The 144179-nt window shown below is 34.4% G+C and overlaps 10 protein-coding genes and 1 pseudogene across 15 annotated transcripts; 2 read left to right on the top strand and 9 right to left on the bottom strand.

Annotated features, from left to right (window-relative positions):
• The first annotated feature begins 18457 nt into the window (after positions 1-18457).
• Positions 18458-19817, top strand: LOC115971133 (ethylene-responsive transcription factor 2). Its single transcript, XM_031090835.1, has one exon. The coding sequence runs from the start codon at positions 18601-18603 to the stop codon at positions 19477-19479; it is 879 nt and encodes a 292-aa protein (XP_030946695.1). The 5' UTR covers positions 18458-18600; the 3' UTR covers positions 19480-19817.
• Positions 19818-28088: 8271 nt separating this feature from the next.
• Positions 28089-36842, bottom strand: LOC115969753 (COP9 signalosome complex subunit 7-like). 3 transcript variants are annotated; one of them, XM_031089363.1, is made up of 10 exons: positions 36813-36842; positions 36475-36644; positions 34528-34603; positions 32462-32550; positions 31330-31419; positions 31104-31148; positions 30953-31023; positions 30071-30209; positions 29431-29525; positions 28089-28468 (listed from the first exon to the last, which is right to left on the bottom strand). In XM_031089363.1, exons 2-10 carry the CDS (start codon positions 36640-36642, stop codon positions 28429-28431), a joined length of 813 nt encoding a protein of 270 aa, XP_030945223.1. In that variant the 5' UTR covers positions 36643-36644; positions 36813-36842; the 3' UTR covers positions 28089-28428. The 3 variants fall into 3 exon arrangements, with proteins under 3 accessions (XP_030945223.1, XP_030945222.1, XP_030945221.1); XM_031089362.1 differs by having other exon boundaries at positions 36740-36826; XM_031089361.1 differs by lacking the exon at positions 36813-36842 and having other exon boundaries at positions 36475-36777.
• A 2416-nt stretch (positions 36843-39258) lies between these two features.
• LOC115970094 (ubiquitin carboxyl-terminal hydrolase 3-like) lies at positions 39259-45502 on the bottom strand. The gene is made up of 9 exons (XM_031089766.1): positions 45318-45502; positions 43944-44075; positions 43793-43831; positions 43336-43441; positions 42569-42627; positions 42391-42465; positions 40650-40698; positions 40351-40427; positions 39259-39698 (listed from the first exon to the last, which is right to left on the bottom strand). The coding sequence occupies exons 1-9, from the start codon at positions 45390-45392 to the stop codon at positions 39600-39602; spliced, it is 711 nt and encodes a 236-aa protein (XP_030945626.1). The 5' UTR covers positions 45393-45502; the 3' UTR covers positions 39259-39599.
• A 3937-nt stretch (positions 45503-49439) lies between these two features.
• On the bottom strand, positions 49440-49928 carry LOC115970200 (uncharacterized mitochondrial protein AtMg00310-like). The gene has a single exon (XM_031089861.1). The coding sequence runs from the start codon at positions 49926-49928 to the stop codon at positions 49440-49442; it is 489 nt and encodes a 162-aa protein (XP_030945721.1).
• A 6262-nt stretch (positions 49929-56190) lies between these two features.
• Positions 56191-57132, bottom strand: LOC115970199 (AP2/ERF and B3 domain-containing transcription factor At1g50680-like). Its single transcript, XM_031089860.1, has one exon. It carries the CDS (start codon positions 57130-57132, stop codon positions 56191-56193), a length of 942 nt encoding a protein of 313 aa, XP_030945720.1.
• Positions 57133-64951: 7819 nt separating this feature from the next.
• Positions 64952-70039, bottom strand: LOC115972459 (probable enoyl-CoA hydratase 2, mitochondrial). The gene is made up of 8 exons (XM_031092754.1): positions 69693-70039; positions 69394-69563; positions 68095-68169; positions 66947-67037; positions 66796-66847; positions 66529-66632; positions 66383-66459; positions 64952-65448 (listed from the first exon to the last, which is right to left on the bottom strand). The coding sequence occupies exons 1-8, from the start codon at positions 69895-69897 to the stop codon at positions 65272-65274; spliced, it is 951 nt and encodes a 316-aa protein (XP_030948614.1). The 5' UTR covers positions 69898-70039; the 3' UTR covers positions 64952-65271.
• A 2652-nt stretch (positions 70040-72691) lies between these two features.
• LOC115970732 lies at positions 72692-77596 on the bottom strand. 3 transcript variants are annotated; one of them, XM_031090329.1, is made up of 8 exons: positions 77483-77596; positions 77222-77258; positions 76738-76982; positions 75943-75979; positions 75350-75630; positions 74510-74558; positions 74023-74303; positions 72692-73656 (listed from the first exon to the last, which is right to left on the bottom strand). In XM_031090329.1, exons 1-8 carry the CDS (start codon positions 77525-77527, stop codon positions 72979-72981), a joined length of 1653 nt encoding a protein of 550 aa, XP_030946189.1. In that variant the 5' UTR covers positions 77528-77596; the 3' UTR covers positions 72692-72978. The 3 variants fall into 3 exon arrangements, with proteins under 3 accessions (XP_030946189.1, XP_030946191.1, XP_030946192.1); XM_031090331.1 differs by having other exon boundaries at positions 74510-74546; XM_031090332.1 differs by lacking the exons at positions 75350-75630; positions 75943-75979 and having other exon boundaries at positions 74510-74546.
• A 5478-nt stretch (positions 77597-83074) lies between these two features.
• LOC115970198 (increased DNA methylation 1-like) lies at positions 83075-86865 on the top strand. The gene is made up of 8 exons (XM_031089859.1): positions 83075-83863; positions 83978-84086; positions 84211-84290; positions 84381-84628; positions 84837-84923; positions 85033-85132; positions 85811-86006; positions 86113-86865. The coding sequence occupies exons 1-8, from the start codon at positions 83075-83077 to the stop codon at positions 86340-86342; spliced, it is 1839 nt and encodes a 612-aa protein (XP_030945719.1). The 3' UTR covers positions 86343-86865.
• Positions 86866-90314: 3449 nt separating this feature from the next.
• LOC115971021 (polycomb group protein EMBRYONIC FLOWER 2-like) lies at positions 90315-121037 on the bottom strand. Of its 2 annotated transcripts, none has more exons than XM_031090687.1 (15): positions 120927-121037; positions 117667-117834; positions 117217-117272; positions 106354-106418; positions 102563-102615; positions 101860-101913; positions 101719-101778; positions 101068-101114; positions 100841-100974; positions 97678-97954; positions 93906-93954; positions 92832-92915; positions 92057-92136; positions 91753-91842; positions 90315-90789 (listed from the first exon to the last, which is right to left on the bottom strand). In XM_031090687.1, the coding sequence occupies exons 2-15, from the start codon at positions 117790-117792 to the stop codon at positions 90666-90668; spliced, it is 1299 nt and encodes a 432-aa protein (XP_030946547.1). In that variant the 5' UTR covers positions 117793-117834; positions 120927-121037; the 3' UTR covers positions 90315-90665. The 2 variants fall into 2 exon arrangements, with proteins under 2 accessions (XP_030946547.1, XP_030946546.1); XM_031090686.1 differs by having other exon boundaries at positions 117667-117839; positions 120927-121036.
• Positions 119930-120010, bottom strand: LOC115972659 (annotated as a pseudogene).
• An 11811-nt stretch (positions 121038-132848) lies between the features above and the next one.
• LOC115971838 (phospholipase A1-Ibeta2, chloroplastic) lies at positions 132849-134689 on the bottom strand. Its single transcript, XM_031091912.1, has one exon. It carries the CDS (start codon positions 134548-134550, stop codon positions 132931-132933), a length of 1620 nt encoding a protein of 539 aa, XP_030947772.1. The 5' UTR covers positions 134551-134689; the 3' UTR covers positions 132849-132930.
• Positions 134690-144179: the final 9490 nt, after the last annotated feature.

Below are 144179 nucleotides of genomic sequence, written 5' to 3'. Positions count from 1 at the left end.
TTTTTCTCACACAAGTCATAAATCTGAACTACCTTATAAAGTTCAATTTTTCACAATCCCAAAAAAGTTTTTTTTTTTGGAGGTACCAAAACAGATATTTGGGGAAAATTCAACTTACTCATTCAAATAAAATTATTTTCGTTTCTGGATAGGTGGATTCAGTGTGTACATGTTAGTTTGTATATACAATAATTTTTTTGTATATTCCTCCTTCTGAATTATGTACATCTCAGTAAATTTTTAGTTCTATCATTTTTATAGATGGTGCTGCTTATCCACAATGTTTGCTGGAGTTTAGCTTCAAACCTGTTTGGAGTTATCTTCTTCCAATCCACTGTGTGGCGATTGAAGAGACTAGATATCCATGTATAATTTTAGTCACATGATTTTTTTAATGAATCGTGTCACTTGTTTAAATAATACATATGGAGAATCTTATAAATCGCCATGTAGTGGGTTGGAGAGGATAGCTTCAAAATGGTTTGAAGCTAAACTTTCTCCATGCTTGATTGTTTATTTCTTTTTCTCTTATTTGTCTGGCCTAACCATGAAAGCCATACCCTATTCTGTATATCTAATTGATCAAATAATAGCTATGTGTTCTCTCTCACACACATGCACACACTTACACACATACTGCATGTGAAAACTGAAGCATTTAAGTGTTAAATTTCAGTGTAGCACTTGGAGTCCTTAGAAATACACATATTTAATTTCTGGCTACAGAACATCATATCACTATACACAGCTGACGGCTTTCCAGTTTACATGTAACTTTGAAACTTCTCTTCTTCATTTAAGGGGACTATTTGGCCGACCACAACTTTCCCCTCCATTTAGGTGGAGTTATCCACACTTAAAATACTGCAAAATTGAAGCCTTTCGTACATTTGATATTATTTAAGAAAAATATTAATGCCTTTTGGTAAATAAGTCCTGCTTCACATTTTTACCAACATTTACGAAATTTGCATTCGACTTTGTCATTGCTTTCTGCCAAGCCAGATACCCATTGTTGTTCGCTAACCAGTGCATTTGAGCTTTGCCATTCTAGGCAGTAATATATTTTCGGGCAATTCATTTAGCACCATTGCTGGATTCCAATATCATAGATCTTAATTTGATGACTGTTATACTTGCCTTGTCATATATTGAGTCTAGCCAGTTGTTTGCTGTCCAGTGACCAACAGCTTAAGTGCTTAACCACCTTTTATTCCTGCAACTGATATTACTGAAGTTTTCCATCTGTTCACATCCGTGGTCTTTGCAACTATCATCCAAAGACAGGCGCTTACCTGAAATTCTCGCCAAAGAATATAAAACCGCATTTAGTCTGATTTAATTTTCATTTCCCTCTAATATATACTAAGGAACTGTGATATGCTTGGCTAGGCTTTCAGGGTTGTATAACTTCTTGGCTGCAATTTCTTGTTTGACTTTATTCTTAGTTTGTAGCTCAAAGCTCATTTTATTGTAGCTAACAGGCTCTTAATCACATGCGCGTACACAAAAATACAAAAAGTGTTTAATGTTGTTTACTTTATGAAACATGCAACTGCTGAGACCGCGGAATGTCTCAACCTTTGGGGTTATAATTTTTAGTAAAAAGCCTTTGGGGAGAGAAGCTACCAATTTTTTTTGGGCTACTTAATATTTTTTTCTATTTGAGTCAAATATTTTGTGTAGGGATATTTCATTTAGAATCTAGGGGAGTTTTGGAAAAACCATGGGGGTGAGAATAGGGTGCTGTTTGAAGAGTTCAGAAGGAATGTGAATTGTCGATGGGCCTCCCTCCATTTGACCAGTGGGAAAGGGAGGCTTATGGTAGGTTGACATAGCGTCGAGATATGATGTAAGAAGAGTCATATTCCTAGGATCATTTGTTAGAAACAGAGGACTTTTCAAGCAGGAAATTAAAGAGCAACATTACGGATTCAATCCTGTATAGGTGAATAAGTTGTGCATTGATCTATTAAGAAAAAGTCAGAAAGATGTTATATTGACCACAAGGCAAGGCCTGCAAAAGGATTTTATTGCCTTTTGAACTGTGGATTAGTGGATAGTCGGAGGGAATGGAAAAGGCAGAGTAGCAGTTGGTGGTAGAATGGATAGATTTTGAGAGAGATTGAGCAGTAGTTGTTGGACTTCTCAAAAACAGAACCAACTACCAAGGTATAGTAGGAGAAGATTACAAAACGTTTACACAGCTAAGGAATTGTTTTCATGTCTGGGACTAGAAAGTTGGCAAGATGTTAATACCTAAAACTTACGTGCAGACTTCATAAAGGTACAAGAAGCTCTCGTGAGTCAGAAGAAAATGCAGGCACAAGCAAAAGAGCAATTTGGAACTTATTGGTCATTTCCAGAAGCTGATGTGAGGATTAACATTTACTTTAGAAAGAAGAATATGAAGCTTATAAGGAAGGAGCTAAGGTGGAATGTACCAAATAGTGGTGGTAGATAATCTGTGGTGAATCATAAAGTGCCATAGGATATATATATATATATATATATATATATATATTTTGGCGACAGCCTCTTCATTATCTAATATGCTTTCCTTGCTTCATAAATTGGCCTCTTTGAATTTCTATTACTTATCTAAGGCAAAAGAAAATGACTTTAATGCATGTAAGTTTTAAGAGATTACCAGATGCTTACAGTAATGTTGTCAGGAGTACATTGAGAAATTAGAAGGCTGCCCTTAGGCCTTGCAATTACTGGTGCAATTTTTGTGGAGCTTATTTTAATGGTAGACTCTTAGAACCATTACGAGAAAGACCTCATAAGACCTTTGACATAGGGCTTTATAGAAAGTCAATCATTGAGGGAAAACAACTTCCTTTTGAAATTACATGATGATAATATCAAGAACAAGACTTGAGAATTTGTAAATGAAAGTCTTTTTCTACCCTCAAATACAATGATTCACCTTCTTTAAAGTCAAGGATAGAAGCATTCTGTTTATGATATCCAAGAGCCTAATCGGAGTTTTAAAGGCAGGAGAAAATTGCACCATGATTGCAGGACCTAAGGGCAGCATGTTCACATTCTTGTGCTAACTCACTAACTTCTTAGGAATTTCCAATGCATTTCTCACAAAAGCTTCTACCTCTCTTATTTATATGCAGAATTTACAGTGTTCCTACTCATGCACGGCTACAAGTAGAACTGATTCAAGCATTCTATAGTGCTGTTTATACTTGAAAAATTCATCAATAATTTCTTGGATTGTGAAATTTACACTGTAAGATTATGATATAACTTTCGGCCTGTCTTGGCCACCAATTCTGTTATTACCCTTTCCATTCAAAACTGAAAAAGCTCATGGTGTATCATTAGAATGCTGGAGAATCTGCTAAGAAGATTGCAATTATTGTGTTTTTGTTATCTATGTAGTTAAGTTATTGTATCATCAGAACAAATATTTTTGCTCTAGAGGAAACAGACTTTTTTTTTTTCTTTTTTTTTTTCTTTTTTAACCATAGTCCACAAATTCGTTACATTGCCATTTGCATAATAATGGATAGGCAATTGTGTGTGTGTGTGTATTGGTAGAGAACGAAGAAACTGGATTTTTTTATTAAGGCTATATTGTCATTTTCCATATAAAACCTGCTTGTTTAATTTGTATCAGTCATCCTATTCTAATCGGTTAATTTTTATAACAAAAATGACCGAACTGTTCAACCTGCTTGTTTGTTCAAGCGAATATTTCATTAATCTCTAGTACAAACAACAAAATCACAAAACATTTTCATAACAAACTAAGGCTAGTCCATTATAAGTCAAAAAAATAATAATAATAATAATACATTAAAACCAAAACAAGGTTGTTGTGAAAAATGTTGTGAGATTTTATTGTGTCCATAGACTTTCTCTATAAGAAAATATGTCTTTTTTTTTTTAAGACATGTCTCATTATTGTTGCGTGTTGAATAAATTGTGATTGTTCCTTTTTAGCACATGAATAAGATCAAGGGATTCAATATTAAGAAATGAGACATCAAATTTCCAATCAATAATTCCAGTGTTAGGAAATTACACTCAATAATTCCATGACTACAAATGTAAAGTTTTCACGAGTTTCAGTTGACTTAATTAGTAAAGTCTTCTGTTATTAAGCAAGAGATTTGAGTTTCAAATCCTGCTTATATCAAAAAACTAAAACATGTTTTAGTTTGATGATAAAGAGCAATTATCGAGTGAACATCATAGATTGAAATTGTACATTATCTATAAAAATAAAAATACAAAATAAAAAAATGGGTAAAGCTTTCCTTTTTGTAAGAGGGACCACTAGTATTTGGAAATTTGGAAATGAATGTGGAATTTTATAGTGACATGACATCACATCTATGGGAGAGGCACCACTTTAGTTTACTGGGCGTTTAGAAGCTTGGTAATTATAGCTGAGATTGCCAATGCCATGTATTGGCAAATGACCAAGTTAGGTAAATTGCTTCTTTTTGTCCAACTTTCACAACCCTAAAAATTGAATTGTCTCACAATTGAATTCAACCTGTGCATATTAATCCGTGTAAAATTTGGGCTTCGTTAGGTGTTTGAATGTTCTCATGTTGTTTCTCTTGTTTTAGACATTGAATACAAGAGACTTGAAGAGGGGGAGAAAATTATTTGGTAAAAGGAAGGGAAAAGGAAACAGGGATCGTCAAAGAAAACACATGTTTAGCAAAATGGCAAACATGTGGTAATCTTTATTAAAAAGCTAAAAAACAGTTATAAACTAAAGGCTAAAGCTAGAATTATGAGGTTTTAGTGGACTCCTGGAGCATTAAATATAAATAATGAATTGATATAAATATCTATAATTATTTTTTAAAATGACACTTAATTTCCACCCATTTTGGGAGAGACAGATAGCCAATAATAATAATAATATTTATTATTATTATTATTATTAATTATAATAATGAAATAAATATAGACCCTTAATTGAACTAATTAAGTTCAAGTATGAAAATATAAAACACAGTTATAATATCCTTTTTTGTCATTTCTCATATCTAAAAACTTTTTTATCAATTAGATTACTAAGCAAAAGTAACAATTCAACAGCACTTTATCAATGTAATATGTCAAACGTTTTAAATGCTAAATCTCTTTTCAATTATGGCTCTTTTTAAAAAGAAAAATGATATGTCTATAATATTTTTACAACAAATCTTATGTGGCAGGTTGTTACTGGTTGTTATTGTTGGGACAAAAAAGTAATATTAGTGTTAGTTTCAAATTTGAACCAATAACAACTAACCACTTGTGATTTGTTGTAAAAATATTGTAAACGTAGCATATCTCTTTTAAAAAAATATTATATAATTAACTACTAAATCTCCATTTAATTACCCTTTAATTGCTTTAGTTATTATTATAAGTAATGAGAGATATAAATTTTTTTACAAAAAATTTACAAACTACTGATATGATGTATGATTATTGATAAATGAAAAAGTGACGTTAATGGTAGACCTAGATGAAAACCAATAAGAAGTTAGTTACATCAACAGTTTGTAAAAATGTTGTAAAATAGTTTGTGGCTGTAACATTACTCTATTATTATATGAGTGTCCATTTCCAAAAAGTAATCTTAACATTGGATAATTCAATTATTTATTCTTTTGTGGTATAAATAAGAATCTGAATTTGGTAAAAATGGGATATAAAACCCTTGTTTTACACTATTTAATAAGAGATAGTCATATAAGTTTTTTACTTAAAACTTAATACATCTTACTGCATATAATAATATTCCAATAAATTCACAGTTAAATTGGATTTTTAAATGGGTATTAGAATTAATTGAACGTGGTTGTGTCTATTCTTTAACATATAATATGATGATTTGGCATGTTGAGATTGAAGGGGTAAAACTTGAGTTTTACACCACATCCTTATAGAATTTAATCTCTATAAGTAATTACTATATTCATTCAAAAATATTAATGATGGTTAAACCCAACAATAACATTTTGTTTGCAATAGTATCAATCAATATGAAATGGGAAATTCACATAATAAAAAAATGGGGAAAAAATGAACTTGGAGAATGGTTTTTAACACATCTTTTTGGGACTTCCAATAGATAATTTCCCCCTAGTTAATGTGAGTGTTTAGAACTCTTTGAACACCTGATTATTCTCCTAAGTGTATCTAATTCTCCCTTTTTTAACAAGCTAGAATAATGTCTTATTTTCATAACTCGTCCATATTGTGTTCAATCTAATTAAAACCCCTCTCTAAATAAAAGTAAAACTATCATTAGGTTACAAGGTTATTAGTTATTTTTCCTCTTTTTGGTATGGTATTAAATGAAGCTATAAGTTTTGGTTTATACACACACTTCATAATAACACTCAAAGGATGTGGGCATAGAAAAAATAAAATAAAACACTACTAACCCATAGTTAACCTCATTAGTCATGGTGAAAAATCTTGTGACTTGATGGTATTACTCGATTCATCATACAGTGGAAATTTGGATTCAAATACCCTATCCCCATTTTTTATAAGGAAAAAAAGCTCTCATGAGTCATGATGCAAAGAATTTCATTTGGTCACTCATCCAAATAATAATTTTGGAAGGCCTGCAAAAGAAAATCACTCAATTGAAGGGCATTGGTGTGATGTCGGTCTAAACTCCTTTGATAGTTAAAGTCATAACTCATTAAAACCTAATTTACATAAAGCAATAAAGTTTTCTAGGTTTTCCTCTCATACCTTGGAGCGGGTGTGTGTGATCTCTCATACCTTGGAGCGGGTGTGTGTGATCTGGTGATTATATAGGAGGGAAAATTATTGAATACTCTGGGAGTATGCATTTATGATATTTCGGGAGTATTTTATAATTACCCTAGGGGTGGTTTTTGACCATCCCTTGCTTGATTTTTTTTTTCTTCCATTTAGGGTCTATTTGGATACCGCTTATTACTGAAAACTTAAAATACTGTAGCAAAATAATTTTTAAATGTATAAATAGTACCGTGGGATCCAATTTTAACTTAACATTTATGTTTTTCCATATTTGCGGGTCCCGTGAATAGTGCATGGAACCCACAGAAAAAATGTCAAACGCAATTTTTTTTTCCTTTTCAGTGCAATCCAAACTCAACCTTATTGGAGTCATGGCATTGTTGGTGCAAGTGCATTGATGGAGGTTAAGAATCTCGGGGTTCATGCTCATAATTATAAATCGTGGGGTGAAGTGAGAATCATATATGCCCCTCAATTCTGGAAATTCTGTCTTCAATACAGGGGTTTCCATCATTCTACCTTCGTCCACGAGCACAATTCAACGGTTACGAGGAAGAAGAGACCTTGGTGGATAGATGAGTTTTTTTTTTTTTTTTTTTTTTTTTGAGAAACTGGTGGATAGATGAGTAAAGTTGGACGATCAGACGATCAGTACCCATCAACCATAATTATATTTTTCATCAAAACGTACATAATTTCAAGTCCTTTGACTTAAAAGCTATGAATACTTTCACTTTTAGGAGAAGGTTTGACTGAAAACCAATATTCTCACAAATTTCATGGTATTTTTTTCCTCATACATTTTTAAGATTTTAGGCTATTTGTATAATTAATACAAATGTCATGTTAACGGATGCTCTTAGTGCAATGATAAACAATTCATTTTAAGAAAGTTTTAACACCACTTTTATAGAAGATGGAAAAAAATGTCAAAACATTAACTGTTTTTTTTTTTCCAATAAAAACTTTCTTGAAATAGATTGTTAATTATTACCCTAAGGGCATATATTAACATTTTCCTTTTTCATTGCAATATCAAATGTGTCATGTTAATGAGTGTCCAATAAACTATTTTAAAAAAGTTTTGAAACATCTTTTATGAAAAATATAAAAAGTCGTAAAAAAATTACTTTTTTTTTCCTATTCCAATAAAAAGTTTCTGAAAATATATAAAACATAATCATAATAAAGTTTACCCGTTTCATATGTGTTCCTTAATAAAGTTAATTTTTGGAATATACATGCAACATAACTGTACGTGTTGAGGTAGTGTTTGTCAAGGTTTTCATATATTTATCAAAGTACTTCTTTTTTCCCTTTGTGGATTCATGCCTGATCTCAACCTGCATTAATTGCAACTTGAAACTAGTTTAATCTAGGTTTATCTTGTAGATAAGCAAGTTTGTGATATATAGTACATGTGCTAAAAATCATATTTAATACTAATAATTACTCAACAAGTTGAATTCAATTCAACATATTCTTGATATTATTAAAGTTCTTAAGTTGTCATCAATGACAAACTTGAAAATCAACTGTTTGAAGCCGCAAAGTTTTGATAATGATGAGTACTCTTCAAATAACCTTTAAGTAGTATTTAAAGGCCGACATTACCTCTCATTGCATGCTTATGAGTTAATAGAGATTAATTAATTTGCTGAGATGGTCCCTTCAAATCTCTAATCCGATCGAGTATAGGGTGATCTAAGAAATTAATATTAGATTAAGCATATATCATGACATAGCACATAGGTCACTTATACATACAATTAGTATGAATGCAAAAGTGTTATTAGAAGGCCTATTATATACCATTAAAAAAAAATGAACAACTTGACTAAATAAAATAACATATATAAGCAAATAGTAACAAAGAGCATATGCAAATTGTTTGGTTGAAAACTTGGAATTCCACCAACAAAACAAAAAGGTTGAATAAAGTTTATATAATATAATCTATTTATTATCAAGTTGTTGATATTTTACAGTAGTGTACTCAACGATGACATTCAGCGTAGAAAAGTATAAAGAAGCACGAAGGTCCCATGCAGCATCCTAATTAAACCACGTGTGGATTTATTTTTTCTAGTATGCTTTTTCAAAAGGGTTTTTCTATTGGGGTCCATGTCTTTTTTTGTTTGTTTTTGTTTTTGTCTTTGTTTTTTTAAAAAAATGGGGACTCAAACATTGCGGTGCACTGACTACTCACGTGCTGGTAGTTGGCACGTAGCGGCTAAATTGCCTCGTTTGTTTGGGAATTGTGGACTGGTTTCTACTGCTAATAATAGAAAGGAGAATTGTCTATGGTCAAAGTCAAAAACGACCAACATGGTCTTTGGTCAATTTCAAAGGTTCCATATTTTTTATTGTTTTATTTCAATTTAATTGCTGACATTTATTGCTATTCCTCGTTCGATGTGCTATGAATTAGACCAATATCAGATCAGATTGTATTTATAAAAAATTATTAGTGAGGCTGAGACTGTGAAGATTTGGTTTATCCACCTACTGCCCGAAAGAAAAGGGGAAAGGTTTTAAAAAATTATCATATTCTTTGAGAATGACGAATTATTATGGCCTGGTTAATAGTCCTATTCAAACATAAAATTACACATTTTAAACAATAAAATATATATTTTCATATTTTTTTTACTCACACGTATATCAAAAATATTAAAATAATATTACTTATTAATGTGAACCAATTTTTTATTTATTTATTTATTTTTTTTTATTTACACATTATGATTTGAAGCCCTCTTTATTAAATTAAGGTTGTTTCTCCTTATTGAAGCCAACAAAAAAAAAAAATGATGACATTTCTTTGTCTTTTGGAATATGTGAAAATAGCATTATCTGTGGTCATTAATTAGTGGGTTTTGAGCTAAATGTTTTTGACAAACTATTTAGGTTTTTATTTTGATAAATTATATGGTTAGTAGCTTGATTGATTTTATACAAAATTATGTTTTAACCTATGTATTGGAACCAAGAAAGACAAAAGATTCAATCAAACAGATGGTACATAAAAAAAAAAAAAATGCATTAAAATTTGGTACAGAGTTCAATATTATCTATTTTACTGCAGTTGATTAATGCTTCAACTCAAATAAAGAGAATTGTATATCTTTGTGTTAGAACTTATTTTCCTCTCCCTTGTGTGTGTGTTTGTTTCTAAATAAATAAATAAAGAGATTTTAGGTTCAACTCTCTTAAGCTATCAATGAACATGATTTGCAATAATTATGTCTAATAATCAAAAGCATGAATGAATAGGAAGAATAATTTTAAAAAAATAAAAAATAAAAAATAAAAAATAAAAAAAAGAGAAAGAGAGAGAATTGATCGTGAACTAGTGGGTTCTAATTACATGTTTACCAATCAAAACAAATGAAACTAATTAGTCACGAATGGATCCAATGACTATAGTCAATATGTTTTTGGCAGGTGATGAATCTTGAAAGCTCGGTTATAATTCAATTCTATTCCAAGTTACGTAATAGATTTAAATACCAAACAAAATAACAAGAAAATGAAAAATGAGTAAAGTGGTTTTTCTTTTTTTTTAATTTACACTAATGAAGAAGTGGCTGTCAATTATTAGTTATTAAAGAAAAAGTAGAGAGCAAATTAGAATATAGAAGATGGAGGCAACAGGGAAGCTAATCTCGTCTCGTGGGCAAAACAAAAGGTGACAAAGTTGGGACCTTGTGGGTGTGAGGCTGTGATGTGAGTGACTCCACCTTCCTTGAAGGGACGTAAAAGAAGGAGCGTACAAAATTGGGTAAAAATAAGTGGGTCATACCCACACATCTTAATGGGCTTCTTGACTTTAATTATGGGCGAGACTTATCCATTTGAAAAACATTTGCAGAATCGTCTAGGACCGATGAATCTATGACGCATGCCGATGACTAGGAGTCTAGGACTAGGTTGGTGTCCTTCTCACCGTTTCTGCTTTCACGCCTCGCCACCAATTCCTCGCCACCTTCATTTCTTTTTATCCAATCATTCTTTAAAAAAAACAAAACCAAAACCTAAATCAGTTATTTTGTATGCACCCTTTTTTTTTTTTTTATGGGTTTGGTTAGGATATACATTAATCATTAATTTTAAGAAATTTTTTGTGAAAAAATGAAAAAATGAAAAAATTATCAAAGTAATTAATTATTTTTTCATTTTTTCATAAAAAGTTATTTAAAATAATTTATTAACGTATGCTTTTAGGGTATACGATAGTAAAACATTTTTTCAATACACTAATTAGATGGGTTTTAAGAGATTTGAATTCTTAATGTTTTTGTTAAAAGTATTGGGAAGTACCAATTGAGGTACAAATTTTTTGAAATTTTTTGATGAGTTTTTTTTTTCTTATTTTATCGATATATGTATTACCTTTGATTTATCAATGATTTTACCTAAAGTTATTAAGGAGTCGTGTCTCGAACTTTTTTCAATGAATCATTTGTTATCCATTACCATTATGTTTCTTTAGTTAATGAAATAGAATAATAATTATTTGAAATAAGACAATGAATAGTGCAGAGGATCTTTTTTTTTTTGCTTTATAAAAGTAAGTTATGAATAATAATGTTCATAATATGATATAAAGTTGAAATAGTAGTGCACTTATCTTTTAGTTGTTTAGCTAGGTTGCTTGATACCGAAATGGGATGTGACGTTTGGTGAAAATGATATTACAGGCATGAGATACTCAGCAATTAATGGTGGAAAGTATTTAGTGGTTTCCATGTTTAGGTATTAAGTTGTTAAAGTTAAAAAAGATTAGTTTGTGGGAGTGCATTCAGCAAGACTAGAAACTTGGTTCGCAAAACTTTGTGTTGGAATCCTTGAGTAATTTAGAAAGGATTGCCTAGTGAATGTCTTATGGAAACTAGTGGGGATTTCAATAAATCAAGGAGTAACAATGGAAGAACAAGATAAACACATCAAGTAAATAAAAATTAGTGATTGACTTGGAGACACAATTGAATGTTATCCTTAGATTAATATTTGTCTCCATACGCAAGTTACTAAAGGGTTTCTACAAAATTGTCCCTAAGATACAATCAAGTTTATTGAATTCTACAAATAACAATTTTGAAAAATACTCATAGGATTTCTTGTATTTCTTTAAACTTACTATTTTGGAGAGATGATTTATTTTTTAAGTGAACATAAACCTCTATTTATACCCATAGGGTTATATCCCTTCAAAAGGTATGTATGGAGAGTTAAAATGTTTCATAAAACCGTTCACAAAACTTGAAATATTTTCAAATGTTCAGAACAGTTATCAGAAAATTCTGTAGAAATTTACTTTTTACTAGTCTCGATCGATCGAGAGGAATCGAGCATCGATCAAAAGCCCTTTTCGATCGATTGAACAGGAATCGTGTACCAATCGAAACAGGCAGAGACTCCAGGATAATTTCCTTCACCACTTCGATTGATCGAATAGAAGTTTCGACCGATTGAAAATCTTGGAACTTGAATTTTCACAAAGAAAATTCTAGAACTCGAATTTCCACTTTATTCATTTTACAAAAAAATACTCTCCAACTTTATATTATTATTACAACCTATTCATGTATATGCCTATATATACAACAAAAACTAATTAGCCTGACTCAACAAAATTTAGTGTTGCAAAAATATATATCCAAATCAAAACCTCTATTTATACCTATAGGGTTATATCCCTTCAAAAGGTACGTATGGAGACTCGAACTAGAATCGAGTACCAATCAAAACAAGCAAAGACTCCAAGATAATTTCCTTCACCACTTCGATCAATCGAATAGAAGTCTCAACTGATCGAAAATCCTAAAATTTGAATTTTCACAAAGAAAATTCCAGAACTCAAAGTCTCCAACCTTATATCATTATTACAACCTATCTATATATATACCTATATATACAACAAAAACTAATTAGCCTGACTCAACAAAATTTAGTGTTCCAAAAATATATATCCAAATCAGCAAGGTTAAAGATTGAGTTTACAAAGAAATATTGTAGTCAACATAATGCAAATCCAATTTGCAATTGCAGAACATGCAAAAAGGATGTCAAATCAACAAATCCGAATATGCGAGGCTCAAACCTATTTGGATAATTTTACCTCAATTGATCAACGAGGGATTTATTCTACATAAAAATGCAACTAATTTTGTTCTCTTTTTCTATCCGCTTTAGTCTTTTCTTTGTTAACTTTTGGCACCTGTTATTATCAGGATTCAAGAACCCCACTTCACGAGCTACCTAACATGGCAAATGCCGTGATGGATTTTCAAGTGCTTTTTTTTTTTTTTTTTTTTGGAAAAGTTAATGAATACCTTAAAGGCTGTTGGTTTAAGATATATTTTTAGAAACTTTTTACAAGAAAAGAATAAATTAAGGACAAAATTTAGCTACATATTTTGAAAATTTAATCATCGGATTTTATGTTCTTTATATTCTTAAAGCACAAGTAAAATTTCATATCAATAAGATTTTAATTACCATTTGATTTATAAACTTATTTTTTATACATAATTTTAGACTATAAAAACTTGAAATTTAAATATTTGATTGATAACATATCTATTAATTTTCAATCTTTAGAAATTTTGCAAACAATAAGGATATAAAAAGAAAATGTAATTCAACGGTGGATTTGTTAAAATTCACATCCAATTAAAAGACATTAGGTGGACTTCTAGAATTAGGCTACAACAAAGTTTTTTTTTTTTTTTTTTTTTTTTAAAAAAAGTTTCAACTTATAGCGTTCGCTACTGATGATAGCTCTTTATCATCAGACCAAGACACCAATGAGTTTTTGGTGTATGCAAGGATTGAACCCCAGATCTTTTATACAACCATCAGAGACTTTACTAGTTGAGCTAACTGGAACCCACGGGCTACAACCAAATTTGTTGCCAAATTTTGTTCAAAAATTAATTAATTTTTTTTTACTGCTACTTATATTTTCCATAAAAGTGATATAAAAAAATTTCCTAAAGTAGTTTATAAACAATTACTCTAAAAGCACCTGGTAATATTACAGCTCAATTATACATTATATCCTTTAAATTTGCTTTGTTTCTATTTTCATCCTTAAGGTTTCAATATTTTCAATTTCATGTCTTAACTTTCATTTTTTATTCAATCATCCGTCATTCTGTTTACTTTTGCCAATTAGCTGTCATTATGTCCCAAAAAAACAGCTTAGCATTGCATTTTTATATCTTTCAATTTCATAAAAAATAATGAGGAAAAATACAATGGCTACCTCATTATTGTTTCTTTTGAAAAACACAATGGCTATCTCTTTATTTTTTCATATTTATTTGAAAGCACATCAAACATAGAAAGAAAGTTGAGAGACCAAATTCAAAAAATTAATACATTAACAAAAATGAAAGACCAAATATAATTTTTTTTTTTTTTTTTTTTTGAGAAACAAATGAAAGACCAAATTTAGATGATGTAAATTATAAAGGTTTTTTTTTTTTTATATATAAAATAAAAAATTAAGCCAGATTTTGTAATTTATAGTTGAGCCAAAACTGTATGATTTTTTCTTAATTTATATTTTGAACATTATAAACTGTCTAAAAACAATGCATTATTTTCAAAAAGACATTTCAAGAATATCTTTTGTTATCGTCCACTCCTAAATTTGGCCATTTTTGATGTAGAGCACTGATAAGTTCATAAAACTTATATACTATGAAATACAAATTGAGAGTTCTTTATGTCATTAATTAGCAAACATGCTTAACGTTCTTGACACTTCAAAAATTGGAATGAAATTATATGCCAGGCTATTGTGTTATCTAACATAAAACTCTTATTGTTTTCTTGTAAATCTATAATCCGTACTTAGATTATGGTTTCATCTTTTCCTTTTTTTTTTTTGGTTAGGATCCCTATTCAATTCAAAACAATAGACGAAGACTCACCAACATTTGGTGGCATAAGCCTCTGGTTCTGGCAGCCGCTTTCTAAGCCTTTTCTCTTTAAGAATTTGGACTAAAAAAATTTCAAAATCAACTTTTTCCCCTCCTTTATCATAGAATAATACTATTTTGGTAAGCTTGGCTTGATAGGAAGTTTGAAAATTGATTTGTTTATATTTAATAAATGAACCAAAAAAGTCTCAATCTTAGGCTCTATTATTTTTTTTTTTTTTTCAGAGAATCATCCTAGGCTTTATTAAATTATTCAAGCTTGAACATTATGAACTTAAGTTTGATAGGCTGAACTCACATGAAACTACAGATAAAAGTAAAATAATATGTAATATACATAACAATATTCCCGCGATCAATTTAGTCGTATTTTTAAATTTTAGTCAATTTGCAGTAAAGTTGCTATATATTCAGCCTGATATGTATATATATTAGACACCAATGACCATCCTTTATTAAAATCAACAAGTAACTATTTAATTAAATAAGCTCAAGAGATCACCGCGTACCCTTGATGCGGTGGTCATTCCATCACGTACACTTGTATAATCTTTATGTTATTAACACACGTGTCGAATTTCATTGCAATTAGATGTTATTTACTATTTAATCCATAAATTTATTTTTTATGGGTAATTGTAGAATACAAAAACTTAAAATTTAAACATTTAGTTAATAACGTAGCTATTTGTAACTTGAAATTTAAACTTATTTGTTCTACCCCCTCAAAACACAAAGTATGGGGGAAAATGCCTCTCCCCTTTTGGGTCTCTGCAATCCACCTCCTTATAAGCACACACGTCCATGCGTGTGGGGAGGGGGCCCACACTTCCGTAGGGGATTAAAGGGAAGTCACTCCTTATAAGCACATTCTCATGTGCTTCACAGGCAATGTGAGATTCTATGGATTGTAAGCTTCATTTTTGGGTCTCTACATTATTGATCTTTGATCTTTTGAAAATTTTGCAAATATGGAGAATATAAGAAGAAAATGTAGTTCAATGGTGGATTTATCAAAATTTACATCCAATAAACTTGACAATCTAGAATCAATCCCTCTTACGGCACATAAACTTGACGATCTAAACAATTCAATTGAAATCTGTTTCAATTACTAACAAATTAATATTTATAGTTTATATCTTATAATTAAGGCAAAAATACTATTTTCGTCCCTATATATTCACCCAATTCCCACTTTGGTTCCTACTTTTTAACTTTACTGCATTTAGTCTCTAAAATCAAAGAGCGATTTCGTTTTGGTCCCTACCGTCATCTCACTAACAAAAATAGTCTATATGGCAAACAGAGTGCACCGTTGACATAATAAATGTTGACATCTGTACTAAAATAATAATAAAATTTTTTATTTAGAATTTTAAAAATGTCACGTCATCTTTTAATATAAAAAATTTATTTATCAATTTTAACTAAATGAAAAAAAAGGAAAAAACTGAAATAAAAACCAAAAATTATATAAATTAAGATCTAGCTTTATCTTGAGGAAGAATAGACAAGAACACAAACCTAAGAATTCAAAACCCAAAAACATCTAGGTGGACTTTAGAATCGTTTGATCTTAAGCAATTATTTGTTAATCTGATTGAAGAACACAAAAGTAAGAAAAGAAGAAGAAGAAGAAAAAAACGGTAACTAAATTCTAAAACACATAGATTCAAACACACACAAGAGACAACTTGCAATATCAAACTCAAACACACATATGATTAGCCAAAACCTAGAAATACCATAGATTGGCTACAAAAAAGATTTTTTTTAAAATCTAATGTAAGATGAGAGACAAAAACCCACATTGACCAGGAAAATAAAAACCAAATCAGTATTTTCACTATTTTGAACAAACCCACTTTTGAACAACAAACTTTGCAACCGAAACAACATTGCTCTACCTACTCTCCATCCTTCTAGCTAAACTCTAAGCACCTAAAATTTTCAAAACCCAAAGAATACAAACCCAGAAAATTAACACTAAACATTGGCCACAACAAGATTAGTGGAACAAAAACCACCACTCTCAATATATCAAAACCCACATCACCAAACCCACGCTTCTTCAATTGCCAAGACCACATTGAAACCCAAAACCTAACCATCACAGTTCTTAAATCACTCCCCATTTGGTTGATCTTGAACCCACATGCTGCCACCAGCTATGCCATGACAGCAACCGATCTCAACATCTCCCTCTAACCTAGATCAAACTGATCTCAGCCTCCCTCTTTCTAACCCACATCAAACCAAGATCCCAAGACCTTAGGGAGATAAAGTTTGAGTTGAGAGTGAAAAAGTTTGAGCTAAAAGTGTGACCGTGTGGTTCGAAATTAGAACAAATTTTATCAGTTGTGATGTTTTGGTGTCATGTGAGGGGTTTTATTTTGGATTTATTTGTGTTGGCGTGGATCTGAAGTTATATTTTTTAAAAAAATAATTGACAAATTTTTTGTGTTTTGAATTTTCTGGATTTGTGTTCTTGTCTGTTCTTCCTCAAGATAAAGCTAGATGATGTGACATTTTAAAAATGCTAAATAAAAATTTTTATTATTAATTTAATGCTAATGTTAGCATTTAATGTGACAACGGTGCACTCCATTTGCCATGTAAACTATTTCCGTTAGTGAAATGATGGTAGAAACCAAAACGAGATTGCTTTTTTATTTTAGGGACTAAATGCGTTAAAGTTAAAAAGTATGGACCAAAGAAGGAATGGAGTGAAGATATAGAAACAAAAATGGTATTTCTGCCTATAATTAAACTTCATTTAAACTTAAGCCTATGTGTAACTAAGGCAAGCTGAAATTGTGGAAACAAGTAGACAACATTTTTCATATAATAAATATAATAAAATTTTAATTTATTTTGTCCATTTAATAATAATTATTCCTTATGATTAGACAAAACTTAAAATATTAAGTGTGCGTTTGGATTTCGATGAAAATTATAAATTATTTTACTATTTAGCTTATTTTTGCTATTATTCATAGATCTCACTACACTTTTTGGTACTAATAATGAGCTTTATTGTACTATTTTAACTAACTTTTACCTTTATTTTTAATTTTAACAAAATAAGTAGAATCTAAATAGACTCTAATTAATTTTTAATATAAATGGAACCGACATCTGTAAGAGCGTGAAAAGCACAAATTATTATATCAAAGAATATTTTGTTTCATCATGTTATAACTATTTTAACTTTTATAATATCTCATTCTCTCTCTAACTCGGCGATTAGCTGTGTCCGTGGGTTACGAATCGAGGAAAAAAGAACAAAAGCGCGCACACACGCACGCACAGTCGCAGAGTCGGCACACAAAACGACAACTAACATTTTGCTGCTTGCAACTTGCAACTTTCAACTTGCAATTTGCAATTGTAAGCTCATGACGTCATTGAATGTCCAAATCATTCAAATAGTAATAAAACTCCACGAATTAGAAATGAACCACGTGATTAATGCTTTTTCCACCACTTTGTTATCTGTCTATCTGAATCTGAATGAATGAACCTTCAAAGAAACTCAGTACCCACATAGAAAATCACCACCACCAAATTATTATTACAATTTTTTAAATATATTACTTTTTTTTTTTTTTTTATTCCCACACTTTCATATAAAAACAAAAACTTATTTGGAAATTAAAAACCACTTTTTTTAAATTTATCCACCTAAGTTCATGAACCTCTTTTGCTATAAATACCCATCTCTTACTAATCCTTCAAAAATATTCATTTCTTCAACACAAACCTGAAATCTCCCAAACTCTCTCTCTATCTCTCTTAGTTTCTTTGAACACTCCAAAACCTTCAACTCTAGTAATTTCCGATTCAGAGTTCAAAAATATCGGATCCAAAAATGTATGGACAGAGCTCTACAGAGTCCGATTCGGCTCTTCTTGAGTCGATTCGCCGGCATCTACTAGGCGAGGTTGAAGTGGTTTCTACGGGAAACGGCCCGATTTTCGGTCGGAGCTCCAGTTTCGGTAGCTTGTATCCTTGTCTCACCGAAAACTGGGGCGAGTTGCCACTCAAAGAAGACGATTCGGAGGACATGGTGCTCTACGGTGTTCTCCGTGACGCCGTCAATGTTGGCTGGGTTCCATTCCCTTCTCTCGCTCCTGTACCCACTGAGTCTTTCAATTTCGGGTCCCAGGTAATAAAATCGGAACCCGATATGTTCGTTTCGGTGAAATCCGAGCCCGATATCTTACCGGAAACTAAGGCGGTTCCGGCGGTGGCGGCGCCGCATAAGGCGGAGCCTGCGGTGGTTCCGTCGAAGGGGAAGCATTATAGGGGTGTGAGGCAAAGACCTTGGGGGAAGTTCGCGGCTGAGATTCGTGACCCGGCTAAGAACGGCGCCCGGGTTTGGCTCGGAACTTTCGAAACAGCTGAAGACGCCGCCATGGCTTACGACCGAGCCGCTTACAGGATGCGCGGCTCACGCGCCTTGCTCAATTTCCCACTCCGGGTCAACTCGGGCGAGCCCGACCCGGTGAGGGTGACATCAAAGCGGTCATCGCCCGAACCCACTTCCTCGATTTCATCTGTCGATAGCGTGTCGCCGAAGCGGCGGAGGAAGGCTGATTACACGGTGGCTCAGAAGGCGGATCAGGCTCAAGCTCAAGCTCAAGCTCAAGCTGGATTGAGAATGGGAAGTGGAGTTGAGAACTTGCAAGTGGCACAACAAGTGGCACCATGTACACGTGGTGAACAAGTATTGGTTAGCTCATTCTGAACGGGGAAGAAGTACTCTACTTTACTTGAATTATTATTGAGGGACCTTGTAATTATTATATGAGCTTCTGTGATATTAGAAATTCCTTGGATGTCTTGCAATTGCAAATTGCAATTTCATTTTTGGGGGTGGTCCCATATTTTTGATAAATGTTAGGGGAAAAAGATGAAAATATTCGAAAGGAAATATAATAAGTAAGAATGAGATATAAGGGGTTGTTTGTGTTTTGTGAATACAAAGATTTTGTTGTTAGTGTTTTGGTGAGCTTTATCAGAAATGGAAAATATTTGTATTCATTGCAAGCAACATGTTGATAAGGTAGATATGTATTATTGGCTCTTTTGGGTGTCAGCAATTGCCTGCAAATTTTTTTTTTTTGGTAAAAGTTGATATCATCTTTATTGGTTATTTTTCCTCTTTTGCTTTTACTTGCCTTTTTTTTCACCCAACAATTTTGGCAACACAAAACAACAAGGCGATAATGCTCATTTTGTCCCTAAATATTTGGCAGATGTTTTATTTTCATACTTAAAATTTAAGTATCCTAAAATTTAGGACACACATTAAGTTGTCTATTTTTGAAAATATTTTCTCGTGAATTGAAAAAATTGTCAATACTTTTTCAATTTTTAAGAAAAAAATTTTCAAAAATGAAAATTATTGTATGTCCTTAAAGCACACATTAGTAAAATCCATTTAAAAATGCTCTATTTCCACTCTTGTTAAGTTTTACAGAGAAAATAAAATTATATTTTAAAGATGAAAAGAATATTTCTGCCAAAAAAAAAACAGAGAAGACTTGAGAATTGACCGCAGAATTGATTATTGAACAGTGTTGGGTAATCATTCATCTACAATATATAATTGTAGTCAATAGACACATGCACTATATCAATATGCATGATATGTTTGTTTCATACTAAACACGATTTATGTATGGGATGGGACCTATATGTTACCTGTGTTCAAATCATATCTATTTACTACCACTACATTTAGACATTATTGTAACAGTAACTTTCTAAACTTGGAAAAAGAGAAACAAGCTTTATGTAAAACGAGACTACTATCCTCCAGATTCATGCATGAGAAAACAGTAGAAGATAAAATGTTACCCCTTAACCAAATTCCATTTTGGCTTTATTAGAGGAGAGGGAAGGGAATAAACATTTGATGATATTAATTTAAAGGCAAAAGCTATGAAATTTCTAAATAACCTATTAGAGCTTACTTTCCAAGTGTCACTGTATTGATAAATAAATATTAAAAAAAAAAAAAGAGAGTGGAAAAACAAAGGGTCATGTTATTTCCACAAGTTTACATCTACACTTTGGTTTTGACATTGACATCTATGGCTGGATACCCAATTTCTTGAATCCTTCCGGGATCCTGTCTAGATAAGCATAATTCTAAGTATAAGGTATAAACTAGTGATGGATTTGGCTTGCCTCTAGTTACACATTACTAAAATGTGACATAGACACAACACGTTTTAAAATTATTACACGTAGTTTTGTATTCCATTCTATAGAAACAGAGTACAAAATTTTTGTCCACTTGTGACTACCTTCTCAAAACATATAATAAAAAATTTCCTAGTTACTTTAAAATTTCAATTAATTTTCTTTATCTCTCTCCTTTTTTTCAATTAAAAAACACATTAACATGCTTCATTTATCGGTTAAATCAATTTAAAGCTGTAGGAGAATAAAAAATTCTGATTTCTCAATGACATAAAATAACAATCTATTTTTCCTACATTCTTATATTTTTAAATCCTGATGTAACTTGCTATGAATGATACATAATAAAGTAGTATCAATAATAAGTGAAAAAAAAAAAAAAAATCTATTTTAGCTTTTTGAGGTGGGTTTTTCACTTTATGTTTCATTAACTATCACATATCTCTCTTGTTTTAATAAAATAACCAAATTACATATCTTTTTTTTTTTTTTAAGTCAAACATATAGCATATCGTAATTGATTAATATAAAATAAAAATTATAGGTAAGATAAATTTTTTTGAGTAAATATAAATTGTACATTCTAAATTTGATTAAAATTTATACAGTATATTTTAGTCTTCTAATTTTATTTTCGTTCAAATAGGTTCTCTAAAGTTTTAAATTTATTCAAGTATATAGTCAAATTTTGTAATCAACTTTAAAGAAATGATATTGTTTCATTCAAAATTTACCATTTAAAAAAAGTTGGGTAAAAGGTAATCAAAAAATTTGGTTGCCTAACCTTCTTCTTAAATTAATGATTCTTCAAAGATGTCCCCAAAAAAAAAAGCGGACAACGCAAGAAACGTCATATGACGTAAACCTCGAGAACACAAACACAATGCACGTAGACACTTAAAAGACAATCGTACGGTTCAAAATCCATGCCAAACCATATAACTTATCCAAACTTTTGACTTTAAAAACTTGACCCTTGACTTTCTCAAACTAACAAAACAGTACAAGTTTTCTGAGTTTGACATTGCACCAAATTTTTCAAAGGGAGTAAGAATGACTCTTCTACATTAATGGGCAGCCATTAATAATGGGGGAGATAGTATATAAATATATAGACTATTTATTATCGAAAAATGATATATAGACTATTAGTCTCTCACATGGTTATGTGCTTCCTAAGCAAACATTTTAATTTCAACGAGTATTACTAGTCAGACAGAGTGTTCACATTATGGGAATTTCTAATATTTTATCTGGTAAGTCCTCAAGGAAGAAAATAATCATCGGTAATCTTTCGCCGCAACGTGGTGAGAATTGTCGACGAGCCACGTTTAATTTAGTCGTTTACGCATGTTTCTATATTGAAATGAAATGGGAAGGCGAATAAATATCTCAATATAATAGTTTACAATATCCATTGCCAGTCGTCCATTTTGCTACGGAACTAGTATTAATTTTTTTTAAAAATGGACAGTTCCCACCATAGGGAAGGGACTCCAAACAATGGAACTGGACTGATAACTCATTTACATTAGGATATGAGTATATAAATTTTAATTATTCATGTTTGTCTCTCTTTATAATATATACTTGGCCAAAAAAAAAAAAATGGAGTATTAAAAAATATTTGATAATGATTGAATTGATTTCCTATTTAACTATCTTTTACACCCTACCTCCACCTATCTTGCAACCATATCATGCTGGTGTACGCTTGCAAAGACCAAATGAGCCGATTTTTACCTTGTTCAAGTTTTAGCTTATTAGTCCAACGTCATTTCCCTATTATATATATATTAGAGAGTTTTATAACTTATAACATTCGCTCTTGATGTTAACTATTTATCATCAGACCAAGACACCAATTAATTTTTGGTATAGGTGGGGATTGAACCCATAATCTCTTATTCAACTATAAAAAATTTTACCAATTAAGCTAATTGAAATCCACATTTTTCACCTATCAATACGTAAGAATAGACATATTACACCTTAGCCAAAAAAAAAAAGACGTGATAAACCCACTATTATTGAAAGAAGTCAAATTTGGAGAAAAGAGAAAAGAAAAAAAGGAAGACCAACTAATGGTAGAAGTTTGAGGGCGAAAAAAACATTAACATCTAATCTTCTAAAATTGCATATCTTTAATGTGATAGTCACTTCACAAGTTAAGAGTGTTTAAGTCAACCAGAGATTCATGAATAACTTGAGTTTAGCCTGAGAAAAAATTTGTTCATATTTGTTTATTTCTAAACAAACAAATCCTAAACCTTATTTTTAAGCATATTTGATAAATGAGTAGAGCTCAAGCAAAAATAATTATTCGTTCACAAACTTAAAAACATTGAAGCTCCATATTAAACAAGCAATCTTAAAGCTCGTGTAAAGCTTGATAAGAGCTTGTATATTATACCGAAAAAAAATCACTGCCATCCCCTTGCCGTATGCTGCCCCTGCCCCATGTCGTATCCATTTCCATTTCCTATGCTTACCCCACCCCACGTCATTTCCGCCTTACTCTTGTTTTTGTCTTTTTGGTTTTTACACTTCACATTTTAATTCAAATTTCATTTTACTACACCTGTCTTTCTCTTTCTACCTCGAGAACTTCACCAAGGCTTACTCAAGATGTTTGGTTCTTCTCACCTAGCAACTTATCTCTCTTCCCTAGGTTTTTTTATTTTTTTATTTTTTAAATAACTATAAAACTCAAACTATATTATTAGTTAGGTAACGTTTGAAACTAAATTGGTTTCTAATAATTCGAGTCTAAAAGACTCGATTTTGGGGAGCTGAGATGTACACGTAGGCCTGAAAATCGAGTCTAATAGACTCGGTTTCTGTACATGGAAATCGAGTCTAATGGACTCAGTTTTCGTTCATGGAAATTGAGTTCAAAGTACTCGGATTTCTTCGTTCAGCACACGGACATAAAATCACCAAGGAAGAGAACACTCACATGTTCACATGCTCTGTTTTACTCTTCACAAAACAAAGCATGTGAGTAGAGATTAAGAAAATAAGAAGAGTGGTGGCTAACAAAGCGGTTAAGCAAAATAAGAAGTAGAGATTAAAGACAACCAACGCTTCGATACGGACTTGCATTGAAACACAGATGTTAAAGGTAGTCGAAGTAAGATTTCTACCAATACCTCAGTCATGAAAATCGTTCATAGTTCTTCTGCGTTTTTGTGACAGAATGGACCTTTGTTTGCTAGGAAGAGAACATGGTAACTCTTTGATCCTCCTCCGTGTGCGTTTCCATGAGCATAGCATCAAATCCATGGCAATATCAATAGAGATGAGAGTAGAGCTTTAGTTTAGCTTTAGATTATAGAATACAATACTACTAGTTTGGATAGCATGCATGAAATCACCAAGGAAGAGAGGCCACAACACTTACATGCTCTGTTTTACTCTCCACAAAATAGAGCATACCGAATCACAAGCATGGCCCCCTCATCAGACCAAAACTCCACAACACCAACTATCACTCTCACCAATGGGGGACTCTCTTCACCAAACATGAATCCCATGCCCAGACAACTCTCTCCCCCTCACGAACACTCACTCCCCCGGATCACCTTGAACAACTCTTTGGGTAGACTCAACCATTCAAAGGCCAAAGAAGGAACGTCAAGTGCTGCAGTGGGATGAGACTAGTAAATCGAGTCCAGTAGACTCGAGTTCCATGAACGAAAACCGAGTACTTTGGGCTCGATTTCCATGAATGAAAACCAAGTCCATTAGACTCGATTTTCATGTATAGAAACCGAGTCCAATGAACTCGATTTCCAGGCCTATGTGGACATCTCAGCTCCCCAAAATCGAGTTCTCTAGACTCGAATTGTTAAAAACCAAATTAGTTTTAAATGTTGCCTAACTAATAATATAGTTTGGGTTTTATAGTTATTTAAAAAAAAAACCCTCTTCCCTTTGTTCAAACATAATTGAGTTCTCTTTCTATCTCTCTTTCTTCCTCACCTACAAGCCTTTCATCTCATTTCAAGGCTGTTACATAAGGTAAAATTTATGTGTTTGTTCTGTTAATGATTTATTTATGGGTTTTATTTTCTTGAAATTTCTCTTTTATGTTTAGAACTTCTTGGAAACCTAGAGGGTATTGGTGAAGGTCATTTTCTTTTGAAAATGGAACAAGCTACTGAGAAGATTATTTTTATTTTTATTTTTTTAAAATAAACTAACTGCTAAGCATATACACTTTAATTACTCTCTCACTAAGCTTATAACATATTACTTAACCCAAAGTACCACCTTGTAAATGGTTGTATAGTGGTAGTATTGTTATGTTTTCTTTTCAGTGAAGTTTCATTTTTTGATAGGAAAAAAAGGTCACAGATGGAAGAAGAATTATTTTATAATTAGTGTATTATCCTTTTTATTTTATCTGGTAAGTCCTTAAGGAAGAAAATAATTATCGGTAATCTTTCGCCACAACGTGGTGAGAATTGTCGACGAGGCACGTTTAATTTAGTCGTCTACGCATGTTTCTATATTGAAATGAAATGGGAAAGCGAATAAATATCTCAATATAATAGTTTACAATATCCATTGCCAGTGGTCCATTTTGCTACGGAACTAGTATTAAATTTAAAAAAAAATGTACAGTTCCCACCATTGGGAAGGGACTCGAAACAATAGAACTGGACTGAAAACTCATTTACATTAGGATATGAGTATATTAATTTTAATTATTCATGTTTGTCTCTCTTTATAATATATACTTGGCCAAAAAAAAAAAAATGGAGTATTAAAAATATTTGATAATGATTGAATTGATTTCCTATTTAACTATCTTTTACACCCGTTTCTCAAAAAAAAAAAAAAAAAAAAAAAACTATCTTTTACACCCTACCTCCACCAATCTTGGGACCATATCATGCTGGTGTACGCTTGCAAAGACCAAATGAGCCGATTTTTACCTTGTTCAAGTTTTAGCTTATTACATTCTCCAAAAAAAAAAAAAAGTTTTAGCTTATTAGTCCAACGTCATTTCCCTATTATTATTATTATTATTATTATTATTATTATTATTATATTTTTAGAGAGTTTTATAACTTATAGCATTCACTCTTGATGATAACTCTTTATCATCAGATCAAGACACCAATTAATTTTTGGTATAGGTGATGATTAAATCCCAAATCCCTTATTCAACTATCAGAAATTTTACCAATTGAACTAACTGAAACCTATATTTTCCTACTATCAATACGTAAGAATAGACATATTAAACCCACCTCAGCAGGGAAAAAAGAAGAAGAAGGAAAAGACGTGATAAACCTGCTATTATTGAAAGAAGTCAAATTTGGAGAGAAAAGAAAAGAAAAAAAGGAAGACCTACTAATGGTAGAAGTTTGAGGGCGAAAAAAAATCATTAATATCTAATCTTCTAAAATTGCATATCTTTTATGTGATAGTCACTTCATAAGTTAGAAGTGTTCAAGTCAACCAAAGACTATAACTGTAAATGAATCAAGTCATTTATGAACAGCTTGAACTTAGCTTAAGAAAAAATTTGTTCATATTTATTTATTTCTAAACAAACAAAACCTAAATCTCATTTTTAAGCATATTTGATAAACGTGTAGAGCTCAAGCAAAAAAAATTATTCCTGAATAAACTTATGAACATTGAAGCTCCATATCAATCTTAAAGCTCGTGTAAAGATTGATAAGAGCTTTGTATATTATACCCAAAAAAATCACTGCAATCCCCTTGCCGTGTGCTGCCCCTGCCGCATGTCGTATCCATTTCCATTCCCTATGCTTACCCCACCCCACGTCATTTCCGCCTTACTCTTGTTTTTGTCTTTTTAGTTTTTACACTTCCCATTTTAATTCAAATTTCGTTTTACTACCTGTCTGTCTCTTTCTACCTCGAGAACTTCACCAAGGCTTACTCAAGATGTTTTGGTTCTTCTCACCCAGCAACTTATCTCTCTTAATTCCCTTGTTCAAACATAATTGAGTTCTCTTTCTATCTCTCTTTCTTCCCCACCTACAAGCCTTTCATCTCATTTCAAGGCTGTTACATAAGGTAAAATTTATGTGTGTGTTCTGTTAATGATTTATTTATGGGTTTTAATTTCTTGAAATTTCTCTTTTATGTTTAGAACCTCTTGGAAACATAAAGGGTAGTGGTGAAGGTCATTTTCTTTTGAAAATGGAACAAGCTACTGAGAAGATTTTTTTTTTTTTTTAAAAAAAAAAAAAACAAACTAACTGCTAAACACATACACTTTAATTACTCTTTCACTAAGCTTATAACACATTACTTAACTCAAAGTACAACCTTGTAAATGGTTTTATAGTGGTAGTATTGTTATGTTTTCTTTTCAATGAAGTTTCATTTTTTGATGGGAAAAAAATGTCACAGATGGAAGGAAGAATTATTTTATAATTAGTGCATCATCCTTTTTATTTTTCATTAAGTTGATTTTTTTTAAAAGTTTTTTTTTTTTTTTTTTTTCAATAAGTTGAACCTTAAAACTTTGATAAGGAACATAGTTTTGGATCTTGAGCTCAAAAGCTTATATTGAGCTTCATGTTTTTGAGCTCAAGTGTGAGCTTGAGCTAAACTTGACTAATGAATTAAGCCGATCAAAACTGAGCTAAAACTTTTAGCCTTTCTAACAAGTTCAAGCTTGAACACTAATTTTAGACTTCATTCAAGCTCGAACCAAGCTTAAACATGCACTACTCGGTAAAACTCGAGCTTTACCAAGTATGAACTTTACCGAGTAGTGCATGTTTGAACTTGGCTCGTTTACAACCCTGTCGAAGACCCGCCACACCCAAACACATCCGACCAACCTGCCACCTAAACTGACTACTCCGACAGTTGGCGACGAGTCCCCACCCTCAAAATCTAGCAACAACTAGTCGGTTAGCAGGTTTGCTCCTCCAAAATTGATTTGAAAGATGACACTTTTGCTTAAGTTGTTTTTATTTTCTTTTATTTTAGAGAAACAAATACACACACAAGGGAGAAAAAAAAAATGAGATTCTAATACAAATGCATTCCACAACTCTACTCAAAAGTCATAGTAACTTTTAAGGAATGAAGAGGCAAATTATCTACACATAACATGACATTTTACATGTACATACTATACATACAAAAAAAGAAAAATAAAAAGTATTTCATGTAAATACCAGAAAAAATTAAAGAAAGAAATTAAGATGGCCATTCTCATACATGGATTCATCTTTCCTTCTAATCCGTTCCTTGATGTGTTCATAGCCTAATTTAAGGGTACATGAGCAACCACTAATCTATATTACTGAGCAGGCCATATTGCATTACATCTAGTAAAGTTTTTGGTTTCACCAGAAAGCTCGATTTGTTCTCCATAAATTTAAATGAAATACAATGACAAGATGGAACTCATGCTCCCTTTATAATATTGCAAAACACCATGAACAAAGATAATCTGGCGAGGCTCTGGAACACGCCAAAGGATCTATGGTTTTAGCCCATAGAAATGTCTCGGTGGTCTTCTCCTGCAATTTTGAATTTAATGAGATTGAATGGTTGATATGTGGAATGTAACACATATTAGCCTGGATCATAGAGTAAAACTGTCCATAATCTCCTCTGTTTGTTGCCTATCTCAAGTGGGGCATTAGTTCGAAGGTAATTGGGTTATAAAGACCAAACATGAATAGAGATCAAACTATAGGAAAACGATTCTCTCTAAACTAATTTGGAGAAAAACTCTTCAAACTCCGCCTCTATCTTTTTATTGGATGAATTTTGAAAATTTAACCGTTAAATTACATATTCTTATTATATCCTCCATGTTTGCAGAATTTCAAGAAGATTAAAGATCAATACTTATGTCATCAATCAAATGTTTAAATTTCAAGTTTTTGTGGTCTAAAATTATGCATAAAAAATAAGTTTATTGATTGAATGGTAAATAACATCCGATTTGAATGAAATTTTACATGCATGTTAAGAACATAAAATCCAACGGTTCAATTTTCAAAATTCAAATTCAATAAAAAGATATAGAAGGAGTTTAAAGGGTTTCTCTTTGTCCATTTATATATTCAATCAGTTACTAAAGAGACCTTGTAAATAATGAAACCATATGTTAGGTCATCTCATTCCAGCTCACATTTGGTATCAGTATGAAGTAAAACCAGCCTAACAGATCGAGTACTATTTCCAAAATGGGGGTTTTTTAAATTTTATCTACAAATGATTCAAATCGGTCAACAACTTGGATCAAATTGGGTCAAACTATGGCTCATACTGGATTAGAAGTATTAGCACAGCATGTCATCCTAAAGGAGATTAAATTCTCATGATCTGAACGCATGATGACCCATTACAAATACCACACGGGTAGTCTTGGCATAGAGACGTTGACTAATTAGATATAATGAAGGTTTCAAACAATGCAAGGGAAAATTCAGTAACATAAGGCTTGGGGTGTGAAAAATTTCAATTGTAATACCTTTTGGGTTGGATTCGATCGTGCTCATAAAATTCCATTTCTTCATCACTTTCTGAGCACATCATCTTGCCAAGTGGTCGGTTCCCATTGTAACCCTGCTTACAGTAAATTCTTCCATGTAATTAGGAAGGACTGTCCAAAAACTAATCTCTTTCACACACACACACACACACAAAAACAAAACGAAAAATTAAAATTAAAAATTTTAAATGTTAAGCTTTTGAAATGGATTTGTAAAACAAACTTAGGAAGGATGAACACTAGGATTAAGAAACATCATTTTCTTCCTAACACTTCTGTTGATATATGAATATTGCTTGGACCCCTGAGATGTAGATTTGTTTAACATAGAATTCTTCGTTACTTGTTCAGACATAAAATGGGGGGGGGGAAGGGGGGTGGGGAAGGTGAGAGGAGCCAAAAAAGATCATAAAGAAAATATTGGAGCAAAAGATTAGGATTAGAGAGAGCAAGCATTGTGAGCCTATCATAATGGGCAAAGTTTGGGAATATCATTACTAATTCTGCAAGTTAAATGTGCATTTCCACATCTTGTTACCAATTAATCTCAGTTACGTATAAAAATTATTTAGTTATATACACCAAATTCATAAAAGCAAGAAAGGTGTAATCAACAGACCTTGTGACTGAGAGATTTCTTGACTTCTTCCACCCTTTCCTTAACTTCCTCCTGGTGTTTCGTATCTGACACAGACTTTGTTTCAGCCCATTTAATCTTCTCTTGAATTGTGAGAAGTACATTGTCTGAATTTTCTAACCTAATATCATGAATAGCAACTTTAAAATGTCCTCCAAAGAATTTTTAGAGCAACCAATGACACAGAAAATACGAGGAACATTACTTGCAGAATAAGAAAAGAAATGTTTAAGTTATGAAGTATCATTCCAATTCTAAAGGATGTAACTGGAGGGACGAAGTTATACAGTCATATGTCTACTAAATGCATCCAATGAACATGAGTTGCGCCCTTTATAAAAAATTAAAAAAAAAAGTTTTGACATCATTGTAAAACTAACAAAACATTGTTAAGTTCAGCAGACTTGGATCATATCTGACAAACCACAGCAATAAACATGGTTTTAAGTAGCCAATCCAAGTGGAGAGGTAGGCATTGGTGAGGTTTGATCTAAAACTAAATTACACAAATCAAAGAAGGTGACTTCTGGTAGCCCATAAATCTAAGATATTCAATCCACATTGGGCTGGGGATTTAGACACAAAATATACAGGATACCATTGTTACAATTATATCTGAGGTGGCATGGGCACCCAAACAGATTGTGAAGGGGAGACTGATTTTAACTGAACAGACTGTCTGACATTGATATCAAAATAACACGATGTATTATGTAAAGTCAAGGTGTCATCATAGAAAATTACTTAAACTGGAGGGTCAGTATGAGGTACATAGAAATTAACTCTGTTAAATGGCCTTTAACATGGATCTGCAGCTAGTGTTTTGGACATAAGGTATGCTATGATATTTGAACCAAGACTCACCAGTTTCCTAAGGTCTGTATCATATTATCAAGCTGTCCAGGTCTCAAATCCCTCCCTGCTGCAAATTGTACCTACACAAAAGCATAATCTCAAGATTAAGCATTGAGTTTTGTAACATGTACCCATAAAACCAAAAAAAAAAAAATCAAACCTCAAAACGTCTTTGCTTCTGATCCAACTTCCCTTTGACTATGCCCTACACAGATATATAAGATCATTATCAGAAATCTTTTTCCAGATATTAAAATGTGAATGTCTCAGATTTTAAATCTTATGTTACTGGTTAAAATATAATCAAAGATATTGCATTACTTTCACCCTACATTGACAAGGCAAATTTTTGGTACAAGTATAATTTATAGGAATAAGGGACCTACGGCATAGATGCACTCATTGATAAGAAAGTCTTCAAGTTCTCGTACGTTAGAAATATCAAGTTCCTCAAGAAGTAGATCATAGGCAAGAACCTGTGAGAGAGTTCAATCATTAATTAAAACCATAGGAGTCCAAAGAAATAAACAATTAAAAACATATCTAATTATATTTCTCCACAAATACAAGAGACAATCAATGCAAGCAATCTGTACATCAAGGCTTCTGAGTTCAACTCAGATTACCTGACCACCATAAACTGACTGCGGAAAACCATTGCAATATCATAGCTTCACTTTTGAAAAATATTAATATGTAAAATTGGAAAAGTAGTTCTTTACATATATGATTGAAAACCATTAAAGTAGTTCTTTACATATATGATTGAAAATCATTCTCTTTTATTCTTTATCGTTGCTGATGAATTAAAGAAAATAACAGAACATTCAGGACCCTAAGATAATAACAGAACATTCCAAACCGAATTAGTTTCCAAAATTCAAATTTTTATCATCTTTGCTACCTAGGCAAGCAGCATGGAAAAATCTTTTAATGATGTTGAGATGTGAGACTCTAAGGGGAAATATGAAATACAATCACAACTCCCAAGGCCTATGTATAATATGCCTGACCAAAACAGTTGATCTTTGGGCATAATAGATGTGTAAATTGATTTAAGTTAGCTAAGTTGCATTATGGCTTCTCGCCTTTGTAGCCATACTTAAAGGGATAACCATAATACATCTCAACCCCACGGCTTAGCTGAGTAAATCTTTGACTTGAGTTCAGCAAACCTGCAGAAGCATATTAGCTCATGTCTGAATCCTACCACAGCCCTTCTGGTGGCCAGCCCCAGGAACTTGGCATAGTAATTTTCTGGTATGTTAATTACATGGGACTAAATTGCCTTGGAATTAATTAAGTGTTTAAAGAGACCCAAGTACCACATCAAGGAAAGGGAAAACAGAAGATTTCAACTCTCAGGAAGATATTTGCATCTGCAATCAAATTCTATAACCATTTACACAATTAACTTAGAAGTTCAAGGCAGATAAAAAATTGATTGCAATAAAAAGAAATGACTAAGATATATATATATATATATATATGGGAATCAAAAATTGTAAATTTGTATACCTTGTTTGTCTCAGCAAGAGTAAGTACACTAAGCTGTTTTAACTTGAGGATTTGATCAGGTACTAGCAATGGAAGAAGGCCAGCATTACCTTGTACACATTCAAATCATTAGAACCCCTCAATTCATGTTAGTGTATGAGGTACATTAAAAGGCCAAGACATAAAAGAAAATAAGGAATTGTGCCACTGGCAATGACAACCTATAAACAACTGAAAATGGACTGGTCCAAGACCTTACTGTTCATGATAGAGCCCTCATAAAATACGTACATATATATATATATATATATATATATATAAATATTTTGATATAATCTTCTGAAGTGACAGCAGCAATAATGGATTTGAGTGCCTTCTTTTAACAGCCATTTTATGAGAATAGTGGTGAAGTGATTTAATTCACTGTTTCCTATCAATTTAAGCTTTTGGGATATGTAGTGGTTTATCATGTTCTCAAAGTATGTGGTCCTATGTCGGAAGTTAAAATTTCACATGTGGGGCCTCACTTATTGGGGTCAAGTTTGGGCCTAAACATGAGGGGAAGTGTTGGAATAATACTAAAGTGATTATAGTCATGCTTTCCTATTGTTTTAAGGTTTTGGGACAAGAGTAGTTTATCAATTATATTACAGTTACAGACTGCAATATCTTACATAGGACTAATGCCATTGCCCACTGACCATCAATTGGTGGATATAATAATTATTCTGCAAGAGAAACAGAATTATATCTAAAGCTATTATAGATTCTTGGAGCAATTTATATTTTGTATCAAGGTGATGTATCAAATCTCTCTCACAAGGGAGGGGGTCCCACCCTTGTGAGAGAGAATTGATATATCACCGTGATACCTAATACTACCTCGTCATGGAGTGTCATTGTTTAGAATGCATTTGACCAAGAACTTCAAGCATTGATAATTTCCTTAAAAGGATTATGAAGAAATTATTACAATTCTCTATTACCATATTTTTTGGGTGTATTTTTCCGTTATTCCACTCTCTCTAGAGAGAGAGAGATGAAAAACCACATCAAGGGCTAAATACAATAGAATTCACAGAAATTTCATGCCCCCTGCAAGTCGCTATTGTGGCTGTTTATTTTTTAGGGGTTTTCTTAGTCATATTCTAAACATAACTCATGAAAAAAGTATTAAATTGGATCATATATATAAGTTTTCATGTATTCCTAATAGTTTCTGATTTTCTTTTGTTTTTCACATTTATCCTAGCATATGAACATATATAAGTGATCATAGTTGGCTTTGGTTGAAATAACAATAGACCTATACTTTAATCTCTGTGGCAACTGTTACCATTATCACTTGTAGGATTGACAAGAAAAATGTAAAAAAAATTAATTGTGTTATGAAAAGAAGGTTTTTGGTTTTTTGTTAAAAAAAAAAGATATATAGCTTCTCTCCTAAAAAAAAAGTAATTTGAAAATTATGATAATGAAAATATAAATAAAATTTAACAGCAAAGATATGAAAGGCCCCAAAATTACATATGAAATAAGATGATGCTTAACTTTAGTTGAATGCAAGACATTCCAGACAAAAAAAAAAAAAAATCATTAAACACAGGTTTGGTACTTTTGTTGATGTATGCTCTTTATAATAGGGATTATCACAGGAAAATTGTATATTGTGAACATAAAAGGGGAAGCAGGAAGCCCAATGAAAGATGTACTGGATTTAAACAGAGATGATTATCTGTTTAAATCTCAAAAAAAAAAAAAAAAAAAAAGGCTGACTTTTTAAATTTAGTCACTGTAAAATATTACCACTATTCTTCCACTGAGATTGTCCCGTTGTAATTACATTAATTCCAAAAAAAAAAAAAAAAAGAAGAAGAAGAAGATAATCGCTGATAATCTAGACATTATAGACAACACTATTAATGGTTAAGATATCCATGGTGAAGTATGAAACAAAAAGTGGTCATAGATATAAGAAATATGAGTCACTGATTAAAAAATAGAGCCATACCTGCTCCCCTTCAAAAGGAAATTAAAAAAGAGAACAACATCAACAAAAGAAAGAGTTTGTAAGGAAAGTTTCTTACTCTTGTAGTCTCTCCATCTACCATGAGCAAATAGCCGAAGCACATCAATGTATCCAGAATATTCAGTTCCATGAAGCTGTAATAAAGTTGTATTATTAGTACAAATATAATGTAATTACTTATGGCAGCTAGACAACTCAAAGGTAAGTAATTGATCGGAAGAATTAAGGAGGTGTTGATAGAACTAGAATCGGCAAGAGGGGAAAAGGGAGAAGGGATGCACGCTCACTTTTCTTCATTTTGCAGTTTCAATAAAATTCAATTCAGTATGCACAAGCTGATGGCTATGGCTGAAATATTATAGGGGAAAGACATGGCAATATGATGCGACACGCATATTAAGTACGTAAGCACAGGAACAATCAACGTCTGTTTTGACATTCTTATATAGTTGACAATTTAGCTATTTAGGATCTGGTCATTTCAACAATAAAGATTTATAGGAAAAAGTTTCAAGATTTCAAATTGTGAAAAGACATTTAAATTTTTTCAAAAGAAAATCAATCACATTATATTGCCCCCAATAATCATGTCAACTGAGATAAAACAGAGAATGATTTTATCCATAAGAATCCTTTCAAAAACTAGAATAAGCTTCAGAGGGAAAGGAAAAAAGTTTCAAATAGTAAAAAGAGCTTTATATTTCTTTGAACCAAAATCAAGTCATACACCAAAAATCATGACGATTGAGATGAATGGAACATTCAAATTTATTCATAAGAAGTCCTTCAAAAACCATTTTTCTAATCGAAGTAAATGGAGTCTTGGCAAAGAAAAGAAAATTTTCCAAACACAATGATGCTTTGTTTTGGGTTTTTTTTTGTGGGTAATAATGCCCCTGGTTTACAACTAATCAAGGACACAAATAGGTTATGATCAATACATGAAACGAACCCGAAATAAAAAGAAAGAAAAAAACTATTTGTGCAAACATTAAGTTGAATATCATGTAACTCCTTTTTATTGGCTAAGCAATTCGTCAAACTCAGACATTAAGATATGAGCCTAATAAGAATCATCTCATCTATAAACTGCTCAAAGTTACATGTGATCTAATGATAGGATTGAAAAAAATATGAGCCTAATAAAAATCTATAGAGTGGTGTAAGTTTTATCAAACTCACACCTAGTCTAACTTGAAGCTAATTCTTGAGAATATCCTACATCTTATTTGCCAATTTATAAGTAAAAGAAAATGAAAAAAATAAAAAGAGAAACAAATCTGAATGATGCACATAAACCATTAAGGCAAAATTTAGGTATAATTCTTTAGGTGTTGTAATATTGTAGCTTAGGTTTTCAAATTAAATTCAACCATATAATTGTATTGACACAAAAAGTGACATTTTGCCCCAAGGACAATTAACTATTCTTAAGTTTTGTCCATCTATCAAAAGGTGTTATAGTAAATATTCCAATATCTTTTATTTTGGTATTGACATTTGATATATATATATATATATATATTTGACGATATATGATAGTTAGAATATTCGCATCAGCTAAGAACCTATTTTTTCTATTTTACCTAACTTCTTTCCAAAAACACATTCGTGTATCTATTTTATACGACATTTCATTAAAATATTATTTATTTATCATATTTTTTTTTGGGTTAGTTGGGCAAATTGTGGAGCTCATGCTCTAGCATGGAGGAATGGAGAGGAGGTCCCAAGATGTTGAAAACACAGGCTCTTGACCCTAATCCTAATCGTATAGTAGAATAAGCAATACTTTAGAAATCAAGACTGAAAACCCAATAAAAAAAAAAAGCGAAATCTAATTGACACGCAGAAAAAATTAGAAGGCGGTATACATTGAATCTGAAGAACTTTTTGTATTGGGTGTCATAAATATTAGTCAAACTCACATGATTTCAACCAACAATAAGTACCTTAAAAAAGAAAAAAGCAATAGAAAATAATATAATAGGAAAAGAAGAGTGACCTGAAGGAGATTGGGGAGGGCGAGAATCTCAGAGAAAGCGAAGAGAGAAGAGTGGGAGGTGGCTTCGACGATGAGGTTGGCGAGAGAGGAGGGTGTGTGATCAGTACCACTGGAGACTTGCTTCACAAAGTGGTCGATGAGGTGGGCTTGATTTTCCTCTATCTCCATTGCTTAAACACAAAACACAAAAAACAAAAACAAGTAACAAAGATATTGTATGTTTGATGAACCAAAAATAGAAAAGGAGAGAGCTTTTTGGTTTTACCAAGGAAATAGGGTTGTGAGGGAGGGAGAGAGAGCTGAGCGTGGTCGTATATATATATGTTTGTGTTACTTACGATATGAGTTTTGGTATTGCTAACGTGCACGGCGTGGGTCTTGTTCTGTTGTTACTTGCTACTGTATAATGTCTTTTATATTTAGTTAATAAAAACTCAATTACAAATTAAACCAAATCTAGAGTTTTCTTTTTCTTTTTTTTCTTTTCTTTTTGGATAGAAACCAAATCTAGAGTTGTTTTGATATAACTTAACCAAAACGCTAGTTATATCTGCCCTTATACCTAAAATGTCTATTAAAGTTGTAACTAAAGTTTCTCGTAATTATTTATAAAAATGTCATTTTGAGTTGAGATGACTTTAACTACTTTAGTAATGGAAATAAATGGAATGACTTAAATCAAAGTGACATATAATGTTAAGAGTAAAAATGTAAACTTTTAAAATTTAAAGGAAAAATCAAAATAATCCTAAACTTAAATGATACAATTTGCAATTTAGTTAAAATTAAAACTAGTGCTTGCTGCCTTTTTTTTGAACTTGAAAGAGTTTGTACGCACACAAGATTTTACTTTATTGTTTCTATAGGGGGGAAAAAGATGCGTTCGGCCCATTTTAGAAGTGGGCTGCGTTTGGCCAGTCTTGGAGGTAGGCTGAGAACATTGGACCGTTCACGTTAGAGGGGTGAATTCGACTAGAAGTTTGACATGCTGTGGAAGGCCCAATGCCTAGAACCCTTAATTCCTAACCAAGTGCCCATGCACTACTGAGGACCCTAATTGGTATCTGGCACAAGTTACGAAGTAGTCTAACATAATAAAACTAATAGGACACATTGTAGATTCCGAATTTAATAGAGGAATAGTGCCATAAACTCAAGGAGTCACTTGGACCTTCGATTTGGTAGGACCCACGCATGTGTAAAAGATTTTGTCATGATGAAGGACCCATTAATGAAAGAGTATAAAAGGGAGAGGAGGGAGAGGGACTGGGGTTGGATGGTGTTGGGAGTGAAAACATAAGAGAGGTGAGAGGAATACTATTGGGAACCAAAGGGGGAGCTCGGCTCAAAGCTCTTATCCTTGACCAAAGCTCACAAATAGATTTGGCGAATCACCTTGGGGGCCCAAACAAGCATAACCAACAACAACTCTAGGGACCTCCCATTGTGGGCTAAAAGCATCCCCTAAGTAAAACAAATAAATTGAGGACCCAAATCCAATAAGAGAGAGCAATTGAGATTTGGGCGTCACAGTTTCTCTTTCACCATGATTACTTTTTACCATTAAGTAAAGACACCCGTAATTTTTTTTTTACAATTTTTTTATGTAGAGATGAAATTATCAATTAATTGGAACCCAATAAAGAAGTAAAATATTTAGATCTTCCATTTGATGAAGGCTATAATATCTTGTAAGACCTTCATAAAGTTTTTTTTTTTTTTTTTTACACTGTTGAGAGAAACTATAAAAGTTACTTATTTGTATTTTCTGTTGAGACTTGAGAGAAACTCTAAAGCTAGACTTAAAAATTTCTTTGCCAAAAGAATGTTAATTAAATGTGTATTTTTGTGAAAACATTGCTAGACTTAAATTTTCTCTACCATTAGAGATATTTTAAGAATAAATTTTATTTAAAAATAATTTTTCAGCTCTATCTATGTTGTAAATCACTTCCCCGTCTAGATAGATGAAGGTGAGGAAAGAGGAGAGAAGAATAAAAGTTGACTAAAATGTAGTAAGTGTGCATTTGGCATGATAAAATTTACCAACTTATTTTACTATTCAACTTATTTTTGTTACTATTCATAGCTCCATTGCACTTTTTGGTACTATTTATTGGTCCTACTGTACTATTTCAGCTAACATTTATCTTTATCTACAGTATTTTAAAAAAAAAAAAATTTCAGTTTCAGTAAAATAAACGAATCCCAAACGGACCCTAAATATAAGAAAATGTTTACCTCCAAATTAATTTGGAGGAAAATTCATCCACCCCATTATGCAAAAATTGAAAAAACTATTTACTTGTAATTTTCGTCACGTGACCTGACTTATTAATAATAAGTACACATAGTTTTATTAGTAACCATATGATAGGTTGAAGCTTCCTCCAAAATATATGTACAATTTTAGTATATTTTGACTCCCTTTCCCTCTCCTCTTCTCATATCTCTCTCTCTTTGTTCCAAATTGATTGAGACAAATAAATTAAAAAAAAAAAATCTTTTTTTTATTCAATCAATCCCAGATTAATTTCCAAATAAGATATTTCCCCCCAAGCCTAATTTAATTTCTAAATCCACTAGAGGTGCAACCAGGCAGCAGGCACACACAAAATTCAGAACCCGCCCTGAAGAATATTTTGGACAATTAAGTATTTAATATATCCATTTCTTTTTTTTTTTTTGATAATTCGATAGTTTCATTAGGGGAGAGAGGTTTTGAACCTAATGCCTTCATTGGAAATACCAAGAAATGTCAATTGAGTAACAAGGCTTGTCACAAACAGTCCAAGGCATATAGATTCCCATCACATTCATTCTTTAGTAGCCCAAAATCATTAGCATCAAAATCAATTTAAGTTCAAATTATGCTGGAGCCCTATAAGCATAAATCAGACAGGCTGCCAATATATAGCATAGTTTAGGAGACACTAAACAGTCTACCCTACAGTCATCCACAGGATCAATGTATCTGCTCTATGGAAACAGAACCATGAGCTTATGCCAAGATGCTTGTTGACATGCTTACAAACTGAAAAAGTCAGTGGGGGGTTTAAAGATGCCTACCAACTACATCATTAACACTTGAACCATGGATGAATTAATCGAGCTAAACAGCAACCTTAAGATGCACCCTCAGATTTCTTTGAAATGGCAATAACATTGAAGTTGAGGGAGTTGGGATTCTTCTCGATCATGCCCTGTATGACTTTAGCTGCATCCTGTTATAAATCAAAGTATATACTATCAGAAGCTAAAACTTAAAACCAAAAAAAAAAGAAGAAAAAAAAGAAGTTCTCAGGCTGAAGATACAAATACATTTCAGATCACGGGCAGCAAACTGAACCCAGTAACTCAAATTAGAGGATACTGAAGCCCCAACCCTAGGTTGTAATGTTTGGAACCCAAAATTATATTAACTAGCTAAAGGTGAACTCATAAGATTCAGTCAAACCAGACCCAATCCCTGTTCCGCCAATCTAATCCAGGCAGGGGTTCAGCTTATCCTTCTGCTTTCCTGAGGCATTTTACTCAAGTTGAAACAAGACATAAGGGTGGCTAACGCTTTTTCTTCCACTAAAAAATCAGAAGCACTCCCTTTTGGAACGTTTTTTCATTTTTAATTAATTAAAAATTTGTCTTCCACTTGATGGCTTTTTTTAAAGCCTTTTTAAACTAACACAGGAGATTTCCTTACTGTTAGAAGTTTTACAGCTTTGAAACACACACACCATATCAATGCCTTCTCCCGTTTTCATTTCATTTTCAAGCTAAAATATTCTTATTCCACTCTTTCCTTGTCAACTATATATGATTAGGAAATAAGACTTTACACGGCATATGATTACAATAGTTTCATGAGGCAATATTTACCTGCAATATGCTGCTTGGTGAGGATGGACCATGAGATATTGGTCCTGTCTTTCTTCCATCAAGCTCATAAAGTTCCCCTTCATTTTTCATTTAAAACATAGACAATCAGATAAAAATCCAGATATAAATTTGGATTTAAAATTTTTCAAAAGCATCTAAATATACAAAGCATATATATGTGTGTGTGTGTGTGTGTGTGTGTGTGTGTGGGCATTATAATTTTAGGTTTCCCTTGGTTTCAGAAAATGGAGAGAGAGAGAGAGAGAGAGAGAGAGAGAGTCAGTTATCTAAGAAAGTACCATCCACACATGAGAAACAGATGAAATGAGTGTCCACATTATCTGAAGCCTGCCATGAAAATTTGGTCAGACAGGAGAAGCACAATGTGTCTTAACTGAAAATATAATAGTAATTAGAAGATAAGCACATTACTACTCCCATAATCATGGATTTTCAGCTAAATGCAAAAGTAAAAAAATGGGGGGGAACATAGCCGTTTCTTACTGAAAGCCCTATGCTTCAGTCTTGAATCTTTAGAGCCTTTCTATGAACATGGTGTTGCTATCTCACATGTGCGATCCACACATTTCTAAATACAAACATCTATTTTGCAGTGAACCTACTCCAAGACTTCATCTGATCTCGCCTTAGTGCCTGTCAGCGTAAGCTGCACCAACCCTCCATTATTCACATTAACCCTCCAGTCATAAACTGGGCTCTGCCACAAGGTTGCTAATCTAATTTTTAACCTACAGCCTTGGCATGATAATCATACCATTTTTTATTTTCTTATAAATTGGACATCCTAGAAATCAAAAAGCATTTTGCATAAAATTTATTTCCTTCACTGCAATAGGTGATCAAGTATTCATATCTCTTTTCAAAGCATGGGTTAATTAATTTTATTTATTTTTATAAATAATTAAATTCATTAGAAAAAAAATAACAGAATACAATGACCCAAAGCACACAGGCAGTGTACTAAGGAAACATGAAAACAACAAAACTATGACGCATGAAACAAACACCTATCAAGCAAATCAGTCAAAGAAATAAAAGTGAAAACACCCGATGCATTTGTCCATTCAAGTAAAGTCAGGAAGAAGGAAAGCTTTAGGTCATTAATCAATCTTTCACTCCCTTCAAAAATCTGAGCATTCCTCTCCTGCCAAATACCCCACATAAGGCAATGAGGGATCATGTTCCAAATCACCACATTACTATGTCTGCAAAACTTGTTCAGCTAGCTAGCTAGCTAGCTAGAAGCTCCCCAACACCTCTTGACATAACCCAATAAACCCCAAATAGGGAAAATACCATATTTCACATCTCTCTAGTTACAGAACAATGACATGTGCAGGTCAATTTACACAATCTACGTCCCAGTTTTCATTCAACATGTTACTCTAGTATCCAAAACCTAGAATTCCCCATTGTCTAAAAAAGATAATTTTAATGGGACGTGTTACCACTCACTTTACGTATTTATGAATTATAAGCCATTTCATTAGGGACAAAAACATGGGGAACTAACTGAATGAGCCAAATTTATAATAAAAAATAAAGAGTTTAAATTTGGTAAGGATGGAGTGTAATTTGGTAAGGATGGAGTGTAAAACCCATGTTTTACACCATTCAATAAGAGATTATCACATCGGTTTTTTACTTAAAACTCAATACATCATACCATACATAATAACATCTCAATAAACCCATGGTTAAGTTGGATTTTCAAATGGGTATTAGAATTGATTAAGTGTGGTTGTGCCTATTCTTTAATATGTAATATGATGATGTGATATGTTGGGATTGGAGAGGTAAAACTTGAGTTTTACACCACATCCTTATAGAATTTAATCTCAAAACTAAACAGCACCTCGTTCCTCTAGCATTTCAAGATGTAATGGCTAGCTATACAAATACCACATCCACATTAAATCTTTGAAGAAAATTAGAATAATTGACTGTTGTTATTTATTAAAAAAAAGAATAATACATCATTATTCACTTAAAAGCTGCAAACTGTTTATAACAACTTACTTCTGTTTCGCCAGCAGTAGCCGCTACTGAATGAGCAACTTCCATTTCTGTGTCTTTCTCAAGATATGTTGCGCGCTACACCAAGTATGTGGAAAGAATATTAAAAAAAAAAAAAAAGAGGCAAAACCATTTAGGTACATCATCAGATCATCCAATTGGGGAGAGAGAGAGAGAGAACCTCTGATGGATCCATTGTAGCAGTAGTTTTAAAAAACCTATCCAAGAATGATCCCTCAACTGAAAATAACAACAGCCCAAAATGGAAGGGGAAATTAAGTATATATAATGATGGTTTCAATAAAATAGAAAGTAATCATTAAGAGACAGAAAGTGTCTGAATCAAATTCTCGGCTTTTACAGAATAATTTATCCGAGATAATCTGAGCATAACCAGACAGGACTACCAAGTTTCAAGACTATGCAGTAGAAACCTATTTCTCTTGCTACACTGTTGGTATTATCACAAGTGGTCACCTAGGTAGCCTAAGAAGGCAGACACCTAGGTGCAAACAGTTCACCACTCTTCTTTTTCATTTTCAAAGATTTAGATAATTAAAAAGTCACACATCTGACATCTTTTTCCTCATGTTCTTTGTTTTCCATCTTTAAACTTTTAAGAAGATGTTAAAATGCATGAGCATTACACTAATAAAATAAATGAGTATTGCATTATACACTAAGGTGTGCTTTCTTTTTCCTCTTAAAGATTTTAGAGATTTTTTTCTCAAGCAAAGTGACAAAAACAGCAGAAAAGAAAGAGAGTGAAAAAAAAGGAAGAAAGATAGCATGGTTCTTTTTGATAAATTTGCAATAATTTTACATATTATGGTCTCTTCAAATTGAGATAAATAATTTTTCATACAATATGTAACACCCCAGGACAGAGAAAACATGTTAATGTCCACATCAGGACACATAGTTGAAAAGAAAATTTTCCAAGCTTACCAAGCTTGATCTCTGAAGTGAGATTCCCAATAGCATGAAGTAGTCCAATTGTTCCACAAGCATTGCCAACAGTTTGTTTCATAAAATAAACACTACTGCTAGCTTCCTGCAACCAAATAGTACAAATCATTTCTAATTAAACAAAAAAAAAAAGAGTATAAAAATTGTGATATACAAAGCATTACAAACATTAATTTAACTTTACAAACCTCCAATCAAGTTATCGTCATTTAATGAATAATGACATTCTCTAATCAGTTTCTATTGTTATGACCATGGATGCGGAATGTGATATTAAGTTTTAAACAAACCCTTAAATTGCAAATTATTTACAAGCCATAGCCTTGATCGCAGGAATCTAGGAAAGCATACCTAGAAAAGATAATTACAACAAAAATATGTTCAACAATGAAAGTAATTTACATACAGATTATAATAAAACTGCCACTGCACTCACCTTCTTTTCATTTTCCTGTTGAATTCTCTCTTCTTCACTCTGAGAAGAATTAAAACATCAGTAGACAAATACATGCTCCTTATGGATACCAAGGACCTTAAGTTTAAAAATGGACCAAAGCTTGAAAGAAACAAACCATTTAGAAAAATACCTGTGCAGTTAAGGGATAAAGAAACACCACAGCTAGTACAGGCTTTGGAACCATTTCCAAAAGTTCTAGATCCAAGCCAAAAACATCATAGCACTCTGCCTCATCCTCTGGGAGGCCAAGGCCCCAAAGGAACTGCAAAATGATTTAACAAGAGAATAAGATCTAAATGTCTTTCACATGCATCCGATTAATACTTTTATCAAAAAGAGAACCCTGCAAACTAAGATACATCCTTTTAAGACGATAGTCCTCACAAAGATCTCCTTTATGAAAGGTGAGAAAACTAATGGGGTAAGATTGCCTACTTCTTCTTCAGAACTTTGTTGGATTGGATGTTAGTTGGGAGTTTTTTTTCTTTATATTTAGTTGGTGATTTGATTGAACATTGTAATTTTAAGTGATTGATTGTACTGTCCCCATTTGTATAATTGGGTGACTTTTTTTGGTTTCAATAAAGTTTCATAATTTATCAACAAAAAATAAAGAGAGGCAAGATTGCCTACCAACCACCTCACCTAGACCCCACAAAAGGAAATCTTTGTGCACTGGGTACGGACTTTGTTGAGCGATCCCAAGAGGAGAGGAAGGGTGAGAATTAAAGCAATGAGATCCATCTTACAAGGCATGGTCCCTAGCCAATTGAGCTCCTCCATAGGGTTGAAAACTATTGTGAAGTTACCATTGATTGTCAAATAATGTCAAAAGTAGTATTTATTTGTTTGTTTGTTATCCGTTATACCTAAAAATATAATTACTAATTTCTTAAATAGTCTCCAATGCTTAAAACCGTAATAATTAGTAACCCCACTTGTCTAATAATTAGTAACCTTCAATTTGGTTGTGAGAAAGGAACTTTTTAACGTTTTCTTATTCTTCCCCCCTAAGAAAAATATAAAACTAACTCAAAATCATGTAAATTTGTGCCTAAAACTTCTTTTTACTTTATTTTTTGATATGTTAATTTTTTATCCCACAAATCACTTGCAATTGTTATTTTATGCCTTCATCTCAAACTCCACAAAAAATAAAAACTAATATTCCCACACACCCAAAAACCCATTCCCAATCAGAAACTTTTACAAATAGCATCCAAAGCTTTAAACCATAAACATTCAATTTTCCACATCAAACCCTAACTCACCATTTGTCATCTCAGAGAGAATCAAATCAAATCAAATAAAAATTACAAACCTTAGGCTTCTGGTTAACCCCCGAAAAAAAAAAAAAAAAAAAAAAAAACAGCTCAGCCAAATAAATTTCGCATGCCCATATAATCTAATCAACTGTACAACTAATATTTTCTTATCCTTTCCGATCCATTTCTTGCCAGCCAAACAGAGCTTAATTAAAAAAAAAAAAAAAATATAGAAATACCTGGTTCATAACCTCAGGGTTAGCTTCAAGAGGAAGCCACCTCTTCGCTGAAGGAGTTTCGTCTAAAGCAGCCATTTTTCGCTTTTGCTTTTTCTCTCGGATTCTGAAAAATGTAATAGATATATATTCTCCTGCTGCTACTAGAACTCAACTCTACTTTTGCTTTCTGGAAATTTGAGAAATGGGATCGGCTCTAAACTCTTGATTTTTATATATAGGTTTTGGGTGGGCTTTATATCTCTGCCCTCTTTTGTTCTTTTGTGGGCCTCTTTGTTGGCATGAGACAAGCCCATAATGTCCACTATTTGGGAGCCCATTAAAAGGTAAGCCCACCCCATTTTAATTTTGTTTTGAAGCATAAACCATTTAAGGCTCCATTTGGTGTTTAAAGGTTTGTTTAGAGAGATAGAAAAGTGGGAGGATAAAAAATGAAAATTAATGAAAAAGTGAGATAGTAGAAGAGATTTTAATTTCCCTTATGTATATTTGGTTGGAGGTGAAAAAGGGAAGAGATCTAAAATATGAGTTTGTATAAATTTACTCATATGTTCTTGTTAAAAAAATGATGCCCAATTAAAAAAAAAAAGCAATCATCCAAATTTATTAAAAGATAAAAATCATGCCCAAAAAAAAAAAAAATCATGTCTATTTAAACCAAAAAAAAAAAAAAAAAAAAAAAGAAGAAGAAGAAGAAGAGAGAAAAAGCAACCAACAAGTCCATGTAAGAGGACATTCTCATAAAAAAAAATAAAAAAAAGTCCATGTAAGAGGAAGGGGAGGATAGTTCAGTCATTAATTGCAACTATTCCTCCTCATCTATTTTCTCCCCAAATTTGGTAAATAGAATTTTGTTGGGTCAAAAGAGAAAACACCTGGACTTTACTAATTTTTTATCTTCCCCTTCTCTCCAACCAAACACCCATAAAATCAGTTTTCTCTTCACTTTTCTCTCTCCTATTTTCTATCCTCCCTGTTTTACTTCCAACCACATGAACCCTAAAAGTTAGGTTAGGTTAGGTACCATTTACGTTTAGATACCAAATGAGGGACTTAGTGTCTCATTGCAATGCACTTATAAGCCAGCTTATTACTTATTTTTCTTACTATTTGCAAGTCTCACGTGAGTTACCTACTTATTTTATTTAACTTTTACCTTTTATTTACAATATTTTCAACAAAAAGTTAGATAATTTGTTTCCAAACAAACACTTAATTGTTTATGCTTCAAAACAAAAATTATAGATTCTTTAATTGAAATCACCTGGTTATATTGACGAATGAAACAAAAGTTGTATTTGTGGCAGTAGAAAGTATGTGGGAAGATCAATTGATGTGATTTTGGGATGGGTTTATACAATTTCTTGTATTTTTGTATAAATTTTTTTGTGCATTGGATTGTAAAAATTGTGGAATTTGGTAGAGAAATTATAAAGAAATATATAAATATTTTGTAGGAATTTTTTGAGTCAACAACGAGTAGATTTTTTAGAAATTAGTTGACACAAAAGAACTATTTTGGTAAACCATTAAGACTCATTTCTAAAAAAGACATCCAGAGTCAAATCTCCTGTCCTCTTGTTGTAACTATTGAATTATACCAAAAAAAAAAAAAAAAATGCACTCCAAATTTGTTCAAAGTGTCATTCTAATTGCCATATTATTTGATGTCAAGTTCTTTTAGATTTTAAATGCACTCCAATTTCATGACAAGTGTCATTTATGGTTTTAAAAACCAGATTGAAGCAGGCAATTCAACAGGGAACTGGACCCTCAATTAGTCCTGTAAAAACCTTTGGTTCAACCGGTAAAAACTGGAAATCGGACACTTTTCTAATTCTTTGACCGTTTCGATTTTTAAAACCATGGTATCATTACAATTATACTTTAGTATGTCAATTATATTCATGTATCTAAATTTAGAAAATACAAAAAGACTCCATTTGCTCCTATATAATACTATGTGTACAGTTTACTACTTATTAGGTGGAAATGTTATAAAAAATATAAAACATGACAGACAAAGTAATTTGTATACACATGACTCTGTATGTGTGTGTATTGCACCTTTGCATATATAGGGTTTTAAGCTAATTTCAATTAAAAATAAAGTAATGCAATTTTTTTTGTTATCGAAAATTGTAAAAAAAAAAAAAGTTTAATTAGAAATTTTAATTACATGGTTATATTGTCTAATATAACAAAAGCAATCTAATCTCAGGTTACCTAATAAAATATGGTATAAACCGTATAATATCAAACGCAATTAAAAAACAAATGATGTAATATCAAACCCAATTTAAATATAAAAAAAGTATTATGTGGTAATACTTCTTTTATAAAATATTTTACTAGATTGTATTAGCTAGAAAAGCCAAATTGATTAATTCAATTTAATGATGGTATAAATAAAAGATTTGTGATTTAATCTCCGCTTATATAAAAAATCGTTTGGTGTCTTGGTTTAATAATAAAGAGAACAATCATTAAAAATGCCTTAGGTTAAAAGTTAAGACTATAAAAAAAATTTTAACGATGGTATGAATTAATTATCAATGACTCATTGGTTTGAAACCTTTAGTAGAATTAACGAATAATCTTATTAATAGTTTAGCTAAAATTTTGAGGAGGCTAATATGAACACTCTAATACTCCTACATTTTTTTATAACTATCTCATGCTATTATTGTACTCGTTAAATAAGGCAGAATTATGAGGTTCTTTTCATTTACAAAAATTACTTTTTTTAATTTATTGTTTTGTCATTACTATATATTTCAACTTCCTTCTTTCACACTATATTTTTGATAATCCTTCTTTCACACAATCAAAGTAAAAAAAAAACTAGCGGTGCACACATGAGATGCACGTGTATAATCCGTACATAATATTTTTTTTTTTTTTTGAAAGCCAAACCAATTTCATTCAGATAGATAAAGAACATGAGTCCACATACAAAGCTTCAAGTGCCGGAGGAGGATCCTCCTCCAGCCAAACAACTTCCTCCCTAAGATTTCTAGCAAACCGAGCTAATGAATGGGCTACTCCATTAGCAGCACGTCTAATGGCCCTGAATTCCACCAGTCGCAGCCTTCCGGCCAAGCAGCGAATATCTTCATAAAGGTTCCCCAACCGAGTCCAATCAGCTTGAGTTGACACAATGGACCTCATAACATTTGCATTGTCGCCTTCCACAATTAAGTCCGAGAACCCAGCTTCAATCGCAAACTCCAAAGCTCGACAGCAAGCCAAGACCTCAGCCTCTTCACTGTCCAAGACTGCAAGACCCCTTGACGACAAGGCTGCCATCACCTGACCGCCGGCATTTTTGATCATCACGCCCACGCCAGAAGCTGAAGCATCTGAGAAGACCGCCGCATCAAAGTTCAACTTATACGTTGAACCATTAGGTGGCTGCCACCCCAGAAAAGGACCAGTAGGGGTGGGGAGAGCAAGCAAAGCCTGAGCATCCTTATACTCTGCCAGCAAACTCCTTGCTCGCTCAATCAATACGCCCGGCTCCTGCAAAAGACCACCATGCACAACTCGATTGCGCCTATGCCAGAGCAGCCAACTTTGCACCAGAAAAACTTCAAGAGCATCCTCAGGCAGCTTTTGCATTAGCTCCTCCACCAACTGAAAAATAGAGACCTGGGCAGTCAGCCCTTTCTGCAGAACACGTTGAGGACAGCCAGCCCAAACGTCTTGGGCTGCTCCACATTCCCATAGTGCATGAATAATTGTTTCAGGAGCTTGCATGCATATGGGACACAGTGCATTTTCAATGATTCTCCGCTGCCTAAGCCTTTCAAGCGTTGGTAAAATATTGTGACAAGCACACCACATAAAGACTTTTATCTTATTTGGAAGGCGAAACTTCCAAATTCTCGCCCAAATTTCGCTGCCAGACCTTGGACTGGACCCCTCACCTTCCTGCTTTAACTCATTCCACAAACACCTTGCTGTATGATATCCGGATCTCACCGAGTACCTCCCATTTTTGTTCTACAGCTAGAATAGCTTGTCTGGAACACATCGCCTACTCAGAGGGATCCGGTAGATAGCCTCTGCATCATATCTGTTGAAAGCCATGTCAATGAAGGCACGGTTCCATTGGAGGGTAGCTCAATCAATTAACTCCGACACGTGCCAATCTTCATCTACTTCATATGGTGGGACTAGAACTTTGTTAGTTGGATGGCTAGGCAACCATCTGTCAGATAACACCCGGATGAAAGAACCCGAACCTACCCGCCAACAACACCCTTTCTTCAAAATAGGCTGAGCAGCAAGTAAGCTCTTCCAAACATATGAGCTATTTGGGTGATCAACCGCCTCTAAAAAGGTGCACCGGGGAAAGTATTTGGCTTTAAAGCACCGATAGAGAAGAGAATTGTGATCGGTTGACATTCTCCATTCTTGCTTTGCCAACATTGCAAGGTTAAAGTTTCGAATGTCTCTGAAACCCAAGCCACCCCCCTTTTTTGGCTGGACAAGGGACTCCCAACTCTTCCAATGAATCCTCTTTTCATCTCCACATTGACCCCACCAAAACCTAGCACATATCATATTAAGCTCATTACAAAGTTTCACTGGAAGTTGAAACACTCCCATCGTGTATGTAGGAATTGATTGGGCCACAGCTTTGATTAGGACTTCCTTCCCCGCCTTAGATAATAGCTTCCCCTTCCACCCCTGGATCTTCTTCCAAACCCTTTCTTTAAGGAAAGAGAAGGCTTGATATTTTGACCAGCCAATTAGAGTGGGCAAACCCAGATAGGATTCAAATTTCTCTACTTCCTGAACTCCCAGATAGCATCCTTGATGTATTAGTGCTAAAGAATACAGAAGATTTTTCTAAGTTGATGCATTGACCGGAGGCCACAGCATACAACTCAAGAACATCAGAAATCACTTGCACTTCCTCCTGCTTGTTTTGGCAAAACAAAAGAGAATCATCAGCAAATAGCAAATGAGAGATAAACGGGGCATACCGACTAATGGACACTCCATGAATCCTACCATTCTCCTCTTCCATGGCCAGTAGAGATGTGAAGACCTCAGCACAAAGCAAAAATAAATAAGGGGAAAGCGGATCACCCTGGCGAAGGCCCCTAAAAGGTCTGAAATTCCCATAGGCCTTGACATTGAGACGGATAGAGAAAGAGGTGGTAGTGACACAACTCATGATCCGGTCAATCCACCCTAGCGGGAAGCCCAACTTAATCATCATACCCCTTAAGAAAGGCCACTCAACTCTGTCGTACGCCTTGCTAATGTTCAATTTCAGAGCTAGCGCTCCTTTTTTACCCTTTTTCCGGCCATGCATCGAGTGCAAAGTTTCATAGGCCACAAGCATGTTATCCGTAATTAAACGACCAGGCACAAAAGCACTCTGAGTAGGAGAGATTAATTGGGGTAAAATTAACTTCAACCTGTTAGCCAGCACTTTAGAAATTATTTTATAAATAACATTACATAGGCTAATAAGTCTAAAATCATACATTTTTTCCGAAGACTTTACCTTAGGTATGAGGACAATGTGGGTATAATTTAATTAAGGCAACAAAAGACCAGTATTCAGAAAATCCAAAACAGTACTAGTTACATCATTACCGACAATATGCTAAAATTTCTGATAGAATAAAGCATTCATACCGTCCGGTCCAGGAGCTTTGGTCGGTCCCATCTGGAATATCGCCATTTTTACCTCCTCAGCACTAAACTCATTGGACAAAATGTTGCGCATATCCGGAGAAATCTTGGGATTAACTGCATTAAGGCAATCCTCTAGCCGATCACATCTCCCTGAGGAGAACAAATTCTCAAAATACTGGACTGCCACTTCTGCTACGTCTTCAATCTTCTCAACCCAAACCCCTTCAGAATTTTTAATGCCTTGTATAAAGTTCCTACGACGCCATTGCAAGGCCTTAGAGTGGAAAAATTTTGTGTTTTTATCCCCGGACTTTAACCAAGCCAAACGGGACCATTGCGCCTAATAAAGTTCTTGCTTCAGCAACAGATCATTAAGTTGTTTACTGGCTGCCACAAACTCAGTTCTAGTTGCCTCATTTTGGTCACCTTCATGAAGTCTTTCAAGCACTTTCTTCAATCTTTTAATTTCATTCACTTCCGGTTTTGTTCTGGTCGACCCCCAAGTATTTAAATCTACCCCACAACAGTTTATTTTAGTGCTAATACTGGCCATTGGAGACCCTTCACATCCTACACGGCACCAAGCTTCCTCAATCACATTACCACAATCCTCCTCTAAAAGCCACCTTTCTTTAAACATGAACCCCCGAGCCATTCTGCCTTTGAATTTGCTATCCGACCCAGTCTGTAAGATAATAGACATATGATCCGATGCATGAGAAAATTTATGATATATCGTGCTCGCTGAAAAATAGTCAGTCCATTCCTTATTTGCAACCACACGATCAAGCCTTTCTCTACTGTTTGCTGCACCTGGTCTCTTGTTATTCCAAGTGAATTTATAGCCTTGGAACCCCAAATCAATCAGATGACAATCCTCTAGAGTAGTCCCAAAGTCTTCCATTTGTTTCACCAGCGGTGGATGACTACTTAGCTTTTCCGAAGCATGTAGGAATGCGTTAAAGTCTCCAACACAACACCACGGCCCATTGACAAGCGAGGAAAGATGCCTTAAGAGAGTCCAGGACTTGTGTTTTTGACTAACTTCGAAAGCCAGAATTCTCAACCACTTTTGCCAGCACATGATTGTCCGTATAATTAATTACTTCCAGCTTAACTTCCTCTTTCCAAACCAGAGCTAACCCTCCACCAGAGTGAGGCTTTTTAACAATAAATTTATTCAGAAAAGCTAATTCTCTACAATGGTGTTTAAAACTTTCTCTATCAAGTCTGGTTTCCATAAGGAAACAGACAGTAGGAGCTTCATCCCTTACGATATCGTAAAGGCTTCAAACTGTCCAAGGGTTCCCAAGCCCTTGGCAATTCCAGCTTAATAGCCTCATTGTGTTTGGCGAAGGTGTTCCGACACCCCCACCGTTTCAGTTGTTTGGGTAACATCCCCAGTTTTGGCTCTCTTCCCTACTTGCTCGTTCATATTAAGAAAGCATACTTGCTGCTGTGCATGGTGTGGACGTTTGCCCAGAATTGGTGTTATGCTCTCTTTTAATGTCTCCATAGGCCCATGGTCCATGCAGGCCAACCTGGTCCACGTCCTTTGTTTTTCACTTCCCTAGGGCTTATATTTTCCACTTTCATTTATGGGCCCAGCCCCTACATCCAGCCCATCCTTGCATGGCCCAACAGCTTCATTCAGCTTGTCTATCTCCGTACTCTGCTTGCCACGCTTCACGGGATTCGCCGGCAAGATTTCTGGAGCAGTCCCAATGTTCACGTTATCGTCATTAATGCCCTTGTCATTATCATCATTAATGCGTTTGTCACCTCCATCCCTTCTATCTGGCTCGCACCTTCCGCCACTGTTCACCGTCCTCCCCACCGTTCCTCTTTCTTCATCTCCATGATCGCCCATCTCACGTGCTTGACCTCTACGACTCGGGGAACGGGCACGGCTTCCAGAAGCTTTCAACCATTCCCCATACTGGCAATCGACTTCCCCATTACCTTTGCCCTTAGCAACTGCGAAATATTTGGCGCAGTGTTTGAGATCATGGCCGAGTAACCCACAGTGATAGCAAAATAGAGTAAGTCTTTCATACTTAAAGGTTACCCAGCTTCTTTGCCCACTCGAACCTGCTAGAAAGGCTCTTCTCCGAATAGGTTTAGCTAAGGGTATTGATACCTTAACTCTCATAAAGAAGCCTGGAATGTCCTGTTTCGACCTCTTCTCCACTTCCTCAACAGTTCCTAACCGGTTGCCTATTTCCTCTGCAACTTTTGGGGAGACCATATCAAACGGTGCTCCCCATATTTGCACCCAAAAGGATGCTGATTCAAACTTGACATTACCGGCGGTCATTCCAGCGTGCCATCAAACTAATAATAGGACTTAATTATCAAATGTCCATGGCCCATCTCTCAAAACCCTCTCCATATCAAACTCAGTTTGAAACTTGAATTGGAAGAGGTTTGCTCCAACCTCCACTACTTGGACTTTATTCTCCAAACCCCATGCTCTCTTCAGAGTGCTTTGGGCAGCCCGCTTATTAAAAGGTTTGCAGGTGAGAAGCTTACCGATCAAACTCTGAGAATAGCTTTCAATCTCTTCCTGCCTGTCTTCATCTGATATAGATATGACTTTCTCCTCTTCTGTAGTTAACTTCATGCTCCTCAGGCTGTGTATCACTTCGTCGGCCATAACTTAAGAAACTCTCTGACTAATGTTAAGACTAATGTAAAGACAGACCCTTAGCCGGACCTAAGGGAGAAAGCCTCGTATAACAACGAGAGAGAGAACTCCTACCCTAGAGGAGAGTCTTCTCGTACATAATAATTCAATCACTATGATTCTATGAAAATCAAATTTAAGATAACAGCTGTAAGCAATTTCACATAAGGATTATAAAGGTTTTTATATATTAATATTAGGAATGTACTATTTGACTAGTCAAATGCCTTGTAATTGAATAGACACATTCCCTTACACAAAGTGCTTGGGGATTGAAGCCCAGTTCTCAGTTGTTGGTCCAGTTTTTTAAACCATAATTTTAGGTATACAAGTTCACACAACATTTTTCACTATTTGCAACAAACAATTTTCCTCTTGATGTAACTTCCTTATTGAATATATATCCTTTGTATCATTTTTGTGTTCCACTTTAGACTCCATAAATTGTGGTATACTATGTGCTTGATTTTTGTTTCCTATTTTAAACTTTAGTTCTCTTTTATAATAATACTATTTTTTGAAGACAAAAAGATCATTATAAACCTTGATAAGAAGTAACTGCTAAACTGAGTTCTCGTTAGTTCAACAATTAAAGTTTTTTTTTTTTTGAATAAGACATGTGTGATTTAATTTCAGCATACACAAAATCTAAAAACCAATTGATATCTTGATCTGATAATAAAAGAAATTATTATGAAACGAATATCATATATTTGAAATATTATTGAGGGGTGTCAATTCGGGTTAGCATGTCGGGTTCGTGTCGTGTCAAGGTAGGAGTATTCGACTAAATGACTCAACCCTAACCCAACCCATTTAATAATCGTGTTATGATCCTTCAACCCTAACCCGATCTGTTAATAAGGCGAGTTGACTTGACCCAACCCATTTGACATGCTTAATAAACAAGTTGTGTTGGGTTGACACAAATGTAACACAACCCGTTTCAACCTGCATAATATTAAATATAATATCCATCTAGAAATAATTTTTTTTTTTACATCCCAAAAAGCAGTGCATACACTTCAACTCTTCAACCCACATTCAAAATAATATAGTTCAACAAAAATATAACATTCATTTAGAAATAAGTTCTTTACACTCCAAAAGAAGTGCATACACTTTAACCCAAATTCAAAATAACAAAGTTTAACAAAAATAAAATAACATAGTTCAATAAAAATATAATATCCTTGGAACTTGTCAAATGCTAAGTATCAATATTGAAAGAATTTGAGCAAGCAGTAGACTAATCCTGACTATGATCACGATTATCATCCATTGATTCTTTATTGATTTCCAAATTCATAACATCTTCCACAAGCTCATCCAATTTCATTTGTGCAAGTTCTATGCAAAAAAAAAAAAAAAGTATTAGTAGTTTTAGGGTCTGTAAAGTTTCAATTTCCAATTATATCCCTTGTAAATTTTTGTAATTACTCACTTTTCTTTTTAAATTTAAAATATATGTTGGATATAAAAGGTATTTAACAAATCTAAAATAAAATAAATATTTATTTGTTATACGAGTTAAGCGGGTTGTGTTAAGTGGGTCATTTTGGGTTGACACAAATAAATTGGCGTGTCAAACGTGTCTATTACGGGTTACGCGGGTTGACACGCTTATGACATCTGTTTTATCGTGTCGCTTTCGGGTTAACCTGTTTATGACCCAAACTCATTAAGGTCCAACCCTAATCTGAAAAAACCCGTGTCGGGTTCGTGTCGTGTTCGCAGGTTGGGTCAAACATTGACAGCCCTAATTATTGTATCTATTTAAAAAAGAAGCATCTCTATGACACCGAAATTCAAGGGCGTGTTAGGCCAACAATTTTGGGTCTCACCCTTGTTGGAAAAATCCGAGGATCTCCAATCAATTGCCATTAACCAAATTCATTTAATAGCATTGTTGTTGTTGTTGTTTTTTTTTTTTTTTTTTTGGGGGGGGGGGGGGGGGTGTGGGTCTAATAAAATGTGTACATAGTTGATTATCAAACTGTAAGGTTTATATACATCAACAGTTAAGTTATTTAGTTGCTTCTTGGCATGATGAATCTTGCTTCAATCCCCCTACCAAATTTTATAACCATTATGAAAAAACAAAGAATATTCAGCAAGTTTACATTTAAAAATACATATATAAATGCACTAGATATTAATTTGTGTTTGCATAATGTGATAACATACCGTCAAGAGCTTGTAGCTTAACTGGTTAGCACCTTCTAATGTGTCCATGATATCGAATTATAAATAAATAATAATAATAAATTTTAAAAATGATAACATACTATTTTTTTTTAATCAAGAAACTGATCTAAATACAACTTGCACCCAAAATGAATGAAAAAATTACTAGCCACTCCTACTTAAGTGAGCAAGACTAAACCAGATGACATAGAATAGAGTGCCAAATGTTAACGTCAATGAAAATTGTTCACCTATGCATTGAACACTTCACCATTGTGAGGAAGGAGAAGGATCATGAAGTTGATGAATGCTATTACAAGACCTTTTTGTTTTCCGTTCAACATTTCAAACGAGTTGATGGGAAGCTTGGTGGTTTAAGTAACCAATCTGCACACCAAATAGTTTGAGCACTTTATTTGCCTCCTCTTGTCTCATGCTAGCAGCATCTAGGCCATTGTTGATGATTCCTTTTATACCCATTTCCTGCTCCATATTCCCACTAGAGACAGAATTTTCCACATTTTTTGGCTGTGCATCTATCATGTAAAACACACTGTTCTCTTCATTCTCACATCTGTAGAAAAAGACAATGTCTTTATGGTTCAAGTTATTCATCTTGAGAAAGTGACTCCAGCCATTTGTGAAAACATAGCTCTTGGAACTCTTCCAAAATGAATATTGAAAAGTCCATGAACGACAATGTTTATCATAGAAGGTTAATTTGATGGACTCTCTCCTCTCTTCATTTTTGACTGAATCGATGATGGCAAGTGGTGGGAAGTATTTCAATGCAAATTCCTTTGGGATGAGCAAATTCTTGTTGGCAACATCATTGTGGGTCAATTCCTTCTGAAAGAGTAACTGGTATGAGATTCCTTGATCATTCATTAAGTTACATGTTGGATTTCCCTTAACCGAAGAATGATTTGATCGGAACTTTTTGAACTTGGATGAGTAAGTTTGATCCCTGATCATGTTCAGAATTTCCTCATTTGAGTACTGGCTTTGGAATATGCTCTCTTGATCAGAGTAATTAGTCCAAGGGAAGTTGAGTGGGGCATCACGCCTTTGAAGCTTGATGGATGCTCTATCATAAGCCCTGGCTGCCTGTTCCTCTTTCTGATGTGCCCCAAGCCAATATGGCTTGTACTTATGGGAGATCCGTGCACCCCATTTACCACTGCTCAGAGGCATTACTCCTTTGAATCTAGAGGAGGAGCCTCCACTAAAACTACTCGGATTCTTATTTTTCGGATTATCATCCGAGAGTGGAGTCTCCACCACCATGTCTATTCTTGATTTTGAAGACAATTCCACCTCCATAAACTTGTGAAGAGAAAGATTTCTATTTGAGAAAATGACAGTAAGGAATAACAAAGAAAAGGAGTAGAAACCAAGAATGTCAAGTTTTACATTAGGCTCTTGTCCATGTATAAGTTGGAACCTTTGCCATATATAATACAACACACAGGAGAATTGGTTATGGCAATTTTAAATTATAATGACAAAACTAGAAGGTTCAAGTCATTTATGCATAGTTTTTTTGGTTTCCCACAATGTATCCTCAAAGCTTTCAACTATAGTTAAATTCATGTTTTTTTTTTTTTTTTTTGATGGGAATCAAATTCATGTTTTTGTTTTGACATCATCCAAGGACATTCATTTTTTGGTAGGTTTTTTTGTGAGTTTCCAAATTTGAACCTCTATCACTAATGAAAACAGAAGAGAAAATCTAAATTTTTGCAGTAGAGTCATTTACCTGAGTTTATCTGGCTTACCATATAAATTATTCCTTCAACGAATAAAAATAGTTAGAAAAGGCTACCAAAATAATATACAATTGGTTTTACACAGACAGGCTGGGCTATAAAATTCATAATGATGACCTTAGAATGACCTATCACTCTCATTATGGTTTACCCATCATTACAAATTGTCACTTGGATTGGATTAAACTTTTCATGACTAGAATTTATGTGTTAGTCACAAAAAAGACACAGTTTGTGTCCAGTGCATTAGTGCACTGGACAAGTTGAGATGCAGACATGTATATACATCCTAATGTGTCCAGTGCACTAATGCACTGGACACAATCTCAACCCTGAAAAAAAATATCAAGGTTTTTCATAAGTTGGAATAAAAGTTAAGAATTGCTTAAATGACGTAATTGGTAAATAATTGTACAACTAGAGTTTTAGTGACTTCCTATGTTTTATTCATTTTCTTAGTGAAGCTTGTTCAACGTAACTTTTTTTCCTCATCCCACATGACACAATTTTATCTACAACTCATGACACATCAACATTATTTTGTGCAAGTAAAAAATAACAAGTCATGAGTTAAATTTCTTTAAAGGACCAATTTTCATCCAACTTCTTTCTCAATATATATATATATATATATATATATATATATTTCATCCAACTACACGGGTTTGATTATTTACCAAGGATCCACATATTTTCTCGGATTGACATAAAGTCTTTATTTTCTTTATATTATAAGTTGGACACAACCTACTATTCTTCCTTCCTCACTTCACAGAATTGGCTTTACCGTTTGGTTGGAAGGATGGAAAAGTGAAATGATAGAAAATTATGGGAAGATAGAAAATATTTAATTTTCCCTCATATGTGTTTAGTTGGAGAGATGGAAAAGTGGAAGGATGAAAAACTCTTTTGTTTGGTTGAGAGGAAAAATGAGAGGATGAAAAATGAAGTATAAATTTACAATTATGTCTCTATTAAATAAAACAAAAAAGTAACATTTTTTTATTTAAAAATTGTGTATGAAGTATGAACACTTCAAATTTTTTTTAAAAGGAGTACAAGCTAAAGGAAGATGAGCACTAAAAAAAAAGAAAGAGAAGTACAGAAAAAGACCAAAAAAAAAAAAAAAATCGCAAAATTAAACAAAGAGGAAGATATTTTTTGAATAACCAAAAAAAAAAAAAAAAATAGATAGCAGTACTATGATTGTACAACGGACTGGGATAAAAATCAGAGAGAAAAAAAAAGCGATAGAAACGAAAACCCATGTGCACTTGCACATGGGTATTCTAGTCTTTTTAATGCACTAAGTTTTCCCTCCATTTTGGAGAGAAAATATTTTGGTGGACCCACACAAAAAACACCTAGACCTAACCATATTTTTTTCCTCTCCCCCTTCCAACCAAACACCCATTAAAAAGTTCTCTTCACTTTTCTCTCCTCAATTTTCCATCATTCCTAAAATCTCTCCAAACAAACATACCCTTAAAGTCCGAATCTTGTTACTTCATCAATGGGCTCATGGCTTCTATCTCTGTCGGAATACGGATTGGTATTAAATAAAAGGTTCTTTCTCCTCAATAAATCAAGGGTCAAAGGCCCGCTTCATCCTTTTCATGTCTACATGATGGACTTCCCAACAAAGGCTCGTACTTACACAAAATGGTTTATGCCAAAAAATTGCCCAACTTCACAATAGACCATCAAAGTCTTAGTGGTATATATGATATTATCTTTACTGTCACGTGGCATGAAGTCGATGAGTCTACACTGACCCTTATTTATTTAGCAAAAAAATAAAAGTGGTATGTGAAAATGCTAGTCATGTGGGATCTTGGAAAATGAAGGTCAACTCCATTTTGGTACCCAAGAACAAGTCTAGTACCAATTTTTACACTAATGGTCCGTTTGGATTAAGGGAGAGAGAAGGAGAGTAGAATAGAATAGAGTAAAATTGACTCAAAATTAGCCTATTTTCAATCAATTCTATTCTACTCCCCTCCACTCTCCCTCTTTCCTCCCTCAATCCAAACAGGCCCAAAAGACAAAAAGGTTTGATGGTCTAAAGATGGACAAATGGGAACTACAAGAGCATGTGACCTTAGGAATCATCCACGTGAAAAGGTTAGGTCTTGTATTAATGTCTCACAAAATTGTGGTAACTAATGATACTATACTTCTTAGGTAGAGAGTTTTACCTTGGATTCACTACTTATTTTATTTTAAAAAGAAAAAGAATTAGAAAACCATTAAAATGAAATACGTCCATTTTATTTCATTTAAAATATAGAATATAACATCACAATAATAGTCTTGTTTCTAGATACAATTTATTATTAAAAAAATATGACACAGTTTTGCTACATTATAAAAATATGAAAATAATAGGATAAGAACTAGTCTAGAACTATTGATCTAACATCAAGTGCTAAGTTGCGAAGTGGGAAGGTGTTTCCACTCTCCCAATGTAATCAGTCTTCTAGAACATAGTGGTCATAGATTCATGTCATGCAAAAATTCATGATATAGCGTTCAAACATGTCAGAGCAACAAGAAACGAAAATTCAACATGTAATTGAAACCCTAATCCTAGTGGTATGTTCATCATGTTCATATGGACACCTCATTTTTCAACCTTCATTTAACCTCACTAAAAGCAAATATGTCAATTTGGGACCTAAGAGTACAAATCATATTTTGACCATTAGATTTCCAAATTCTTCATTTAAAATAAATCTAGAAGTTCTAATGATCAAAATGACATATCATGTTCTTCAATTCGACCATTGGATTAAAAGTTACAACTGAATCAAGTTTTAAATGTTAATATGCATCCCTAAAATTAGGACTAGACATATGTGATTATGGTTGATTAATTATGATTGGTACTTTAATGGATTACTTATGATCAATGACGTGTCATAGTTTATAATCCCATTGGTTTAGGCTTTAGACAAGAATGTACCATCAGACATAGGATCATTTAGTTTTAATGGATAAATAATGTAGTTTCTAAATTAAATCTCTTAAGGATAACTATATAATTAAAATACATTAATTCCTAAATATTCATTACCCTTAACTGATTCAAATTGGCTAAATTTTGGTCCAAAACTCGAATGGAACTCAAAATTTTATCAAAAAATTGTTAAAATCGTGAAAAAAAAAAATTTAAAAAAAATTCCGATTCACATTGGGAGGCAATTTTGGTATAGTGAATGTGTGAAAATGATTACATTTTGAATTATCTTTCAAATAACATTGGTTTCATCTCAATCCGATTTGTGAGCAGAAAGTTATGGTTAAAACACTTAGTCATGTTCTAACCTAAAAATTCAACAATTTAATTCATATTTTCTGATTTCAATTCTTACCCAATTAGATTGTTGAGATAGAAATCTGAATTTATCAGCTTGCATGGCAAAGAAGGCATATAATCATTTGCAAAGAAAAAAGAGAGTAAAGAAGATGTATCCTATATACATGGATTCCTCAATGAAATTTGATCGTAGAAATAGTATAAGTTGACGCAGTAATTATTCGTGATATGGAGAGTTGTAATAATAAAGCAAGATTTCAAAGGCGAATGCTACAAAATCATTCTTAGGAATGTAATCACATATTGTGCAGAAATCAACTAGCGATAAATAATACAAATAATAATAGAGATAGCAGATCTTCTTGTCTCAGTCCTTTAGAGCTCTAGAAAAAACCCCTCGAACTACCATTCACCAAAATAATAGAGTATTAGTAGTGATTTCTACGCATACCTTCACTTGTGGCATGGGGGGGTATCTATAGAGTCAAGTTGGCTTAGTAAAGTTGGGTGGAGTTTCCCCTTGCAATCAGGCAAAGAGCCTGACAACATGCCACCCTCTTAGATCAGTTGTGGGGTCATAATCCTAAGGTGTTTTCCCATAGTTGATGAAGTTCCTATTGTGTTGTATTAAATGCAAATGACGGTATGTGAGCCATAATTAATGATGGATGAGAGAAAGTATATCATTCTGTGGACACTGCTCCTTTTGACGAAGAAGAGGTTGGAAACTGACATTCAGGGTAGCTCTCTCGTATATAGCCTTGATCAAAAGGTTTGGTTGTTTTGTAAGTTGTTCAGCCATGTCAAGCTGTCCTGACCAAAGTTGTTAATACCACACTAGAAGCCATTTTGGTTTGTTCAAGGAAACATGATATTTCGGTATTAGTTAATACCAATATATTGGGTTATCATATATATTATTTTTTAAAGCTATATAATTTGTTATGAGTATTTCAATTTTAAGCCCATGCCTTATATGATATGCCAACCTCAAGTCCAAAGAAGCACACAAACAGACAAAAAGGTTTATGTGGGAAGGGGAAGCCCAAAGAAAGAGGATCATTGGGCAGAATCTGCTCGAGGGACAATGGAACCCAACTATTCATCATATTAGGCCCAGTCTAGTTAGGATAACCTATTCAAAGAAACCAAGGAAAATGACTCACCCAAGGAGCAAATGCTCCTCGGGAAACCGAGGATGGACCACCAAGGCCATAGGGCTGAAGGCCGAAGAAAGTAGTAGAGACATGCAAGCAAGGGAAGGAGAAAGCTTCCAGATAAAATACTCATCACCTCTACATTTAATGCACTGTACCAACTCAGCCTACCGCATTAATGGCAGAATAACCCCTTAAACAGTGCCCCCACCGCCTGCAACCTAATTTACCACCACCGGCAAGGCAATGATGGGACAAGTATCCAAGTAAGGATCAACGGCTGTCCAAGTGGAGGGCTAGGATGCAATCTACGTAGCTATATAAAGGAAGGAAGCTCCTCCAAGAAGGGGGATCAAAAAAGGTTGGGAGAGAGTAATAAGAGCAATAGAGAGGGAAAGTAATCACTGTAAAACTGAGAAGTATAAATCAATAAAATTGTTGCTCCTCGACTACCTCGAGGAAGAAACTTATATAAGAATCCTTCTTTCTTCCTTGACTTAGCTCTTAAATTATACTATCATTCTTGCCAACTTTCTTTCTTTAAATTACTAAACCAAGACTACCAAAGGCATTGAAGGTTGATCTTAGCCATCCACCTCTATAAATTAGTTGTATTGGGCCTTAAACCCAACCCATTCTCGATCAAGTTAGGCTGGGCCAACTCAATTTCGCCCCCTACAGTTTAAAAGTTGAAATATTCAACATTTTTTAACTTTTCAAATATCAAAAATTGGCACCTAAATTAAGAAATCACACATTAAAAAAAATATTAAAAAAAAAAAGAAAAAGAAAAAGAAAGAAAGAGTGAAAAAAGTAAAGGGTGGAGAACCTGGGGTGTAGGGAGAAGCAACAACAAAAGGAGCAAACAAAGCAAAGAATAAGAAGACCGATAAAGCGAAAAATAAGAAGACTGAAGACTTGCGACAACGTGGGTTGTGGGTATAGAATGGATAATTCCTCAAAAACTTGGATACAATATAGTGGGATACATGGTGGGATCCATGTATTAATTATTTATTATATATTGCCAAACATTTTAAAGGAGTAATTATTCAATGTTTCAAGAGCACATTATATGTGTGCTCCCTTCTCTTACATAATAGTGGATCCCACTAATTAAATTCATAATAGGACCCACTATTATGCTCTCGGAATACTGAATAATTACATCATTGCTAAGCATGTATCAACTTCAGAACAATAATGGATAATAAAGTTAACCCATAGCCTTTTAATAATGTTTAGAATACAAACCAAAATCCAAAAGGGTAAATAAAAGATAACCTTTTCTCCAAAAATAAATAAATAAATAAAAACTAGATAAGAGCATTCCCATCAAGGGAGTCAAAATTTTTAGCATTTACCATCTCAAAACACTACTTTTTAGCTTTTAACACCTCACTTTATAATACATCATACATCAAAAATTCTATTTTTTTTTTACTTCATTTAAATATTATTTTTTTATTCTCTGTATGTTTCTTTCTCTCTCTTCTTATCTGTGTCTCTCCCTTTCTCTGAAAACAAACCACTTTCTTTGCAAACCCACACCCACAGCTAGCCGCTGCCGGCCACCACCATCGAAAACAAAAAAAATTAAAACCAACCCTGTGCCACCATAGCTACAACAACTACCACTCTCACCACCACCCACAACCATGACCACCATCTACCAAAATCATAACCAAATCACAAACCCACAACCTCATCACCACCAACAATCGAAAAAAGAAAAAGAAATTCAACCCACCAAAATCACAAACTCAAACCCACAACCTCATCACCACCAACAATCGGAAAAGGTAAAAAGAAAAACAACCATTGCGAGAGAGCAAAAGCACATCAATGCCATTGCTTATGGCCTAATCCATACCTGCGAGTGAGGCTGCGAGTGAATTGGCTTAGTCGGAGTCAAGTGAGGTGGCCAGCCACCAACCACCACAATTCCAACAACCATCACGCTAATCAGAGACCCACGCCGGTCAGAGACCCATGAACCCAGACCCACAAAATCAAATCACCCCGCCGTCAAGCTCTACCTCCATATTAGCGGCAACACTCTGAAGGCGAAGTGGATTTCGTGTCCAATGGCATTTGGGCTTTTTTGAAGTTCCAGACCGACGAACCTTGGAGGGGAGGAGCTCAAACCGTAAAATAGAAAGAAACAGAAGCTACGGGAAAGAGAGAAGAGGAAAGTGAGAGAGGGGAGAGAAGAAAGAAGAGAAAAGTGACCGTTGGGAATAAAATATATATATATATATATATATTTAGTTTAACATTTATGCTACAGTGAGCTGTTTGATAACAGCTCACTGTAGCATAAATGTGTTGGTGGTAAAATTTAGGCATTTGAAATCTTTGATGTATCGGGTATTTTTGTGTGTTGGTGGTAAATTTTAGCTTTTAGCATTTTTAGCATCCTTAATGGGAATGCTCTAAGTGTTTAACATTGAAACCAATATCTAAAAAAAAGAGTTTGGGCTATTTCTCGCCATTGACGAGTTGGTTACGAACGTATCAAGGCCACATCCCAATCACATCCCAGACATATCAACATTTTTTTTCCCCCAAAAAATAAAGTTGGGACACACATGCAGAAGTATATCAAAGGTATCCAGTATGAATACGTATTAAATATGGATACATGGGCAAAAGTGGAGAATTCTTTTTTTTTTAATAAGTACAAAAGTGGAGAATTTGTGCTTCCTAAAAATAAAAATTGGCAGTTACGGCAAAAGAAAGAGTGACTTTAACGAGTTGGATTATGCATGGTAAATTTACATTCAGGTCCAAACCTGAGGGGCTAATTTTATTGTGCCACTGTTGATAAAAAGTAGGCCATCTCAAATGTACACAGCTTCTGAACCAATGTCCCACTTGAAATTTTCCTTATTTTTTTCCCCGAAAACAAGGGGTGGGGTGGTGGTTTTTCAACCAAAGTTCTCTCCATGGAGATAACCAAACAATGCCATTGAGCTACAAGGCTCTTGGCCACTGAAAATTTCCAATTATCTTCAAATGAGTGGGACATACAAGGTGTATGCTGGCTTTTATTTTACAGAAATCTAAGTCTCTAACTTAAGGGTTTCTCTCATAGGGCCAAAAAAATAACTTGATGAGAAAATTAAACCAAAGACACTAACTTGTTCAGATGTAGGTCATTACCAGAATTCATTTCTTTTTATTCACCATTATACCTTGGCTTCCGCTTCTCAGCAAATGCTGCCAAGCCTTCCAGGCGATCTTTTGTGTTCAGTAGCTGCTCGTAGCACTCTTCTTCCAATGTTAAGGCTGATGCCATATCAATCTCAAGTCCCTCGTTAATGGCTCTTTTTGCCATTCTTATTGCTATTGGACCCTGTTGAGAATATTACGTGTCAATTTGATTGTGAAAGAATCATGCACAATTCTGTCTTGGTCCAACAAAAGTTTGCGTAGTTTTTGGGCTCAAGTACTAATTTCGAACATGTTATACATTTTCTATCATCAGTACAAATCATAAAGGAGTTTTATTAGTCCTAAAGCATACAATATAGAAGCTCTTGCTTTTTGAAAAAAAAAAATTTATTCAATACTCCGGGATTAATGCTCCCTTCTCTCACATAATAATAAGTTCTACTAATCAAATTCATAGTGGGACCTACCATTTATGTGATAGGAGGGGGAGCATTAATCTTGGAGTATTGAATATTTTTCCAGGTAGAAGGGTGAAAAAATAGAGGAACATTGATGCAGCTCGATTAGTGCAGTGCCTATCATGAAAAACATATTTGTAACCTTACATTTAAGATTAGCTTCTTTTTTTTTGGCCAATATACATTTGAGATTAGCTAAAGATTGGAATTCATGGAATTTTCATCCATGCCTAAATTTATAAATACTTAAAAAGTTGTAGCTACCATAGAAATGGATTATCAAAATAGTATTATGTGCCAAGTGCCAAGCATGAACAAGAATTACAAATGTTGCTTCTTGGACAATTAACAATAATGGTAAGTAGTTCAGTACATGCTCTAAATTAGCTAGATTCTCGTTAACCACAAATCCTAAGCATTGTATCAATGATTCATTTCTTCAATAATCATAATGATCAACACATGGACATTTAATTAAATCACAACAACAAAAAAGTCCTGTCAGCGAATTCATGATATGGTTGCTTAAAACTAATTTCACACAACTGCATTGTTGTTTTTTTTTTTTTTTTTGATAAGTAATTTCACACAACTGCATTGTTGTTATACAGGAGACAACTATTATTACATATTAGATTAGGATAGAGAAACTTTTACCTTCTGATTTATATCCCGAGCAATTTCAAGTGCCTTTATATGAGCTTCACCAGCAGGAACACAGTAATTAACAAGACCTGCAGCATAGCACACACTTCTGTAACTAAATATGGGACAAAAACAAAGCAGCACCCGATCATACATACCCATGGACATTGCATCTCTGCCACAAATCTTACGACCAGTGTATATAAGCTCCTTTGCTACTGCTTTTCCAACCAATCTAGGAAGTCGTTGCGTCCCACCTGCCCTGTTGAAAGCCAGGATTTGTGAAGGGATGAAATGTCACTAAATAATATTAATACAGAAAGTAGCCTCTCCAAAATAGTCAAACTAAATAAATGATGTCATTCCCTAAATTTAATTATCAATCTGATTAGATACAAATGAGATTTATTAAACATTCTACACACCCAGGGATTATAGCAAGTCCCGTTTCTGGCAAGCCTAAAACTGCATCTTCTCCTGAGCCATCCAAGATGGGAAATGATCAGGACATGCAAGCAGCAAGAATCTCAGTGGACATATTAGAATTAATTCAAATGTTTATAAATCTAGAACTACCACATATCCGAAGATCACATGATAGAGCCATTTCTAGTCCACCACCCAATGCTGCTCCTTCAATAACAGCGATAGAAGGCACATGAAGTGCCTGGATAAAACGTATTCAAGTAAAAAATGTCAGTGTTCAAGGTAAAGAAACTCGTTTGAGTATTCATGGAAAAGAAAGAAGTGGTTATGAAAGACATCATATCACATCTTACAAGGAGCTAACATATATATGGAGAAATGGCATAAAGTATGCAAGTCGGAATATGAGTGCAAGTAACATAACATACAGTGAGAGCAAGAGTGAAAACTACAGCATGATAAAATCAATTTGGAAAACACCGTTTAGACTAAATTGTAATTTGCACCCTTAAAATTTGGGGTAATTTTGATTTTTCCTTCCTAAAGTTTGAAATTTTGGATCCATCCCCTTAACTTTAAGTATCGTTTGGATTCAAGTTCTTCCATTAATGAGCAGTGATGGGGTGTCTATTAAGTGCCAACTAAGCTCAAAACAATGTCGTTTAGAACATTATTAAAGTCATGTCAGATATTATTTTGACTAAATTGCAATTTACACCCTTAACATTTGGAGTAATTTTGATTTTACCACTAGAAATTTCAAAATTTGGATCTATAAAACTACGTTATTTTGAGTTAAATTGGCACCTAATGAACACCTCATCACAGCAGATGAATGGAAGACTTACATCCAAAAAATATGTAATGTTAGGGGGAATGTATCCAAATTTTGAAACTTTAAGGAGAAAAACCAAAATTACCCCAAACTACTGTTGTAAATTGTAATTTAGTCAACTGTTTAAGTCCAAAATGTAGACAGAATATTCATGCAAAAACATGGGTTTATAAATGTCAGTTAACATTGTAAACTTATGGCACAAGAATGACTAGATAAGATACTTCAGAATTCCAAAAGGAATATAACCAGAATTTCGGCAGTTGGAACTCTCTGGTAAGCGGATTAGAGCACAAATCCAGTCTTGAAGCTTAATTGAAGGGAATCTGAGGCTCAAACATGACCCAGCCTTAAACGAAATCCCGATCATTGGAAGTGATTGGAGTCAAGTGTTAGAGACATTTCATGTGCCATTTGTTACAGTGCCAAATTTGATAGCAACGGAACTAGGATAAGGACTAACCTCTAAAAATGAGAACGTCAAGCGAAGCGATTTGACAAAAAAATGAACCTCTGAGGGATCCATTGTCCTGCGCTCCTGCCAACCCAATTAACAGCAGGACTGTCAAGCACGTGTATGATACCAGTGTGTGAATACGGTCTTAGCAATGGAAAAATTAATAATAATAACACAAGCATAATTAGAAGCATGAGATCAAACACTTGATGCCAAGACATAAAACCGAAACAGGTTAGTTACATAATAAGATATAGTGATGGTTCTCGTGGTATTCATGATTTGCACTAACACGTTAATCATTTACAACAGAAACTTCAACAGCTTACTAGCTGAAAATAGCATTAAAACCACTTTGTATCATAAATTTCAGTCAACAGATTTAACAGGATTTAAGATATAAAAATGCCTCAAATAATGTACAGCATAGGAGTTAAAGGGAACCTCAGAATTTATGAGGAAAGAACATCTATATGGTTTTTCAAAGGTACCATATTAATGTTCTTTGCTAGTTAATCTCCCTGCCACTGCACAGGTTTCAAGCATAGCCTTAGGAAGAAAAAAGGGCTAAAAATCCTGAAAAGACTAAAAAAGCAACCATCTAAGAAATGTACATTTTTTAAAGACCTTGCTAGCAGTTGACAAAACGTCTCAGTCCTCATAAACTCTTCCCATCCAGAACTATCTCCCTCCTCCCCCAACAACACCCTTGTTTTTTAGATTGTATTTCATACCATGGTCCTTCTACGGGTCACTATTTTCTCATGAAAAGCAGCAAAACATCTATAACTATAAGCCTTTATCTGACTGGACCTAGTAAACTGAGTTATTATTAAAAACCCCATTCAACATGAAAATGTGTACAGATCATGGTTTTGTCAGCTAAACATGTAGTACTTTATTTTTAGTTACCTAAATCTTTATAATAATAATAATAGTAATAACCTTATCTAAACTTATGATTGGAGATTTTTCACTTTCCAACCAATTTTCAAAGCAATTCACAATAGCAAAGATACCGATCCACCAGTATACTGCTTTGGAACACATTGCCTATATAATAATTATTCTTTCATTGTAGATAAACACAACTCCTGTACCCATACGCGATTGAACCCATATGATAATTATAATTACAATTACAATAAAATACAATTTGTCACATCCTTAAATGACCCTTTATCCTTCTTCCTCTTAAAATTCCAAACAAACAAACAAAAAGACTTTCCCTGCAACAGTAGTCCAATTACATTACATTAAGTTCCATTCCCAAAAAACCCAAGTTGATAACTTCAATAATATTACCTTCAAATCAGCCCCTGCACAGAACACCTTTGGAACTGAACTGCAAATCATGACAACATTAGCAGAGTGGTCCTTTTCAATTGCATCAAAGGTCTGCTGTAACCCTCTTAGCATGTCCCTCCCAATAGCATTCTTAGCTCCTGGTCTCTCCAACTTGAGCTCCACAATTCCTAATACATACAAAAATCTCAAATGGGTATTCTTAAAAACACAGATACACACACAAACTCAAGTGGGTTTGTAGTTTCAAAAGCCAAAACGTAAGCTTGTCGAGTTTTAAAGTTTTATGAGTAAGTTACCAGAATCTGGGTCGGAGAGTCTGTTCAGTTTGACCGATTCGGAAGTTGTGGACTCCAAAATGAGAGTTCTGAGACTCTGAAACCGCCATGTGTGGGGATTGGAAGTGAAACTTGTTGTCAAGCTTAGCGATTGTTGATTGGGTTTCGATTTTTTCAAACAATTATGGGTTACAGACCTCGCTAAGACCCTGAAAACTACAACCATTTTTTTTTGGATTGGAAAATTTCAACGAGAATTTTGTTGAGACTCAGAGTTTTTAGCGTGTGGAGAATATTGTGAGAGCAGTGTGGGGGAGAGATCATCTTTGATAACGCTGCCACTCTGTTACTTCTATCCATTGTTGGAGATGTTTCAGTTTACAGTTTACACCCTGAAAACGACGTCGTTTAATGTTTGTGGCATTTAAAGAATTTTTTTTTCTATTTAATTAAACTAAAAATAAAATAAAATAAAATAATACATTTTTTATAATAAAAAATCTATTTAAATAATTTTTTTTTTTTTTAATTTCTCCCACCTGCCCAAATCTCAATTGTTTGATCCACTCTCCTCCACTTCACAACAATAAAAATTTCAAAGGTCCAACTTCCCATTACTTTTATACACTTTTTTTGATACCAAACACCCGCATGATATAAATTAAATTAAATATTACCAAATCTATATAAATTAAGGCAAACTAAACCAAAATCTTAGTTTGATTCATCCAAACTTGATCTATTTCTGGGAAATAACTAGCTAGCTTTGTTGCCACAACAACAACAATTGTCAAATTGTAAATTTTTGGGTTAATCAGATTGTAAATTTTGATCAACTTGGGAAGAAATTTTGCAAATTGGGCAAGAGAAGCAAACTCTCATTGATCAAACTCTTACCATAAGGCTAAATCTTATTCTTCCGTTGCATATTTATCATGGTGCTCTTAGGAACATCAAAGAACCAAAGCACAATCTTAAGGTGGTGAGTGACAAAGACATAGGGAAGAAGCAATCTAATAGGTGAAAAAGGAGAGGAAGAGAGACAAAGGAGGTGACGGGAGGAAGAAAATGAGGTAAGAGTCAAAGAAGAGAGGAATCATCATGGTGTGGAAACACATTTGAAATCATAATTAGATTTTTGATAAATAATTTTTAGTGTTTTACTTCTGAGGTTATTTCTTTATGTTGTTTTTTTCTTTTTTCTTGTTTTAGTTTATTTTTAATAATTACATATTTGGTAAATAATTTTTTGTTACCTACTGGTAAAATTTGGTAGCCAAAATTCACTAATACAAGTAAATTTTTTGAGTCTTCGTTATACAATTATAATTTAATTTCGAGTTTAATGATTAAAAATTAGAACCTCACATTTCTTTTTTTTTTTTTCTTTCAACTTTAGTCTTTTTTGTGGATGATTTCATTAATTGGATATTTGCATTTTTTTTTTTTTGATTACTTAATTATGTAGCCTCTTTTTGATACTCAAAATCAAATTCAAATTATAACTCAATTTCACTAAAGTTGAGATCTATGCAATTTAGTGATTGCATGGAACTTGACTTTGGTAAAATAGAGTTCCACATTGAAACTCAACTTTTAGAAAATCAAGTTAAAAAAAAAAAACCTACATATTTTAGAGGCTATATAAATTATAACCAAATCATTTTGAAAAACCAAATAAAATTTTAAAAAATTATTATTAAAAAAAAAAAAAAAAAACTAACAAACAAACAAATAAACAACCGGCAAAACCCACAAACTTCTTCTCCTTGCACTCAAAAGACCAAATTGCCGTAAAAATAAAAATCCATGACCACCTTGTACAATCTCTGCTCAGACGTTGAAGAGAGATATAAGGACTTCTCCAAAGGGAGCAAATTGATGGAGGGGGACGACTGTGGATATAAGGACTTCATCGCCCTCAACCTCCAGGGGTTAGATGAGCGGTTAAAACTAAAAAAAGATTTTTGCCGCCCTTGAGTCTATTGAGTATTGACGGAACTACTAACAGAACAGAAGTGTCTATTTGGCACAGTATCAAAATTTATGTACTAGTTGGGAAAAAAGAGGGGGGGGGGGGGGGTTGATCTTATTAGTGCATCAACATAAGAGTTCTAATTGTCATATTAATGCATTTTATCCAATGTATAAACATCTACATTATTAGTTAAATGAATGAGGATTGATACCTTGCATCTCAATTTTTCGAGGTAATTTGCAAGCTAGTATAGTGAGGGGAAAAAATATAATAAGTTAATGGGCATTTGGAAAAATTTTACAAACTAGCATCTCGAGTTTTATAGACTCGATTTCAGTCTAAAACTTAAGACTTAAAAACTCAATTCCCACTTGCTGAGTTGGAAGTATGACGCCACATAGATCTCAAGTCTTATAAACTCGAGTTCTAAAAAGCAAAACCGAGTCTTTGAGACTCATTTTTTGTCGGGGAAGAACAGCTTTGAAGACTTGAAGAAGAACAGATTTGAAGAAGAACAGAGGAAGAGGGAAAATGATTTGAAACGATCTGGAGCTCAGAAGAACAGAGGAATACAATCTGGTTGAAGAAGAACAGACACTGGGTGGACGATCTACAACGCCTAAGAAGAATGAAGAGACGCTTGCTGGAGAAGAACGCTGGGTGGACCAAAAAGAACAAACAGAAGGGAAATTAAATGGTGGAACTCAAGTCTTAAAAACTCAAGTTCCATATGGAATTTCTTCCACGTTAAATGCAACCACTTACAAATCAAGACTAAAAACTCAAGTTTTATCTTAAAACTCGAGTTTTAGACACTCGAGAGATGCTAGTTTCCTAGATTTTTTTGAAATGTGACAACTAACAAAATTGTTTGATATTTAAGATTAATTAGAAAAAAATTCCAATTTTTCTATCTTTCGGTCTTTTTCTTTCTGGTTTTTATTGTTTATTTTGTAACAAAAAGAATTTCAATACACAAATTTCCTAGCAACAATGATGCCCTCCAAAGTTCGAAGTATGTAGAACAAATTCTATAGAAATGTACACTGAAACAACCCTTGCTTGATATTAGATATTAATAATATTGATCTCCTCCATTAAAGGCACATGACATGACACAAATTTGTGATATTCAGATGATTAGCAAGTAGCAACCTACATGCGAATATCCTTATTTATCCTTTGCTCATATGTAAGGATCAAGCAAATCAATGAGGTGACAAGCAGCCATCTGTAGTATCAAATAATTTCACCTGCTGACTGATCAAGGATTTGCTGAGAGAGGATTGAAGTCTCCCTAAGTATCCAAGATTTCTTCATATGAAGTTTTCACACCCTGCGAACCCATTGCTCTAGTCGAAGTTGCTTCAAAGGAGGTCCTAGGTTCGGCTTACTCTTTTGAGGACACCGCCATTTCCCAGTAACCGCCATTGCATCAGAGTGTTGGAAATTGGTTGTTTCTGTTAAGACCTTTCTTTTTACGACCCCAACATTTCCACCTGCTGAAGGAACTGTCCCTTTAGTTAACCCTTTTGTGCTTTTAAAGGAATTCTCATCGTTTGTCCTTGTTAAGCTCATCTTCCTTGTTGCAACAAAACCATTTTCTGAAATATTTTCTGCATTTTCCTTGCCACTGCGTCCATGAGTTGATTTTGTCATTGCAATTCCATTGACTAGATTTAACTTTGACTTGCTTTCAGGGGACACACACTCCACATCTTCTGTTTTGACCTTCACTTCAGAGCACTCCTGTATGGCACCCCTACTATGAATCAAGCGTTTTGGAGATTTTCTATCACCACTGCCTGAAGTTCTGATATCCAGTGGCAGACAATGAATTTTTTGGGGTTGCTCATTCTTACTTCGAGAATCTTCATCATTCAAGCTTGATACATCTTTGGTTGGCCTACCTCCATGGTTTTGCTTTATTTTAAAGTTCAAGCTTTGTTCAAAAGACGAATTCTTTTGAGAAGATGCATTTTCATTCCCTCTAAGCCTATTGTCACCCTATAAATTGCAAACATAAAAGCATGGAATGAGATAACAAAGCCAACAAACACTCCTACCTTTTACAAATATAAAAATTCCATCTAATTTTAAGAGGGGGAAGGGTGGAGCAGGAACACTACAGAAAAGAAACTATCATCTGATAATTAGACTTTGTTTCTTCAAGTACTTTTGATTTAAGATACAGCAGAATAATAAAAGATCTGGTAACTCTAGTAACAATTGTGCCACTATGTCATGGTCTTAAAAGCCATAATAGACATCTTTATTAATCAGAGTTAATGTGAACTATAAATTTTTGTAATTAGATGAAACATAAGGGAAGGGATGAACAACTAGAAGGACATAGAGATGGATAAAGAGTACCTCTCTTGAAGACTGCTCTTTCTGTTCATTATTCATAAAACAACTGTTAGATTTTACAAAGCCATTTGAGTGCAACTTCTCACCGATATTCACTTCACCTCTATTTTTACTTTTGCTGTATTCCCCCAATGTCTCCTCTTTTTCCAAGTCAGTCTCTTCAATATCAAACTCATCATTCTCACATTCAATTTCTTTAGAAAGGGAATCTCCAAAATCATTTGTACCCAGTACAGGAGAATCGTACACATAGCTTGAAAACCAGTTTCTGATGTCAGGGGGCTCTAACAGATCAAGAAACAAAAACAAATCAACCACTCATCAGCCAAGCATTTTACAGGAGATATATATACGTGTGTGTGTGTGTGTGTGTGTAATCATTCCATTAAAAAAAGGGCAAGAAGGGCTGTAACCTTAACGCAAGGAAAGTATACAAAGATTCTAAGATAATATTTCAAATAGTACAACTTGTGGGAGAAGCAATACACACCAGAAAGGAGTGAAGTTGAGTGCAATGAATCTGCAACCTGCAACAAGAATTTTTTTGTTTGGTGAATCAGATGAGCTTTTATTGAAAATTACAGAAGAATACAAAACTATTCTGTATCACAACCAGGCCAGGATCACAATACAACACAGACATTAAAAGCTAGAGCTGCCCAGCATTACAGTGAAACCATAAGAAGGAAAACAGAGACGCTTGAAATGGACTCAACTACTTATTACGATAATTTAATCCTCCAACATGGCCTTAGCTATTGACTGACTCAAATAACAGAAAGATAGAGACCCCAATTGGAGCACTTGATCTTATTTAGGCTGAGGCCATTATCTGTGACTAGCAAATTCCACCCTTGTTTTATCATCTTTCTTTATTCCTTTAATTAGCTTCTCCTCAGTTAATAAAGCACCCCCATTTATTCGAGCATTCTTCTGCACCTTGAGGTTATAAACAGCTGCCCAAATAATAAATTTGGATATGATGGTCCTAACCTGTTATATCATTTATGCCCCACTCCACAAGGCCTACCCAATGTGAAAGGAGGGGGGGAGGAGGGGGGAGGGGGGGTTGAAATAAGACAAAGATCCATGATCTTCTTCCAAATCCTAGATGTGATGCAGTTTTCAGTGTTATGGAACATAGTTGCAATGGTACGATACAACATAGTCTAGTCACAATTGTGCCACTAAGTCATAGTCTTAAAAGCCAAAAGCCATAATAGACATCTTTATTAATCAGAGTTATTGTGAACTATAAATTTTTGTAATTAGATGAAACTTAAGGGGATGGATGAACAACTAGAAGGATATAGAGATGGATAAAGAGTACCTCTCTTGAAGACCGTTCTTTCTTTTCATTGTTCATAAAACAACTGTTAGATTTTACAAAGCCATTTGAGTGCATCTTCTCACTAATAATCACTTCACCTCTATTTTTACTTTTGCTGTATTCCCCCAATGTCTCCTCTTTTTCCAAGTCGGTCTCTTCAATATCAAACTCATCATTCTCACATTCAATTTCTTTAGAAAGGGAATCTCCAAAATCATTTGTACCCAGTACAGGAGAATTGTACACATAGCTTGAAAACCAGTTTCTGATGTCAGGGGGCTCTAACAGATCAAGAAACAAAAACAAATCAACCACTTATTTCTTACTTGAATTGGATTTTTCTACTTAAATTTAACTACTTATAAATCGCTGTGCAAGAGAATGAGTGTATTTCAAATTTTCATTATGTTCCTGAGACTCCTCCAGCAGCCAAGCATTTTACAGGATTTCAATTCTATTATATATATATATATATAAGTAATCATTCCATTTGAAAAAAGCATAAAGTACTGTAACCTTAACACAAGAAAAGCATACAAAGATATTAAGATAATGTTTCATATAGTATAATTTGTGGGAGAAACAGTACACACCAGAAAGGAGTGAAGTTGAGTGCAATGAATCTGCAAGCTGCAAAAAGAAATTTTTTGTTTAGTGAATCAGATGAGCTTTTATTAAAAGTACAGAAGAATACAAAACTATGCTGTATCACAACCAGGCCAGGATCACAATACAATACATGACATTAAAAGCTAGAGCTGCCCAGCATTACAGTGAAACCATAAGAAGGAAAACAGAGACGCCTGAAATGGACTCAATTACTTATTACGATGGTTTATTCCTCCAACAAGGCCTTAGCTATTGACTGACACAAAGAAAGAAAGATAGAAAACCCAATTGGAGCACATGATCTTATTTAGGCTGAGGCCATTATCTGTGACCTGCAAATTCCACCCTTGTTATACCATCTTTCTTTATTCCTTTAATTAGCTTTTCCTCAGTTAATAAAGCACCCCCATGTATTCGATCATTGCTCTGCACCTTGAGGTGGTAAACAGCTGCCCAAATAATAAATTTGCATATGATGGCCCTAGCCTGTTAGATCATTTATGCCCTACTCTACAAGGCCTGCCCAATGTGAGAGGAGGAGGGTGGGGGTTGTTGAAATAAGACAAATATCCATAATCTTGTTCCAAATTCTAGATGTGATACAGTTTTCAAAGTTATGGAACATAGTTGCAGTGGTACAATACAACACAGCTAAATACCAAAATCATGATTGTGCTACTAGATTAAACTCTCTTAAGTCTAAAACCAGATCATAACTTAGCTCAGTATAGAAAATAATGTGAATTTCATTTTTAAAAGGGAGATCAAGGAAGAATTACCTTACTAAAAGACTGGCTTTCGTGTTTATCATTTCCAAAAAAGCTGCTACATTTCACAGACTCTTGATCTCTTTTCCCAGTTCCACCAGGATTTACTTCTTTTCCTCCTCCACTCTCATTGATAACCAATTCATTTTTCACAAATTCACTTTCTTTAGAAACAGAATCGACAAAATTGTGATTCAAGTCCAGCACAGGAGACTCATATTCATAGCTTGAAAACCAGTTTCTAATATCAGGAGGCTCTGATACAACCCACAAAAAGACCAACACAGAAACAAATCAAAAAGTCACAATCTTTCACCACAAATTGGATAAGATTTTCACACTTTCTGTCTAGCTGCCGAGTAAACACAACAAAAATAGAAAGGAAACCTGGAAATAAGAGATACCCATGTCTCATTTCTTTCTTTATATCTATTTTCTTAGCAACCAGACAGTAATTAAGAATTGCAGAATCTAGATAAAGCAAAGTAATACATACCAGATGGAAGTGAGAGTGAGCAAGAAGAACCCAGTACCTAACACCCAAAAAATGAAAAAGTTAGAGCCTTTGGTTGCAGAGAAATTGTGGGACAAGACAAGAAATCTTAAAATGTTACAAAAAACCACTCCAACCCTTTACTTGTTACAACTTACAAAGGCTCCAAAGCACTTCATTTTCTTGTACTATACAATCTCAGGAACCAAACCCAAAAAATAAAAAAGTGCAAGTAATTAAAGAAAAATAAACATTTGGATTAACCTGAGAATTAGATACAACTTGAACCTCTGGGTCTGAATTGTCCATTACATCTCTCTGTCTATGTCTCTGTGTGTGTAAAAAAAACGTAAGCGGCTAAAATGGTTGTTGTTGTTTTTTTTTAATGAGAAAATGGTTGTGTTTTAATTAATTATTTGTTTTTATTTTTATTCAAATTTCGCGGGGATATTTGGCGCCCTTTGTTTTTTTTTTTTTTTGTTAATAAAAAAAAATTAGAGAGTTGGAAAAAGATAAGCGCAAGCGAAGTTAAGGCCGTGTACGGGTGACATCAAAAAGTGAGTTGCCCTATTTTGGTTTTCTTTTTCTTTTTTTTGGTGTGCCAAATATTAACTTTTTTGCAAATTATATTACTAAAAAGTATTTTTAAGTTATTTAGTTATTATGTAGTCTCTTTTTAAACTCGATTTTTTCAAAATTGAGTTTTAAGTGAAACTTGATTTACCAAACGAGTTTTGTGTAAATTTTATTTTTAACTCGATTTTAACTTGACCTTAAATTGTATGGCACTTGCATGGATGGAACTAGAGTTTGGCAAAATTAAGTTTCACTTGGAATTGAATTTTGGCAAAATCGAGTTTCGGAAAAGACTATATAGCTAAATAAATTACGTATTTTCAGCAATATTTTTCATAAAAGGGGAGAGGGTAGTGGGAAGTGGCATTAGGATATATAAGAGCACTAATATTATAATATTTCATTACTGATATTGATAATTTTATACAAACTATAAATCATTAAACTCAATCAATAGCCCTTTTATTTTTATTTTTTAAGGAATCAAGTGGCATTTTCTAATTATTTTAAACATAGGAAATCACCCTCACAATTTGTTTAAGACAAATTAATTTTTTTTAATCCCTCAAATAAATTATTGCAGAACAAGATAACATTTGATTTGATATTTTTTATTTATTAATAGTTAAAATCCTATATTGCTTAAAATTGTAAGAACAACTTTACATCTTGAAATGTAACTAGTCATTCTATTCATGAAATTTATATGTTATGAGGGCCCTATTTCATTATTACATAAGAAATCATATGGAGTTGCATACCTAAAACTGCTAGAACTTATCCTTCTAGTAAGATAGACATTCAAACAAGAAGATAAACAAGTAACTTTACTAAATGCATAAGTACACGGCGAAAAATACGCAACTATGTTTTCTCTCCATAATTGAGAAATTGTATTAAAATTCAGAATTTATTGACATATATCTACATATGGAAATTGGAAAATTTCCAACTGGCTAATAAAATGCCTCATTATAAGTCTAGGCAAGATTTTATTGCCAAGATAGTTGTTATGGGCATAAGTGTGTAGAAAAGTTTGGCCAATTTGAGTGAATTCCCATGGAAGTAAAACTTTTCCCAAATGAAACTTCACTCCAAAATTTTGTTTATAAAAAAATGTAATAAAAATTCAGCCTGGATATATTATCTCTAATGAGTTATATGTTATTCCAGTGATCAATGTCAACAATTCCTTAAATTTAAGTTGTTCCCTTCTTTGAAAAAGCATTATTTTCAACAAAGAATCCTCATTTATAAAAGTAATCTCATCTATGTTATTGTGAGCCCCTTATAAGGAGAGGTGATATAAGCAATCACTTTTACTTACTCATTTCACATATCGAGACACTTCGCATGTCAAACTTGCATGCAGTTTAAACTTATTGCCCAGTGTCTCGCTCATTCATGACAGCGCAACATTGTCACTTTTTCCTATGCAATTAAATGATATAAAGCCATTACTCAGGCTCCTTAGCTAGGCACCATATCTCCCTCTCTTAATCTCTTATTTGCCAAACAAACCATCCATTTTCTTTTGTTCACCTATTATCAATTTTGAAGGCATTTTAAGAATTCTTCAATTATTTATTGCCAACGCCAGTACTTGATGCTTGAAGAAAGTCCACTGGAACTTGCATGTCAAGGATCTAGAGTGACAGCGTTCTTCAAGAAATTTTAGGTAATTTTTTCTTCTCGATTACTTTTTAACATACACAATTATGCTAGAAACCATGATGATTCATTTTCTAAATCACCTGATTGGTCTTTGAGTAAGATATATTTTCAAATTAGCGTGTCAATCATGCAATTTGTTTTTTTGAGTAAATGAAAATTGATTTTTGGTAATATGTACATGATAGATGATCTTGAAGAGTATTTTTATATGAATTATTTTGGTACATTTTATAATTTTTGAATTATAAAAATTTGCCCCTTAATTTTCACTATTTGTGAAATTCTAGTTACATGATTTCCTTTTACTACCTTTAATTGTTTGGTAAAATCTACACATGATTCCCCCCTCTCCCAATTTTGTATGGTTTTCAGTTTGATCTTTAGAGCATTAGCATTAGGAAATGCTAATGCTATATCTAAGAGAAATTTAGCATTTTACACCTAAAAAACTATTGCATCAGGAAATTGTAAACAGCAATATTGCAAATTTTTTTGCAATACTGCTACAGTACAATTCTAAACATAGAATTATACTGTTCACAGAATTGTAAAAAATTAATAATATTATAATCCTCCTATTTCAACCGAAATTTCTCTCTCATCCCTCTCATTTTTTCTCCTCTCTTCTCACTCTTCCTTCTCTTTCTACATCTGCTCTCTCCCTCCATCTGCTCTCTCCTCTCCGAAGCATCATTGCCAAAATTTCTCACCCATCTCTGAAATTTCTCACCCATCTCACACGGCCACTCCTTCATCTCTCATCGCACGGCCTGCCTCTCTCTCGTTGCACCGGTGCTGGGTTTTGGATTTTTGAGGTTGGAGGTTGGATTAGCGTGGATCGGCGAGCTGGGTTTGAATCATTGGGCTGGGATCGGTTGATCGGTGGGTTTGAAATGGTGGATCCGTTGATCGGTGGGTGGATCGTTTGGGTGGATCATCGGTAGCTCCGATGGTGGCTCCGATGACGATTTTTGGGTATTTCGACGGCCTGGGTGTGGGTTTGTTGATCGGTGGTTTGGGTTTGCTGATCGGTGGCTTGGGTGGTGGCCGTTGATGGTTTGATCAGTGGCTTGGGTGGTGGGTTTGTTGATCGGCGGCCTGGTTTGTGTGGCTCTGTTGATGGTTTGTGTTTGTGTGTGTGTGGCTTTGTTGTGGTTGGGTTGTGGCTGAAGTGGCTGGTTATTCTGGGTTTCCGATGGGTTTTTTTTTTTTTTTTTATTAGTATGGGTTTTTGTTCCGGTGGGATTTTGGTGAGCAGTGGACAGTGGGCAGTGGTGGCTTGGGTTTTTCTGGGTTTTTGTTCCGATGGGTCTGTGTGTGGCTTTGTGTGTTGAGCTGGTGTTAAAGGTTGAAGGAGAAAGAGAGGAAAAAAAAAGCTGTTGGAAAGCCTAGGAAAACAAAAGATTCAGTTAGAAAAAAATAGTAAAGAAAGATTAAAAAATAATATTTTAATAAAAATAGAAGTTTGGGAAATGGAAGTATTGTAAAATTGGATGGTATAAATGATAAAGTGTCCTGAAATTTTATTAGAAGTCAAACCAAATTTGTGTGCCACAACTCAAGAAATCATTGTTTGACTGTTGACTCACGAACTTAATTAATTACACAAAAATATTATATAATAATGATAATTAAAATTTGAAATTTTTTTTTTTTTGCGGCAAATCATTTTATTATTTTCATAATTATAATTGATATAAAAAAATATTAAGTTATTATCTCAAAGGGGCAAAAGGAGTGGTTATGATTTGGAATAGTTTAAAAGGGCAAAGATTGTGTCTAGTGCACATAAGCACTAAATTCAAGCTAAGTCCAATCTAAAAAGTTTTTTTTTTTTTTTTTTGGTGATAAAGTTAGATAATCTAAAAATGTAAAATCAATGATGATGATGATAAAATTAATAGATAATGGTATTGACAGTGGTTAATTTTACTCTAATCCTAAAATTGTTAATCGAGTGGAAATGTGCTAATTAAGAGTTAATTAATATAACTAAGAGAAGAGTAATATATATATATATATATATATATATATATATATTATTAGAGAGATGAAAATAATTTCATTACTCGGAAATGTTTTACAGGTATTTTTTAGCACAAAACATTTTATACATTTTTCTTTTGCATTTTATGGTTAACTAAAAACATTTTCAGCTTTAACCAACCTAAACAAATATGGTAAAACATTTTAAAGCGAAGCAAATGGAGCGTGAGTTTTTTCTTTATTGAAAAATATACATACTCTAAAGAAAATATACAATAAGTTAAGGTTTTGTTTGGCTATTTATTTATTTTTCAAAAAACAGAAGGTAAACTTATAAGTATGATGCTCTTGGTGTAGTTTTATTACTTCTAAATCGAAAACTAGTAACGTTTTCAGAGAATATCAAAACACTTTTGGCAATATATTTCTACTTTGCTTTATTCCTTTCTTGTTATTTTAATAATAGAAAATTGTATTTAGAAATAAGAAGCAAAGAGATAATCCCAGTGGATCAATTTTTTTTTTCATGGAATCTACTTTATTTATTTATTTTTATTATTTTTGTGGTAGGACTAAGATAGAAAATTTTAAATAATTTTTTGCGCTGTGAATAAGTTTAGAAAATTTTTAATAATTTATATGTATGACAAATAAAATTTTGTATTAATGGGAATGAAAAAAATCAGGAGCAGGTCATGAAGTTCTTAAGCAATTTTGTTCTTATGTTCACTTGAAAGCATAAAAATTAGATGATATATCTTTCTTCTTATCAGAGTTGTGTTTCTTATTAGAACATTTTTAGAATCTCAATACTAATATGATGTAAAAAATTCTATTATCAGTGTAAGTATATATGTCCCATTATATTTGGTATAAATAACTTATTATCACCAAAAGTCTTGTAGTTAAGTGGTATTGTGGCTTTCCTTTATGAGAAGAACTAGAGTTTAGAGCCTCCTTTTTCCTATTGTTCTAACTATTGAATTATAAAAAAGAACTTATCATCATATCATTTTGTATTTTGGACAAGTTCTTAGAATATCTTTAATCTCTCCTTAATTAGCTCATTATCTGGGACAAAAATTTTGTACTCTCTTTTCTTATATGCAGGAAAATTCAATACAAATTAATAATTAGCTCATTTTTTTAATAAAAAAATCGTATACGAAATGACAATATATTTGTCACTAAAATTTGTATTGCAATCTTTCATGATATACTTACATTAATGAAGAGCCCACAATAAAAGATAAACAATTTTAATACCATAAATAGGGGCTTTCAATGTCCAATTCCTTACTTCAAGTTCCACAGTTACTCAGATACACAGAGCTAGCTGTTTTCTTCCTCTTATACTTTAATTAGTCTTCCAAATTTGTGCATAACACCATAAATCTCAATTAAGATGAAAACAAAAGCAACAAAATAAGATTGGTAAAAAATCAAAATGATCCTCTCCATTATCCAAATCATTGTCCCAATACTTTTTTTTTTTTGGTATTAAACCCAGCTTTGCCTTCACGGTTTCTATTTTAAGCTCTACTTTCTTTGTTGCAGGGATTTGTTTATATAAAATTTGCATTTCTCAGCGGAAAGTTTAGTATTTTTTGAATCAAAATCATGGCCTATTCATTGAGAAGCAGGAAAAATAAGAAAATCTATGTGTGTTCAAGCGGTTCATCAGACAGTGACTCAGGTTATTCTGATCCTGACTACACAAGGATTAGGCCTCGAAGACAAGCACAACAAAATAACATTAATAAGTGCAATAAAAAACTGTCCACAGATGTTAGAATGGTGGAAGTGGGGGCTGCATGTTCAAGTGTGAGGCCAAGAAGGGGTCGTCCTACTAAGAAGAGAGCAGATGAAGAAGGAAAGAAAAGTTTTGAAGTTGGAGAAAGTTCAAGGAGAAGAAGACGAGCTCCTTATTCGCTTATGAAACGCTCAAGATGTGCAAATAAGTCTGGACCAACTGAGTCAAAAAGAACAATCTTGTCATGGTTGATAGACTTGAAGATGATTGAGGAAAAAGAAGAAGTAGGATACATGGATGATCCTTGTGAACAAAACATATTGCTTAAGGGAATGATTACAAGGGCTGGGATATTATGTAATTGTTGTAATACGGAGGTAACAGTGCGGGGATTTGAAGCTCATGCTCATAGTAATCTGAAAAGACCTTATGCGAACATTTTCCTATTGAGGAGAAATGTTTCCCTCCTGAGATGCCAACTTCATGTCTTGGATGGGATCAGGAAATCAAGGCATTGTGGATTTAACCTAATTGAGCCTAGAGAGACTGATGTAGACAAATATGATGACGCTTGTGTCATCTGTGCAGATGGAGGGGACTTGATATGTTGTGATAATTGTCCTTCCACAATTCATATAGATTGCACAAATTTGAAGGTCTGTAGTTTCTTTCACAGTTATTATAATGCCTTCTAGGAAAATTTACTTTTTTTCTTATGAATTGTTGTTTGGTTTCTAAAATTTTGTGTGTAATTGGACTTTGAACTTTAGAGAATTCCTCAAGATGATTGGCGGTGTCCTTATTGTGTTTGCAAATATTGTGGCGATGGTGGCTATGCAAATGATGAATTATTCCAATGCTTTCAATGTCAGAAGAAATGTATATGCTTCATACCTTTTATTTGGAATCTTAGCTTTTTTGAAGTTCTTTTTATTTTTTAAATTCTAAAGTGACAAATCCTAATTTGTGCTTCTTGTAGATCACTGGTCATGTCATCTTGAAGTCGAAGTAGATATTAATCGCCCATTGACTCCAGACAGGTCGCCTAACATGAAATCATTTTGTCAGCTGAGCTGCAAGGAGGTATGCTAATGTTCTCTACACATTTTTATTTGAGAATGTCTAATTCTTTTGAGTATTGTTGAAAGGATTCTGACATAAGTTCTGCCAAAGATTTTGGAGCACTTGGATAGAGAACTGAGAGTTAAAAATGAGCTAGGCGGAGGACTCTCTTGGACTCTTATCCGCCAAACAGATATACATTTAGCTACAAAGCCTACAAATATTGATCATTTTCAGCAGATTGTGGAATGTAACTGCAAGATAGCAGTTGTGTGGGATATGATGAATGAGTCGTTTGATCCAATCATAGATCGCCACACAAACACGAATGTGATTCATGGTGTCGTATACAATCGAGAGTAAGCAGCCCTATAAATTCTTTCTTAGCTATAACTTGTTCTACATCTTATTCAGTCTAATATTGCTGCTTTTTATCAACATGTTTGGCATTTAGTTTTTGAAAAACATTATCTGTTCACCCTTTCTTTATTCTCATAGTCTATAGTTTTAAGTTCAAGGAAAAAAAAAAAAAAACAATCTGATAGCTCAAAAATCCTTCATTTTCAGATCCAATTTGACTCGCATAAACTTTCAACGTTTTTATACTGCTATTCTTGAGAAAAATGACGAAATAATCTCTGCAGCATCTCTGAGGTATGTCCATAGTATGAGGTATTTTTCTGTGTGTGCTGGAAATCTTGTATGCATGGAGCTTTAGAAAATAACCCTTTAAACTAAAATGATTGCCCTCGTGGTTCTACAGAATACATGGGACAAAGATTGCAGAGATGCCCTTCGTTGCAACTAATGAAAAGTATAGGAATCAAGGGATGTGGCAAAAGCTTTTGCTAGCGATTGAATCTGTAAGTTGTTGAATAAGGTTCTCTAGTGCATGTAAATATATCCCAAATATGAATATAATAAATAGAAGAAACTAAGCGATTGTTTTTAAATACACAGCAACAAAAGGGTGTGTCACCCAACTTAGATTCTGCTTTAGTTTGAAACTTTTTCTGGAATTTCCGATAAAACCCAATATTTTGACAAATTGTGCTTGAACAAGCTGATTGACTAATCTATCATGTGTTATAACAAATACTGTTTGGAAGATTTTTGAAGTAGTTTGAGTCTCCATGCTTTTAGTTGTAAGTAGCATAGCAAGAACTACTTATAACAGGTCAGTAGGTTACAGTCGAAATAGATGATAGTGTACCAATATTTGCTGTCTTACAATTGATATTCTGCAAAAAGTGTTGCCACTGGTTGCATTGAAGATCCTAGATTTTAAGGCTGAGCAGATTGCTTATCCACCATGAAAATATTTAGAAACAGCTCATTGATATATTTCCCCACATTGAGAAGTCATCTATTTGCAATCATAATATTTAGGCTACACACAAAAACACACCTCTATCTGTTTTCTCTGGAGCAAAGTTGAAAAAATATTTTTCAGTCCCTTGAGCCCTCTACTTTTACTTAACGATCCGGCGTGGTCCATTGGTCCTTCTGAGAACAAGCTCTCATGCTGATCTAATTTTCAGGTCCTTAACTTTCTTAAAGTCGAGAAATTGATCGTTCCATCAATTGAAGATCTCGTTCCAATGTGGACACAGAAATATGGTTTTTCAGAAGTCGAGGATTCCGTGATGAATGAACTGAAGTGCTTCAACGCATTGATGTTTACAAGGGCAGTCAGATTACAGAAATCCATGCACAAACCTGCCGTAAAATCAGAAGGTGGAGACTCCGAATCTCTCTCTCTCTCTCTTTCTCTTCTCTCTTGTGTGTACTATTTCCACCTCATCACTTCTTTGGCTTCCTTTTTATCCTCCTCTCTTTGCAGCTATGGAAGTTGATGGAGTTGGGAACAATGGCAATCAGAATGGAGAGGATGCAAAACAAAACCAGACAAATCATATGGAGCAGAATGCAATGGAGGTTGATGAAGTAAAGAACAATGACAATATGGCGTTGCAGGATGGAACAAACATGAGCCAGAACCAAACGAAGCTGCTACTTCCTGACTTAAATGATGAACCTCCTGAAGAAGAGCCACTAGTACCCATGGAATAAAGAGTAATTATTTAGTACTCCAGGAGTATTGCGTTATAATATTCTCTCCTCTCATTTTATGGTGGGTCTTGCTATTTAAATTTATAATATGATCCATCATTCATATGATAAGAGAGAGTATCACCTCGTTATACTTCAGGAAAGAGTAACTGAACTCAATCAAGCAAACATCCTCTTACTATAGGGTTAACATGCAAGTCTTTATTATCTAGTTTTTACTTGCTGACTGCAAGGAAAGTACTAAGGATTTTTTATGATCAAGATTTTAGGATTTTTGATGATCCCCTTGCGGATCTTTCTATGTTATTGTAATATGACTGTATTGGCATGTATGCTTTAGGGAAACCAACCAATGTGCAGACAAGCTGACAAAGAAGGGAGCCATGCAAGATCAAGATTTTAGGATTTTTGATGATCCCTTTGCGGATCTTTCTATGTTATTGAAATATGACTCTATTGGCATGTGTTTTGAGAGGCTCTGCCTCACCTCTCTAGTTTAATCATATTGCAAACCTTTTCTATCCAAAAAAAAAGTTAATTCACGTGAGCCATCAAACTATGCTATAAACATATACTAATAATTCATTAGTACTTTGATAAAAAAAAATGGTAACATTTTGACATTTTTCTAAAGTTGCAACATAATAATAACAGAAAATATTTAGTGTTTATGAATACTAGTATTATGCCCATGTCAATGTATGATTTAATGAAAAATTATATATAAATATATCAAAATTATATAATAATAATTATTGAGCAACACTTGTCTTTTTGAAATTTTTATAAATTAATAATTATTGAGCCACTTGAAACTTTAATAAATTTTTAACTACAATAAATTAACTATTTAAATAAGTCAGATGACCAACAAATAAAAATAAAAATAAAAGTGTAATACATACATATATTGAGGCACTTGGTACAAGCACAAGGAGTGGAGTGTAAATTTTACCATATTAAAACATGAAATTAACATATATATATATATAATCAAAACAATTAAAATAAAATATTTAACTTTATTTTAAATTACTTGAAACTTTTTGAATTTTAGTTGAAATAAAAATTAAATTCCTTGAAACTTAGGTAAACTATTGGTATTTTTGATAACAAAGTTTTACACTGAGTATTATTGTAAACTAATATGTAACCCTATGCATATGTATGAGTACATTTAAAACAATCACAATTACACACACACACACACACACACACACATATATATATATATGATTTAGAATCTAATTGAATAAGACTTTTTAGGTTTTGCACCCAATAATTCACTTACAACAAAAAAATTTTTAAAAAAAATTGATGAGGCACATGGCGCAAAATTGAACTTTAATTAAAATTTAATTTAAAGTCTAATTGAATGTAGACTCTTTGATTTTTGCACCTAATAATTCACTTGACACAAATTTAAAAATTAGATGAGACACATGGCACAAAATTAGACTCCAATTTAGAATTTAATTGGATTTTCTCTCTACTTTGTCTGTTAATATTGTGGGGAGTGGAAGTGTCCCCCCTCCGGGCCTAAAGCCCAAATGCCAATTGAGCCACGTGAAATGAATTGGGCCATACACATATGCTCATGGAAAGGCCCAATAAATTATAAGGACTGAAGGAAGAGTATGGGGCCATCCCGAACAACCCGAAGAAGGTAGGAATCTTTGCAGATTGTTCCCGTGAAAAAGGTTGCAAGTTAAATGGAGCCAAGCCTTATCCAAGGTGAGGTGCTTGGAAATTTATGTCTTACTTCCAAAAGGTACCTAGAACCTCGAGGAGTCTTCCAAAACACGTAAGAAGGTTGAAAATCTTCACCTCCACATTAATGAGGAGATTTTCACCTAACCCTTGCTGCATTGAATGCATATGAGACAACCTAAATAGTACAAACACCCCAAAAAGTCAAAATTTCATGATAAGGAAAGGAAGGAAACCGATAAAGGAGAGGAAAATATCCCTAAAAACTTGACTGGCGACAGGATAGCTGTAGAGATAAGAACAAGGAGTGTACCTATATAAGGGGGAAGACAGGCAAATAGAAGAAGGTTGGAAAAATAGTGAAAAAATTGTAAGAAGGAAGAAAAACTATCTATCTAAGAGAGAGAGTGCGTAACACCACGGGAAAGAGAAATTCTCCTATTGTAATACTTTAGCTTCATCTGAAATATATGGTGTCGATGAAATCAATTGTTTGAGTTTCCCATTATGGAGTGTTTATTCCCTATTCCCCTTTTATAAATAGATTGTGTTGGTCATTATCCTGTGGATCCACACGGGATCCCAAATTGGTTAGTTTTTTACGCCCACAAATATATATATATATATATATATATAGATTACTTGAAACTTTTCCTAATAAAATTTTAGTTGAGGTAAAATTTTAAATTTCTTGAAATTTAGCTAGAGTTCTACATAGAGTACACTATTGGTATTGGAATTTAACATAAGATAATAAAAAATATCAATAATTAAAAAGAGCATAGAGAATTGTCTCAGAGGGAAGATCATCACTTAGTGCAACCAGGACTTTTAGGATGATATCAACCAAAGTTTGAATTGGATTTATTCAAACTTGGTTTGATAGATAATCGCGGTCCAAATTTGAGCTTAAGTTTAGTTTAGTTTAATTGACAAATGAGCTTAAATAAGCATCTTTAATGAACTTAAATCTATTTTCAGAGAGAAGATAATGTAAATTTTATTAGGACAACAAAACAAATCACAACAGATCGTGTCACAAAACAGAATTCAAATCAGGAGGGTTATCATCCATTCATACAATAGTCATCTGCTTCAAGAGCTTTCCACCAGAGCATGTGCGAGAGCCATTACCCTGAAGTTTAACGTGGGAGGTGGAAGGCCAACTTGGAGCTGATGCTAATATCTGTGTTTCCAAGATAACATCACCTTAGCTTAGACTAATTGAGTGCAGGTGAAGACACAGTAGAAATAATGAGAGAGGAGTCACCTTCGAACATGACATTGTGCCTGGCTGCCATTGCCTCAACAGCTTCCACAGAGTGAAAATGTGGTATGCATTGTGTCAAAGACGCCAACGCCATCACCTCGTCACTACTGTTCCTAATCACAACTTCAACCCCAGCTGCCTACAATACTGGAAAAAGAGAGCCGTCAAAGTTAGCCTTAAATCAATGCTCATGTGGTGTCTCCAACCTCGTTCATGGGCGATTTATGGTCTTGGTCCAAGAAAAAAGCGGTAATTCATTAATGTCTTTGATACCCAAGTGTTCATGTTTAATACGGATGTTATTTCTCCTTTGCCACAAGAGCCAAGATTTAACTGCAAGTAAGTCCAGAGGATGTGGATCATGATCTGCAACTAGTTAATATCATATACTGGGTATAATAAAAGTTGATATCAACCAAAGTTTGATCTGCAACTAGGTGCTCAGAATCAGATTGGCATGTAATTCATCCTAGCCTCAAACGACATTTATCTAATTTTGGGTAGATATTCTACAGCCAACTTTTGACCAGCAAATATTCAATGCACTTTTTTTTTCTTTTTCTTTTTTCTTTTTTTAATAATTTTTTAGTAGTCAAGATTCAGTGCTCTTATTGAGAAACCACATCAGAAAGAAACTCTACTGCTGACGATTGTAGAAAAGCTTTCCCATGCTGTTTAATGAAGCTAGGAGAAGCAAAAGGTACTACAAACAGCTGACACAAAACAGAAAAACTAGTCGCAAGCTCCAAGGGAACAAAATGGAAAAAAGTCATAATCAATTGCACTTGATGATAACATAAAAGTATGAAGGGGTGCCCTCGTAACGTGATAACAATGGTGTATGACTGACTTCTGACTTCACATCTTAAAATAAATAAACAAATAAAAGATTAGGTCTACCATAGATCAACCCCTCCCCACCACAGAGAGAGAGAGAGAGAGAGAGAGAGAGAGAGAGAGAGAGAGAGAGAGAGAGAGAAGAAGAAGAAAAAGAAAAGGGAAAAGAAAACAGGAACTGATCTATAACATATTTTACAATCAATTCTATAAGAAAGAAATGACAAGATTAGGATTAGGGTGTCGGTTATCCCACCCATGGGTTGAAAAGGCCAAACTAAACTTATTTGAATTCTTTTCTCCACAGATAAAAAATGAGGCCCGTTTAAATAAGAATACAGCACCGAGGGACAGCCCTCGATGCACTTCTTTGTATGCAAAAGAATATGAATTACATTTCTGGTCTAATTATGATTGACAAATAGGCAAGAATAGTTGGAGGAAAAAAATTAATGTAAAAGAAATCTTTGTTCTCTTTAAGGCCGAAGAAGTTAATCATCTCCTCTTTAGCTTTTCATAACATCTGGTCCCTCATCTCGGCATTTTTCAAGAACTAAACTACAGTTGTTCATTGTGCAGGCATCAAGAAGACCATGATTCCAAAGTTTGATCATGAATAGCCTCCAACACCTGAGCCCATAAGCATATATATGCAAATTTCAGATATTTATAAAGTTATTATATAAATGCAACATCTATCAATTCAAGAAACTAGGTGTTCTACGGGTACTTGATCTGCAATGCACAGTGCAACTCAGTACAAAACAGGTTTGGAGATGTCATCAGTCTTTAATAAAAAGGCATGAGCAGTAAATTGTTCCAAGAGAATGTGATGGCTATCAATGAAAGCATATTTATTCAAGAAGAATTTGAAATGTCATTCAATAGACTTTAGGTCATTAAATTTATTTCAAGTAAATGCAAGAAAGCCATCTTATTTGAACATCATCACTATGAGTTTCGAGTCTAGAAACTTTCCAATGACCTATACACCAATGAGCTCTAACTCAAATGATGCCACTTATGGGGGACGTTGATGTCATAGGTTCAAGACTCACTAGGTACATGTGTAAATTATCAATAAAAGAATTTCAAATGACCTACAGAAAGAACCCCTACATCTAAAACATGATTTAGAAAAAAAAGTTCCCATACAAACAAGTCAGTAATTTTACTCCCACTCTTTCAAGAAATTACATTTTTCATTAAAAGAGAAAGAATTCTATTATTTAACAATAGTAAAAGTACAGAATTCTATTGATGAATAGGAATAACCTCTAACAAAGACCAAGGACACAGGTAATATACAATAAATTTGCACCCAAATTTTCATATTCCAGTTTGTACAATATAATTCTATCACATTGACTTAATGTTTCACAACTTGGATGCAATTCCACCAAATATCTTGGATACCTATCACCCATAAAAATGATATCTGATAGATAAAAGAGCTCACAACTAAAAAAGATTAGCATATGAATAATAGATAAATTTCTGGTTGTATGTATTTAGCAGGGTCAACGAATGAACATTAAGTCAAAGAACTTCAAAGCTGCTCAAATCATTAGGGAAAAATTATGAGAAAAGTACCAAAAGAGTGCTGGGGATGAGACCAGCTCTTGTTTATGAAGCTTTGAGAATGCCTCGCATGCCCAGGGAACATGACCATCTGCCAGTACCCTGCCAGAATAAAAGTAGAAATTTTTTTTTAATAATAATTTTTTTCTTCTTCTTTTTTTAAAAGTTCCTTACAAGAAACTATCGTTAAAAGGTGCATGTAGTTGCATTTGAATTTCCATTATACACTAAAGCGAAAGGGAATAAGTAATCAGAGAAAAGAAGAAAAAAATTGAGAAACATCAGAATGCTTTACCAGACAAGGCATAATAACTACCTTTGCTTTCTTACAAATGAGTTCCAAAGATGCATAAGCTTCTTTTCATCTTTGGTAACATCCACAAAATCATCAAGCATCTGCAACAGAATGGTTTGCTCTTAAATTCTGAATCCCAAAAGTGGATAAGGATAACAACTAATTTGGGCAAGGTTCATCCAAACAAACCAGATATACAAAACCAAACCAAAGTCAAGAATGTCCTCTACCAAGCCAACTCCTCCGGATGTTAAATATGATAGAGATATTAAATTATGAAAATTAAATAAATAAGGAGAGTACCAATACAGCATAAGCAAGCCAATGAACAGAAAAAGTGGTAAGAAACCCTTGATTTGACTCAAATATGTCAAATATCAATGTTGCTATTGTCTAAACCCTATACATAGTTAGAATCCTACAACCTCCATCCTAAATAACAGATTTCAATCCCTCCGCCACTTGAATTATCAAGTAGGCAGAAATCTATTGACAGATGTTTTCAAAATAACATATTTACTTATCCTATTAATTAGTCAAAAGGCCAAATAAGTCACAGTCAATCAACTCATAGCTAGGCCATGTTAACCCCATTTTTTCACCACTAACACAACTTGTACAACGGGAGAATTAAATCACTTAAATGAAGACTCCTTGGAGCAAAGTACATAAGCTCTTTTAACATTTTAAAATTTCTACAAAATGTGTCAAGCAGGAAAGGCGGGCTCTACTACTGTAACAAGAATCACAATTTAGAAAAAGAAGTAATACAAATCCATATAATCATCAAGCATACCCTTCGATCTTCAAGGTCTGCAACATCGTCATCAACTTCATCTTCACTATCCTGATCCGAAAGTACTTCATCTAATGCCATAGGCTGAGTACAAAAATGAGATTGCATTAGAAATTAAACTAGTCATCAATCTTAACATATCATTGATGTAGATTGAGAACATAGTAAAACTCCAAGTAGTCACAAGAAAAAGCAAATCATGCCTCTCAAGAAAGATATTCACCGAAACTGAAATCAGATATTTCTTGTAATAACTAGCACTTTCAAGTGCACAATAACCAAAAAATAATTTCCCAAGAAAGATTCAATTAGAAAACTCAATTTCTTTTTTAAGCAATAACTTCATTGAAAAAAGAAAAGGAAAGACACAGAATAAGTGCCAAACCTTTCCAAAGATTACAAATTCTAAAGATATATAATCTATAAAATCAATGAAAGATATCGACGAGATGCCCCCAATGGCTTGCATTCAATCATACAAGAATCACAAAGATAGATTCCTTGATTACAAAACTAGAACATTCAACTCCATCAAAGACCCTCTTGTTTCTTTAAAACCAAAGATTCTCTCATAATGCATAACGGCACAGCATGCCAACCCTTAGCACTGCTATGGCAATAAAGGTGTCCTCACTGACATTCCAAGAGGTCATACACAGATTTTGGTATCACCCAAACTATTCCAAACAATGTAAAGACGAAAGACTAAATATCTTATGCTAAGGAGTAGAAATACATGGTCAATAGATTCCCCGCTTCTTTTACACATACATTACCAATCTATTATCAATAGATGCCTCTTGCGAAGATTATCAATAGTCAGGAACTTTCTAGGGTTGCAGTCCACACAAAGCTATTAGTGTGGACTGTACTTATCAAAAAAATACAACTATGAGCTGTAATTATTATAATAAAGCTATTAGTGTTAATAATTCTATTTAAGATTCTAAATTAAGATTACAAGTGAGTATGCATCCAATATCCTATAACTCAGACAAATAACAAAGCAGAGAGATGAAGAAGCAAAATTCTAAAAAGAAAAAAAAAAAAAAAAATCTAAAAATCACTGATCACCTGAACTCTATGAGAGTGAAAGAACTGTCGTTTCTGCAGGAGGACACGGCTGGAAAAACAAAATTGTGAAAAGTACATAAATAAAACAGCATGCCAAAGAATTATGCTTTTTTTAAGAAGGACAAAAATCTCCAGATAATCCTAGTATTTGTGAAGGATACAGAGTTAGTAGTGCCTTTCATGATGTAAAAGCACATCTAAAAATTAAGCATATCATTATTACAAGTGGAAGTCTATTTCAAGTAATGACCATAAGACAAACAAGCAATGGGTTGAAATTAACAATTGTTCAAAACTTTCCAACTTTACGTAAACCAGACAAAGATCCAAACTTTTATACTATCTTTGTAAAGTGGCGAAGGGTTGGCGATTGGGGTTAAATGCTAGGTTCAAATCTCACAAAAGGCAATGATGATGGTAGCAAAAGAAATCAAAATCAAAATCAAAGTTTTGTTGAGTGCAAAGGACTTTTTACAGCAAGCTTGCTCAACTCAACTTAACTAAGCCTCAATCCCAATTAAATTGGGAATGGCTTTGTAAATCTTTTTTAGATTAATGCCACATGTATCATTGTTCTACATTCTATCCTATCTATACTCACATTCTTTGTCATGTACTAAGTATGGGTGAAAGTCTCAAGCATACTTAAGCGCATAGGCCAGGCCCTAGAGCCTAGGTACACAGCGCAAGCCTGCACTTGTAAGCGCATACTTTTTCAAATATAATGAAAAATAACCGCTAATAGAAAATTAAAAAAAAAAAAGAAAAAAAAAGAAGCTTTATAGTAATATATTTTGCCTATTAGCCAAGACCTTGTAGCTCAATAGCATTTCTAGGTGTCCTTTATAAGTCTCCTTTACAAGGAGAACTGGGGTTCAAATTTCCCCTTATCACTTGTAACAAATGAATTATCGAAAAAAAAAAAGTAATATGTTTTGTTTGGCAAGTGGTTGTGGAGGTATGGTTTTGAGACAAAAGTGTTACAGAGGCAAAATATAGGAATGTTTAGGTTGTTTGGTGTACTAAAAAGGTGACGAGTGCTTATGGTGTTAGTCTCTGGAGGTTTATTAGAAGTAGCTGGTTGAACTTCTCTAAACTCCTATGGTATGATGTGGGTGATGCTACTAGAGTGAAGTTTTGGAAGCATGTGCAGTGTGGGGATTGTTATCTCAAAGAGGCTTTTCCAGAACTTTATTGTCCTAGTAGGGCAAGGGACTCTTTTGTGGCAGAGGTTATGTGTTGGTCTGGTGGGAGGATTCATTGGAATTTTCACTTTCGTTGTCCATCACAAGATTGGGAGGAAAGATCTTTTGATTGGTTTATGGATACTATTTACTCTTCCAAAGTGCGGGGGGTTGGCCTTAATAAGGTTTGTTGGAACCCAACAAGGAGTAGAGGTTTTTCTTTCTTTCTACCCTACTACTTGCTCTTTCCCCTAAAGGTTGGTGTGGCAATCGAAGGTTCCTCCAAGGGTGGCTTTTTTTTCATGGTCAGCTTTTTTAGGTAAGATTCTTACAACCGATTACCTTCTCAAAAGGTGTATTATTATTCTTGATTGGTGTTACATGTATAAGAGATGTGGGGAGTCGGTGGAACATCTTCTGTTTCATTGCCCCATATCTTTTGAGATGTGGTCTTTGGTGTTGTGTTTGTTTGGACTTTTGTGGGTTATGCCTCTTAAGGTAATTGGTTTGAATCTTGGCAAGGTAAATTCGTGCAACATCGCAATATAGATTTTTGGAGACTTGTGCCACATTGTTTGATGTAGTGTATTTGAAGTGAAAGGAATGCTAGATGTTTTGAGAGATGTGAATGGTCTTTGCTAGAGATTAAGTCCTTTTTCTTACATACTCTCCTTGATTGGAGTGCAGCTTGATCGCATTTTTCTTTTTTTTCCCTTCCTGTTTTGCTTGATCATTGTAATTTTGGTTCTTGATTTTTGCCCCCATAGTACATCCCCAATGTACTTGGGTTGGCTATTTTTTATTTATAAAATTTTTCTTTATCTATCAAAAATGTTTTGTCTATTAACTCAAATCAATAATAAAATTAAACAAAATTTGAATGTTCAAATTTTCCAAAAGTTACTTCAATCTCTTAAAATTTGTTTATAGTATATTTGGAAAAAATTATCAATACACAATATGATAATAATCTAGTCATATAAAGTTTAAACATAGCATTTGATATAATTCTCGAGTGGTTTATAAAATACTTAATCAAAATGAAGTATATGATTCAATCAATATATATCCAAAAGGCAAAGACCAAAAATCACACAACAGTAGATTATACTTGTTCATGTATTTTGATATATAAACAAAAAATTGTTTGCGCAGTACACCACCTTAAGAATAGTGTTTGTATAATAAATCAAAAGCCCATGTCATTTCCTCCAAGATTGAGATGTCAATTTTAATGATTTATATACTTTTTAGAAATTTAAAAACAAAAAGCCTAGGTGTGCTTCTTCAAAAAGCACCAAAAAGGCGCACCTCATTAAATGAGGCTCCCTTTGGGCAAACAAAGTGTTTAGATCATAAGGCTTTGCTCTTTGAACAATACAGGTTGCTTTAAGCTTCCCCCACTCTTCATGACATACTAAATATTGTTATAGATCATAAAATTCTATACATTTTGACTGAACTTCCAATTAAGAGATTTTTTTTTTTTTTTGGTCGTATTTTTGAAGATTTGTAGCTTACCAGGGATCAGCACCTAGCTTCATTTGCAAGGACCTTGTTTGTGCGTGGGGTTACTTCTAGAGAATCCATTCCACTGTTTTCAGATTTCCTTTCTTCTTGTACATAATTTTTATTTTCTGCTGTTTGTACATACTTTTTCTCTCTACTTCATTTTTTTCATGAAGTAGTCTTTTCTTAACTATAAAAAATATATATTTGGAGATTCTTACCTCATCCCTACAAGATTAATATAATTATTGAACTCTAGAGTCCGGGCCTATATTGTTATGATGTAGAATAATTTAAGCCCAAATAAAATAAAATAAATAATAGGTTCACTAGTCCATTGTTTTGAATTTCTCTATGTTATGTTTAATCTTTTATTATGTCTTTAATATTTTTAAAGATCATGTGACTTTTATTGATGTTAGATGGTTAGGATTTAATTGTTATATGTAAGATAAAGGGATAGAATTCTAGGGTTCCTAGAATTTGTAATGTTCCTAGAATCTATTACAAATAGCCTCTTTTGAATCGTTGTAGGCAACTTTTCTCATTTACCTTACGAAATTTCAATGTTGAATATTTCTTGAGTTCTTTGGGCCAGGAAATTGATATTTGGTTGTTCCAACTTCAATTCTATTATCTTTTTCTTTACTTTAATCTCATTAGTTGCTGGAATTTCTGATAAACCCTTTTTTTTATAATAAACATAAGTTCTTACCACCACATCACAAAAATTTATTAACTATCAATCGTAATAAAAGTCATAAATTTTCTTGCTTATATAAGTCGTAAATATTTATCTCACTCAAACAGAAGTTATAGCAGTGGGTCCACACCACAATTATCCCACCAAATCAAAGCTTGGGGTTTATAAATTTGAAGTTTCTTGTTTCTTCTATAAACTTTAAGTGGCAGGTTTCTATCACACAGATACATAAACAAATACGCACATGCTTGCAGTGTCTTCATTATAAAGTGAATAAAGGCCTTTCAAAACCAAAATAGAAGAAATAATACAGAAGATGTCTTTGGAATGCTATTAAAAATAGGAAATCTAGGCATAAATAACCTTGGTGACATACCTTCTAGAATCTGACCGTTCCACGTTTAATTTCCTTGCTTTAGCAGGGACTGCAGGATCACTAACAGATAGTGATTTTACAAATTCAGGGTCCACAGAAGATTGAGCCGTGGCAATTGAAACACCAGGAACATTAGAACTGGATGCAACTCGCTCTATGCACCCAATAGCACTGGGATAATCAGGACCATAGTTTCCTCCTCCAACCCTTCCATTCTGCATGTCTTCATCACTGGGGAATGACTTGGAAATCTTCTCACCTTTACAGGATTGAACATCTGATCCATTAAGTAAAATTTCAGTCTTCCACACAAAAGGAATATGAAGATGGAACCAAAAGGTAATATTTTTCCACACGTATATTACAACTGTGCTACACATCAAAATTTTAAAAGAATTACAAAATGAGTCCTATCATTTTAATCTAAGCTTGATTCAGAAGGAAAATGGTAGAAAATAGAAACATGGAGAAGAAAGAACATGAAAATCCTAGGCTTTACCACCTAAGGGTGCTTGGAATCATCACTAGGCAGAAGAGATAATTTCCCATAAGAAAATTATCATTTATCATTCCAAATTCTCTGCCTAAAAGACTTCCGGGAGCCTTTCTTATAAGGCTTCCAGGAACCACGAAGCCACAATTACATCCCCTAAAATCTTCCTATGAAATCCAGAACAACAACATTATAGTCAAAATTCAAAATTTTCAAAAATGAAATTTGGGAAAAAAATAATAATAATTTTGATTGTGCTTCTTAGATCATTTTCCGCTAGTTGGAGAAAACTCGATCGCGAGTTTTGAAATGTCTCAGGAAAATAACTTCGGCACTTAACACTTGTACCAACTCTTGAGGAACTTTTGGCTACACTAAGAACAAAGAAGCTTTTTGTTCCACCATATCAAATTAGTGTGGAATGATAAATCAATGGGTTTAATCAGTTTTATAAATGTTGCAGCCTTGACCCCCAAGAAACACCATCGTCTCAAGCCTTTTCATTTCCTGCACCATAGAGGATTGATAAGTAACAGGTGCATCAATGATCAAACTCAATTTTCACAGGTACACCCTCTATTTTGTGGCTCTCTTGTTGAAATTTTTCTTCTTAAATTAATGATTCTCTAACATGCTGTATTGAGTCTACCACATATGTGTTAGGCTGTAGTAAGTCTACATTTGTCAGCACTTGCATTTCCTTTTAAGTACTAGGTTCTGGTGGTACTTGAGGCCCCTCCATCACTAAGGCTTCATTAACAACACTATTGTCTCCTGTGTATGAAACTGTGGTTTTATTGCTACCAATTATCTTTCAAAGGATGGAGCCATTGAATTGATCTTCATAGACAAGTCTTGGATGGCTTTTAATATGGCTTCCATTGATATTGGAGTAGGTATAGAACTAGACACTGTGCAAACACGCATCTTTTCTTTTCCAAATTGTGCCACATAGCCAATAGCAGATCTATTCCTTTGATGGACTAGGAAACATATTTCTCTCTGAGATTTTCTTTCATCTCTTCCCAATTGGTTATGGCAGGCTTGTACCTTCCATGCCAAAGGTTCTCAATATTGTACCAATAGTCCCTAGCTCTACTTGTCAGTTTCAACTTGGAAAACCTAACATTGTTATCATTTGAAAAACGTGTTCATTCAAAAAATTGGTCCATCTCATGTAACCAAATGGTGAACATCCATGAGCCTTGATAACCATCAAATGTAGGTGCCTTGTTGATGGTGCCTCTAATATTACTATAATTCACAACAATGAAATTTCAACTAATAATGTAACAAGAAGTTGGGTTTGCTAACCTGGGCTGGGTTTGAAGTTTTGCAATTTGAATATAATTTTTGATTAAAAATGTTTCTCTAAGCTTGTTGGTGGCAAGGAGTTCAATAGATTAGATGGGGTTTGTGATGGGATAGTTGCTCTCAAGTAGAGGTGAGTTGATTGGATTGGCTGAATGTTGGGTTCTGGTAACAGCGGAGGATTCTGTGGTGGCTTTCATGATGTTAGGGAAGGGACAGAGGGATCAATATACTTTGATAGTAAGTTAATGCAGAACAAAAAGGGTAGAAAATTGAAATAATAGAGAGGAAAAAAGACCATGACAAATCCTAGGCTTCATCATCTAGAATTTGTTTGAAATTGTAGGCTCTAAAACACTTCCTGGAGCCTATTTTTCATAGGGCTTCTAGAATATATCAAGCCTCAATCACAAACCCCTAAAGCCATCCCATGAAATCCTCAACAACATTAAAGCCCAAATTCAAAATTCAAAAATGATATTGGAAAATATCTAAAATAATTTTGGTTTGTGCTCCCTGAATCAAAACTTCTCCCAAAGTAAGTCTGTCAATACACTAAACCCAGCATGGGTCTGGACCTAAATAATCCAAATTCCAGATTCAAATCAAAATGTAAAGGATTATTTTCACTATTAACTTTAAGCTATTATTTGAATACGCAGCATTAGCCATAATCAAACATATAAAATTGAGTATTCTTGCACACGGTGAACAACTAAATGAAAGAATGAAATTCAATCATTTTGGAATAGTTATGATTATGATCAGCTAATGGTACATATATTGATGGCAGATCATCAGTCATTCTAAATTCATCAGTAAAAATTCAAGGCCCAAAAAGACTGCTCATGATCTGCCATTGACAGTTTTACCAACCAGATACGCCAATGCAGGTCCTAAGGACTGCAGCACTAGTGGATATTAGAAACTTTCAAAGTAAAGTGCTCTAAATAAATCAATAGGATTTAGGACATGATCAACTATTTCAATGTTATGATAGATTTAAAAGTTCCAATACATCCATCCCAGATGTATTCCATTTAAAAGTACGGAAAGAATATTATGAAACTTCCTTTTCCACCCAAAAATTTCAAAAATTGGAAGGAAAATTTATGAGGTCTACAACATTCTCAGAGGTTGCAAGTACTTTACAAAGGCTAGTTTATATTCATATTTCATATATTCTCCACTTACCAGCATAAACTGTGGTAACTGGTGGTGTGTACCAGTTGTAATGTGAAGACTTAAGTAATAATTATTACTTTTTTTTTTTTTTTTAATTTTTTTATAGCAGACATCAGAACTAACTTTTATCACCATCCTTACCAATCCAAAAACAACATAAATAAATAATTATACCATCATCCTTCTCCAAAAACCCCTTGTGTAAGCCTTCCCCGGCTAGTCTAGGTGAGTCCAACTCCAGGAACTGTACATTACCACGCTTTTCATTTTGATCAGGGTCCGTTCGCCTACGCCTTCGTGGCCTTGAGCTGTACATACAATTTGATTCACCGTCACACCTCTCAGAAACAAACAAAAAGGGTTCAACAAGAAGCTGTAAGCCCAGAGATATAAAAACAGACCAGAACAAGAATGTTTGCGGATGTGGGTCCACTGCGGCAGCTACTGTCTGTGTACAAATTATTTTGACATAATAAAATAGTTGGAAAAAAACTTAATACTTTTTCATTGAATAAAGGGTTCTGTCAAATATGAATTGAACTTAAATACTGACATAAGGCACTCCACATAGTGACAATTCACACATGACTTGAAGGAAGTATAATTTTCATCCAGTAAAATGCATGAGGCATAATGTAATTATACAAATTCATAAATAAATATATTAACATGAAGAGCAGCACATGCACTTATCCAAAAGGCCAAGAATGACATAACATGATGGGCAGAACATATCCTAGAGAATATGGCATCTCCAATGCTCAGTTATCTAACCACACTTTCAAATGAGTCCCTCAGGAAGAAAAATCCTTTCATGAAGATTGTAAGTCAGAACCAGGTCAGCTGCTTAGTTCCTTATAAGTTTCTTGTCTCCAACAATTTTTCATTTAAGAGTTATATTAAAAGGAGAGTTCCTAAATGCACAGAATGTTGTACAAAAGTTCTCTTTAAATATTACAAGCACTCTCCTGTCCAGCATGTTAAGGTAACACACAATTATTCTACCTTGATAAATGTCAAGAATTTTTCTGGGATAATAATAAAGTTCTTACCTCAGATCTCAATATCTCAATGTTCACAGAGACATTCACTGCCTGATACTCTTCAGTTACCTACAAAATATATGTTTATTACAAGCCTTTCCAGAAGGGCACAATAAGCAGCAAGTGACTTTATATTTCCAAATTACCAACCCAGAACTCAAAGTTGAATAGGTCATGAGAAGAGCACAAATGATACCGCAGACCCTGCAAAATAAATAAAGGTATTCATCTTAATAGTCAAAGAAAATTACCAATTTTTTAATAGAAAAAGATTTTAATAAATCTATACTTTAAGAAACCAAAGCAAAAGACAATAATTTCTTGAAAGAACTCGCTTGATGTAAATGAAATGCTTGCCTTTGATATAATGATGGGAAGAATAAATGGCACTAATTTGGCAAAAACATCAGCACACAATTCTAATACGACAGTTCCCCAACATAAGTAAAGTATCATATTGTATCATGAACAAGTCAGATTCTAATTGTAAATTATAATTTCATAGGTAATATAAATAATTCCCGACTGTGATTAATTTAGAATAGCGGAACTCATGGGAGAAAATAAGCTTGAGTATGAGCATAAATGAATCAAATGAAAATCAATATTTCTTAGCATGAATTGATTTGAAACAGTAGATAGCAGTTCATCTCCTTCCCATACTCATACAACTTTATTTGAGGAGTAAAATATATAAGAAAAATTTTTTTTTTTCTAGTGAACAGTCAACAGCCCTCAATTAAGGGATTATTTTCCCTCAACCTCTAGCAAAACTGCATATTTCATACTTTCTGTTAAACCTTTAGAGATAATGAGCCAATAACAAAGAGAAGAAACCTAGATGGACATCTACCTTAAAGCTTGCACATTGCATCAAGCAAAATGGACAAGCAAAGTCCTCAATTACTGCATGTTGAAAAGAAACACAAAATAGTTAGCATGTGACTGGAATTTAATTTAAGTTCAACAGGTTGATTGTCAGTAAATATGATGTATACACACATGAGAAATTAAAAAATAATAATTTATTAATTTGAGATCTTCCTTGAGAACACAGATTTACTAGTCATTTTAATATCAGTTTCTTTTCATTTGTTTATGTATCCAGGGTTGCTGTGATAAAATAAAAAAGGACAAAACGCAAAAAGACCCCCTTGGGGTTTGGGTTAGCTGCAAACTGACCCTTTTGTGCTATCAATTTTGATTTATTGACTCTGAATTTTAAGGAATTGTCCAAATTACCCCCTCCATCTTAATTCTGTTAACTATAATTGACAAAAAATGGTCAAATGGGGTGCACATGACTACTTAACTATATAAAAAAATTGAAAATTATACATCCATGATGCATATCATTTTCTATGGATTATAGATAACGGAATTGATATGGAGGGGACAATAATACAAAATTGATAGCCCAAAGACCCAAACCCCAGGGGGTCTTTTTGAATTTTACCCAATAAAAAAGGTGAAATTCAGTTTAGACTCTGAAACAAGCTTATAAATAATAGAAGAGCCGAAGTATCTTTATTTGTAGTGACGAGTGTCTATGAGTACGCACCCAAGCAAAACCATTTAAAAAAACAAAACAAAAAATTGCTAGAAACAAACATTCCCTTCTTGGACCTTAGATGCCATATTTTCACTAGATCTTTGGCCTCAAACTCCTCACTCAAAATGTTTCTCAGATTTCTGATCTCATTGAAATCATTTCCATTTGAGTACTTGATGTAATCATAAGAAAAGCTTTTTGATGGTCTTTCATGAGTAGCTTTCAGTTTAGACAACAATGAATGTTGTTTTGTTGGGCCAGCATGCCACTTTTAATTCAAACAAGACTAACATAAAATTCGGTCCAGTTCTCTCGGAGCTTCAAAGTGTCTAGGGAGTGTTTACTTGAGTTTTAAGTTAGTCTATGAGTTGTATCATTTAATGTCCAAATTACAACTCCAAAGTGTCCAAAACTTCGAAGAATGATTAAAATTTAAAAGTATAAAATCTATATAATATGATTAATCACACTCAAAGGAAAGATTTTGCCTAGCGGAAAATCGAGTGTTTTGGTGTATCTAAGTCATGAATGCCTAGAGTCCTTCTTCTAAATACGTAATTATCCTATAACTCTCACATGATGCAAACGTCTACACATGACAAGAACATGATAGAGCACTAGGTTTTGAAGCAAAAGGTGGCAGTACGTAATAATCCTATAACTCTCACATGATGATTCCCCAAGAAATTCATGGTCTCCCCACTAGTCCAATGAGCTTCATCACCTTGTAAACAAAAGCAGCAAAGCTAGTGTAACTCTCTTATATGCAAGGAAAAATAAATGAAACTTTCCAAAATGCTTCACCACTTTGTCAACTTGTCCCCATCCTCCTTGTTTGATAAATAATACTCTCCATCCTACAATAAGTTATATGCTTTTATTTTTGGACTCTCAAAATAAAAGAAACTTTCCAAAAGTAGATCAATTTCCTATATTACCATTTTTTTAAACCAAGATTCTTATTAAAATTCATGCCACCTCAAATATAAACTGTGGCAACCAGACCTAAAAATGCTTGAAGGACTTCAAGGACTGGCTCCCAATTTACTTGTTTAAGGTGGGAAAAGAGTTTCCTACAATGGGGAAAACCTTTTTAGGCCAGCCTAACAGCCCAAGTGATAGAATCTTGGACTCAATATGGACTCTCTTCTCTTGTAAATACTTCCCGAGGAGGCTCAAGTTAAGAACTGAGCTCCTCCTTAGTTGTTTCTCTCTCTCTCTTTTTCTCTCGTGTATCTCTCTCCCTTCCCCAATTTTTCAAAACCCCCCACACTCTCACTCCTTCAGTCCCTATTTATAGACTTCCCTCAATGGGGTTATCATGATGATGGGAAGGGCTTTTTATGTTGGGTGGGGCCCTTCTAGGATATATTTCTGACCAAATGGGACCCACTTCTTGCGACAGATGTGACTATCTCAAAGTTGCACCCGTCGCCAAATGGTGTTCGACAGGCGATTTCCCCGAAGGCACTACCGTTACCGTTCTGTACAGGCCCCGACCTAGTATTGATCCCCAGATTGATATGGGCCTCGATCTGCCATTGGGCCCATAATTCTTAGGCATATAGAGGTTAATGGGTTGGGCCCATACCCGATGCCCGTACATAAACAAAGGGCATTTTAGGCTTTGTCATCAATATTTTAGTAAGCAATGGCACAACCCCAGTACACAAGGAGCATACAAAGGAAATCCCAAAAAAAAAAATGAGGAGGCAAAAATAAAGGTACAAAAAAAATGAACAAAAGTTCAAAGTGTCTAGGAAATCTAGAATGTTCGTGATAGAGAAAGAATGAAATCAACGTCCAATCATACAAATTCTTCTGAAATAAGAACTTCAGGTTTGCCAAGTTTAGCTCTTTCCCCTCAAAGCAATGGGAATTTCTCTCTCCAAAGACACCATGTTAGACACAAAGGAACAGTTTTCCATATCTCCCCATTGCTTTTTATTTCCCCCAAAACATTTCTTCCAACACAACAACATTTCCAAGACAAAAGAAGGCATTACCAGGTGACTCCAAAGAAATAGAAAACCAAAGATCACAACTCCTACGCCACCACACAATCTAGAGAAAGATGTGTGGTGGAGAGCTTGGAGACTCCACTGCTGTCCAAGCATGATATTATTCTAATGCAGTTCTCACTTGTCACATAAATGGACTAATTTTTTCAGCATAGAAATGAACTTGACCTATGAATTCTATAATTCCCATAGGGCATATGATGGATGCAACATATTTGGCTGTAACACCAACCTAATCGAATCCAAAGTCCAAACTTGCTTGGAGACATGATTGATATCTTAGTGAATTGACTCAAGGTGATAACACTGGATAAATAAAGCGTATAAAGTAGACAACTGAAACTCCCCATAAAAATGCTATCACAGCCAGAGAAAATCTTGCGTATCAGTGCCAGATGGTGACATCAAGAGAACTTTGACACCGATCTACCAGTTCAAGATTTTCAACTTGATTTTTCACTATTCAACTGCTTCATCTACTATTACACTAAGTTAACAGACCCAGGGTGTAAGGGGTACAATGAGTACTGTAAATGAGAAGAAAAAGAATAAGTTAAACATCATGTAGATAAGGACAAGCGGAACAGAATTACAACTATTATTAACTTAAAATTGATCAATTGTACCATTCTCAATTAATTTAAATCTATCATTCTACATCATTAACAGACCAACCACCCCACCAGTCCAAACCTCCTAGTGTTTCCAGCAGTTAATATATGACAAATCATAAATACAATACAATAGAACTGATGAACATACAAAAAATATTAGATAAAAAATTAATAGACATTTGCAACTGCAACAAAACCATTGAGGTGAAAGGGGGAAAAGAAGTATATAAAAGAAATGTTTAGAAAGAAAAGAAGCTTAGTTTGGTCACATAACATTAACTGTAGTAAATAAGTCTTAAATATGAAAATTATCTTATGAGACGATGTGATGAGACATCTTTCTCACACCATGTGTGGATCCCACATGTTGAAGACTCAAGAGACCGTCTCATGATACCTTCTCTGTAAATACAGGTACCCAAAAAATAAAAATAAAAATAAAATAGCTTAATAACACCTTCAGTCTTTCGTAACATGTTGTTGTAGTCCCTATAGTTGAATATTACAATTCCAGCCTTCAACCTAGACAAGAACATACAGCCAAAGATATTAACGCACTAATACAGCAAACAAAGAAACCACATACAGGTTAGATTAGAAAATTGATTATAAAGACATTAATTGGTCTTTAATTTTTGTTAAAGTGTTAAAGAAATCATATTGTATTGTGTTATACCCTTGTGCTGTGTAGGTGGTATTCTTTTAGAAGAGTCTAGAATGTTCATGTGACAAGATGTCATTGGTGAGATGTCTCCACCAGTTGTCACCATTAAAAAATTCTCCATATTGTAACCAACTCTTCATATATATAAGTAATGAACGAACTAACGGCTGAACATCTAAGAATTTCAGCTTCTACTTTTGAATATTCTTCATTATCATCTCTAAATACTCCACATTAACATGGTATCAAAGCAGGTGGTTATAAGTTCAAACCTTGTCGTCACTCTACCTCCCATTTAGAAAGTTGAAAATCCTGCATGTTGTGCCCCATTTATTAAAGAGGAGCCTAGACCCACAAGTGAGAGGGAGTGTTAGAATTATGGTCAAATGATTAAATTCACCTTTCTTAACAGCTTAGGCTATCATGACAATCGGTAATCAGCTTAGAGAGTGCATCCTGACTAGTTTTAGGAATGGAAACACATGGTGTATGTAAATAAAGCAAGAGAAGGAAGGAGAGAACGACTGACAAGAAACAAAATTACTAATAGAATACTTAGTAGTAGATAAATGTGTATATTCCCGAAGAGCAAGGAGAAGTATGTCTAGGTTAGTGGATGATGAATGATCCACAGGCGGGAATGATGATAGAGGGGTCACTACTCACTGGAAGTGGAGGCCTAGCGACATCTAGTATAAACTTGTAATGGAGTAGGGGCCTTGGGTTTGTTTCTCAAGGACAATGTCTGCATGTTGTGGAAAGCATTATATGGTCTCAAGCAGTCACCATGAGCATGGCTTGGGAAGTTTCCCGAAATGTTCACCAATTTTGGTCTCCACCATTGTCAAACAGATCATTCAGTAATCCACCTACACACTGATGCTAGATACATACTTCTTACGGTTTATGTGTGCTAAATTACTGATTCTTCCAAAAGTTTCAGCTATTGAGATATGGTAAATTTAATTATTTAACCACATATTTCTAATACTCCCCCTCACATGTGGGCATAAACTTTCTTTTCATAGGTGAGGACCAACAAGTGGAATTTTAAATGGGAGGTAGAGTGGAGGAAACAGGGATCGAATTCAAAACCTCTTATTCTAATACTATGTTAAATTACAGATTGTCCCAAAAGCTTAAACTATCGGGATATGATAAATTTAATCATTTAACTATATACTTCTAACAACGTGGATGATATAGTAATTACTAAAGATGATTCTAAAGGCGTCACCAAATTGAAACAATTCTTGCAACTACACTTTCACACCAAAGATCCTAGAAAACTGCGATACTTTAAGGGATTGAAGTTACACAGTCAAAACAAGGCATCAATTTAGATCTAAGGAAGTATGTACTGGATATCATCAAAGATACAGGATTGTTGGGTTCTTGTCTTGTTGAAACTCCTATGGATCCAAATCAAAAACTCTTGAGGGATAAAGGAGATCCATTTTTTAGATGCTAGTCAGTATCATCGGTTGGTTAGGAAGCTTAACTTTCTCACCATTACGAGGTCAAACATCTCATGCCAGTCAGTGTGGCAAGTCAACTCCTAGAAGCCCCAAGACTCTCACATTGGAATGCTTCTATTCAGATTGTTAGAAATCTAAAGAGAGTCCTAGGTCAAGAAATATTTTTTAAAAGGAATGGTCATCTTAGGGTGGAAGGCTTCTCTCATGCAAATTGAGCAAGATCACTTCAAAGAGAAGGTCCACAACGGGATATTGCATATTCCTAGGAGGAAATCTTGTAGCATGGAGAAACAAGAAGCAAAATGTAGTTGCTTGGTCTAGTGCAGAAGTAGAATATAGAGCAATGGCACACAGCACTAGTGAGCTGAACATGGTGACAGACCTTTCTTCAAGAGTTAAGCCCCACTGTAGCTTCTCACATCCGACTATCTAATGATAATCAAGATGCTATCCACATTGCATCCAATCCTGTTTTCCTTGAAAGGACCAGGAACATTGAAGTAAATTGTCATTTTGTGAGAGACAAAATGGAACCATTGCTACACTGTTTGTGAAGTCTAAAGGCCAACTTGCTGATATCTTTATAAAGGCATTATGTAGGAATTATCTAGAGTCTATTTGTTCCAAGCTAGGCTTATATGACATATATGCTCCAGCTTGAGGGAGAGTGTTAGAAGTTAGAGAAATAATATTGTATTGTGTTGCGTGGGCAGTACTCTTCTGGAAGAGTCTAGAATATTCTGGTGATGAGTTGTCCTTGGTAAGGTGTCCCTACCAGCTGTCAACATTAGAATATTCTACATCAATTGTAACCAAATCTTCATATATAAGTAATTTTTTGATAAGTAATAAGATATATTGATAAAAAGGAACACCCAAGTGCACCGGAAGTGAACAAGGGATAGGAAATCAAATACAAAAATTACAAGAATCTAGGAAAACAATAAAAGAAGGGAAAGATTTATTTTGCAAAGCAAACAACCAATCCCTTAAAGTTCTAAAAAAGAGAAGCTTGAGGTCCGGAATAGATCTCTCAGAATCTTCAAAACATCTACTATTCCTCTCCCTCCAAAGGCACCACAATAAGCAATGAGGAATGATAGACCAAATAAAACCATTTCGATGACGACCAAAGCTGCCTTGCCAACAACGCAGTAGCCCCAAAACAGAGTGTGGCATAACCCAAGAAACTCCAAAAAGACTCAAAACCATAGACCATAGATCTGAAGCAAAAGGACAATGAAGGAATAGATGGTCAATCGATTCACCATTTCTCTTACACATGTAGCACCAATCCAAAATTCATACCTTCCTTTTACGTAAATTATCAATCGTCAAGCATTTCCCTAAGGCAGCAGTCCAAACAAAGAAAGCAACTCTAGAGGGAATCTTCTGCTTCCAAATACTTTTCCAAGGAAAACCAAAGAAGGCGGAGCCAGCTAAAATTCTATAATAATCACTAACCAAGAAACCCTTAACTTTGCTAGGAATCCAACACAATTTATCCTCACCTAGCCCCCTTATAGAAGAACCATAAATGGTTTCCAAGAAATCAGACATAGCCTCTAGATCCCGGGCATGCACACCCCTAACGAATCTCACATCCCAAAAGCGGACACCATTGGTGGACATCATAAGCTCAGCCACACTAGCATCCTTATTCCTGCAAAATCTGAACAAGTCCGGATAACTAACAGCAAGAGAAGTCTCTCCACACCACCGGTCCTGCCAAAACTTCACTCTAGACCTATCACCAATATCATATAGAATATGACGAGAGAAGGAAGGCCATCCCTGATGGATATTTTTCCATAAACCAACACCATGAGGGCCAATCACAGCTCTGGTACACCAGCCCCCCCACATACATCCATATTTTATCTCTATCACTTCCCTCCAAAGGGCATCTTCCTCAATCCCGAATCTCCAAAGCCACTTCCCAAGCAAAGCTTCATTGAAGAGTCTAATCTTCCTTATCCCTAAGCCACCCGAAGAAATAGGAGAACATACAGTAGCCCATTTAACCAAATGAATTTTAGGATCATCTCCAAAACTGCCCCATAAGAAATTCCGCTGGAGCCTCTCAATTCGGTTAGCCACACTAGCAGGAATAGGAAATAGAGATAGAAAATAAGTGGGTAAATTAGAAAGGGTGCTTTTGATTAGGGTGACTCTACCTCCCTTGGATAAATATAAGCGTTTCCAACCCACCAATCTCCTCTCCATTTTCTCCAGAATTGGATTCCAGATAGTCTTATCCTTGAATTTAGCACCCAAAGGAAGACCAAGATATTTCATTGGGAGAGAGCCCTGCTTGCAGCCAAGAACAACCAAGAAAAGGTCTATATGATTGACTACCCCAACTGGAACCAATTCTGACTTGCCTAGGTTAATCTTTAGGCCTGACACTGCCTCAAACCAGATAAGAATCATACGAAGAATCAAAATCTGATCTAAATCAGCCTCACAAAAGATTAGAGTGTCATCCGCAAAAAGGAGATGAGACACCGCCTTGGATCTTCCCTCCAAGTTACCCACACTGAAACCCGACATGCGACCTTCATGAACAGCTTTATCCAACATTCTTCCAAGAGCTTCCATCACCAAGACAAACAAGAAAGGAGACAACGGATCACCTTGCCTCAAGCCTCTAGTGCTACCAAAGAATCCACAAGGAGAGCCATTAATCAAGATGGAGAAACGGACAGTGGATAGACAAAAGAGGATCCATTGTCTCCATTTGGCAGAGAAACCACTTCTTTCTAACATTTGCAGCAGGAAATTCCAGTTTACATGGTCAAAAGCCTTCTCAACATCCAACTTACAAATCAGCCCCGGCATCCCAGACTTCAATCTACTGTCAAGACATTCATTAGCAATAAGAACAGGGTCAAGGATCTGTCTGTCCCTCACAAAAGCATTTTGAGAAGCTGAGATTAAATCCCCCATCACCGAGCGGAGACGATTAGCCAAGACTTTAGCAATAATTTTATAAACCCCTCCAACCAAACTAATGGGCCGAAAATCTCCAATCTCATTAGCCGCATGTTTTTTAGGAATGAGAGTAATAAAAGTTGCATTTAAACTTTTCTCAAACTGACCAATGGCATAAAAATGATGAAAAACAGCCATGAGATCAGGCTTAACAATCCCCCAGCAAGCTTGGAAAAAAGCCATAGGGAAACCATCTAGACCAGGGGCTTTATCACCATGAAAACTTTGAATGACATCAAAAATTTCTGCCTCTTCAAAAGGCCTCTCTAACCAATCCGCATTCTCACCAGATATCATTGGAAAAACCAACGAATCCGGAAATGTCCGCTCAACCTGCTGCTCAGAGTATAGATTCATGAAGGAATGAGTAATGTAGTCTGCAATTATACCCTGATCCGAAGACAAGGTACCATTAACCATTAGGCTTTCAATACCATTATTTTTTCTGTTAGAATTAGCCATTCTATGAAAGAATTTGGTATTGGCATCCCCTTCCTTCAAATACAACACCCTAGACTTTTGCCTCCAACTAGTCTCTTCCATAAGAGTCAACTTTTCAATATTTGTACGAAGATTAGTTTGAGCTAGCTTCTCCTCAACAGATAGACTAAGAGTCTCCGCTTTAGCATCCAAACCATTCAGTTTGTTCCAAAGGTCTTGTTTCTTAAAAGTGACATTGCCAAACTCAGTCTCATTCCACTTTTTTAAATCCAACTTTAAGGCAGCCAACTTCTTAGTAAGAATAAAACTTGGGGTTCCTTGGAACGAGTAGGAAGCCCACCACATCTTCACTTTGTCGACAAAATTATCCACCCTCAACCACATATTTTCAAAACGGAAAGGAATTTTTCCTCTTCGCTGCCTCCCACCCTCCAACAATATAGGAAAGTGGTCAGAAAGAACTCTAGACATCCTTTTTTGGGTGAACTGAGTGAAGTGATCAGCCAAAGTAGGGGAGAAAAGGAACCAGTCTAGCCGAGAAGCAGAGGAAGAATTGGACCAGGTATAAAGGCCCCCTTCCATATTAATATCCATCAACCCATGCAAAGAAACAAAATCAGAAAATCCAAACATAGCCCTAGAGAAGGTAGCAGCCCCCAACCGCTCTGAAGGGAAACGGATAATATTAAAGTCCCCTCCTAGACACCAAGGCAAATCCCACCAAGTGATCAACCCGGTTAGTTCCTCCCACATCAACTTACGCCTATTGTTCAAATTTGGCCCATAAACGCCTGAAAAAGCCCACTCAAATTGGTCGCCAACATTTTTAAACTTGCAAGAAACCGAAAAATGCCCCACCGCTTCCTCCACCTTTTCCACAACTCGACTATCCCACATCAATAAAATTCCTCCAGAAGCACCATCTGAGGCCAAGTACAGCCAATCTACATATGGACAACTCCATATACTTCGAACAATACCTCTCGTAATCTATTCTAGTTTGGTCTCTTGCAAACACACAATATCCACCTTCCAGGATCGCAACAAGTTGCGAATCTGAAGCCTCTTGCCAGCTTCATTCAGACCTCTGACATTCCAAGAAAAAAGCTTCAAATTCATTGATCAATGGAAAGCACCCGATTCCTATTAATACCACAACGCCTAGCAAATGAAGAGCCATAATTTATGGAACTAAACAACCCTTTCAACTCTCTTAAACCTTTCACCCCCGAACCTTTTGAACCACATGATTTCTTATTCACCTCAGCCCTTCGAAATAATTCAGCTTCAACAGCCAGTAAAAATTCTGTTGCTTGATCTTCTAAACCCTCAAGGGACATGCCAAGGAAGCTATGAAAATTATTGAATCTCTTTTGAAACCAATCAGAATGAGGTTCAAGATTCTGTGAAGTATCCGTACTCACCACACTTTCCTCATCTACAAGAGATTGTTCTGCCATGGCTGAAGGTAGAGAAAAAGCAATTGGCTCAACAACTAGGGGCTGATCAGCTTCCTCCGAGTAGGAATCCAAAGCCCCATCCTCCACCAAAACCTCATCCTCTTCGAAAAGAGCCGATGACACATTCGTGAGGTCAGGAGATTCCAAATTAACTAAGGCCAGCTGTTGTTGCATTTCCAAAACATCTGTAGCTTCACACCGAGGCAAAGCGATCTGAAGCGGAACCGCAACCCTCCTCCCATCGCGTAATTCAAGAACCCACTGCTCCGAGTCCCCCCATTTCTTGACTATATTACCGGAATGCTCCTGGAGAGACAGACGGAGGTCACGCAGTAAGCTCTCTTCGCCATCTGAGGTGCATTCCACCCCATTCATGGCCTCCTCGGACTCGTCGGAGCCGAGAAGCTCAGAGCCGACTAATCGGAGCCTTGGAACAACTCAGTTGACGCTGCTAACTCAAAGCAGGCTTCAACGAGCTTGTCGGATTGAGCAGCGGCGACATCGGAGACGTCGGAGAGCATCGACGACATCAGAGGCTTAGACGATGAGCGCGAAGAAGTCTGGTTGGGTATCTCGCCTAGACTCGACATCCCTGGTTTATGGGTCACTCGCATCGGAGAAAATCTGGTGGTCTTTTCTTTTCTTTTGGGTTGCCAGATCTTAGAGGGCTTGGGCTTAAGTTTGAGGGGCTGGGATGGGTTAAGTGGGGAGGCTTCAGCAAGATCATTGGGCCTAAAAGTATCTTGCGTGGGCCCAGCACCAGAACAGCCCACTTCCTTAATATTGGAGCACTTAATATCCCACTTGCCATTCAGCCCACGCACCAAACATAGAGAAACTTCTAGGGACAGAGGAGAATCAGCACCATTAAGAGTGTCGTCCTTTATTTCAAGCATGACTTCAGCCTCAGGAACTGTGCTTACCTGCCCAGCACCCCTTTCACGCAGATCCTGGTTCTGAGTCTTCCGCCTGCTCAAGGTAGACTTGATAGATTGATATGATTTGGTTGAATTTTGAATTTTGGGCATTGCAAGCTTTCCTGAACTGCTTCCTCCATTGGTTTTCCGATGACCATCCACCGCTGCCGACAGAAAGGATTTTTGATTTCTAAACTTCTGCACTGTCGGGAACTTGGCAGATTGAGATGGCGATTTAACACCAAGAGTGTCAGGAGCAATAGCCTTACGAAGATGAAAGCCAAAACCTCTCCACCCACAGCCCAACTTTCCTTCCGGTACAATGATGAGGCCCTTCCGACGACCATGAAGAAGTTCAGAGATCATAAGAAAGCTTCCATGCACATTGAATCCCAGTTGCAAAATAAAAACCTTACTACCATCCCTGAAGGTTCTAGCAAAATTTTCAGGACGAGTATTTGACAGGAGATCCTCAACATAAGATAGCAGACGAAAAGCACTATCTTTTCCCATGAAAACCGACCGGAGAGAATCCTTATATCTTTCAAATATACGTAAAGAGTAGAAAGTACCTCCCTCCTCTACTGAATGGATATCTAAGAATTTCAACTCCTCCTTTTGAATATTCATCATTAACATCTCTAAAAACTCCACATTAACAATTTTATTTTTCATAAAAAAAGTCAAGCAGAGATCAATTAATGTACTAGAGAAAGGAGTGATTTTTTATTCAGGTTAATGGAGTGAAAAAAGGTCTAAAATCCTTTTTGGTACTCTTCAGTCCTCACACAACCACATTGTTAGAAAGATATCAATGTATTTAGCTGCTATATGACTCTCCTTTTATTACATAATGGGGCAACAGATCTAATATTTTCGTTTCAAAACTTTAGCAACCTGTCATCCATATAAATATTGTTGTTCTTGGAAAACTTTCTGCTGAAACCACTGATTAAGACCCCAAATCCTTTACTCAGGTCCAGGTTCTGCCCCTATGTTTTCCTCAAGCTCAGTACCTTTTTGTTCCATAAATTCCTTTTTTTTTAACATAGCACATAAATTCCTTTTTTTTTAACATAGCACTAGCCAGGTGCCCCCACAGCAAAAATGGGCAAGGAGATCTTGTCTTACCTTATCTTTTTGTCCTTGCAATGGAAGAATTTACAAGGATTATAAGATCTAAAGTAGCTAATCTCCAGCAATTGAAGTACCACCCTAACTGTGCTAGTTTGGGGATTACTCACTTGAGCTTTGCAAATGATTTACTCATCTTTGCTGCAGCTGATTTGCCCTCAATCCATTTTATAAAAGAGGCTTTTCCCTCTCTGGTCTCTCAGTTAACCAAAGCAAAAGTGAAATTTTTGGTACTGCTGTCAAAGATGACCACCAGCAACAAATCCTATTATCCCTGCAATTCAAGCATGGGACATTGTGAGTCAGATATCTTGGATGACCCCTTATCACTGGTAAGCTCAGTTTTAAGGATTTACAATCCTCTAATTGAAAGGATCCCTGCTAGACCAAGTTCATGGACAGCAAGAAAGCTTTCATTCTCAGGTAAACTACTCTTGATTCAGTCAATCCTATGCAGCATCAATGTATTGGTTAAGTATTCTCATTCTTCCTAAAAAAGCTATCAAAGCTACAGAACAGAGATTAAATCACTTTTTGCAGAAGGGGCCAGATGAAAACCAGAGGTAGTTTTAAGGTTTCTTAGGATCAGGCCTGCTCTCCTAAAAGAGAAGGGTGCTTGGGCCTGAAAAAGATGGAAGATTGGAACAAAGCAACAACCCTGAAGCAAATCTGGAACCTTTTCAGGTTGGCTCAATCTGGGTAACTTGGATGCATGAAGTTTTTCTTGAAGGAAGAAGTTTCTGGGCTGTGAAAATCCCTCAGGACAGCTCATGGGGATGGAGAAATCTGGTGAAGCTTAGAATTAAGGCAAGGAAGTTTCTAAGCTATGAAGTAGGTGATGGGAAGAGTATCTTCCTATGGCTAGATAACTGGTACCCTGATGGCATATTGTATCAAGTTTATGGTCCTAGAATTGTATATGATGCAGCTAGCTCTACTTATCCCAAAAAAATGATATTGATGCCAAATTGCACAGTATCCTGATAGATAAGGAACACATTTGGAGGCCTGCAAGAACTGATGACGTGGTTAAAATCCAAAGTAAGCTGCACCTAATTAACCTAAAGAAGAAAAAACAAGGCGGCCTGGACTGCTTCTTCCTCAGGAAAATATGAAGTTGCTGCCACAAGGAATCAGATAATATGCAAGAAGAATGAAGTCCCATGGTGGAGATTGATCTGATTTTCTACTGCCATCCCCAAGCACAGGCTTCTCAACAAAGGCAAGGCAGATGCAATGGGGATTGCAGAAGAGTAATTGAATGCATAATCATTTTTTCTTATAATGCTCCTCTAACAAAAGGGTCTGGAAATGCATAATGAACCTATATCTGTTATATTCTTCTTCGTTGTCATCATATGTATATATGCCGAAGATAATAAGAGGATGATTTGGGTGTGAGGGATGGTGCAACCCAATGGGTAGTTCTGCACATGATTTATGATGAAGGTAAACTCTGCATTCTTTACAACTGTAGCTAGGACCAAATACTGGTTCCGTGCACCCATAACAAAGACGTCCCCTTCTCTCGTCTTCATTAAAGACCAGCGGATGCTGCAAATGAGATGTTGAAGCAAAAACGGAAGCGAAGTCCCAGATAAAGAATTTCAATAGCAGCAGGGTTTTACTCTCTAATTACGGTGTTTTCTGAAAGTGTTTGATGTTGATAAAAAGGTCAGTAGGGCCACTGTGTTTTCTGAGTTGTATTGATGTAGAGAGCTTATGACCCTCCCCTCCCCATTGTATCTCTTTTGGGGCTGTTTAGGCTTTGCCGGACATAGTTTTAGTTGAATTGATTTTGTTACTCTGCTTTGTTGCCTTGTGAATCCTCTTTGGATTCCTGTCAAGGCTTGGTCTGTACTTGGTTTTGTAGTAATGAATCATCCAACTTATCAAGGAAAAAAAACCCATTAGATCAACTCAATTTGATTAATGGTGCTGGTTATTATACTATTAGCCAATGATCCTACTGTTTTAACAAATATATCAAATATATACGCACCTATGCATACATCATACAACAAACATAAGTTTGACACTGACAAAAAAGTTTCGCTATAGGAAGATGAGCATTGATGCAACAAAAACATATATATATATATATATATAGATATATATTCCAGCAGACTAAAAGATTTGCAAAAAATGACTTTTTTTATAATAAAAAAAAACCCATCAATGAGGTTATACTTTCAATACTCAATAAGAAACATGTTAAGACAGAAATCTTACCTCCTTTTACGCCTTGCTTGTATTTTGTAATGCAAACATCTTGGAAGAAATGAAGGCTACAACATAGAAAGTGCTTTATTATTAAGTAGAATGAAAGAGTGAATTTATTTTTCAAAAGGGGAGACCTAGAAGTAAGCACCCAAAATAAGTCATAATAAGGTACCAACATGGCAACATGTGAAGGATAGAGATCAGAACCCAACATGTAATAAACAAGGTTGACCAACATCAGTATCAAAATGATCAAGCCTATAATACAATAAAATCATGCAATAATACCCTCAAATTTCCTAGAAGGGCCATATCCTATAGTGGTTTAGTATTCATTGTACACAAGAAGAACTGAAGAAGAAAATTTTGATGCTGAATGAATTTAAGGTTCCAAAATAGTCGTGCTAAAAGAACATAAATGAGTTAAACACATATTCTGCAAGGAAATGAAGATAGTACATTGTCTATAGCACGGTGACGGAGAATATTGTATAGTTCAACGGGCTTGCAATATATCAGGAGAGTCTCTTCAGCTGCAGTTGCCTCTTCTACAGACGAATGAACACAAGAATTTTGATGGCACATCTTATCCACATTCCCCAATGGATGCAACAGCTATCAGAATTCCTGTTCTGTGACAGGAGATGAGTGTCAAAATTGGCATACATAATTTAATTATTATATCATACACAATGCTTGCCAGTAAGTAATCATACAATCAGGATATCTTCTAGAGACACAATAATGCTAAATTTATTTGTAATTCTCTACGAACATGACATACTTCTGCATATGTAAGCTCCATATAATAAATCAAGGAATATCAATTTCTTTTTTATAAATAAAATAGTTCATTAAAAGGAACTAAAAGGACACAACCAATGTACAAGGGGGATGTATACATAATACAAGATATATCCCATTAATTAAGAGCAAAAATCGCAAAAATCTAGCATGTCAAGAAAACTGACAAAAGGAAAATTGCCTTAAAGCATTCATCCACTCAAATAAAAATTTGAGAAATGAGTGTTTTAGATCTAAGATTGAGAATTCACATCCTTCAAAGAACCAAGGATTTCTATCGCTCCAAATGCACCACACGAGATAATGCTTGACTAACACATGCAGCACTAATCCACAATAATAAGACAGTGTTTCCTTAGATTATCCATAGTTAGAATTCTCCTCAAAGCTGTTGTCCAAAGAAAGAATGTCATTTACTTTTACGTCACCCAATAGTGATCTGGGAGCTAAGATTCTAGCACAATCATCATCATTTTTTGCAACAATCTTTGTACATTCAGATGTTCCTAGATAAGTTTAAATATTATTTATTATTTAACAATTTATCTTTAGAAAATGATTATAACATTGATGTATTCTCTATGATTGTTCCTAAGTCTGTCCAGGAAGCCTTGTCCATTCCTGGCTGGAAAATAGCCATGGAAGCCGAGATGTCAACAGCACTGTATCAGAATAACACATGGGATTAATACCTATTCCCTCTAGAATTTCCACTATTGGCTGTTGTTGGGTGTATACTATGAATTACTTACCTTATGGGTCCATTGAGCGCTTGAAGACTCATCTTGTTGCCAACAGTTACACCCAAAACAATGGAGTCAAAGCTTTGTACAACATTAAGCAATCTCCCAAAGCCTGGTTTGGCAAGTTTAGTAAATCAATTGTCAAATTTGAAATGCATCTTTGTCAATCTGACCACTCCATTTTCTCTTGTGCTTCAAAAAGAGGAAAAATTTTATTGATAGTTTATGTTGGTGACATCATCATAACTGGTCACTGAATCAAACGTGTTCTTTCAATCCTCATTCCAAACTAAGGATCTGGGAAAATTTCATTGCTTCTTGGGTATTGAGGTTAGCACTTTTCAAGAAAGGAATTAAACATGTGATATTTTGGAAGTGACTGGCTTATTAGGTTCAAAACATGTAGAGACTTGTGGATCCTAATGTCAAATAATATACAGATCAAGGAGAGAAACTATCTAATACAAGGAGATATCGTCAGTTTATTTTTTTTTTGATAAGTAAGATATCATCAGTTTATGACAGCACCTCATTTTCCACACTAGGACAATATCATTCAAGTTACTGATAAAAAAATTTTAAAAAAAATAAAAACATGCACTCATTGTTATTCATGTTGTGAGATATATTAAGGCTCATTCTGGTCATGGAGTATATAGAACCAATAGTCGTTTGCGTGTAGAGGCTTTTTATAAATTTAGATCGAATATGATCACCATCAGATACGAGAAAACTTAATCACCTAGAAAAGTAAGAAACATATTGTTGTGTCCCATTCTAGTGCATGGACTAAATATAGAGCCATGACTCACACATCATGCGAGCTTATGTTGATCAAGAATTATCTAGACAAATTGAGTTTTATAGTACAATTGTCCATGACTATGTACTGTGACCACCAAGCAACAATTCACATCACTTTCAACCTAGTGTTCTATGACTGGACCAAACATATAGAGGTAGATTGTCATCATGTTCAAGGAAGAGAGGAAAGTGGTCTGATTCCTACCCCATATGTCTCCACAAGGGCTCAAGTTGTTGTGCAGGACTCATTAAGACTTGTTATGTAAAAATTTGAGGTTATATGATACCTATACTCCAACTTTAATGAGAGTGTTATGACTAATACTGTAGTGAGTGAGTGTTAAGACCTTTTTTTTTTTTTTGATAAATCTAAAAAGAGGTGCAAACATGAGGGCTTCCCAAGAGGTCACCCATCAGGGGAGATGCCAACCATCTCTCCTTACTACGAACACATGACCAATATTGTTTTAAGTTGTGAGTGCAATTGGGTCATTTTGTATGGTGGGATTAACCCATAAATAATACATGTGTATTAAAGCTAATGAAATATTCCTCTCAATAAACAATTTATCCAATTACCTTCTACAGTAGCAATTGTTTGAGACTACCCTCAAAGAAATGCTCAATGTCTGTGGCTGTAAAATCCTCTCTAAAGACAGTATCTTGAATTCTACAAGGAATTATGAGAGATTTAGAAGGGTCCCGGGGTGGGGGAAGTTTTAAGGATTCCCTGCAAAACATAATGTTGTGTCGACTTTGAGGAGTTCATGTTTCTATTCTTAGCTAAGTTGTAATCTGTTTTGTACTAATGCAGACCTTCAGTCTCATGTTTCATATATTATGATTTCCGTTCATAAAAAAAATAACCTCCATTACAAAAGCGCACTAGGCGACGAAACCCTAGTAAACACAAATTACACTAAAAGCAAGAGCTAAAAAAATTAACACAAAATGTTGGCATCTAGGACTGCAACATCAGCATTACCCACGGCAAAACCCTAAAAATAACTGAATTGCAAAAACAAATTTACCTAGCCGACCTCAAACACCCCAACAGCTATAATAAAAACCTCGTTTGCATCAAACAAACCTCAACTATAACAGAAATTTAGTAGTAATCAAATTTCAACAAACAAAAAATAGAGCAACAACCTCCCACATCCGAAAATTTTCGAATTCCAATGTTTTTTTTTACCAGATTTATCGATAAAACCTGAATTCGCATAGTTAGAATTCCTAAATTCCTATCTTGTGTTAGGCATGTCAGAACTGTATCAGTATTTACTATTATCAGAAACATAATTAGAGTCATAATTCACACTGAAACAGCAAATTCAATTAAATTATATATATGATGAAGAGGCTTACCGGGTCGGATATCCACCGGAGGATTTGGCTGTTTCGGTTCTGAGGACTGTCGAACCGGAGACTGAGAGCAAGCCGTTAACTTAGGTCACCTAACGAGAAAAAGCTGACCTACAAGTCTATAAGTTTAAAACGAACCGAAACGTTTTTTTTTTTTTTTTTTTTTTTTAGCTTTTCTTTTTTATTTCCTTTAATTTCTTATCCTTCCAATTGTTTTCAGTTTTTTTTTTTTTTTTTTTTTATCAAACTTTTACTCCTATGTTTTTTTTTTTAAGTTAATGTCTATTTGGCATCATCATATAAACAGTTCAGCTTTTAATTTAGTTTTTATGTACTGTTTTTTAAAATTTTAATTTTTCTTACTTTTTAAAATACAAATATCCTTTAACATAATTTTAGTGAGAGAAAATATTCCCCAATAAACATTTAACAGAAAAGTCGTTCCCTAACCCCAAAAAAAAAAAAAAAAAAAAAAAAAGAACCAAATAGCCGTTACTTTTAGTCAACTTTTGTTTTTTAAATTTTAATTACAAGCTGAGTCCCATTAATTATTGAAAATATGCAAATTGCCTATTGTTGTTATGCTTTTAATCAAATTCAAATTCGGCAAAGATTTTTTTTTTTTTTTTCATTCTTGAAAATTGAAATATAATCTATTCTATCCTATTCTATTGACTTTTCTTTTTTTTGTTGCTGGGTCCCATTAATCAAATTCAAGTTGAGTCCCGTTAATTTTTTCATGCATTTACTCATTTTGCTATTCTATTGACTTTTCTCTGTTTCTTTCTTTGTTGCTAAAATGGGATCTCCAGTGTAAGTTCATCATCTCCACGTCACATGACAACAATAAATAATACCACATGTACTGTATGGATCTTATTCAAACTATCGCTCGAACCACTCCTCCCTCTAAGTACTAGGAGACAATGACTCCTATTATTCCATTGACTTTCATTGAAATTTGTTATCGCTTGATATTATATAATATATATTTATAGACAATAAAATAGAACCTAGAATTTTATTTGAGGAATGAAAAGAAAATTTCAACCTTCAACTTTTTAATAGAAATTTCAATTTTTTTTCAAAATGTATTCTTTGTTCCATTATAGACCTATAAGTCTATAAGTTGAAATAGACCGAATGGCTCCTTTTATTTATTTTTTTCCGGTTTTATTTCAAATTCCTATGCTATTTTTTTATTTTTTACATTTACTTCATTTTTTATATTTACTTTATTAGACAAAATCCTTTCCCTCAAAAAAAAAAAGACCAATCAATTAGCTGTTAGTCAACTTTAAAAAAAATTAGCTAATTACAAGTTGACTCCCCAAGCTTAAACAAGAGTTGTAATGTCCCATTAATTATTGAAAATATGCAAATTTCCTCTTGTTATTTTTCTAAAATCAAATTCAATTTTGGCAAGAATATTTTTTTGTTCTTGAAAATTAAAATATAGTAAATGTTCTGTTTCAATCCCTTCAATTTAAAAAGTTATATTTTTGTAATTGGAAATATAAAGTGTTACTCATTTCGTCATTCCATCAAAAAAAAAAAAATTCGCTGAAACTTAACAAGAGTGGACGAAATAATAAAAGTATAAAATTTTAAATTTCTAGGGACAAAAATAGAACCTAGAATGTATTTGAGGGATGAAAAGAAAATTTTCTCCTTCAACTTTTTAATTGAAGTGTCCGTTTGGATTCCACTAAAGCTGCGTCTGCATTTGTGAAGCTGCGTTTTCGTTCTTTTTTTTTTTTTTTTTTCACGCGTTTTGGAGTAATGCGGTTACTGTTCATGCACTGTTCATTGAACAGTAACCACAAATGTTGACTTTCCACAGTAAACAGTGTATACGTGCACTGTTTACGGACCCACAAATTATACTTTTCAGCAACTTTTTCATTAAAAATGGGTCTCACGGTACTATTCACACATTTAAAAATTATTTTGCTACAGTGTTTTCAGTTTTCAGTTTTCAATTTTCAATTTCAGCAAAATAAGTTCTATCCAAACAGACCCGAAGTTTCAATTTCTATAAACATGTCCCTAGACTGGTTGTATTTTACACGTGTTATTTTAAAATACGGTATTCTACTCTCATGATCAGAGAGAGAGAGAGAGGTTAAATTGGCCATTGCATCCTTGGCTCAATCAAAGTACCAATGTACCACTCCAAACAATTAAATTGGTCATAGATTGGAATTGATACATTAGATTAGGGTCCTCCAAAAATTCTAGGGTAACTCTAGCATGATGTTACTAAAATCCTATTCATCAATTTTGAAATGAGTTGAATAGATTTTGCTATATCATCAACATTAAATAAACATCAACTATCACAATTTTGGTATCTATTTAAATGGTTAATAAGATATCAAAAAAATATATATATATTGTTAATAACATGGCACAATCTAATTCACTCATTTCAAAATGGCTAGATAAGATTCTAGAAACTCTACAATAAAGCTATCCTAAAGGATTTTAATCACGATACATCAATGTTTAAAGGGTATATAGTTATTACACCTCTTATATGGCTATAGTAACCATGGAGCCGCAACTAAAACAATAACAACATGGGTGGGTCATGGAGGTATTGGAAATGCTCAAGTCTTAACTTTGGGTGTTTGCTATAAGGTGAATTGATTATAGTTTTTTAGGTGAGGTAATTTTCCAAGTCCCTATTGACTTTGTCTCCTCCTTCCTTTGGCATTCCTTTCTCCTTTTTTTTTTTTTTTTAAAAAAAATTTTAAAGCAATACAATGTTGATCATCTAACCTTCAACAAGTGGAATTCTCATAGATAGACTAACAAACCAAAGAAAATCTTCTTAAAATAGGCAGCGTGGTTGGCAGAGCAAACTTAGTAAGTAATGGGGTAGGATGTTGGAAATGTTGCGCAAGAGTTAGATATCAGCTCAGCTGCCCAATCACACCAAAATCTTAACAAAATTTGGAAGTCTTGTGCCCTTTTCGGCAAAAATGGCTTGGATAGGTTTAACAAAAAAGTACAGCTTTATGTTCCAATCTCCTAAGGGTTGAAGTATAAGGTACATCCAAATGAGCTAAGGTGCAGGAACTTCTTGAAAGCCTCCATGGACTTGCCACAACTTAGAAAAAATCCCTCACTAAGGGAGCTTGTATCCTAATAACTATAGAGCAAGGGGAAAGCACAAAAATTTAGGCCTTTTTCGTCTCGGATTCATAGGAGGTCATACCAAAACTTAAAAATGAAGGATTGATCACTCGTACTTGATATCGTGTCAATTTTTTTTTTTTTTTTGGTTGAGAAACCACCTCAAAAAGAGGGGGGAAGAGATATTTCATTAAGAAATTTTAGACGAGAACACAGAATCAATCTCATGAGGAGTCTCCTCCATCCAGACTTGGAAAGAGGAAAACTTACAAGCTGACCTTGCTAAACTATGCGCTACCCTGTTCCCTTGCCTACGGGTATGACAAAATGATACACACTGAAAGGTAGAGGAAAGTGAGATGATGTCCTTGATGATATGCCTGAAACTTGAGGAGCCTATACCACCCTTAGATAGAGCCTTGATAATGATTGTCGAATCACCTTCAACTTGCACCTAATTTAGACTAAGTTCTTGCACAAGACCAATGGCACTACGCGTTGCCAACACTTCCACCATCTCTACTAATATAGGCAGTGGAATAGTTTGTGTAAAAGTAGCCATGACAAGACCTCTGTTGTTACGAATAATACCTCCCAAACTGGCTAAATTCTTTTCTTTGAATGTTGCCTCGTCAAAATTGACTTTCACCCAACCCATTGGAGGAGGAGACCAACAAGTTGTAATTGCTGGCTTCGTGGTTGGTTGGGGATGCCCAATTGCCCTTTCATACTCCTGAAGGTCTCCATGGCCAAGGCATTGATTTTAGCCAAAGGGTCCACTCTCTCACCTACATGGAGCTTGTTCCTGCGAACCTAAAGCAGCGACACAATCATGGCCAACAGATCCAGGTGGTCACCGTGATCATGGCAGCATTGAATGACTTCCAACATCGACTCGCAATTTCTAGTTTTCTTCTTCAACCAAGCAAATTTGACATCCCAAACTAGAGAAAGCTCAGTGTACGACCAAAGAGCGTGGAACGTGGACTCACTCTTGAGATTACACCCCGGGTAGAGGTCATCATTAACAATTTTCCTTTTTTTAAGATTAGCTTTTAAGGGCAGTGAATTAGTCCCGGCTCTCCATAAAACTATTTTGACCCTGTTGGGGACTTGTAGTCTCCATACTCCCTTCCAAAGGCTCTTAGTCAGTGACAAATCCCAGGTTGAAGGTTCCCCATTCAACACTTCCTCCATAAGCCTTCTATACCCAGACTTGACAGAGTATGCACCGTCTAGAGTGTGCGGCCAAAAAATGTAATCCTCACAATCCCTAAGGCTGGGTGAAATTAATTAGATCATAGCCGCTTTGTGTGGCAAGAAAGTGTTGAGGATTTTTTCATTCATCCAGCAACATTGATCCCTATCAATTAGCACAAAGACACAAGCATCACTGCCAAGAAAGTCCCTTGGAGACACCACTCTTTTAATATAAGGCTTCGGAAGCCAATTTTCATGGTAAATTCAGATTAGAGACCCATTTCCCACCATCCATTGCGCACCTTTTTTGATCACCTCTCTACCCTTTAAAATGCTCTTCCAGGTGAAAGAGCCATTGCCTTCTTTGGCATCAAGAATGGAGCCGTTTGGAAAGAATTTAGCTTCAAAGAATCTATAAAACAGAGAGGTCTTGTTGTCCATCAGCCACCATACCTGTTTTGCTAGCATGGCATCGTTAAATTTCTGGAGTTCTTTGAAGCCCAAACCACCTAAGCTTTTTGGGTGACATAGTGAGCTCCACTTGGTCCAATGGACCTTTCTCTGATTACCTTTCTGACCCCACCAGAATTTCCTAATCAAGGCCTCAATATCATTGCAAAGGGTAACTGGGAGCTTGAAACAGCTTTTGGCGAAGGTGGAAATTGCCTGAATGACGTCTTTGAGGAGAATTTCACGACCCGCTTAGGAAAGAAGTTGTTCTTTCCACCCTTGAAGCTTAGCCTCGACTCGGTCCTTGATGTAAAGGAGACTTGCCTTCTTTTTTCTGCCTACTAAAGAAGGAAGGTCAAGGTATTTTTCATACTGTTTGATCTCTTGAACACCTAGAGCCTCTTTGATCTGACCAAGAATAAGGGGAGGGGTAGATTTGCTGAAGAATAAGCCCGTTTTGTTGCGATTCAGCTGCTAGCTCGAGGCCTTCTCATAACAGTCCAACAAATCTTGAATTCTATGGCATTCATCAAGGGAGGCTCTACAAAAGACCAAGCTATCGTCAACGAAAAATAGGTGGGTCAACTGAGGGCCCTTTTTGCAAATGGACATTCCCCGGATCTGCTTGGACTAAGCCACCTGATGTAATAGGCTGTGAAGGCCCTCAGAGCATATGAGGAATAGATATGGTGACAATGGGTCACCCTGGCAAAGGCCTCTTGAGAGGTGGATGACTAGGGATGGTTCGCCATTAGTAAGGATAGAATAGCTGACAGTCGTAATGCACTCCATGATAAGATCAACCCATCTCCTAGCAAAACCCATTCTCATCACAATAGCCTCTAGGTAAGCCCACTCAACTTGATCATAGGCCTTGCTCATGTCGAGCTTTAGGGCCATGAAGCCTGATTTGCTTGATTGGTGATGTTTCATGTAATGAAGTGTCTCGAATGCCATCAGGATATTGTCAGTGATGACCCTACCTGCCTGAAAGGCACTCTGATTCTCTGATATTACCAAGGGGAGTACGTCATTAAGTCTGTTGGCAAGGACTTTTGAAATTATTTTATACACAACATTACATAGGCTGATCGGCCTAAAATCAGTGATAAGCTCAGGGGATTTGACCTTAGGAATCAGGGTGATATCGGTACAGTTAATTTCTTTAGGAATTTTGCAGTTATTCAAACAGTCAAGCACAACAGAGGTAATATCCTCACCAATTAGAGACCAAAAAGATTAATAAAACAAGGGAGGCATACCATCAGGGCCCGGGGCAATAATGGGTTCCATCTGCTTGACAACCTCTTCAACTTCTTCCCTGAGAAAAGGCTTGAGAATCCAAGCATTCATGTCCTTAGTTACTGAAGGTTTGATTGCCTCCAGAATCACAGAGAAATCCAATGGCTAGGATGAGGTGAACAGGGATTGGTAGAACTCACATGCAATATTTCTGATCAAGTTGTCCTCAGTACACCACAAATTAGAAGCATTCCTCAAACCTACAATTCTATTTCTTTAAAATCTGTGGGAGGCCTTATTGTGAAAATAGCTTATGTTTCGATCCCCGCACTTGAGGAAAAGGGATCTCGAACGTTATTGCCACATTTGGCTCTCCTTATCAAGAAGATCGTTAACTTATACTCTTAAAGCTTTAACCAACTCATAATCAACTTTCCCATTAGCTGCATCAATTTCGGTTTTGGTAAGAAGTTTACCTTTCTTTTCAATTTGTCTTTTAATGCTACTAAAAGACTGTTGGCTCCATGTTGTAAGCTTTTCCCCATAAATTTGTATCTTCCTAGCAACCAAAAGCATATTGGCATTCTGGGATGTTAACCCCCACGCCTTGTTCATTGTATCACTACACCCTCCTTCCCTAAGCCACATTTGTTCAAATTTGAAGGGGCAATTTGGGGGAGGAGTAATACCTTCCGGTTTGATTAGAATAGCCTTATGATCAGAGGAGTGGGTGGGTGTGGAGGTGTTGAACCTTGGAGCCCGGGAAGCGAGCAAACCAACTATGGGTGGCTACCGCCCTATCAAGTCTTTCTAAAACCAACCCACCATCTTGTTTGCCCCTCCAAGTGAACTTACCACCAACATAATCAAGGTCCATAAAACTGCACTCATCTAGGTCATCTCGAAACCCTTTCATCAAACAATCTTGTCTGGGACCAAGGCCCAGTTTTTCATGGGACCAAGGCCCAGTTTTTCATGAGACCAAAGAAGCTCGTTAAAATCCCTAATGCATAACCAAGGGAGAGTGAACCGAAGGTGAAGGCTACAGAGAAGAGACCAGGTTTCATGTTTCCTAGCCGAGTCTAGAAAGCCATAAACCTCAGTGAATCTCCACTTTTCATCGGGATTAACACCAACTAAAGCATCAATGTGATTCGAAGATAACGAGACTACTTCTACGCGAATAGAGTTCTTCCAAAGTAAAACTAAACAACCCGTCTTCCCTGCACTTGGTCTAACCCAACAATGATTAAACTTCAATTCAGCAGACAATCGTCGAAGCCTAGCCCTTCTGCCTAAGTTTTGGCCAAGAACAGGGCAGCAGGATCTTGTGCCCGAGTGACTACCTCAAGTTTTTGGAGTGTGTGTAGGTTCCCAAGGCCACGCACATTCCAGCAGAGCCAACTCATCTCCCTCGGCGAGGCTGAAGATTAGCCCTCGCCATTGGTGGGCAATTTTCATTTTGTGCAGTGCTAGGAATGGCTCTGCATTTGTATGGTATGGGAGAATCTAAAGGAGTGAGAGGAGTGCGCTTACCTAACATAGCTTTAGAGGTATAACTATCTTTGGCGAGAGTAGGTCTTTATATTCTCAGCAATTTACTATCTGAATGGGGTTTGGGGTTATTTTGATCCAAATCCATGTTTGAATAGTCCCTTAGTGGAGTGGGTTTTGTGGGTTGCATCAGAGGGATCTTAATGGATGGGCCTGAGGGGAGGTTTGTTTAGGCCGAGTGGGCCTAGTCAGTGGTGGATAAGTGAGCACTTAAGTCCACATTTTCTTCAGCCACCTTAACATACTCGTGAATTTCGCTGTCCAACTCTTGTAGCGTCTTCTCGAAGTCATCGCGATTCGAGGACTTTGGCACTGATACCTCGTTGGAGCTGTCCAATAAACCTCAATGAGTGAAATCCGATACGCTGACAGATACGCTCCCTCAATTCTTGGTGCTCACATTTAATGGCCTCAGGGGAGGAGAAGTGGGATTTGAGGAGGACTAATATTCCATTTGGTGGCATGGTGTTAGGTGAGGTTGTGGTGGAGGGGTTGGCGCTACCCTGTTTTTTCTTTACAAAAAATCTCGGGATCGAGACCACTTTCTTCCTTGTTGTGTTGAAGGGAGAAGCTCTGAGCCAAGATCTGAATTGCTGGTCATCGAGATTGAGGCTACCCTCGCAGTCTCGGTTGTCATGCGTGAGACAGCCGCACCAATAACAAAGGTTGGGAAGCCTTTCATATTTAAAAGAAACCCAATAAGACTTGTCATCATCCAAGGTTATCAGCTAGCCCTTGCATAGTTGCTGAGAGATGTCCATCAACACACGGACTCTTATGAAAACTACCACCATCACACTTCGTAGCTTCGTTAGGGTGTAGAATCGATCCTATTGGTTCACATATTTGTTCTGCAATTTCTCTATGTTTGAAACATAGCGGGATGTCAAATACTTGGACCCAAAATGGAACCTTTATTAGTTATGAGGCTTTAACTAAGATGTCCTTGTCGTAACGGGAGAGAACCATGATATGCTTGTCGAAGCTCCAAGGCTCTGCGGAGAGAATACAATCCACTTTTGCTTTGTTGTCAAACGAGAAAAGAACGACATGATCGTTGCTACTCTTGACCTTGAAACCCGACTTGGATCTCCAAAGAGGGGTGAAGGTGTTGGCGATGGCATCTATGTTTATAGGACATTTAGTTAGGAATCTTGCTACTATACCATGATCAGTAATGGCCTGGTAACTTCTTAGGCGTAGACCAGAGCCCTCTCTTTCCGAAAGAGATAGGGAGCTCCAGTGCTTTGTTAAATCTTCCATGCCTAAGAAACTCAGGACACACATGCAATGTTTCCCTGAGCCCCTAAAAGAAAAAAAACCTCTAGCTTTGCAGTAACAATGTTACTACAAGGGACACACTCTCCTTTCGAGGAAGGGACGCCAATGCCACGACCTGGAGGAATTTCTCTAGAGAGAAAATCCAACCAGCATCGAGCAACTCCGTTGATATCGCCTCAATTAATACAACAAGATCACTAGGGTTGATTTTTTCGACATTAACATTTTATGGAAAATAAATTATTTTCCAAAGAACTTTTTTTTTAAATTATTTTATTTTTCTATATTTGATAACAACTTTAAAATGAGTTAGAAAACTATCTCTTGATTTCTCTTATATAGTTTCGCCTGAGATAAAGTTTTTTTATTATTATTATTATTATTATTATTTATTTTTTTTAGCTTCATATGAGACAGAGTTGTTTTCTAAAAAATTTTAGCAAAAAACAACTCTATCTCGTGTTAAGCTAAGTAAGAGAAGTTAAGAGATAGTTTTCTTTTAACCCATTTTTTCTAATACTAAAAAATATACAAAAATACCAAAAACTATCTTCACATAAGGGTTTTTTTTTTTTTTTTTTTTTTTTAAAAAAAAAAAACGTTACCAAGACAATAATTATGATTCCAATAGGCTCCTAGGAATAGCAATACAAATGGATTTGAAACTTTAATCCAAGTGAGTTAAACTACTAGCTGTAGTGTTATTATTTCGTCGTAACTTTATCAAGGCATTTTCCCTTATTTAAGTATTAATGCTATTTGTTTAGTACTTTAGTTATTCTACCGTATTGTATTCCTACTATAACATCTGTAATAGTTGTTTTTGCTGTGGGCACGCCGTACACTCAATACCTCCACCAGAACGCATCCATATTGGGATGGCTTGACTTGTGCACAAACTGACCTAAAGTGAGTTTCATTTAGGCCAGCCCAAACTTTCTTACCTCAGATCTATGGGCTGCAGTGCAACAGGAGAAACCAAAGCTCAACAACACAAAAGGCCCACCACAAATATCAACTAGTTGATGAAATAAAAAATCAAAACTAAAGATATAAAACAACATTAGACGGGTTAGATAAATATTCTCCTTTTATTTGAAACTCTAATTTTTTTAATTAGTTTGACTTTGATATCATTTGTCACATTAGCCAATATGAGATGGGTTAGTTAAATATGATCACCTTAAAAGGATCATTCAAATCATAAGTAAGATTTTTTGTAATGAATAAGTAAGATTTTCCATAATGACTTATATAGTTTAGATTTGTTTATTTATATGCAATATGTCAATAACTATATACCCTCTTGCCAAGAGCTTAATAACATATTTTACTGTTTTTAACTGATGTTTAAGATTCAAATCCTCAACTATTGTATGTGACTATTGAAAATATAATAATATATAAAATTATAAATTAACATCACTAACTTTCCTTTCCTAAAAAATAATAATAATAATAATAAAATCACTGTTTTAATGAAGCGCTCAAAAAATGTGCTCAAAAAAAATGCAGAAGTGTCTAGAGAAGGGTGAAGAGTCTAGTCACTTTGCAGTGCACTTTATTATCACGCCCATAGCAAAGGGTGAAGAGTCTTGTCACTTCGCAGTACATTATTAACTTTGGCTGCGTTTGAATCGACTTCAAATTGATTTCGGAAATGATTTTCCGGAAAATGCATGCGTTTGGCTGTCACGGAAAACATTATTTTCCGGAAAATGATTTCCGGTTGACCACGAATTTTCCCTTTGACCACGGAAATCCATTTCTACCTTCATTTTCACTTCAATTCACTTCCGGAAAAAGAGAGAGAGAGAGATAGAGAAGAGAGAGCCCAGATCAGAGAGAGAGAGGGACGATCGCGCCGACGAGCGGCGCGGTGCACGATCGCGATCGTCGATCGAGCGGCGCGATTGACGATCACGATCGACGAGATCGCGCCGGATCGAGATCGTGATCGACGGCGCGATCTTGCGAAGCGTCGTTCGCGAGATCATGCCGTTGATCGCGATCTCGCCTTCGCAAGATCGCGCCGAATCGAGATCGCGATCGACGGCGCGATCTCGCGAATGCGAGATCGCACCGTCGCAAGATCGAGACGTTGATCGCGATCTCGTGACGGCGAGACCGCGACGTTGATCGCGATCTCGCGACGGCGAGATCGCGATTTTTCTGGGTTGTGGCTTGTGTTTTTCTGGGTTTTTGTTTTCCTTCTTCTTTTCCAAACACCAGAAAATATTTTCCGGAAAATTTTTTGAAATGCAACCAAACACACAAAAATATTTTCCTTTTTCAGAAATTAGCATTTCCGAAAAATATGTATTTTTCGAAAAACATTTTACGGCGACCAAACACAGTCTTTATTACCACACCCACTTATATATTACTACTTTTTATATATCCAACAAGAAAAGGTTTTGCTATTCTTTGTGGAAATTGATACCACCATGGGTCCCTGACCAGAATCTTCTTTTACTTGTCTTTTAGGTAAGTGATTACTTAATTATTTAACTAATATATGGGCGAAAGCGACAACAAGCCAATGTTTTTTTTGTGTTTGGTAAGCCACTCGTATTCATATTAAACACATGTCAAAATCACTGAGTAGACGAGGAACCGAGTACTTTCTCTTTTTGCTAAACTGAGGAACCGAGTACTTGAAATTGCAAGGAGCTTACCTTTAAGACAATAAGATCTACTTCATAGATTGATGATAAAACATGACTTACCATATATGTTTGAGTCTAATCAATTTTACCAAATTAAATTTGACTAAATAAAATTTATTCTATATTAGTTAAGGTCACATAGGATTCGTTTTTGATTTGGTTAAGGTAACGTAAGCTTCATTTTTAATTTAGTAGATGAATATTTCAACAAATATTTCTTATTCTACAAACATGTAGTGTATCAGACAAGCACTCAGAAGTATTTTTAATTATGAATTTATGATGCATCTAGTTTGACCTTATCATCATCCTTCGTTTGTAAAAGAATTAGATGTTGAGATTGTGCAAAAAAAAATTAATTTGGAATGAGAAGTGAAAGAGAACCATAAAATCATAACACTTGACATCTTATTTGAAGTTTTTTCTGTAAGTATGTACCATGTTACAAATTAAGGAATGTATAGAACTTATTAAGATGGACTAGGCAAGCAAGTGGACATTGACATTGGCAGTGCCTCTCTATCAGTATTCAATCTCAAGGCTGCCTTATTAGTATATAATTTCTTCACATTAGATTTCTGATCTTTTAGCAACCTCACTAAACTACGTTTAGCATTTGCTCTAAATGGACAATTTGATGCCAAGAACCCGTCCACCAAGTGTAGGTAAGCCTCCAAGTCATGGCAACACGCCACGTCAGCATTCGGCTTCAAAAACGGAGACATTCTCGTATCGACTCGTAGCTCTGCCCCGACATGTGAGTATGCTAATGGCATGTTTTTGTCAAGCATGTCAAACACCCCTGCGACCTTTGAGTTCCTCAGCTTTTGGCCAAGCTCTTCGCTCACAAACATCCCGGGGACCCTAGTGATTACGTCTTGGGAGTTTACAATTCGTAACACTTTCACGTTTTTGGCATTGATGCGATCGGCAAAGGCTTTATTGCCCACGCGAGGCCCACCAAAAGAAAAAACTGCAACTTGTGGTACGTCTGGGGCACATGTACTAATTTCATCTGCTACTAATAAGGCCAAGGCTGCCCCAAGACTATGACCTGTGACTGTAATGCTTAAGGTCTCACCCTTGTACAATTCCATGAGCCTTCGAACCTCTTCAACCACGGACTCAGCCAGGCTCGGCACGTGAGCTCCTCGAGTCTTGTAGAGGCTCAAGAACCCACATTCCGCCTTGGCTTGTCCGTGGTTTGGGTCGGTATTATTGTTGTTGTTGTTATTGTTATTGTTATCATTATCATCGTTATTGTCACCTGGAATTTGGACCAATTGTGCCCTCATATTCTCGACCCACTCAAGACACGTGGCGGTGCCTCGGAGGGAGATGATGATGTCCCTCCTTCCCATCCTTTGAATCTCCCTCTTGTCATCACAAACAGCAACATACCCGATCCAACTAGACCGCTGGGTCATCCAGCCAAGATCCGGAGCAACATCATCCACCCATTTAGGCAAACCGACGGATGAGGTGGCGTAGAGACTCTTCGTCACTTTATAGGTCCTATCAGGCAACGCCACGTGACGGGGCAAAGGAGGTTCCTCAGCGGACATGGCCGGATTTGAGTGGAAAGAATGATAAGCCGCTTGTATATACTCACCGTATTTCACCACTTCTCGGCGGAGATTCTCGTCGAGTGGGTCAAGAAGGCCCTTCCAATCATTGCTACCATGATATTCCCTCCATTTGCTACCAAGATGGTTTCTTGGAGAGTATTCAGCTGTCATTGACAGGAGTCTTTTAAGCCTGTTCAGATGCCTTGGTGACATTTCTTCTGCTGCTTTCATTTCTGGCCAAAGTCTAGCCAAGTTAAGCCCTTCTAGTACACCTCTTCCTTTGTTTTCGGCTGATCCATTGCTGGAATCATTAAGAAATGGCTGTGGGTCGTTTGGTGTGATTGGCTTTTGGAGTAGCTTATCGAGGTTAGCTATGTGCAATTTAGTTAACTCGGTGGATGATGTGTTTCGTTTTCTTGTTAAAGGGTTTAGTGGAGAGGTTTGGCATTGGAAGTTGGCACGTCCGGCCTGAAAGAGGTTGGTGTTATGAGCTGGAAGCATAGAACCGATCTGCATGGACATGGAGGCAGAGAGAGAGAGAGAGAGAGAGATGAATGAGCAAAGAGAGGAGGAGTCAATGAGATATTGAGACAAAGGGGAAGAGAAGAGAAGCGAGGAGAGACGCTGCAGGTTGAAGCTTTAAACCAACTAGGATTGAATGGATCAAAGAGCGGTATTTATAGAGTGAGTCCTCTGCCAAATAGTCTTGGACTTGCTCGTTATTACGATCACAACCATATTAAAAGTTTTGAATGATGATGTCAATAATAATATATAATATATAAATTCATGACAAAATAATAATAATAATATATAATAAGGAATTTTTCTAAAAAATAGGTATATAGTGAATATTATATATCTTGCTCTCAAAAAAAAAAAAAAAAAAAAAAAAAAAAAAAAAAAAGCAATGGGAATGAGAAGTAATAGACAATATTGACCTTTTCTCTACGACAAAGGCTTGTTCTTTGTCTAAGGCAAAGGCCATTCTTAAAAGTCTGCCCAAGGCCCACAAGCTTGAAACGCCACCACCTCGCTTTATCACTTTTGACTCAAATATCCCTAAAGACTATTCCAAAGTTACTCCCAACTTTTAGATAAAAAGAAAAAAAAAAAAAAAAAAAGAGGGAGTATCTCGCAACTATGAGAGTAGTATATGAGAAACAATGCTAACTCCGTCGTAATTTAATAATATTTTCATAACAAATTTTTGATATGAAGTTATTATTGATAGGTAAAAAATGATATTAATGATAATTAATTCTATATTATAGAATTTATTGTAAAATATTTTAAAAATATTGTTGATATTGCATTATTTAAAAATCTATTTATACAAAAAAAATTGACACAATTGACATGAAAAATTGTTAATAATAGATAAAAATGTGATTTTAGCAATGAACTCATATGAAAATCAATAAAATTTTGTCAACTCAACTTATATAAAAGAAATATTGTGAATCTTTTTGTGCGTTTCTCATTCCTCCACAGCTGTATATGCCCTTTCTTGGGATCCACTCTACAGATAAAGAGTGGTTGACAAGAACTCATTTATGATGTAGGACTTTCCGTCAAGTTAATAATATATACTTGTATATGACTATATATTTACTCCCAAAAAAAAAGAAAAAAAAAAAAGGTGACCAAAGCACCCGATGAACGGTGATGTGAACAAGTAAAACAAATTTTTATTTCATTTTTTTTTTATTAGTTGTTGACAACGATGACTCAGACTAATATAGAATTGACATTTTGTTTTCCCTCGGTCAGACTGATATTTATGTTGCTAATTAAGCCAAAAATAAAAAAAGAAAGGAGGACTTATGTTCGTATTGAATTGGTATGGAATAAGAATGGGTGGTCTTTTGGTCTTGTTACGTAGCTCAATTGGAAATCATCAATCTCTTAACTACTTAATTATAAATGAGTAATGCTACATACAAAAATTATTTTACAATATTTTTACAAACTACTGATGTTGTTTTAGTAATTTTCAAATAATTATTAGTAAACGTAAATGTAATGTTAGTAGTGGACCCATATTATAATTAATAAGAATTTGCTATATTAATAGTTTGTAAAAATGTTGTAAAATAGTTTGTGGTTATAGCATTACTCATTATAAATAATAATAAAAAAGAATAGATGCTCTTTTCACCTCCAGGATAAATTTTTGTTCACTTTTAAAAATTAGACGGATTAGGCATAAAGAAGTAGATGGATTAATTGCCAAAGTATTAATCGAAAAAATATACAAATTTTTAAGAAAGCGACAAATAATTTTGTATAAAAATTATGATGGAATAGTATATAAGTGACCTATCTTAATTAGTTTGTCAAAGTATCATAACCGAACCCAAAATTTTTGGAACTAAAAATTAAATATGGTTGAAAAATAGGAGAATTGATCATTTTCTTAGTTCTAATGCTATACATCTTTTTTATAAAGAATTTGAACTCATTGCGTCAACTTCATGATGATTGCTTTTTATCAATTATCTTAAGCTACAATACCAATTGAGTTTGGTGTAGGGAGGATTCGAATCCAAGTTCTTTATTTAGTGACAAGATTAGATTTTATCAATTGAGTTAATTGTCATAAGTCAAGACATCAATTGGTTTTGAATATGGACAAGATTTGAATCCAAATTCCTCATTCAATGACAAAGGACTTTACCAGTTGAATTAAGTGAAATTTACATGCATTGGCGGTACAAATATTAAGATGCACTTCAAGTGGCCATACAATGTATTCTTAATAGTCTTCTCCTATTCGCATCTTCACTGTCATAGAGTTTAGTAGAGAGGTCTTGTCAAGTGTGTATTCTAGTTAGGTTAGGGGAGATGCTAATTGTGTAGCACATACCCTTGCTAAATTTGCGGTTAACGTATGGCCATACAATGTATTCTTAGTCTCTCCTATCTGCATCTTCATTGTCATAGAGCTTAGGATGTATTTGGATACCACTTATTTTATTGAAACTGAAAACTTATTACTGAAAGTATTATAGATAAAGGTAAAAGTTAGTTGAAATAATACAATGGGGCCCATAAATAGTACTAAAAAGTGCAGTGAGACCCATAAATAGTAGCAAAAATAAACTGAATAGTAAAATAATTTTAATTTTCTATCCCAATCCAAACACACACTTAGTAGAGGGGTCTTATCCGATGTGTATCTAGTTGGGTTAAGAGAGATGCTAATTGTGTTGCACATGCCCCTGCTAAATTTGTTATCGTTGGTAGACTTTTTGGATCTTGTAACAAGTATTCTTTTCCTCTATAGAATTTTTGGATCTGGTACTCTTGCTATTTCTGAACAATTGAGGAACGACATTGCTCTTCTTGTTAGTTAGGGAAATTGGTGTTTTTTAAGAAAAAAAAAATTTTCAAAAAATCTTCATGACTCGTGGAGAGTGCATCTCATCTCGTACGTTGATGTTTGAACAGGAATGGGATTGAATCAACATATTGAAATTACAACACTAATATCACAAATTTTTTAGACATACTAGATTATTTCCAAAATACATATATATTTTAACCAGTCTTTTAAACTTATCTTGATATTCAACCTTAAATCTTTTAGAGTATTTTTGTATTTAGTATTGCTGATGATTTCAAAATGCCATATGTCATGATCACCATCACCTCCAATTTTTTTGAGATCGTAAGCAATTGGGTCATTAGAGAATAATATAGGCTAGTAAGGGACTTTGTTGCCAGTTGCGTGGATGAAGTAAAAGGCTGAATTTTGAATGAGTTTTCTTTCAATCACAAACAAGTAAAAACAGAATTTCAAGTCAATAACTTCTGTAAATTGTTTCAAGGAGAAATTGATGTTCACAGGTTCCTAATGTTTCAACATTTACTGAAATAACCGTCTTTACCTAAACACCATATTAGGTGTACTATGTCCACGAACTCCATTACGTAATTCTCATTCTCTCCCAAACTGCCATAAATAAAATAAATAAAACAGAGCCGTTTCTAATTTTAGTTCTAATAAGCAACATAGTAAACTACTATATATACCATACTAGTAACATTCTATATATTAAAAATTAAAAATATAACATAAAAAACACTTCTAGTATCATATATTTCCCGGTTTCATAATATTATCGTCATTCTTTTTTTGAGAAAAATAATATTATGGTCATTGTGGCAGGTTGTGTTCGTTGTGAGTCGGCAGTGGTTGAGTAATTTTTTAAGGTTGAGTATCATTATGATATAGTCTTAAAGTAATTTATCCCTTTAATTAAAGGCTAAAGGTTAGGATAAATGAACTTGAAGAAGGGGTAGTAGATGGTGCCGTGGGTTTTGGGTTTTGGGTGTTTTGAAATTTTCAAATTCACTTTTATATATTCATTATTTTGAATTTTTATTAAGCCTCTTTCGAGTTAGATAATGAGATTATTTTTGGAAGTATAAAAAGAGTTAATGATACCTACTGTCCAAAACATTTTCATAATAACTTTTATATAGCAAGTTATTATTACTTTTAATTTAAGTTTACCACTTAAATTAATTTTTTGTCAATAGCTAATAACTTGCCACTTAAGATATGTTGTGAAAATATTATAAACGTACGGTGGCGACTCTTGGAATTTTTTAAGGTGGTCACTAAGAAATTTAAATTACCACAATATTTTTATTGGTACAATTTTAAAAAAAATGAAATTAGAAATTATTTTTATTGAATAGATTGAACAAGCTATAAATTTTATCCTTTTGTTTTATAATAGGCTTTCTATTGAATAATTTTTTCACTTCTTGTTGTTTGGTCTTATCTTGTTTTTGTTTGGTTTATGTTTGTTGTTATTTGATCTAATATTTATTATTGTTATTTAAGCTTTAAAAAAAACAGGGATTAAGAATTATATTTGGAGGTAGAATTAATTTTGGAGTAATGCTATGTCCATAACATTTTTACAATAAATCTTATGCAAAGAGCTATTATTGGTGGGTAAAAAAATAATATTAGTCTTTGGCCCAAATTAGAATCAGTAACAGCTTACTACATTAGATTTGTTGTAAAATTATTGTGAAAATGTTGTGAATGTAGTACTACTCTTATTTTTGTTGAACCCAATTTTTTGTAATTCTCAAGTACAAATGTTCAAAATTTTTATTAGAGTAGTCACAATAGGTTAGTTTAGCATATAATATTCTTTTGGCAAGTGTATATATACATTTTTTTACAAGTCAGAATGGTCTTATAACCACCCTGGCTTTCATGTAGAGCCACCACTGTAAACGTAGCATTTTTCGTATAAAAAAGTGAACACTAAAAACAAAAATATGTTTTTTTTAAGTGATTTAAATTATTCAATTTACTTTTAAAAATAAGGAGCTCTATTCCAATTATATAGATAAAATATAGAGAAATGTTATATCTACAACATTTTTACAACGAATTTTAAGTGACAGGTTGTTATTAATTGTTACGGGTGGGGGAAAAAAAGTAATATATGTTGGGAATTTAAATTAGAATCAATAATAACTTACCACTTATGATTTGTTGTGAAAATATTGTGAATGTTGCACTTCTCTAAAATATGTTGATAAATCTAGTTTTGATATATATATATATATATATATTTTATTTTAGAAAGGGCTTTTAATAATAGTTGAATGGTGGTGAATTCCAATTAGCTCATTTGATAAAATCTTATTATATACTTGAATGAGGAACATGCGTTGAATTACTCCAACATAAATATATATATATAAAAAAAATGATAATTACAGTAAATCCACCTATAGTTAGGCCCGTTTTCACTTTGCCTATTCGTGGTTTAAAATTTTACACTTTGCCTACCTGAACTTCAATCCATTACCCATCCGTTACCCACCTCACCCTTAGACGTTAAAAAGAACACATTTTTAGGGAAAAACAAACATAACAAAAATAAAAAAGCTAGGGTTTTGATTGCTTAAGAACTTCTATAAAAACAAAGTAAACAAACCAAAGTGATACTCTTGAATGGGTGTTCCAATAACAACCCTCGGTTACTGGAACACCCATTCAGACCTTGAAGTTGTATTTTTCTGATAATGGGTTGAAGTTGTTTCCAATTGATGATGATGATGCCAAGAGTGGAATTTTGGACATGCTGTTTGGCCATAGCCTAAGAAAGTTGGAAGCTCTAGAAGCCCTAAACATGTCATAAAAGCTCAACTTTATCTACATCCAAAAGAAGCTCTTTTTTGGTTGGTTGAAAGGAAAAGATCAGAAGATTTACTTCTATTTTGGAAGGAGGAGAATGATGGGTCTTTCTCAAACAGTTTGAATGATTCGGTTTTAAAAATTTATCGAGTTTTGCGGGGAGGAATTTTCGCAAATGAATCAGATTTGGGTAAGACGTTGAGTCTCTTATCTTTAATTGGTTTTGATAAGGTGGTGAATGAGGAGAATGGTCGTGTTACTGAGAACCCTTGTAGTGATTTTGTCAGAAAGACAACTCTAATCGTGTGTCCAGATTCTGTGTATTCGGATTGGTTAACATAGATAGAAGAACATTGTTTTCTAGGAAGTTTCAGGGTGTATCAATATAATGGAAAGGATAAAACCGATGATTTTGAAGTTCTTCACAATAACGATATAGTGTTAACGACATATTCTACTCTTCTCGATGACGACCGTAAAAAACAAAAGTGTTCTGCTGTGGACAGGGTTGTGTGGTGGCGGGTAATTTATGATGAGGCGCATGAATTGAAGAGTATGAGTGGAACACATAAAGTTGTCACTAATTTGCAAGCCCAACGGATGTGGGTTGTTACTAGAACACCCATCCAGGAGTATCACTTTGATTTGTTTTCTTTGATGTCGTTGTTGCAGTTACAACCCACTTTGTTCTTATAGAAGTTCTTAAGCAATTAAACCCCTAACTTTTTTTATTTTTGTTATGTTTGTTTTTTCCTAAAAATGTGTTTTTCTAACGTCTTGAGGGGGAGGTGGGTAACAGATTGAAGTTTAGGTGGACAAAGTGTAAAGTTTTAAACCACAGGTAGGCAAAGTGAAAATGGGCCTAACCACAGGTGGGTTTACTGTAATTATCCCTAAAAAAAAAATTAATTTATATCATAGCCTAATGATAAAGATCAATAACCATAGAATAGAATTCATAGATTCATATATATATATATATATATATATTGTATTCTTATGCCACCTTTTTATGGGCATTATAGTAAAAATTACAACAACCAGGGATGGCTTTACATGCAAGTTAGAGTGTTCTTATGCCTAACTTAAAATGTATATATTATACTTGCAAAAAAAATTATATACATTTATACTTTTAAACTAACATTTTTTTGTCCTAAAAATAATATTGAACATCTTGACTTGAGAATCCAAGAATTTGAGCTTAACAAAAATAATCTTGGTCCCCCAAACATAATCATTAACCTCTAAACTAAAAAATAAAAAAATATATAACAACAATAAAAATTAGCCCAAATATTGGTAAAAATAGCACAAATAACAACATGATTAGGCTAAACAACAACGAAAGAACAAAATATTCAACAGAAAGCCCATTCAAAAATAAAAAATAAAAACCTATAATCATTCAAATTTGTAACTCATTCAACTAATTCCATAAAAATAATCTCTAATTTTATTTTTCTTAAAAAAATGGTACCAAGAAAGATATTGTAACCATAATTTCTTTTTTGCGATGTTGGTAGCTCTACTCTCCTCGATAACTCGATCACAGTCACAGCAACCAGCAAGTATATATCATCCATTTCTCTCTCTCTCTCTCTCTCTCTCCCTCTCTCTCTCTATTTTTCTTTTTCTATCATCATTTCATACTCTATTTCATTTTAGTACTTTCATATCATAATTCTCAGTTTTCATTTTATCTCTCATCAATCCATTAATTTTTGCCTTTTCATTTTGTTAGTAGAAGAAAATTGTAAAATTTCATGTATTTACTTTTTTTTTTTTTTTTTGGTGTGATGCCAATATATTTAAATCATCTTTTAATTAAATTTTGTATAATTTAAGTTTCTTAACAAATACCTTAGAAAAAATTTCTGGATTGGCTGCTGATAAACAACCTCTTAGTTAAAATTTGGGTGAATCACGTAGTGTTCTTATCATATATATATGTATACTTTGATATATATTTTTTCCCTGTTTGTATCTTTGTTTTTATCTCATAGTCTTGACTCTTGAGCTAGATTTCACGTTTCCCACACATAGCAGTAGCACACAGCACGTTGATATATTCCCATTTTTCTCTTAAAAAGTAAAAGGGGGGTGTGCAGACGCGCGAAGACCCCATGAGTGCAAAGCTTCAAAAAGCAGAAAAGATGGAATTTTGAAAAGTTTATGATTTGGTTTTGTACATGTTACTTCAAAGTGATAATGAGTGTTTCCAGTTAATGAGGTCTAAAAATGTCACATGTATCTAGTGGAGATAATAAGTATTATCAAAAGTCAAGGCACTAAAGTATTGCATTTCATCTCTTAATTTGTCCAATTAAAAACACGAGATTCATAAAAAAAAACACTTGTCAGATATAATGCAACTCTATCTCGTTTTGTCCAATATATGCATGTTGTGTAAAAGTAAAACAACTTCACTTAAAAAAAAAAAAAAAAAAAAAAAAAAAAAAAAAAAAAAAAAAAAACTTCACTAAAAAAAATATAGTTTGCCACTTGGCCTACTTTCTACTTTCATTTCTTTGTCCCTTAATGATACAATTAAGAATAAGTCATAAAAAAAAGTGCTTTATCAAAGGGTAAATTATAAAATACCACAGTTTCCTTTCAAATAAACAAAATTTAGAGATAATTTCTTACATGCATTACATTAAATTCAAACATAATTTATGAAGTACAAACAATTTAATCTTTTGCAAAAACAATTAAATTCGTAATTATGTGTTTAAATTTATAAGGAAAACTAAGGTTTTTTTTATATTTTTATATCTTTCTCTAAGTATATTATAAAGAAACACATTGAAAATATTCATTAAAAAAAACACATTTGAAAATTAAATTTCCATCTTTCTGTTTTTCTTTTCTATGACACACTGCCGAATTCCCACATGTATTGTGGGGACAATATGTTTCTTTGTAAATGTTTACATCAAATAAAATAGTCTATATTACAATGCCCTGTTTTTTTTTTGGATAAGTACAATGCCCTGTTTTATCACATGATAGATTCTTTTTTTTTTGTTTTGCCACCATCACATGATAGATTCTTTATCACATGATAGGTACTGTAGTGTAGATTATTATAAAAATTAATATAAAGTTCCACTGTTGCCTGTCTCTGTGGAAATATCCCACATGTCAAAAACATGTAAAACACAAAAAATTACTCAATAGAACCTTTTCTCTAAACTTTTTTGGTAAACTTATGTGTTTGGCATGTCCCCATCTCTCTTTTTCTCACTCACTACTTTATGGACCAAACGAGTAACAAAATTCTCCACTGCACTACGAGAATGATCGACCACCGACCTCTTATGATGATAGGAGAGGAGGCAAATTAATTTTCTTCAGAAGATAGTAGCCAAATTTGGTCTAAAAAAACCCAACTTTTGTTTCATAAGCCACATTATTCTATTTTAATATTATTTTCTTTCTTCCCAAGTATTTTGTTTTTTGTTTTATTCGGCACATTAAGTAAATAGTGCTTAATAAATGCATCGAGAATGACATAGAGGCTGATGTTGCTTTGGTTAGGCCGACGATGAAAGTGCTTTTAATAATGAGTTCTGATATATGGGTCAGACAAAGCCTAAAGCAGCCACGCGTAGCAACAAGATCTATTTCCACCCATATATTTTTGGCTTGAAAACTTTAAAGTATGAAATGATATTACGATTAATATTGCAATATATTATTTTTATATATATGCATGGTTATTGTCGCATATAATTAAAACTATATACTAAAATAATTCTCTGCTTTTTGCTTTTCATCTTTTTCCAACGCATCATGACACCGTGATAGTTACACCCCACCGCGGCAAGCAATGAATGCGATCTGCACTGATTTTTTGTTTTTGTTTTTTGTTTTTGTTTTTTGTTTTCTTGAGAATGATTAAAGTATCTACTAATGTAAGATTGTGTTTGTCCACTAATTGAAGCCAAAACTACTATTTCACTATTTTGAT

This window comes from Quercus lobata, chromosome 12, assembly GCF_001633185.2.
Source record: "Quercus lobata isolate SW786 chromosome 12, ValleyOak3.0 Primary Assembly, whole genome shotgun sequence".
NCBI lineage: Eukaryota > Viridiplantae > Streptophyta > Magnoliopsida > Fagales > Fagaceae > Quercus > Quercus lobata.
The sequence above is the reverse complement of the archived record's forward strand: the minus strand, read 5'-3'. Positions and strand labels throughout refer to the sequence as shown.

What these genes read in the sequence shown, in the direction of transcription:
- LOC115970732 (XM_031090329.1), bottom strand. Translation starts at nt 77,527, where the DNA reads ATGGACAATTCAGACCCAGAGGTTCAAGTTGTATCTAATTCTCAG. An exon ending in CTCACTCTCACTTCCATCTG is followed by an intron (nt 76,983 to 77,221) that starts GTATGTATTACT and finishes GGGTTGTATCAG; the next exon opens with AGCCTCCTGATATTAGAAAC. An exon ending in CTCAACTTCACTCCTTTCTG is followed by an intron (nt 75,631 to 75,942) that starts GTGTGTACTGTT and finishes TTGATCTGTTAG; the next exon opens with AGCCCCCTGACATCAGAAAC.
- LOC115971021 (XM_031090687.1), bottom strand. Translation starts at nt 117,792, where the DNA reads ATGTGCCATCAAAATTCTTGTGTTCATTCGTCTGTAGAAGAGGCAACT. An exon ending in GTCACCGTGCTATAGACAAT is followed by an intron (nt 117,273 to 117,666) that starts GTACTATCTTCA and finishes TCTATGTTGTAG; the next exon opens with CCTTCATTTCTTCCAAGATG. An exon ending in CAAGCAAGGCGTAAAAGGAG is followed by an intron (nt 106,419 to 117,216) that starts GTAAGATTTCTG and finishes GTTCTTGTCTAG; the next exon opens with GTTGAAGGCTGGAATTGTAA.
- LOC115972459 (XM_031092754.1), bottom strand. Translation starts at nt 69,897, where the DNA reads ATGGTTGTAGTTTTCAGGGTCTTAGCGAGGTCTGTAACCCATAATTGT. An exon ending in GTGCAGGGGCTGATTTGAAG is followed by an intron (nt 68,170 to 69,393) that starts GTAATATTATTG and finishes TTGGGTTGGCAG; the next exon opens with GAGCGCAGGACAATGGATCC. An exon ending in ATGTGATCTTCGGATATGTG is followed by an intron (nt 66,848 to 66,946) that starts GTAGTTCTAGAT and finishes TGGATGGCTCAG; the next exon opens with GAGAAGATGCAGTTTTAGGC.
- LOC115969753 (XM_031089363.1), bottom strand. Translation starts at nt 36,642, where the DNA reads ATGGAGATAGAGGAAAATCAAGCCCACCTCATCGACCACTTTGTGAAG. An exon ending in AGAAATCTCTCAGTCACAAG is followed by an intron (nt 29,526 to 30,070) that starts GTCTGTTGATTA and finishes TACTGTAAGCAG; the next exon opens with GGTTACAATGGGAACCGACC. An exon ending in GATCGAATCCAACCCAAAAG is followed by an intron (nt 28,469 to 29,430) that starts GTATTACAATTG and finishes TCAAAATTGCAG; the next exon opens with GAGAAGACCACCGAGACATT.
- LOC115970200 (XM_031089861.1), bottom strand. Translation starts at nt 49,928, where the DNA reads ATGGGAGTGTTTCAACTTCCAGTGAAACTTTGTAATGAGCTTAATATG.
- LOC115970199 (XM_031089860.1), bottom strand. Translation starts at nt 57,132, where the DNA reads ATGGTGGTGGAGACTCCACTCTCGGATGATAATCCGAAAAATAAGAAT.
- LOC115970198 (XM_031089859.1), top strand. Translation starts at nt 83,075, where the DNA reads ATGGCCTATTCATTGAGAAGCAGGAAAAATAAGAAAATCTATGTGTGT. An exon ending in TAGATTGCACAAATTTGAAG is followed by an intron (nt 83,864 to 83,977) that starts GTCTGTAGTTTC and finishes TTTGAACTTTAG; the next exon opens with AGAATTCCTCAAGATGATTG. An exon ending in CTTTCAATGTCAGAAGAAAT is followed by an intron (nt 84,087 to 84,210) that starts GTATATGCTTCA and finishes GTCATCTTGAAG; the next exon opens with TCGAAGTAGATATTAATCGC.
- LOC115970094 (XM_031089766.1), bottom strand. Translation starts at nt 45,392, where the DNA reads ATGGCTGCTTTAGACGAAACTCCTTCAGCGAAGAGGTGGCTTCCTCTT. An exon ending in CTACTGCTGGCGAAACAGAA is followed by an intron (nt 40,699 to 42,390) that starts GTAAGTTGTTAT and finishes TTTTCATGGCAG; the next exon opens with GCTTCAGATAATGTGGACAC. An exon ending in CTGTTTCTCATGTGTGGATG is followed by an intron (nt 40,428 to 40,649) that starts GTACTTTCTTAG and finishes TGAAAAATGAAG; the next exon opens with GGGAACTTTATGAGCTTGAT.
- LOC115971133 (XM_031090835.1), top strand. Translation starts at nt 18,601, where the DNA reads ATGTATGGACAGAGCTCTACAGAGTCCGATTCGGCTCTTCTTGAGTCG.
- LOC115971838 (XM_031091912.1), bottom strand. Translation starts at nt 134,550, where the DNA reads ATGTCCATGCAGATCGGTTCTATGCTTCCAGCTCATAACACCAACCTC.